The sequence below is a fragment of the Harpia harpyja genome, chromosome 7, assembly GCF_026419915.1.
Source record: "Harpia harpyja isolate bHarHar1 chromosome 7, bHarHar1 primary haplotype, whole genome shotgun sequence".
NCBI lineage: Eukaryota > Metazoa > Chordata > Aves > Accipitriformes > Accipitridae > Harpia > Harpia harpyja.
Window position 1 is genome coordinate 21,724,956 of NC_068946.1, and position 144,179 is coordinate 21,869,134.

The 144,179-nt window shown below is 38.5% G+C and overlaps 1 protein-coding gene across 2 annotated transcripts; it reads right to left on the bottom strand.

The window, feature by feature from the left end:
• Nucleotides 1-2,368: 2,368 nt before the first annotated feature.
• On the bottom strand, nt 2,369-118,610 carry COL5A2 (collagen type V alpha 2 chain). Of its 2 annotated transcripts, none has more exons than XM_052792047.1 (54): nt 118,269-118,610; nt 60,316-60,537; nt 58,776-58,789; nt 57,439-57,471; nt 56,738-56,770; nt 56,027-56,080; nt 52,199-52,309; nt 50,389-50,466; nt 48,291-48,335; nt 47,702-47,755; nt 47,039-47,092; nt 45,507-45,560; nt 43,085-43,138; nt 42,305-42,358; nt 41,019-41,063; nt 39,724-39,777; nt 38,816-38,860; nt 35,603-35,656; nt 33,834-33,932; nt 33,321-33,365; nt 33,116-33,214; nt 32,614-32,667; nt 31,432-31,539; nt 30,887-30,940; nt 30,031-30,129; nt 29,276-29,329; nt 28,679-28,777; nt 28,516-28,569; nt 28,364-28,417; nt 27,808-27,861; nt 27,192-27,245; nt 26,810-26,854; nt 26,260-26,358; nt 25,324-25,431; nt 25,146-25,199; nt 19,696-19,749; nt 19,521-19,574; nt 18,427-18,480; nt 17,496-17,603; nt 17,336-17,389; nt 17,078-17,131; nt 15,817-15,978; nt 15,589-15,696; nt 14,471-14,578; nt 14,258-14,311; nt 13,827-13,934; nt 13,672-13,725; nt 12,219-12,326; nt 11,262-11,315; nt 10,452-10,559; nt 8,122-8,413; nt 6,992-7,179; nt 4,917-5,141; nt 2,369-4,030 (listed from the first exon to the last, which is right to left on the bottom strand). In XM_052792047.1, the coding sequence occupies exons 1-54, from the start codon at nt 118,366-118,368 to the stop codon at nt 3,884-3,886; spliced, it is 4,485 nt and encodes a 1,494-aa protein (XP_052648007.1). In that variant the 5' UTR covers nt 118,369-118,610; the 3' UTR covers nt 2,369-3,883. The 2 variants fall into 2 exon arrangements, with proteins under 2 accessions (XP_052648007.1, XP_052648006.1); XM_052792046.1 differs by having other exon boundaries at nt 60,316-60,540; nt 118,269-118,607.
• Nucleotides 118,611-144,179: the final 25,569 nt, after the last annotated feature.

Genomic DNA, 144,179 nt, shown 5'->3' on the forward strand with positions numbered 1-144,179 from the left:
TTCCTGAAAAAAAATAATTTAAAAAGATCCATAGATTATGAGAGTGTCTACCAGCGCAATAACTACTTTGCTCAATCTCAGGCAGCTACAGGAGATAAAAGAAACCTAGGGGCTCGTACCCTACAGCAATAAGAAAAGTAATGCTTTTTGCTCTTAACCCATTTTTAGACTCTTTACTTGCCTTCGTAGAGGAAAAAAAATCTTCCTCATTCTCCTCTATTTGCTTGCTATGTTTTGTAGACTTTGGTTGTATTGTTTCTAGCTATTATGCAGCTGCACTTTCCTTCTTACATTTCTGTGTTGCTTGATGCATTATTCTACTGAATGTAGTACTCCTGGTACTCTACAGAATGTTTTTAGTATTAAAAACTTAGAGCTGAGTATTTATGATTGCTACAAGGAAGCTAACAGATAGGCAAGGAAGGAGTCTAGGAGGGGGAGGCCATAAGATTTGAACTTGTGGTTTCATGCACCCAGAGACAACAGAATAACCACTGAGCTAGAGGGGAGTACCAAAACAAAAGAGAAAGGAAAAGGTCTGTAAGGAAGTGGGGGGGAGGACATGCATCTTAAGCTGCTCCACCAGCCTTTTAAAAAAGCAAACATTCAGTCAAACCATAATTCTTCATAGTCACTCTAAAACTGAGGTGCATAAATCCAAAACTGATTTGAAAAAAACCCTCTTGTTCAGGGAGGACTTAAACCATCAATTCCTTGTTTGCCTTACATTTGAAGCATCCAGAATGGCTCAATATAAAGAGCTGTCTGGAAGAAGGCTCTGATGCAGTAGGGAGGCTATGATCATATTTGATGTATGCATTCAGAGCTGGGATCTTCTAGGAAATACAGAAGGAGCAAGAACACTTTATTTTCTTTTTACAATATTAATGTTGCTTAATTGTACAGTATATAGCACAATATAAATACTGCCCAGTTAAACCACTGGGCATGTTAGCTGATGTATCCAATAAACTGTAGCACTGTGATCAGTTCTGCCCTCTGTATCTCTTTCTGCTCAAGATAAATTAAGAGAATGTCAAGCAGGAATAAGAGAAAAAACCTTGGAGAAGGCTTTATTAAACTCCTTACAAATTATAATACATATTTAATATAAAGGTGAAAGATCACTAAAACTAGTCAATAGCAAAATAAGAATATGCTCAGCAATACTTGAATCTCAATTCTTTGTTCATTGTGCTTGCAAACAAACTTTTTCATTTCTGGGAATGTTTATCATAACCTCCAAGGCCCACTGAGCATATCGAAAAGATCTTTCACACTTTTTCCTCCCTCAGCAAGAAAGTATTTTTTCAAATACTTAACTTGAAAGAAATCTAAAAATAAAAAACACACTGTAAAAAGTGGTCAGCATTAGGAGACACTGCTTGAGAAAAGAAATCCAAAATGGATTCTACTGTGCAGCTGTATAAAATCTAAGCTGTGAAGGTGAAAAATTAGTGTTAAAAACTCATAGCCCTGTAGACTACTACTATTTTAATATCTCACCAAGAACAAAAAAAGCAGTGAAATATGAAAAGCAACAGCTTTGGTTTTCTTAGTATTAAAAATAACTTTCAAACATGCATCTATACTCAAAATGTTATTTATTTTGTGCATCTGGATAAATGTCCTGTAGAGGTATGATCACAGCCACTGGCTATCTACCTTTGCATGAACATGTTGGAGCAAGCCATTACACCTCAGATTATTCAGTGAAATTAATGTTATCTAAAACTTCTCAAGAGTCCAATATGATAATGCCTGAGTCACATATTTATAGACATTTCATGCCAGTAAAAAAAACTCATAGAGTTCCTGCTTGGGTAATAAAAGCAAACAGATAACACCAGTGTGAACCTATTAACTGCCCTATTCCCAGTCTCTACCTACCCTGTACTGACATGCATATGGACAGCCTGGAAAATTGCAAAGCTCCTACCCCTTCAGGAGGAGGAAAGGAATGTAAATTCTTGCCTGCCTTGCTACTATGCAACTTTATGGTTTGTCCAGAAACTGTTTTCTAAGAGCGATAGCTTACATTGAAACTGGGAATTGGCTAAGTCACGTTTTATTCAGCTTGAATAAAAATTCTCTTTCTCTAGAGTCTCAAACAATACTAGTTACGTAGCTTTAATAGGACTGCTGCTGATTACTTCACACAAATTGATGCCTATCTTGCAAAAACTGGCACAGAGGTCATTATTCAAAATACTTTTATATTCCTATGTGTAAAATACTTCAGGACAATACATTGCAAAGGAGTTATTCAAATAGCAACAAAAGTTAAGTACTTCTATTTTTAATTTCTTAGAAATGAACTGATATGGGACATGCTGGAAGGAATTCTACAAAAAGGAAACCACTTACATAGCAAGAAGCATGTATTTAATTAAATGCTTTGCAAAGATACATGAATAAAGCTATGTGCATGACTTTCTTTAGGGATGGCCCCAGCTGTTTATTTTATTTATTTTTTTTTTAAAAGGAACAAACAAAAAATGTGGAGAGCACAGATGCAATAAAGAAACAAAACCCCTAAGTTTGTACCCACATACTTTACAAAATAAAGCATGTTAGTGGTACAAAACATTCTATATACTGTATGACCAACAAATAAATGCACTGTAACATTGTTCTCTCAAACACCATAAGCCTAACAGCTAAGCTCTGAAAATGACATTGACAGTAGGCATCTTTATTTCATCAGCCTTCTACAGAGTAATTTAGCACCATCACTTTTTTGTTGTTTTTGCCCTGCCTATCTCCTTTCTCAAAATAACAACAGAAGCATAGCACCTTTTAACATCTAAAATAAAAACAGGAATATTAAATGCATCCCAACTTCCAGAGATGAGGTAGCTCATGCTAAGAAATGATGGAACTTTCTTGCCTTGACAACTCAAGGCCAGTAAGTCAAATTACTGGTGATGCATGTCTGGATGTCAGCTAAAAACAATTAATTTCTAAACTTTCTTTCTCTTTATTAGCAATTGGTCTGGTATACATGTGAATGATTTGCAACATACATAAATTGGCACCATATACAAGACATCTGTATAATTTGATATGTAATGGCTTCTTAGATGGGCAAGTATTGGAAAATCAACAAGTATTGGGTTTAATATGTATTTTGAAGATTAAGGATAATTTAATGGAATTGCACAGATACATTGTGAGAAGTGAAGTCTGGCCTTAAAATTTAAGATATGGGACACCCCTACTGAAAACTTGTTTTTACCCCAGTAGTATTTTTACTTCATAAATTACTCAAGGCTATGGAATACTCTTCTGAGCAGACTATTACATAGGAAAGTGCAGGAAAGACAATGCCAAATTAAGATGATCTTGTCTGAAGAGATTTTCTTCTACAAAAGATAGAGTTTTCTGCGAATGGCTATCATACTGGCAACGACAGGAAGACAAACTGGGGTAATGGGAGTAGGTATGATTGAAATATAGCCAACGGTTCACAGAAGTGCTCTACTTTTCTGTTATTCAGTATGCATCCAAGCAAAAGAAATAATCCTTAGAGCTTTACAAAGTCCCACATTAAAACTATCTATTTTGAATACCTGTAAATTTCAAAATAATTTGAAACAAAAGCGAGGAAAATAAGATTCATATTACTTTTAAAAGGTGGTCATCGATCCTCTTAAAATTGTACTGTTGCACTAAAAAGTTGGTTTCAATCATTTAAAACAGAAGGTTTGTAAGTAAAATAAATATTCAAAAGGAGGCCGGGCATTTAAAAAGAACTGTATATACAATGCTGATCCAATATCAGCCATTACTTCAAGAGTCTCAGGATTAACTTCAATCAGTCTAAGTTCATGTGTTTAATTGCTGCTGTTGCTGGGTAGTGTGTTAATTTCCCCCCTTCCTCTTACACAAAGCAAACTGGCCCAATTTCAATTCCAAATTCCTGGTCGGTACTGCCAATGTCCACCGGTGCAATATCTATGATAGGTAAGCGTGCCACGTTCTGTGTTCTGTACTCAAAAACAGTCTTGCCCACGTTCCCATTACGTTTCTGGAGGTGGGGGAGAAGAAAAAAAAAAAAAAGATAAAAACTTAGGCCAGAGCTCATGTCAGAAACAGCCTGAATTCCAGCTGGTTGAGCCAGTTGTCTGATAGTTCAGAAGGATCTCACTGTATCTTTGCTAAGCAACACACCCCCGCCCATACTGCACCTTGGTTATTTTAAAATGTATATATCTTGCACTTACAGTGATGAACAGACCTGTCAGATTGACACAGCAGGATTTCCCCCTCAAGCTGGATTGATTCTTATGTTGTGAAATTCTTCTCTATGTGTTAATATGCACCTGCACACATAATCTTGGGCTATACTACTTTAAAGCACAGAGAGTACTCTAATTTATTTCAAGTACAAAAATAAATTTAGAAATATTTTGCCAGTATCTTAGACTTGACTGAGAATGCTATTGAACATGAAAAAATTTACTACTTGCTGCTTTTTATGCCCACTAGGAAATTTTGGGGGGAACATTTTCCTTTCCAACTCAGTTAGTCTTATACCAATGAGTTTCCTCTAGCATATTGCTGCAATAATCTTACCCATCTGGCAGACAAATACTTGAGGTTATCTGACCAATTTGTGTGATTCCACAGAGAGGTAAACAAATACTGGGAAATGCAAAATGGCAAGATACGTATCTTAGTATGCTCACTAATAAGTAGTAATTTGTAAATATCCTCTGAATAGTGCATACATCTATTATGTGAAGCTAGAACTGTAGAAATACCTACTTGATCAGTTACTTCTATGATTCATGATAAAATTCTGCAGCATTTTAATTACTTCATTCTATGGATTTTTTTCTAAATCAAGAACAAACTGAAAAAGGACAAAAGTCCTTTTTCTCCATAACAAATGACAGAAAACCCAAACTTACAGAACAGCTGTCATGAAGAACAGTGTATCTGAATCGACTGTTTCCCTCTGCTTTGATCTCCAGGTCATTGGCCCCTTTCAGAATTACAGCTTTTTTCAGATTCTTCGTCTGGTCATCCATGTACCCAACACTGTTTTTACAAAGGTAAGTGATATTCTGGGAAGCTTCCTTTGATAGGAGGCGCAGGAATGTCATCTGCGTAACAGCTGTATCCCCATACACAAACTGTAAAGATAAAGAAATAGATCAACATATATTACATGAAAATTCATTAAGGGTTCATGAATTTCAGAAACATCTGCCATTATCGTAACCCTTTCCAGACATGACTAGCAGGAGCCCTATTACATGAAATCTAAGAATGGTTTCTTTTGTAGTTTGCTGCCAGTTGAGGATGAAGAAATGTAGACACCCTGTAACAGGGATCATTTTGGAGAATTTTGACCGTAAAGCTCTGCAGCTGAACAACTCTAAGGCAGTTGGGCCTCCACAGACATGCCAAGTTTTGGAATGAATTCTGCCTTATTTCAAAAAGGGATTCTGTAGGAGCTAAACCTTACATATGAAATAGTACATTAGATCCACCTCAAAGTAGCTGAGAAACATCAAGCACAGAAAACCCTTTTATAGCGTACCTGCTATATTGCAACTTTAGCAACTTGTTTTCTACAGGCTTTGTATTGTATACATTTGCATATGGGCTTTATCAACTAACTTGCACCAAAGTTTGACAAACGTTTTATGAAGTGCCACTGTTTCTATAAAAAACAGAAACAATTTTTCTACCAATAACAAAAATCATAAAATTCCTGAGATTTTTTTCCCTATCTGTGCAGGTTTCATTTTATTCATGCTTTATGAATCATTGTAACATAAAAAAATGAGTCAAGAATGACTAAAAATGTATACATTTCACTGAAACTGGTGAAGAAAAGAGGAAATCTTATGCATTGACACTGTCATTTTTTACAAAATGCGTTATATCTGTTCAGCAATCGCAGTGCTTATTATTTAGAATCTGTAAGCAGTGCATATGACTATTACACAGATCATACTATTAGTTATCAAATCTGACAGTGTTTTCAAAAATGAAATATTCTTTTATAGTATTCCTCAAGATAATTTCTCCTCCAAAGAGCATCTGACTTACAAAACCCCTATGTGTAGCTCTGCAGGCAGCTAAACATCAACCATGACATCTTGGGACATGGCAAGTTCTCCTGAATTTAATAATAAGTGAAAGCATCTCAAAAAAGCAATCAATATCACATCTGTTCTCAACTGTTGAAGTTCTGAACTGTTATCAGGAATCCAGCTGACACAGCATTATTTTTTACACACCAAATACTTATTTTAAAGATATTTAGTTACTCCCTATGAAGTAACAATTGAAAATATTTTCTGTGCTTTTGATTCGATGAACTAGGAATAAAAGTGGCAAAAGCTGGTTAATTAATTATATACTTTGCATAGCATAAACTTCTGTTATTTGGCAGGATCATTAAGCCTACTTTTAGAAGTTACCACAGAGGGAATACCCAACAGAAAGCTGAGTGGAATTTTTGTCTGTCTGGAGACTGATGCATTCGGCATGAAACATTCTGACACATACGATAACAATCATACTTTCTTTAAAAACAAATTTATAAAGTAAGTTTTGTACTTTTTAGCAATAAAGAGTTTTCTGAAAGAAAGAGTAGAATCCAATACAAACAAACAGCAGTGATTTAAATCATATATTAGGGTAAAGTACACTTTTATTAAGGACAAGGATAGTGAGTTACTAAAATAGATTGCTAGAGAAGTTGATGTTTTGGGGATCAAGAGAAATAAATCTTTCCCAGCAGTGGTCTACTTATAGCCAATCCTGCCTTAGATGCATGCACTTTGTTTCTCCCAGCTCTTGTCTATATTTACTGTATGGTAATAACAACCAATTGAATATAAGCCAGTCAATCAATAGTCATAATGTTCTGACTGTAGCAGAATCTGCTCAGAAGAGCAGATGAAGTTCTAAACCAGAAGGAAACAAGTTTCATAGAAGTTGATTCTTGACATTAAATATACGTAGTTACCTGTGATCCCCTGTTCATATCAAGGCCATACCAAATGGGCTTTAAGTCAGACAACCTGCTGGCCCACCATGTTTTACGGGGTATAGTAGATGGGTTTGCAGAAATACAGGTCTCTCCAGTTTCCATGTTGCAGTATACTTTTATAGCATCTTCGACACATCCTTGGTTAGGATCAATCCAATATTCACCTACAAAGAATATAAAATGTGATTCCGTTATATTATAAAGATTCTTGAAATAACAGGAAAGACGTAAGCAAAAGTATGTCGCAACAGTACAAAACACAAGGCAAAACAGGCATATGCTTCATGTATCGACCTGATGTGTTTTGATGTGTCCTTCAGGTATACACTATAACATTGCTTCAAGATACGAGCTGATCCGTATTTCAAATATTTCAAAATAGGGGAATTCAGACTTGAAAGCTGTTTAAAGTTAAGGTTGTTGAAATGCATTGCAAAGGTCCTGAGCACTCCAAGTGCATAAAGAACGCACAGTGGCTAGAAGACGATTTTCTCTACACATGACAAATTGATGGCAGCCCCTCCTAACGTTGATGTTGGAAGCAAAGTTTCAGGAAATGGGGCAAAAGCTGGTAAGGCCTGCCAGAAACTCTCTCTACCTTCCAGTCTGCTCTGATTTATCCACTAATAATCCATATAAATTAGGGAAACTCCTAAATGGCATGTTAGCGCATTACCACCTACGAATTGCCAGCATGAAGCAGCAGCAGAGAATTCTGGATGGAAAGCATTTGCAGGTCATCAGCCTACAGGTAACATTTTGAGCTAATAGCAATTAAGCAAATAGTCACAATTGGCGTACCAATCTATCTCTATCATCGTGTAAGAGGTACTCCATGGTGATAACACTTTTAGAAGTAGCATTCCAAGGAAGTCTAAAATATTTCAGATTTTTTAATAAATACTGAATAAATATGGGATACATCAGAATATATACTTCACTGGCAAGAAGAAATATTTTTTTGTGAGAAGTTTTCAAGCTCCTAGTGTGAATGTTGATTTAGGCCATCAAAATCTGTATTACTCATTTTTTCCAGTGACCAAGTATATATTGGAAACAAGACAGCATCATATGGCACATAGAGGAGATAGTGTATTTATACACACCGCTCTTCTTGGATGGGTGGCACAGCTTCAGGTCATCACAAGTCCTTGCTGGGTGTTTCTTTGAACCATCTGGGCTGCGCATAGTCTCAATCTGGCTGCTCAGTGACTTCAGTGTGGCATGGACTCCTGGGTCTGTTTTATTATGGTCATCTGGGGCTGCTTCATCTTCAGTAAACTCTGGCAGTGGATCTGCCATAGCATCATCATAGTGTCCCATAATGTCACCAATGGCAGCAGTGAGATGGCCTGGAGGGCCAGGAGGGCCAGGAGGGCCAGGATCACCTGGTGGACCCTAAGGTTAAAAACAAAGGCAATAGAGGCACAGCAGAGTAAATACTGCGCAAAACGACAGCAAAGCCAGCCACTAAAAAACCAAAACTTCAGGGCCAGCCACCCTAATGCATAGGGAAAGTTCAGATACAGATAGACAATTCACATTTCCAGGAACAGGGCTAAGAGATTAGAACTGCATGTGAGGTATTGTCTCTGCTTCATGCCCTCTCTGCCTGTCTTAATACCTTGCTCAACTTTTTCTTACTCCTGATTTCAGACTGGAAAAAGTCACCAAGGAATGGCCTCCTCATTCCATTTTTTTAAGCTATCTGTCCCTCCTTGTTCAAATCCCTCCCTAATAACTTTATTTCTTAAAATTCCCAACAACTGTAAGTGATTTTTAGAGCAATCTAAAATTCCTGCTTCCCCTGAGTTGCCTCAGGCACATTTTCAATTAGTAAAGCCTGAATGGAAAATTTGGCACTAGAAACATCTTTACATTTATCCTGCACAGTGCTGAGCTTTCTGGCCACAGGTATGTGAGACAGAATCTACATCATCCTTACTTGGCAAAGCAGGTGTTTTCCTGACTAAGTAAATTTTCCCAATTGATGGGTTGTAAGGTCCTTCTGTCAACCTGAATTGTGATATTTGGGGAGGTAACTGAGTCTTGACACAGAGGACAGCAGTTAATAAACATCTCTCCACCTGCAAGCTTTGCCAGCTCTTCTTTAGCAGCAGGAAGTCTGTAACATACCTTCATTTGAAGTTTGATGCTCTGGTGCATGAGATTGTGTATCAGAACGTGGCATTTCCTTTGAGAGTAATTACTTCAGAATTCACAACTATTGTTCCAAACACTTACTACAGAGCACACACCCAAACTAATACGCTCTGTGTCTGACAAATGAAATCTTTTATTTCTTGCTTTTTGGTTCCAATTTACAGTTGCATGCAAGCCACCATGGAAAGCAAAACTAAAAATACTGGTATGATATTGGTATGATATTTCTTGTACTGTCTCATTACACAGATGAAGTATCTGGATATACATTATATTCTTATGGTCTACCATAGACTTTTCATTCATGTCTTGGTGCCTCGGCAGAAGCGGAGATACCCATAATAGGCAGAAGTTCAAATGAAATAGGGTGCATATTAGCACACGATAAACACAGGAAGCACCATGTCTTACAAGACAGAAAAACAGCAGAAACTGCCTTCTCTGTCTTGCTCATTATTTTATTCCACCTCTTTCATTTCTTCCCCAAAATAAGCAATACCAGTCTTTTAATATTTCACATGACTGTCCAGATCACCCTTTTCACAAATTTCACAAATCCCTGTAATTTTCTAACTTATCTTCTTTGGGATAGCGTAACTTACATCTTATGACTTAAGGTATCGTGAATTGGTAAATGTGGAATATGACTGGGACATTTAGCAAAGGTTTAGGACTTTTTCCAAAATGGACAAACTATTTTTCATTAGCTGTGAATCAGCTCATGGTTGATGTCTGTAAACCTCAGATCAGGCTGAAGGTCAGCTGAGGTGAGTGTTAGATTTTGGGCTGGCTGTTTGGACTGAAGGATTTCCTTGACACAAGGCATGATGGAGTATGCTGCTGGCAATCAGTCACATGGCTGTTCTAATTCAGTGCCACCTTTGTGGGACTACTGACTTTGAACTGCTGCTAGTTCCAGATACACCAACTGACCTATGCTTAGGCCTGAGATTTTAGGACTCAACTTGCCAAATAGCCATGTTGAACTGCAGTTCTAGTAGGATCCAGTGAGCTAACTGCAGAAGTAGCCCCAGGCTGGCCTAAGGAGAGCATAGGTGGATGGGACTGGGATTGTCACAGGTCCAGAAGATGAAAAAGAGTAAGAAATAAGCCCTTTCAATACACAGTTACCCTGGCTATTTGTTGGAGAAACTATATCATATCTTACCATTTCTCTTGAGCTCATGAATGTTTGAGGAAGTGATGCAATGGATGGTAAAAAAATCTCATTATCTGAAGGTAACCTTTTCCCTCCGTATTGCCATCAACTCACCTCAGGTCCAGCTTCTCCTACACTCCCTCTAACACCAGGAGGCCCAATTGGCCCAAGTGGACCAGGACTTCCATCTTTGCCAGAAGGACCAACTGGACCTGGAGGACCCTAGATAATATAAGAGAAAGAAGGAACGTAATTTAGCATTTAATAACAAAGTTACACAAAACAGCCTTTTATAAGCAGTATCTTTTCAGGAAGTAATCCAATTATTCATGTCTATTACCAAACTTCTAAAAATCACCCCTCTTCTCTAAAAGGAAGAAGGCAGTTTCAATGCTGCTGTTCTGAAGTGAATTACCTCAGCCAATATACCTTGTATCAGGTGTATATTTCTTCCTAAGCCATTTAAGTGGGTTCAATTCCAGGTGCTACACAGACTGGAGTAGCTACCATACGCTCACATGTATACAGACTCAGAGATACACTGTCACTTGGGAACATCCAAGGGAGTCGTATTTCTCCTTTACTTTTGGGTGAACAACATATATGGGTGTATGAAAGGCAGAGTAGCAATTAGCAGAGCTGCCACATATATGGCTTTGCATTAGCTACAGGAAAAGTGTCTGTAAAAAGAGACTGTAGCCCTGTAGTTATTCTGAGCTGACCTTTTATCTGGCTATAAACTACACTTATGTCATAGCTTTACTGTATTAAACAATGTAATGTCTCTCAGCAAAAGATAGTAGGGTAATTACCACATGATACTGAAAGTCAATAAAAGCCAGTGAAGTAAGTGTGATGCAGAAATAGAAATCTGATCATGGAAAAAAACAAGCAAGAAAAACCTTAATCCTGAAACATACTCACCCGCGGACCAAATGGGCCTGGAATGCCAGGACTGCCCTGTTCACCAATAGGACCCTAAACAGAAGAAATTATTGTATCTTTGTGACATTTAAAGCATATTCCTTTAGTTTTAAAGAATTAGTGCATGATATACACAATTCTGTATGAATAGGATTATAATATACATGAACAATGGGTAGTACCTTTCCCTCTTATGATTCATTTTCATTCTATTGTTCTCTTTTGTCACAGAGTAACAACTGTAATCACAATTTAGATTAATAGAATTTACTGGTGCTTGGCTATATATAAAGTTGTTTCTGCAGAAAAGCCTTGCTTTCATGACATTTAGAATCAGATTGGCTTACAAAAGAGTAACTGACGTTGTTATGAAGTGCAAAGATGCTTTGGATGCTGGGGTTTTTTTGTTGACTCTTTTCCTGCATGTTGAAACTTCTAGCTCTTGCATAGGATCAGCAAACAAATGTAAAAAAATTAAGTTTTCCATCGCATTTCCATTCAATCGCCACTGAAATCATGAAGTTCTTGCAAATATTAGTGAGAGATACTACCACAATCCTCATGGGATTTTGCATTTGACTCCTTGACTGTAAAGAGTTCAAACACTGGCAAAAAGCATTTCACACTCCAATGTGCCTATCTGAAACTATCAACTTTTGTTATCATCTTGTGCTGACAGGTCATAGAGTGTCAGTTATCAGTCACTGTGGACTGGCACAAATAGAACAAGAGTAGGAGAACACGTATCTTGCAAAGCACAGGTTTACCTCATCATGCAATAGTATTGTAAAATTGCATTAAAAATATTAACAAGTACAGATAGCCAGGCCACTCACAAGCACCTTGTGGGAAAAAAAAATAATTCATGTTTGCTTTTTTACATAATATAAATAACTGTGTTCCTGATACATTATTTAACTATCAAGGAGAGAAAATTATAGTAAAAACAGAACTTACAGGAGGACCAGGAAGACCTTGAAGCCCAGTGAAACCCCTGTGTCCTTTCTGGCCCCTGTCACCTCGATCTCCATTGTCACCTTTGTCACCACGAGGTCCTTGGGGACCCTGTAAATATCAGTGATGAAATGTAAAATTCTGAACTGGAAAAAAACCCACAACCGCAAAACCCCCTCATTTGCTCTTTGGCACTGCACTCAGACCTCATTCACTTCTAAAGCTGGAAAGAAGGTGATTCTGGGGCAGCTCCAAGAATCTTGATTTTTTTACCAAAGAATAAGTAAATAATTACAGAAATCTGTGTTGTGCTTAATTGTAGTTGTGGTAAATTTAGTCTATTTATCTTCATAATACAGTCAAAAAAACCCCTGTAATAACGATACAAAATAATTTATGTAACAAAATTTTTAAGATTAGAAAATTTCTTTGCCTTACTGGATATGGCAAATAATTTTTGTAGGATGAGATTGAAATATTGTGGGAGTCTCACAGACTCATAACGGTAAAATGCATTTTCAGGATGTCTCACAGACTCATAATGATAAAATGTATTTTCAGTATGAAATCCTCCATGTTGCATATTTACTTCTCACAGCTGCTTTCACCTTCACAACTGAAATACACTCCCTAACTACAGACAACAATGTTCAGGCTCCCCAGTACAAATAGCTTGGTTTTATTACCATCACAATTTCATTCTTGGTATTTTCGATAGTTTCATACTTTTTATACTAATTCAAAAATCATTGGAAAAAATGGCTTCTACTTTTAATTCTATATTTCTCAGCCCAAATTGCATGCTAAATTTCTTAATGCCAGATTCCAAATAGTTTATCAATGGCATCATTATCACCAACTACTCAATAAACTTTTCTTGTCTCTCAAATGACATCTGCTTAGGGACAGAACAACATTCTTTTGAATTTCCCAAGTTTGCAATTAATTTTTTGTTCCAAGCTTGGATTGTAAAAGAGTTATGTAACACAAAAAGATGGGTTTTGTTTGCTTTTCCATTTGGACTGAAGTCAGAATCTCATGGATTGAATTAAGGCAGTTTCATGGGAACAGGTGATTTTGTTACATTTCTGCCATTTTTATCTAAAGATGTGCCTTTTCCACATTCATTTCTTTACCCCTTATTTGAATTATCAGACACAGACTCCAGCCATTTGCTAACTTAGGTCCTACCATCATGCAGACAGCAACACGCTCCAAATAAAGAGGCTTCCGAAGCATTTGTTAATTCTCTGCAAAGTATTTTAAAGTGTAGAAATACTAGTGTATCCAAACAGATTCATACAGCTTTGCAGCTCAGAAGACTACCTTCATCCGCTTGCAATCAGAACACTAAAAGTTGAAGCCCTGTTTAGCATTCTGATTTTGGCCTAGTTTCTCATACACTTTCCTGTAAAAAGGATCTCAGATAAAACCATAGTGACCATGGAGAACTTACAGGCAAACCTCTTTTTCCTGCACGACCTGGGGGACCCATCGGACCTCGAGAACCCTATAAAGATTGCATACAGAAGATAAGTGAAGCAATGCACAAAAGCATACACATTTTTTTAATAAACAAAGTATTAAAAAAAAGGAAAAAGTCTCACTTACAGTTTCACCTCTTTGACCTGCATCTCCTGGAGGGCCAACAGGACCTGGAGTTCCTGGACCCCCTGGAGAACCTGGCAAGCCTGCAGGGCCAGGTTCACCACGATCACCCTGCAAAACATAATTTGAACATTATTTATCTAAAGAGAACTGGACTAGACCAGAGCAACAGGACTCTAGCATTGCTAATCTGTTTTCTAGCAATTACAATCTACAAAGATGTTCCTTCTGTAGGAACTCAAGTCTGAGTTTGTGGAGACAGGGGTTCTTAGCCAGGTTTCCTCAACTTTGAGAAGTACTACTTATTCAAAGCTGTGATACACTTTCAGAACAAGTTCTCCATTCAAGTTAGGCAAATGAAGAGAAAATCTACAATAAGTCAATAATAAAATGAAGATTTCCAGAAGTGACTTAAGAAAACAATATATACTTACACGTTCTCCAACAGCTCCATCTCGTCCAGGAGTACCGTCATTACCAGCAGGTCCCTAGAGTTATGGAATAAAAATAGAGCTGTTGATTAGCTCTGTAATCTTGCATTTCTGTAAGAAGCACTAGAAAGTTTTTCTCCACCTCTAACTTCAAGTCAAGGAGAATAACCACTAGACTGCCTTTTTTTTTGCATGTTACAAGGCTCTAATACTTACTTCTGGACCAGCTTCACCTACAGGTCCAGTGGCACCTGACTGGCCAATAGGTCCTGGGGGACCTTTATCACCAGGTGGCCCCGTGGGACCTTGTTTTCCTGGTGTACCCTAAAAAAGACGAGAAATATCACATCAAAATTTTAATCACAAAACAAAGAAAGTACCTGCTGCCTGCAAAACACTACTCATTAATCCAGTCTGATGTACCATCAACATTTGTAACTTCAAAAAACTGATAATTAAGGAAAATGTTCTTATAGATTTTTGAGTACATATTAAATATGTATATACTGTGTATTTTTATGCAGTTTAATTGTGTTAGTTGCTTTTGAATAGGTTTTTATTGACTAGAAGCTGCACTTGAAGTTCGTCTATGTAGTAGCAACTCTCTTAAGCACACACTCCCTTGACAAATCAACATGTCTGATGGCATTATCTGCAATAGGTAAGGTCTTTTCAACTCTGGAAAAATGTAATGCAGTTTGAAATATGTAACATGATTTTTTTTTTTTTTTCTCTGTCTCAACACCAACAAAACTTGTTAGCCTGGAATAATTTCTGGCCAACTTTAACTATAAATTGACTTTATGGATCCAGTGGTAATGGCAGATCCTCCATACCATCCCTTTTACTAATAGTCTATTTAGTGACTTCATCTCCTGGATCATTAGGCTTTCCAATAAATATCTATAAATCCTACATGAAAGCAAAGAGACCACAAATGGTAATTCTGAAGACTGTAGTTCACAATTTATGAAATAGCAGTTACAGAGTATTTACTCACATTCAGGTGACCTTTGGGCACCTAAATGAAGAGTCTGGGGTTGTTTTTTTCAAGGATCTAGTTTTAAGTCAAATAGGAACGTTTTAGCAAGAAGTCTTAATGCTATTATCCACTTACTCTTAATTCAGGTTCAGACCTTCCATTATGGCTGAAACAAAATCTCCCACCTCATATATTTGCATGAGATTTAGTTATTTACTATTCTTTCTATATTTGCTCCTGCAATTGGAGTTTTCCAACTTTCTCCTTGTGCTATGGGGCACTATGCTCAGAATTCCACAAAGATGATGAGAATGCCCAAGCTGGTGGCGTTACTGGCTTGGTCGTTACTTACTGCAGGACCCGGCAGCCCTGGCATGCCTCTTTCCCCTCGCTGTCCTGGCATACCAACAATACCTCTTTGACCGGTAGTTCCTGCTGGACCAGGGGGGCCATCCGGGCCCTGAAATCCACAAAGGATAAAACAACGTTACTATCATTTCAGTAGCAATAAATATAAGTAACAATGAGACCAAGCCTAGAGTCGGCCTAGGGAGATTTTGTAACATCAACCAGGACGTACCGGCTGCCCATCTTCCCCCGCATCACCCTTGTCTCCAGGACCACCAGGAGGCCCAGCTGGCCCTCGATCTCCCACACGGCCATGAGAACCGGGATCACCACGAAGACCCGGGGGACCTTCTTTTCCTGGCTCACCAATAGGCCCAGCAGGACCTGGAGCTCCCTAAGAAAATTAAAACACCTCATTACAATGGACCCTTTTCTGATCAGGACAATTAAATTCTAAGGACTGTGTTTTGATTAACTATAAATATGCGTACTCTCTAAGGAAGGCCCAAAGTGTGAATGAGCTAAGAGCTATTATCTCATTTATAATCAAAGAGATTAAATAAACATCTCATCAAATTATGTCCAAGCTCCACACCCTACCTCCCCCACCCCCTTGAGTTTGCAATTCCAAACTCCCTCCTTTAAAAGACACTCTTTTTTTTTGTTTCTCTCTTCTTTTCTTTTCTTGTTTTTTACCTCAGGTGTACAACTACTGCTAGAAAACTCACCCTTGCCCATTCTTTCCAATATCATCAAGCTAAAGTCCATATTCAAACTTTTCATTCACATGGTACAAATTAGTGTTTTAACGGACCTTTGTTCATTTCACAAATACTTTTAAAAGACTTCACATGTATATTATGTTTTCCATAAACTTCACTTTTTGATAAACTCACGACTGCAAGTTATTTTTCCCATCAAAACTTTGAAAGGCATATGAAGAAAGTAACACAGTTCTCTGTGTGGAGTTGAATCCTCACTTGTTGATCCACAAGTAATTCTTTTTTTTTTTTTTTTTAGTGTTTCTGAAAATGTTTAGCCGTAAGAGATTTTGTGGTTTTATTTTAATGGATGAGTAACCCCACTGACGAGATAGCCTGGCAGAGGCCTCTTCCTTTTCCAAAAATCTCCTAACTTCAGTCACCACTGAAGAGACAAAAAAATAAAAAGTACAGGAACATATAGATTGTTGTTTTGTTCCTGTAAGCAATTGAGTCATTAGAGCAGCTTGAACAGCTCAAAGCCTACTTAATCCAGTGAAAAGTGTTGCACTAATTTGGACACACTGGCACTGGATCAAGCCCAAGACTAATGAGTTTTATTTAACAAAGCTGGATGTAAACATGCAGTCACAGAAGTCAGCGCTGACAACTGTTCTCTTCTATTGCCTCAGGCCATAAACACTGTTTCACCTTTTCTGCTTTATTTAGTCTTCATGTTTTCAATGACCAGTTTATAAAACACACCTATGAGGAATATGACAATTGACTTACAGTAGGTCCTGGAGGCCCAACTCTTCCAGCAGATCCTGGGAATCCAGTAGCACCCTAAGAAACATTTTAATGCCAACTTTATTGAAAGAAATACAGCACTGGTTACCTCAAATGTTCTCAGCTGTATTAGTGAGCAAATGTTATAATTACAGACTGTGAAAAACAAGCTGAGATGAGGAATGATACACACATTACATAAAATTTCAGTATTAGATTATCTGCAGTCAGGTCAGGTCACAAAAAATAAAATCTACTTACAGGTGGACCCTGAGTTCCTCTACCACCTTTCAGACCAGGAACACCTGGAGGACCCTAAAAGGAACAGAGGAAGAGAAGGGTGATAGTGAACAACCAGAACATTTAAATAAGCAAGATCAGCCTATGCCACCAGTTCTCTGAAGATGTTAGTTATACTTACCGGTGGACCAGGAGACCCAGCAAGACCCTGTGGTCCTGGAGATCCAGCATCTCCTTTCTGTCCAGGTTCTCCAGGTTCACCTTTCACACCTGGCTGACCATCAGGGCCCTATAAGAAATATTGAGAAGAAACATCAGGTCAGAGAATACCAAATCTTTCCAGCCTAACAAAGTCATTTTGTAGGGAATTTCTAGAAGGCAAAAAATAACAGGAGAACAAATCAGCCCAGAAAACACTGCATTTGTTTAACAGTTCAGTTCAAGAGAACTGTAACAGTTCAGCACAGTCTTTAGAAGATCACAGATGAGATTTTCTGAACAGTCTGTGAAGTCAGTATTTCCATTTAAAATATTTTCTTCTCTACTTCACATTTTTCTTTTCTTTAGATTTTCTATTTTCATCAGCAGCTATTACATACCTAAAAGCAAAACAGACTGAACAAACATTGTCTTTTCTCGTCTTGTTTTTCCTACCAAGGGAAGCAGATGCCTGACTCTTTGTGGAAGGTCTGAAACAATACTTAGGCTGTGGGAAAGTTCAAGGTATTAACTGGAAAACTCACAAACCTTCCATTTGGTCCATCAACTCATTCCAGCCTTCGCTACTCATGGCACAAATCTTTGCTACCTTCAGTAGATGACACCTTTTTAATTTGCCTCATTTTAATCTCAAAGGAGCAACATAGCATATTCATGAAAATATGAAATCTGGTGAACAATTACATAATCTTATCAACAAAATCACTTTTCAACTGTCTAGGGTATTTATTGGCCCTTTTCTTTACTTGTTATACTGATGGGAAAAAGAAACAGTTTTCTGCAACAAAAATGTGACTCACGTTCCAGAACACTGCAGTATTATTCATAATGAAGGAAACTAAGTATGTCAAAGCATGACTAAAGGAAACTCATTAGTGTTACAAAACACATACCGGAGGACCAGCAAAACCAACAGCGCCAGTTGGGCCATTTTCTCCTCGGGAACCCTGGTCAAAGAAATTAGAATAATTGTATTTAACAACTGCCTTTCTATATACAGTATAATTTACAGCTAAATATACAAGAAAGGGTGTTAACTATTTACTGTCATAAGTGTGATTATACTTTTGCTCCATTAATCAGAATAAAATGATCTTCTAATCATAAAATAAATGATGTTAACTATGATGTTAAGATCTGCTATGTGTTCAACACTATATTCAAACTTTCAGAATTTAGAGATGGAAGGCATGAACAAGCACTAAAACCGCAGTAGGAGAAATTCTGCTCACAACTACTTCCAGAGATAGCACAATTAGCTGAAGAGCACACACCTTATGCAACCTACCATTCTAATAAGACAGACTGGGGGAAAAAAGCCAGTAGTTCAAAGATGTATTCTTCTACAAGATCAGAATGGGCTATGAGCTGCTTCAGCTGAGCTTTCCACACAACATTTGTTTGGAAAAGAAGGAGTTGAAGGCTGCCAAGCTCCAGCAGTCCTTAGAGGGGTGGAAGCTCTTCCAATTTATACTGGAAATAAGATTGTTCTGATTTATGACACAGACATAATCAACTCCAAGCAGTATGAAGGTTCTAGAAGGGCTGAGCCTCTAATTCCCTTATCAAAGTCAGCCCTTAAAATCACAAATAGATGGAAAATGACAAGAGTTAACATAACTGGATGAACTAAGGTATACCTCTGCATTTTGTCCATCTAAATATTTGTATGTGTACAGTAGTATCTGGTATGTTCATGCTTTTAAAAACATTCAAACAATTAAAAATTGTGGCATACTTTCAGGAGCAAGGTAAATGAGGGTAACTCTCTGTAAATTTTGCCCTATAACAAGAATAGGACAGAGGAACAAAATCCGCTAATAGTTTTGCAAGTGCAGAGCATCAAGACAGAACTACAGATTTTGGCTACAAAGCAAGAGGAAGAAAAAGAGGAAAATATATCACAAATGAGACAAATGCCTGGAGTTTGGAACAGTATTAGATATTGTTAACTTATGCCAGGCAAAAACCAAACATGTTTACTCACAGGGTTTCCACGGGAACCAGGAGGACCAACTAGACCTCGAGGACCTGGTTCACCCTTAAAATGAAATTAAACATTATTATTTCCCAAGTAACTTATTTGATGAGTAGCAGAAGTGCCAATAAAGTGTAATAATATCAAGAAAATTCAGTAGGGAATGGAATAAAAATCTGTTTACCTTTTCACCAGTGGGACCTGCTGGACCCATTGGGCCTATTGGACCAGGGAGACCCTTTTGAACAATAAGATGAAAGGAAGTTAGAGAAGTGATGCTTCAAAACAGTTAGTTTAAAACTTCTCATATGTTACTATTTCCATATGCTTTTTCATTCCTTTAAATTCTTCTCCTTTACCTCTGAAAACTTGTTGGGTTGTCCTTACTTAAAATTGACTTGCATTTCCTCTCCCAGTGACCAAAATCCCACATCTCAAAAGACTGCTTTCCTTCATTTTCTCTTTCTTCACTAACTTCATCTTCTCCTTTATGCAGTGTTTATGAATAAGGCCAATGATAAAAAAAAAGCCCTGGCTTTATTTTGCTCTCTCAGGAGGAAATTAAGTCCTTTTTCCCCACTTGCACAGAAGCTCTGCTAGTATTTAAACTGTTTAAATTAATTTTAAAGTGTCCATCATTACTTTTGAAGATTCATTTATATCTTGCAAACTCCTCAAAAGTGTCCTTTTTCTCTTCATGGGGCAATTAGGCAAACAGGTCGCAAATTCTCCATCCAAACCCATCAACTCCGCATGATCCCGCAGCACTAATTATATTACTTTCTTGAATATCTAGATATCCAATTACAATTCTGCTTCATTAGAAGCAGAGTACCACAAACTTGCACCCAGTTTATATTGAACAAAATCCCCCCTCCCACAAAAAAATTGCACTGGAACTTAGTTCAAACTGTAGAGAAATACAAAAAAAGAAGCCATTAACAAAGATACTGCAGCGTCATCAATGCTCTAGTGGTAGGTAGCAGAGATATCTGCAGATAACTGGCTTTAGAACAGGGATGTACATTTAGCTCACCATTCCTTTACCTGTTCATTAGTTACTGTAAGCTATAAATGTGCCTTACAATCATAGAATCATAGAATCATTTCGGTTGGAAACGACCTTCAAGATCATCGAGTCCAACCATTAACCATGCCCCCTAAACCATGTCCTGGAGTACCCTGTCCACTCGCTTTTTGAATATCTCCAGGGATGGTGACTCAACCACTTCCCTGGGCAGACCATTCCAATGTCTGACAACCCTCTCAGTAAAAAAATTTTTCCTAATATCTAACCTAAATCTCCCTTGCCTCAACTTGAGGCCATTTCCTCTTGTCCTATCTCCAGCCACCTGACAGAAGAGACCAACACCCACCTCATTACAACCCCCTTTCAGGTAGCTGTAGAGAGCGATAAGGTCTCCCCTCAGCCTCCTCTTTTCTAGACTGAACAACCCCAGATCCCTCAGCCGCTCCTCATAAGACTTGTGCTCCAGGCCCCTCACCAACTTGGTTGCCCTCCTCTGGACACGCTCCAGCAACTCAATGTCTTTCCTGTAGTGAGGGGCCCAAAACTGAACACAGCACTCGAGGTGCAGCCTCACCAGTGCCGAGTACAGGGGAACAACAACCTCCCTGCTCCTGCTGGCCACACTGTTTCTGATACAGGCTAGGATGCAATTGGCCTTCTTGGCCACCTGGGCACACTGCTGGCTCATATCCAGCTGGCTGTCAACCAGCACCCCCAGGTCTTTCTCTGCCGGGCAGCTTTCCAGCCACTCTTCCCCAAGCCTGTAGCGCTGCATGGGGTTGCCGTGACCGAAGTGCAGGACCTGGCACTTGGCCTTGTTGAACTTCATACGATTGGCCTCAGCCCATCGATCCAGCCTGTCCAGATCTCTTTGTAGAGCCTCCCTACCCTCAAGCAGATCGACCCTGCCTCCCAACTTGGTGTCATCTGCAAACTTGCTGAGGGTGCACTCAATCCCCTCATCCAAATCATCAATAAAGATATTAAACAGAACAGGGCCCAACACTGCGCCCTGCGGAACACCACTTGTGACCCGCCGCCAACTGGATTTCACCCCATTCACCACGACCCTCTGGGCTCGGCCATCCAGCCAGTTTTTCACCCAGCGAATAGTGCACTTATCCAGGCCACAAGACGCCAGCTTCTCAAGGAGTATGCCATGAGAGACAGTTTCAAAGGCCTTGCTGAAGTCAAGGAAAATAACATCCACAGCCTTTCCCTCATCCACTAGGCGGGTCACCTGGTCATAGAAGGAGATCAGGTTGGTCAAGCAGGACCCGCCTTTCGTAAACCCATGCTGACTGGGCCTGATCCCCCTCTTATCCTGGAGTTGCCATGTGAGTGCTCTCAAGACAAACTGTTCCATAATCTTCCCTGGTACCGAGGTCAGGCTGACAGGCCTGTAGTTCCCTGGATCCTCCCTCTGACCCTTCTTATAAATGGGAGTCACACTGGCAAGCCTCCAGTCCTCTGGGACCTCCCCTGTTGACCAGGAACGCTGATAGATGATAGAGAGTGGCTTGGCAAGAACCTCTGCCAGTTCCCTCAGTACTCTTGGATGGATCCCATCGGGTCCCATAGATTTGTGAGTGTCCAGATGGCGTAGTAGGTCCCTAACTAATTCCTCCTGGATTAAGGGGGGTATGTTATGCTCTTCATCCTCACCTTCCAGCTCAGGGGGTGGCGTACCCTGAGGATGACTGGACTCACTATTAAAGACTGAGGCAAAGAAGGCATTAAGTACCTTGGCCTTTGCCTCATCACTGGTTGCTACGTTCCCTTCTGTATCCATTAAAGGAAAGATATTCTCCTTGGGATTCTTTTTACTGTTAACATATTTGTAAAAACATTTTTTGTTGTCCCTTACGATAGTGGCCAGATTTAGTTCTAGCTTTTGCCTTTCTAATTTTCTCTCTGTATGATCTAACAAGATCCCTGTACTCCTCCCAAGTTGCCCGCCCTTTCCTCCAGAGATGATAAACTCTCCTTTTTTTCTTAAGTCCTAGCAAAAGCTCCCCATTCAGCCAGGCCAGTCGTTTTCCTCGGCGGTTCGCCTTGCGGCACATGGGAATAGCCTGGTCCTGAGACATTAAGATTTCCTTCTTAAAGAATGTCCATCCCTCCTGGACCCCTTTGCCCTTCAGGACTGTCTCCCAAGGGACTCTCTCAACCAGTGCCTTGAAGAGGCCAAAGTTAGCCCTCCGGAAGTCCATAGTGGTGGTTTTGCTGACCACCTTCTTTGCCTCACCAAAAATTGAAAATTCTATCATTTCATGGTCACTAAGCCCAAGACGGCCTCCGACCATCACACCTCCCACCAATCCTTCCCTGTTCGTAAACAACAGATCTAGCAAGGCTCCTCCCCTGGTTGGCTCACCCACCAGCTGTGTCAAGAAGTTATCTTCCACACACTCCAGGAACCTCCTAGATTGTTTACTCACTGCTGTGTTGTATTTCCAGCAGATGTCTGGAAAGTTAAAGTCCCCCACAAGGACAAGGGCACACGATTCTGAGACTACTGCCAGCCGCTTGTAGAACAATTCATCCGTCTCTTCAACCTGGTCAGGTGGTCTATAACAGACTCCCAGCACAATATCTGTCTTATTGGCTTTCCCTCTCATCCTCACCCATAAGCACTCCACCTTGTCATCAGAATCGTGTAGCTCTGAACAGTCAAAACATTCCCTAACATAAAGAGCCACCCCACCACCTCTTCTACCTTGCCTGTCCCTTCTGAAGAGCTTGTAGCCATCCATTGCAGCACTCCAGTCACGGGAGTCGTCCCACCATGTTTCCGTGATGGCGACTAAGTCATATCTACCCTGCTGCACAATGGCTTCCAGCTCCTCCTGTTTATTGCCCATGCTGCGTGCTTTGGCGTAGATGCATTTGAGCTGGGTCATCGAATCCACCCATAACATCGGCACGCTGCCCCCAGGCTCATCTCTGGTGCACCTAGTTTTATCCCTTACCCCCTTCGAACCTAGTTTAAAGCCCTTTCTATGAGCCCTGCCATCTCATGAGCAAGGATTCTCTTACCCCTTTGAGACAGCTGGACACCATCTGTCGCTAGCAAGCCCGGTGCTGTGTAAGACTCCCCATGATCAAAAAACCCAAAATTCCACCTATGGCACCAGCCTCTGAGCCACGTATTAACCAGGTGTGTTTTCCTGTTCCTTTCAGTGTATTTCCCTGCCACTGAAGGGATTGAGGAAAACACTACCTGTGCTCCTGATCTTTCTACTAATCGTCCCAGTGCCCTGAAATCCCTTTTGATTGCCTTTGGATTCCTCTCTGCAATCTCATCACTGCCAACCTGCACAACCAGCAATGGGTAATAATCAGAGGTCCGAACCAGACCAGGGAGTTTCCTGGTAATGTCTTTTACCCGGGCCCCAGGGAGGCAGCAGACTTCCCTGTGGGATGGGTCAGGTCTGCATATTGGGCCCTCTGTCCCCCTCAAAGGGGAGTCACCTACGAAAATTACCCTCCTTTTTCTTTTTTCAGAGGATGTGAGAATGCGTGGGGCTGCCCGACTGGGCCTAGGCACCTCCCTAGATCAGGCTTCATCTATACCCTGATCTTCACTGGCCTGGTCCTCAAGTTCCAGAGCCCCATACCTGTTGAGTAGGAGCAACTGGGAAGGTGAGGGAGACCGGGAGCAGATTCGCCTGCCTCCCCGAGCAGGGACCTGTATCCATTCCCCTCCATCTCTTAGGTCCCCTCCTGCCTGGTGGCAGGAGGGCAGGGGAACCTCCGCTTCTTGCAGAGCCTCCATCTGCTGCCCCTGCCTCAGGGATGGTAGGGTGTGGTGTGTGGGTGTGGTGTGTAGGGTGTGGGCCCACCAATCTATCTCCCTCTCACACTCCCTGATACTCCTCAACCTTTCCATGATTAAGAACAGTTCTGTATCTTTGGATAATATCTGACTAACTAATAACTGACTAACTATAACTAATTCCAGCTCACAGCTGATAATTTTAAGTTAGTGCTTCTGTTATCCTATCGTTTCTCCAAAAACCTTTTCCTCTTTAATTATAAATTTAGTCCAGGCAGGATCCTCATCTTTTGAACGTACCTCAGATTTCCAAATGCCTTTTTTTTTCCAAAAAGCTTTCCAGAAGTGTCAGCAACTTACCACCCATATGGGGCTTAGTACATTCACAGGAATTTTCACCTGTGAAACTCAAGACAGACTGTGCACAACTCAATCCAAACCATAAGGAGGCATCTGCCTTAGTCCAAGAGTCAGAGCTGGAAGGTCTGCTTTGAACTCTGCCTGTCCCTTTTTTCATATTTTTACTATAGTCAGCTTAGCTGAATCCGAAATCAACACACTACTTCGGGGAATCCTTTCCACTGACATCTTAACTCCCATTATTGATGATACAAAACAGGGGCTTGGAACCCCAACATCCCAAAGCATTGTACACAGCAGTCTTGAAAAACTTGAAAATTTGGAGGGTAGGGGTAATGAGAATGACTATCAGCTCATGATGTCACCAAGTTGAGTAGTGATTAACTCTATGAGCTGAGTACCCTTAGCACAATAAACACTCTGGTGTGTGAAGAGTAGGTCTAAAGAGAGTGATAGATTTACTTACTCTTGCCCCATCGTTGCCAGCTGTACCTTCAGCACCTTTCTCACCTATGCCGCCCTATGGAAAATACACGGAAAGTCTCAGTTATGACACTGAATGCTCAGTAGTTCATACCCCAGAATAACTGCAGTATTAAGAGATAGGTGATTCTACTCAGGAAAACAGAAATAAACAGACTTACTCTGTCACCCTTGGGGCCAGGTGTTCCAGCAATCCCTCTTTCTCCAGGCATACCTTGAAGACCCGGTGGACCTGGATCACCAGGCGTCCCGCTAGGGCCTGGGCTTCCCTGAAGCAAATAAATAGCAAGTTGTTGTCTATTCATCCTAGAAGTATCTTTGTCTCTAGGCTGCAGAACAGGCTGTGACTGTGTTGAAGTCTCTGGGGTACAGTTTTAAGTAATAATTTTCTCTTAAATTTGGACTTTATTAATGTCCAAATACTTTTCTTTTCCCACTGTGTTACTCAGGAAGTTCAGCTGTAATAGTCTTTCCACATACATTACTATTTACTCAGTGCATATTGGGGATGAGAACAGGCAAAAAAAGAAGCTCGTCTGTCTACCTTGATACCACATGGGTTTATTACACAAAGCAGCTACAGGTAGAAGTTGCCAGGGGCAGAGAGGCTTTATTTATGCTTTGCTTCTCACACCTCATGGCTATTACAGGTCCCACATTACTAAAGGCACTCCCTACTTGGGGTGACCTTCTTAGGCCTACTTAAATCAATTGCAGGTGAAAGAAAGGCATGCAGTTGTCACCCTGCCAAATGTCTTTGTGTAAACTGACGTAGCTCTTAAAACATTGCTAGAGGGTTTTCTGCAGTTCAAAAATGGCTTTGCCCAGTTCTACTGAGAAACACAAAAACCATTTTAAATTTCAGACCTATATAAATTAATACAAAATGTGTTCTCGATGTGTAAGTATCTTGCAAGTTATTAATATTGTTGTACCAGCATAACTTGTATGTCCTCCTAGAACCCTTATATAAACAAGATACCTTTCATGAAAAGATATCCCTTTTATAATAAAAAAGCTCTCTCTTTTATGTTCATGCAAATGAGCAGAATTATACATTACATCACTGCAGCAACACAAAGCTCCATTCAGCTTACCTTTGGACCATCAGGACCATGACCTCCAGCCATACCCTTTTCACCCTGGAGTCCTGATGCACCTGGTTCTCCCCTTTCCCCTGGATTGCCACGTTCTCCCTACAAAATGGAAAATTATTACTTATTCAGAAGTCAGGGTACAGTTCTGGTAGACAAAATCCTAAATATACCATAAGTGCAGCACTGCTATTTAAACAAAGAGCCTGTGAACAAATTCTAGGAGAACTGATCAAATAAAAAAACAGCTTTATGCTTTTATTGTTAAAGGTAGGGGAAATAGCATGTTGCTCAGCAAACTAAAAACTATCATTTCACAGCCGTAAACCAAATCATTTAGCAGCCAGTACTCAACACCACTTCATGAGCTATGAAACCACTAAAGGTGGTAGGTTTTACAGAAACCATATTAAAACGTATCCATGTTTACAACCATTTTGTTGGTGGGAAAAAAGTCAAATATTCACTTTAGCTGTTAAATTCCACATTATATATCAACTTTCAACCTCAGAGAACTGTTATGAATGTTTAAGCTCTGAAAAAAAATACTTACCCTAGGGCCCAACGGACCAACAGCTCCAGGGTCTCCAGGCACACCCTAAGCAGAACAGAACTCACCATTAGAATGAAAGCATTATTCGTAGCCTTATAGTTATGGAAAATAGAGATAAACATTTTCATTTGCAAAGTACTGTGAATGTAGATGGCTAGTTCTGAATATTATCTGTCCATGACAAGAGGAAATAGTCCAACTCAGTCCAAGAAGATGGACTAGAAGATTCTAGTATTTATTTTATCCAAAAGCAGTTCTCGGACAGCTTGCAGACCACATCAGTGCATATTTTTGAAACAGAGTAGGGAATTAAAATTACAAAGAGAATAAAAGGTAAAACTACTTTATGAAGTGAATTCCTGTTAAATTACACAGAAATTACCTGATCACCTGGCTTTCCTCCCTCACCTGGAGGACCTGGTGGCCCAGGCAAGCCCTGTAAAAAAGTAAATAAAATGGTCACTAACATGACAGAAAGATAGCTAAATCCAGATTTAACTAAGACACCAAGAATATGAATGTAGTATTATACTCGGTACGAGAGTATGTCCTCAGAGATCCTCAAGCAAAACAGTTACATGAATATTACACCAGTGTTTTTCCCCCTATAAATAAGATGGCAGCCCTTCTTTAACATTTGTAGGACATAGACATATCAGCCCTAAAAATAAAGTTCTTTATAAACAGAGATTGACTTGACTTAATACTTCATTATCAAAACAATTCTTTTGCTCCATATTTGGAACATCTTTGGAAAATCTCCAAATGAAAACTGAAAAACAACAAAGGTTTTCTCAAGGGATACAGAGCTGGTATTCAAGCCTTTGCCAGTTCAGTTTAGTGCACAGCTGATGTGAAAGTATGACTAATTATTCTGAACCTCCGTGCCTTTGTTCTGAAGTTGTGTTTTATTATACATCACTTGATTGAATTTCTCCAATTTCAGTTGAAAGATATGGCTGTTTATCTTTTTCTTTAAAAAAAATGAATGCACATACCTGAAACCCTGTAGGACCTGGAGGGCCTTGTTCTCCTCTTTCTCCTGCCAGACCCTACACAAAAGAAAGTAGTAAGTATACAGTAGAGGAATATAGGCAGGCTCTGGAATTTTTCTTCTCTCTGAATATGTGTATTTTTGGTTATGTATTTGTTTATTATACATTTTTACTTACCCCAGGCCAAGATATACCCTATCTAAAAGATGTAATAAGATGTATCTTATTTCTCTAAGATCCTCCCCACAAAAATTCTATGCTGACAGGAAAACACTCAGTTCCATTGAAACCAAGGAAGCTAGGAAAATGAACCATAAGAAAATCTTGCCCCTTGCACTATTTTTTGTAATGGTCAGTAAAAGGAATTAGACTGCTCATATATATATTTTTTTTAATACAAAGCTTCCCATTTTTCTAGGAAAATTTTTTCTTTACATGTTCTTAGGATTTTTTGTTTGGAATTAACAATTGGCATGAAGATAGATAAAAATAGAAGCAGAAAGAATAATGAATGGGTGGAGTGACTGGCAAGCAGGCAGAGTGGTAAAAGTTGACTTACAGGTGGGCCAACAGGACCAGAAGGACCAACTTCACCATCTTTACCAGGGGCTCCCTAAATTAAAATGACATGGGAAGAAGTCTTGTATAGTGAACACATATAACAGAAAAGCATCATTTTCTGTAATCACTGCAAATAAGAGTCACACTCACTCTCTGTCCTGGGACACCTGCATTGCCTGCTTCTCCAGGTTTTCCAGGATCACCCTAATTTGCAGAAATAAAAATGACTATTTTTAGATACTGTTTTCATCCATTAAAATAAATGCAAATGTTTAAAGTTAAACAGATCTTGGGTACCAGATGCCATACTCACACTACTACCCTTTGGCCCAGGAAGGCCCATGCTGCCTGGCTGACCTCTGATTCCTATTGAACCTGCTGGACCTGGACGTCCATCTTCTCCAGGAGCACCCTACAGAGCATTTTCCACATTAGATTATAAATATGTTTATTCATATGAACCTATTTGCCCCTGGAAAATGTTTGTATATATAAAAAAATAACATTAACCTCGTTTGGTGCTACAGTTATCAGTCAAAATGTCTTTAAAGCAGACATAGCTTTAGCCATACTGCTGGATTTAACCAAATACTATGCAATTATTATCATTGAGCCATTATGTACAAATACATTATTGTTTCCTTAAAGAGGCAGTTAGAAAAGATATTTCGTTCAAAATGGTTTAAAAATATTGCAGCAGCTGGTAAACAACAGACACTGCTATGCAGACAAAACTAAAGGAACATTATCTCCACTAATTTTGGAGTCAGGAATCTAAAATGAACAATTAAAAGAGAAGATAAACCTTCTGAAATCAAGAAAACTCAAGTTAATAAAAGTAATTGCAATAAGTTGGGACCTTCAAATTACTGTGGCATTAACTGAAAGGACTAACTTTTATGTCACTTACCAAGGGGCCAAGTTTTCCTTCAGGGCCTTGAACACCTGGATTTCCTGTCAAACCCTAAAAGTGGGAATAATATTGGTGTTAAGGTTGTGCGTATAATTCTAGAACAATACAGAAACGTAAATAAAGCCAAAAGATATGCTCAGTTACTACCACAGTACAAGCTTTTCTGTATCAAAGGTCTTCATCCTTGTCTTCACTTTACAGCTTCATCCCCCACTGTATTTGATCTTCGCTTTTCCTATTCTCCCTTTTCTTGCTTTTACACCTCTTGAGCTTCTCACAGGCTCATCTTTATTTCTGCCAACATTACCCAGTGTTCTATATCACATCTTATACTTGCTGCTCCCTTTCTCTTCTTTTACGATAATCCAAATTCTCCTCAAATATTTTTCCTGAAAAAAATCTCAAGGTGACGTGCACCACTCAACTATGGAAGTTATAAATCACCAATTTAATGAAGGTTAGCCTTCAATTAATTTGGCCTTCAATTCATGTTATCTGTGGCAACTATGTGTTTTACAAGCACACTTCCTTCAGTTGCATTAGCTAGTCTCAATCAGGGCTATTTCTCCTTTTTCAAAGACAAATGGAACCTGTTCTTCCCAACATCAGCAGGAAAAAAGAGAGGTATTTTGGCCTTTACCCTTCAAGTAGCCCCACTGAAACAAGTCCATCCTTAATTCTGCAAAGTTCATTGTTGCCTTTTTCAAAAGAAAAATGCCATGGTTTATAGCATACTGCTATTAGTTCCTTACCCTTGCACCCGGGAGGCCAGGTTCACCGGGACGCCCAGGATCTCCCTGACCTCCTTTAGGACCAGAAGAACCTGCTGGACCACGCTCTCCTTGGGCACCCTAGAAAGATACCAATGGGCTACTAGTTAACAGGTAGAACAGCAACAGTAAGAGAAGGTTGAATAAAACAGGCATCTTCTATTAAGGACTTCTTTTTGCACACAGAGTTCCAAATCATTAATACTTTTATTATTATTACTTTTTTCCCAAATTATTACTTAAAAGTTGTCTCTTCCATAAAGCAAATTTATATAAGAATTTTAGAATCCCTGTATTTTTACCAAGAAGTTAGGAATTTACAGAAACACTAGACAAATACATATGTGAGTCACTTCCCTGGAAGTGTTAGGAAAGCCAAAAAAGTGTTAGGAAGCAGTTTGGAAAGCCAGAGACAGATAAGCCCATCTGTTCAAGGGGCAAATCTAGAAAAACTACACCACACACAAATAAAAGGCAATTTTTCAAATAGTTACCTACTATAGAGCAACACACGAAGCAATACAGTAGGAGAACAGGTCAACATCTCTTACCTAGTCACATTTCAGCATGAGGGAGCATTAAGTCAAGGACAAGCAAGAAAAGCTGAACACCAGAGGAATTGAAAGTGATTTTTCCTAAAAAAATTTTAGTCTCAAAACATTCAGAACCCTTTCTGGCATTTGTCAATTCCTTTTGATCCTGCTTCCAGTGATTCTGAGGATCTGCCTATTTGCCCAGAAGCACATGTTTTTAATGGAACACTTTCTTTCTATATATCTGTATTTATGAAAATTTAACAAATGACCCAGTAAAAGATGAACGCTTTAATTTCATTTACCTTTGGTCCAGGCAAGCCATCAGAACCTGGAAAACCACGGTTACCAGGAGCACCCTAGAAAAAAGCCACAGATACAAGATTATTATCTTAATTTTTACGTAATTTATTGCAAATAAAGTACTAGTTTTATAGTTTGGGGATTCAGTTTATTTCCTTACAACTTTCTTACTTTAATACTTTAAATTTGGGGGTTTTACCACCTGGAGTGGTAAAAATATCAATGTTTCATTCATGCGTGCTGAACAACTCCTTCTATGTGAACAGCCTCATTGAAAGCAAGATGACCATTTGTACAGGGTTAAGCAAAAAATCTGCAGATTAGCTCGTCATATGTCCATCATTTCTCCTACCATACTATCCTGTGCACTGAATCCACAAATGAAAATATCCAGTGTAAAGAATAATGCACAGTATTAATTACTGTTAGGAAAATAAAGTTTGACTACACCCACAGTGAAACTGTAAGGAAATTCACAGTTAGGTCAAGAGGTTTTTCAGCTTAGCAGTGCATCTCTCAAGACATATTATTCCTTTGGATTGCTTACCCTCTCTCCAACAGGACCTGGTGGACCTACTGACCCTGGATCACCTCGAGGACCTCTTTTCCCTTCTTCACCTACAGGGCCGATGGGACCCTGGGGACCTTGTGGGCCCTAGTAAAAGTAGAATGTTTTTTAAAAAAATCATTGTTAAGCTCACCACTTCTCAGGTATATTGAAACAGACTGTCTTCTAAACATCATAAATATTTTTCCAAATAAAGGAGAGAAAATAGTTAGGTTTTGAATCAGTTAAAAAAACGCAGCTTTTCAGCATCAGCTTTTCTCTTTTACAATGTTTGTAAGCTAATATTTCAGTAAGAAGTGCACTACGAATTAAGTCTAGTTCTGCAGTTTGGCTCTACAGTGCTTCTTATAATCACCTACACACAATAATTTCTATTTATTATTATCAATAAGCTGCAAAGGACTCAAAATTCCGTAAGACTCTAGTAGAAATTCTAAAAGGAGAAGATAGTAAGTGGTAAGGAAACCACTATTTCATCTGTACATTTTTGTCAGTTATTACATGACCATTTAACTAGTGAGAAATTAAAACTAAAGATTGGTTGACAAGTCAAACTGACTCCAACTCTGCAGAATCACTTTTCTTCCAAAATTCACATGGTTACATCATGGAATTAGCCGTGTTCTCAAATAATCTTTCACAAATATTATCTGTGGGCTAAACAGCTATTCACACCATAAATGTATAAATATGTATATTATTTTAATGTGTAAATAAAACATAGTTAATAGATACATAACTGCATAAGTATAAAATGTTTTAAATGTAAGTTTAAAATAAAAAGGATTTTTTAATTATGATTAGCACACTCAAGCATCAACACACCAGATGCTCTTAAATGTCCCGAATCATATGGATCCATTTCATATGAGATAAAGAAATTAGAATACATTCAAGCCTCAGTAGATGCACTAATTGGTTCTTCTGTCCTTTAGTCCTGTAAGGCCCACATTGGGTAGGTGATTTATAACATCAAAGGACCTGCTTCGCCATTCATTGTTAGTACTGTCTAGCCAGGTTCACCTTGGTTTGTCTTTCACAATAATTACTCTTGTGATTATGAGCATCAGAAGCGTCTTGGAAATTGTAAGAATCTATTCAAAATACTCATAACAAGCCTTTGTGATTCCTTTTCATTTAACAAAGCTTATGGAGACTTACAGGTTCACCTTTGGGTCCTGCTTCTCCCTTGAAACCTGGGACACCAGGGTCTCCCTGAAAACAAACACATGAATAACACCCATAAGGTTAAAACTCTGCATAAACCATTTGATCATTTTGTATTATGCTATAAAACAGAAAAACATTTCCTAGTTTAGTAACTAGTTGTAGGCAATATAGCAGGATGCTTATAATGGTTTGTCTTTCCGTTTAGTATGCTTGTTTATTATAACGTTATCAAGGCAAAAACCTAAACAAGACAATTTCAGGAGATAACTGTTACTGTTTGTCCAAGTTTATATAGACATTCTTCTTTCTTAGACCTTTAAGAATGCAAAACTGGTAATTTGGACACACAGAAGACTCACAAGATCTGAGTCTCAGCATGCTCCTAATTTATTTAAAGGAATCCCACTGCTAATCACTGTTTTAGTTTCATAGAGTAACTATGCAACACATTTGCAAGACATTACAATTACCACAGAGACAAAGACATCATTACCGGCTGGCCTCGAATACCAGGTGGGCCAGTACTGCCTTGTGGTCCTGGGGAACCAGGTGGACCTGATAAACCAGGGGGGCCTCCAGTGCCTGGAGATCCCTACAAATAGAAAGAACAGCAAGCACAGTAAGGAAATGTAGTAAAAATAAGGAAATAAAATAAATTCACTTACACAATTTCTTCAACAGGTGATATGATTACTTACAGTAGGGCCTTTAGCACCTGGGGAACCATCTGTCCCTTCAGTACCCTAAAGATAATGTACCAATCATTAAAATTAATTTTAATGAGGAGGGTATTGATAACAAAAGCAGAAGATAGTTATTTTATCCACTTTACAAGACCAGACAATAAAGGCTATTAAATAAATACAGCAACATACCATCTACTTGTGCAAATGCTAATACGGGTAACAAAGCATGCAAGTTAATGTGATGTTTAATCTTTAAGACTTTATGTTGAAGCTTAAGCTTTAAAGTACTTCCAGGATTGAGACTGTATCGAGCTGTGTAACTTCCAGTTTTCCAAGCTGTTTTAATTAAATAATGAAAAGTTATTTTGAACAAAATAAGCACAAAACAAATGAATGAGCCCTTTCCTTTCCTGGGAAATGTAATTTGAGCAAAACTCAGTGTCTATCAAGTGGGGTATTAAAATTCTCTATAAAAAGGCAACACGCACAAGCTGAGCACTGAGGAACTCAATTTAATGTACTTACAGGAAGACCTTGTGATCCAGCTGGGCCCTGTGGACCTGTTTCACCCCTTTGTCCTTGAGGACCTTCAGGACCACGAGGACCCGTTGGACCTGCTTCACCCTAAGATTTCACATGAGAAAACGACTGGAGATTACTTTGCTCTAAAAAGTAGCGCTACAAACTAACTAAGGAGGAATAACGAGTTTATAAGAGAAGAACAATTCAGGTTTTGAAATAGTTTATTATCCTTAAAAAATATTTTGCTTACCTAATTCTGCTTCTACTACTTCTATGTGAATGTAAACTTTAAAAGTACAAACAGAATTTTTCCTCAATGTATACAAGGACAAGGAAACTTTCTACAGAGAAGCAGCACTATATCCAGTGGCCCAAATCAGATCAAGTATTTTAGATAGACATCTCTTTCTAAAATCCCAGTATGTACCTCTAATTTGACAAGGGGTTTTTTTTTTAGCTTTGTTAACAGCTAAGGCTTAAGATTTAGAAATTATAACACATCTGGTGGTTTTTTGCACAGCACAGATTAACTTGGTATTGCAGCACTATATTAAATATAAAATCCCTGTAAGATTGGACTGGATGCTCCAATAAAAAAATTCCTCCTGGCATCTCCTTTAAATTTTATCTTTATATAGGAAATTTGCCTTTTGGAACTGATGGCTGTTAATATCACGTCTTCATAACTGAAGTCCACATCTTCATTGTATAGTCTGCTTAGCTTTTATGAGTTCAAAGCAGCTATTCAATTTTACATCATCTGATGATCAAACTTGAAGGTAGCTCCTCCTTTTCAAAAGCTTTCATTCATTCATCATGTGACAGCTTCTCCAAATATTTATTTAGGTACTAAGTAGTGCTTAGCCATACCAAAGCATTTTATGACATGCACTAAAAAGTCTATCATTTAATTGTATACATTATGTTAATACTCTTATTAAGACCCGTTTCCAAAAAATTGTTTCATGAATGTTGCCAGCTTCACAACAACACAAAACATCTGCTGAACTTGGCTACCTGACTAATTGAGAGTTTCTTTCTGTTTAATTTTTTCCTATCGTGTATTAGGAGTGTAAAGGAACAAAGAGGAGCAACTGGGTGGAGGGCAAGTATAAGAAGTATATAAGGAAGCTGTACAAGTAGTGTTTTCTGTCTTTGCAGACATAGTCTCAAGGCTAGGAAAAAAAAAATATTGAGCACTTTCTTGAAAAATGACAGGGAAGTCCCACAAAGATAGCGCTGCAGCCAATGGAAGTTTTCCATTTCAGCCCAATCACACAGACCCACAAAAGGTGGTAATCATCATTTGCTCTGTTGTGATGAACTGCAGTACATCTCTGTTGGGGTTCAGGCATTTTCCTCACCAGTCTAGGTCATCTCAAAAGGTGTTCTTGGCCGAAACTGGAAGTTTCAGCATTAGAAGGTACTGCTTCCATACTGCCTTAGAGTAGTCCTTGCAGCTTAACTTGTAATAATGCATCTTGTTATTCTTTGAATATACGGGACAAGATTCCTGAGGCACAGCATGACAGTCATCTTTTAATCACCCCTTAGCTCAAGCAAAAGTGAGAGCAAAGAAAGTATCCTAACTGTGCTGAATTGCAACAGTTCGTTTGGCTTCTGATTTCTAACCTCTGCCTCAAGGTCTTGACTATGATTTCACAGCAACTGTTAGGGACCTGTATACAATGTCAGGCTGAACTCTGTGTAGTCTAGTACATATTTTTTAATTCTGTGTTATTAGACATATTAAAAAGATTTTTTTTTTTTACCTTTACACCAGGAGCACCTGGAAAACCTGGAGAACCAGTTATGCCAAGTGGGCCCTATAAAAGACAGACACAGATCTGTAATTGTGCAGTTTAGATCACACAGATTAGTATCTAATCACTGGGTAAATAAGGTTCTGGGATTAAATGTGTTTTTTAGTCATAAAACATTTGTTCATAACAAATCCAAAATAACTATAAATATAATTTTTCTATGTGGTACATTTTATAGAATTGTGGTGCAGGATTTTAATAATGTGTTTACTGCCTTCAGCAAAGTTACAGCTCTTGATGCAGCTATTAATGCACAAATTGCAATCTACACAGTTGACAATTATTATAGCATTTGTTTTTCAATTTTAGTTTTTAACAAAATATTATAACCTCTTTTTGTATCTTTGCTACTGTGGTACGGTAATGAAAAGATCAGATATTTGTTCAGCCATCACAGTTTGTCCTATGGAATGTAACAAAGGAGAGTTTCAATTCTTTTAAACTTAAAATAGTAATCTAGAAAAAAGAAATACAAGCCACATCTACATTAAAACAACTGGGTTGTGTGACACAATTTTTGAGGTAAGCAACACGAAAAGTGAAAATATAATTAAAAGCTATGTAACTACATGCCCTGCTTCCTATTCCTCTGCCCCATTGAGATTCGCAAATTCACAGCCACATTCATCTGCAAGCTTTAAAACACAGATTTTGTACCAAATTTTCAAGGCTCTATAGACAAAGACATACAGCAGAGAGTTTACTGCTTGGATCTTTGCTCAGAGATAGGCAGGTATTTCTGGAAAAGGAAGCAGAGGAAAGGCTGGGTTATGTCACACCACAAAACACAATGCTGTGCAGAGGTACACCTTCAGCTCCTAAAACCGGTATAGCTCTTCCCAAATAGCATTATATCTTGAGATAGTCAATGCTGTGTCTAAGAAAGGTTGACAGCTTGAGCAGACCATAGTATTGATGCGGCTACACTAGTTCTCATTCTAGAGCCAAATTCTTGGTGCATTGCGCTGCACAGTGTAGGCACACCTCATGTGGCTGCGAGGATATGAAGTTTGGGCAGGGATGCAAACGGCTGGGGCTGCATTACATAGCAGACTGTGCAAAGTCACTAGAAATCAAACTTCAGGTGTATGCACTTGAATATACCTGTATGGTGTGATGCAAACCTTGCTTTGCTAAACAGAAAGACTTGCAATTAAGGACTTCAGAGTAAATTTGTGAATTGTTTCCATTTTCATAATGCCTCGTCTGCTGAACAAGACATTCAACAGAAGATCTTTCTACTGTATTATAAACTCTCTGGATGGCGGCACACAGTGGTTATAAATATTCACTACAACAATGTTCCCAGATGATTCCTCTTTATTTTTTCCTGATCTTCTGTCTTTTAGTAAAATATGATGCATACTGTGAAAAAATGTTCTATGTAATAAAGCTCTGGTGACAAACTTAATAAGAACAATCTGTCCCACTGAGCATCAATTACAGACAACATTTCTGCCATGACCTTCCACTGGATCTCTACAGAACTGATGTAACAGCTCACTAAGTATATTTTTGAAAATCTATGTCCCAGTTTATTGAATCACAAATACGTCTGCCAAATCTCTCTCTTGTTGCAGGAAGAATTCCAGAATTACAGTGTACCATTGCACTGACCCAAATAACAATGCATTTCATTAACACTTCCTGCAATGAGAAACATACGCATTAAGTACCAGTATCTCCCTTGTGACACTACATGGGATTTTATCAAAAATGTTAGCCAACCCATTATCATGTACCATGAAGCTGAGCTTATATTTTATGCCAAAGAAAAATTTCAAGTTTCATGTAGAATTTCATAGCTCAGAACCCAGCTTTTTTTAACTTTATAATTTGTTTTCAATACTGAAAAATCCTTTTGTTGTTTGAAAGTTTCTTCTAACAAGTTACCCTTCTTTCACGATACACTAAATAATTGAGTTTTGCAGCTTTTAGACACACTCATTTTTTGAGCTTCTATTACAGTTAATTATTTCTTAATGAAGTTTTTAATAAAACAGTCTGTGCATTAAGATGACACAGGGAAATGAATTTTTCTCAGGACTTACGTAATTATTAAATAAAGAGGATGCACAGAATGAAATTTTAATCGCAGGCAAGTGTGTTTTGGGGTTTTGAGGGGGTTTTTTTCGTGTGGTAGTTTTTGGTGTGGGTTTTTTTGGTTTGTTTTTGGTGGTTTGTTGTTTTGGGGGTTTTTTTTAAGTTGAACATCACAAAGTGGTAAAAGTTCAGGCTGACTACATCAACAAACAGAAACTGTCAACCACATCCTAGAAGTAATGCTTTCAAAAAAAGCAAACAAAAAAGAATACCACATTTTTTAAATGGAAGCTGGCCTTGCACAAGTAGTACAAAATCATCATAAGCTTTCATTTGTAGAAGCAACACATAATTAACTGTATGTATGTGAATAATCCCACTGGCTTCCTAATGCTCATGTGAATTCACTCCAATACATTTTGCAAATGCACTGTGAGACTGGATTGTAGGATTGAAACCATCACCCTTTGATACACCGACATCCACAGTTTAAACTGCCACAGTCATTTTCAGCCCCGTTGCAATTGTGTGACAACTTCTACAGTCATGCACGCCAGGCTTTCTCAGTTTGGCAGACATTCACACATAGGCTTCTGGTTCTCCAGTTCAATGTGTGACTGTCCATAATTAAAAGGCTATCTTTCACATATTTTGTAATGGATCAATTGCAGGTAGCAAGTTCTGCTATCAGTGAGTGGCATTTCTTCTTGCTGAGAATGGGTACTATCTCATTTGCCAACTTTGTATGTGAAGGAAGATATTATGTCTAGCATGCCATTATAAACTGTTTTATATTACAGTGCATATTCTTTTAAGACACTTATCTCCCTACAATATAGATCCCACTTCATAAAAGCAGCAAAGCATCACCTCGCCAGGGAAGATGCCACTCCTCTGCAAATTAAAACTTTTAGATGAAGCAAACTACAGAGTATCATTTCTCAGAGGACAGCACTAAAGCTAAAATTAGTAGAACTAGGAATCACTTACAGATAATTCCAGGGGCACTTAACTGTTACCAGCAACTGCCTACAATTTTTTTGTGCTTCTTTTGGTAGTGTCAAAAGGCAAGCGGGAAATACAAGGTGAAAAAAATAGGTGATTAAGAAAGAAACTTACCATTGGCCCTGGCTTCCCAGGCATACCATGCTGGCCACGTCCACCCTAGATATGAAAACAAACAAGACAGAATATTTATAAGAACTCTAACTAATTCTTGTATTCATTTATTGTTAGCATTTGTGATAGCAGCCATACATACTAAAGCAATCAAAGAAATGCTAGATTGCAGAGCCTTACAAACACTGGCATGGAAAATGTCTAGAAGAAATTATGCTCCCCTTCAAGTTAATGGATTTCTCTATTTTCAGAGAGGTCATATTTTCACAGTGTCATTGTATGAAGCACATAACATAAACAGAGCACATAAAAGTCATGGGGAGAAATGCCAGAAAAAACAATACTTGACACTGGACATAAAGCAACAGAAAGAAATTCCTACTAAAATATGATCTCATGTCAAGGCTAATCCCTCTTTTTGCTGAAAAGCAAAACATTTTTTAAGAAGACAGCTTTATTACCTGGAATTAAATTATAAAACTTAATTTAAATTGAAAGTCTAAATTTTCATTTTAAACTTTTTTCCAGACAAAATCAATACATATTATTTCTAGTTCAGTGATTTTTGGTGAAAATAGCCTCTCAAGAAATTTCACAGAACCAAAGATGACATTTTTGTATCACAAAAAAAAAGTGTTGTGAAGGTATTTGGCCTTATGGGCAGCTCTGGTATAAGAAATTAACATACAGCTAGCATTCTCCTATTAAAACTGTTTTTGACGTTTGAAATTTATAGTAAAGGTCTCACCCCACAAAACTCTGCTCAGCCCTAACTTTCTTAAGCTACAGCAGAACTCACCACAGAAGTGACTAGCAGTCACACGAATAAACACTTTCAGGCTCAAGGATTTAAATTTAAGTAAAACGAGAGAAGAATTATAAGGAGAGGGAAGGAAGATCCTACTTACAGGGGCACCCTGTGGTCCAATTCGACCTCTTTCTCCTGGCATTCCTCTAGGTCCCTTGAATAGAGAACAAAAAGTGCATTATTTAGGAGCTTATCATGGCAGAATAACAAAAAGGGGAAAACATAGTTCTCTTGATTTTCCCCCCCCCCCATAGTGGAGAGAACAAATGCCATCTCTTTTTTTTTCTCTTTCTCCTTTTTCTGCGCTTTTTACCTTTTTTTTTAAACATACTTGACTTTTCCTTTGCTTCAAATAAGTTTAGCACTGCATCGCTCTTCAGCGATTTTCTGCCCAGTCTTCTTTATTTGCTTTTAACAAGAACATGATTAGCTTCACTGAGACTACAAGCATGATAAGGACAGATGATGCGAACAACAGTTATAGAACCAAGTTATTTTTTTTCCCTCCTGCAGGTGTAGCTTATCTTGTCCTACAGCAGGAAAGAGGTAGCAGCTTACATAAATCCTTCCAGCCTCACGGGCTTGCCCAGTTGAAATTTAATAGACTGTAATTTCTTTTTTCCTGTTCCAACAGTATTTCCAGTTTTAAACACATTAGAATAAATTCTGTATATACTCACCAGGATCAAAAATGCAATCTCATTTACTATGTCTCATTCACAAATTAGGTTCCACTTCAGGGATATTACATTCTGCATGACACAAGATAGTGCTTCGCAGAGAGATGTCATTATCTGATATCAGAAAGGTGCTTTACTTCCAGAAGCACTGCTGAGAGTCAATTTTTGGCATGTTACACTGCTCACAAGTATTCAGTTGTCCAAAACCACATCTGAATGAAAACTACTCTGAGAAAAAGTTTCTCCATTTCACTTCCATGTCATGCATGCTTATCCTCACCGTAACGTCCAAAATCCTCTGTCCATGGTTTTCTTAGCTAGTGCATTTGTGACCTAAATTATTCTATTTCTATCTCAGAGCAACCTAAATGAGTTTTTCCTCATATGGATATCACTCCATATGAAGCATCAACATGTAAAGAAAAATTTAGTCACCCAACATTTACACGAGCAGGTAAACAATCACAAAACCTACATTCAAGTTTCTGTTGAGCCTTCTAACTTATCGTTATTATCTATGTCTGTGAATTGTGAAGAAGAACAGCTTACAGTGGACCAAATTTACTGTTAGTGTAACAGAAAACAAAGCCTTAATTAAGAGAAAGTTCAGCTTCATGACATCAAGTACCGATATCAAAACCTTAAAACTCCTATTGGCAATAGCATTTACAATCTTAAAGCCACTTCTGTAATATCCAATGCACATGACACTCACTAGAGGACCCGTTGCACCCATGGCACCTGTTGGTCCGGATTCTCCCTAGAAATGGAAATGACACAATTAGAGGAAATGGGTTACAGGAAAATGGAGTTACATGTTTCATCCCTGTCCTCCGTGCTTATGTTAGACCTAAGAGCCAGATTTGTAGAGTCACCTGTGTGCATCACACATGTCAAGGGCACTGTTCCCCATGCTGATGGGAAATGCCATATTTACATATTCTTAGTGAAGAAGATTTAACTCCTACCTGTTCTAGATAACTGCCCACACCACCTACTGCGCTGTTTCTACCAAGTCTTCTGCTGTTGTTGCCTCCCCAGAAAGTGGTAGGCAATTTCAGGAAAGAAGTCTTTTCTTACACAAACTCTCCTTAACTACTGATTTCACATTTAAATTTAGATTTTGGAAGATTCTCTTCATTTACTATGTTTTTAATCTAAAGGAATAGTTCTGTCCCACCTGTGATTATCGCCTACACCAGGCCAAAAATGCTTCAGCATCAGCACTGATCAATGTGGAAAAGCCTGAAAAAAAGTGTTCCGTGCTCTTGTAAAATAACTTTTAACCCATCTTGAAAGGATTGACTCCAGCTGCCTATCCTGTGTTACCACTGCTTTGAGCTGAAGTTGTAAGGGTGCTACAGTACCAGTGAGGGTCAAAAATTCTAAGAGAATAAAATTATTAGGTGAAAAATAGTCAGTCTGATAAAATATATTCTCTCTCCTCTCCAATGCCTGTTTCTTTTAAGCCAATCTCTAGTATGGTAATCCAAAAGAGGACAGTCAGGTTTTAGTTATGCATTGCTTTATTATTTTATTTTATTTTATAAAAAGATGTTAGAAAACTTGTTTTTCCTCTCTCAACTTGGTCACATAAAGCCAACAAGAACCACAAACTGGCCAAGTGGAAAATTGCAAGAAGTGCATGGGCTTTTTGTTAACACACTTTGTTGTCTTCAGTATTACATAGGTGCCACAGACGGACCACAGTCAATTCACCCTCTGATACCTTACAGGCCTGAAACTGAGCCCCAGCTGAAATTGTGACTGGCACTATTGAACTCTCTTCCTGTATAAAGCTCAGACATGTCATTGTATAGCAGTTTATATGGATCAAACACACAGTAAAAATGGACAATTCCATGTAGCCTCTGCATTCCATACAAGTAGCACTGACAAGAGAGGGTACAAAGCAGTGTTCAAAAAAATCTACTATCTTTCATTATTTTGGCATTATAGAAAACATGCTTAAGCATTTAGTTCTTTGGGCCACGAAAATACCTTTGCTCCAGCTGCTCCAATTTCACCTTTTGGACCATCAAGTCCTTTCAATCCCTGTAAGTTATAAAAATATGGAGAAATTACGTTTGTATATGTACACACAGAGAGTATTCCTACTGTTATTGTTAAAATAACTTGATACTAAAGTGTTAAGAACAGATCTGAGGTGGCAAGAGTAAGAAAAAAAAAAATAATGAATTAAACAGATGGAATAAAGTTTTTAAACATTTCCTAAATGGAAACCATTTGTACTAGGTACATTTCCTTGGATTTGGTTTCCTTTTTAAAACAAGAATGTTTAAAAAAAAAAATCCTAAAACAACAAGGAGGAGGCTCTGAGCCATAGGAAACCCATTTATTCCTCCCCAAAGTAAAATTCTGGCCAGAAAACTTGGTAATTTGTAATCACTCCATGTTGCAAACATATCCACCTCTCAAGCTCCCCACCCTAATGCAAGACTTGCCAACAAAGCGAGAGAACTGTCAGGTTTGTGCCTCCTGAAGCTTGGCAGGGCTCATACAAGCTCCTTCCAGATTCCCAGATCATTTGAAAATAGAGTGAAGAAAGCACTAGAGAATATAATGCAGAGGTCAGCTTAAAGGGGAGTAGCACTGATTTTCTGCAAGACCCTCTTTCTCTTGAATTCCAGTGACTCTGCTACATTTGGCAGGTCTATAGTGTAGTCAAATTCACTGTAAATACAAAAAAAGTTTAGTATCTTTATACTGAAACTGCCTGGAAACACCATCTATAAGGAGAAGGAAAACCTTGTCTCTTACCCTGTGACCCTTGAGACCTGGGAGACCAGGAGCACCAGGAAAGCCTCGAGGCCCCTAAGGAAAAAGAAAAAAACAAATAAAATCCTGATTTCTGCAGATAAACCTAGCAATAATGCTGCTAACAGGGAAGAGGGTAGCAGCATTAATACTAATACTCCTAACACTCCTTCACCTTGGTGACATAATATAGCGAGGCATTGCATTTGAGAAGGTCACAGGTGATACAGCCTAACATGCTATGAAGTTAGACAGTCTCAGCATTATGCACATTTTGACTGATATTGAAAGCTTTATCATTTACATCAGTGTATGATCAAGCCTCAAATTTCAACAGAAGTAATGAAATAAAACCAGTGATAGATCAAGTTTTGAGGCTTAATATGGAGAAACCTTAATTAAACAGAGATCAAATCTCAGACCTAACATTTAAAATAAAATAGAAACTGAGATCAAACTGCAGACTGTACATGTTCTTTCAGAATATGTCAGTCAAGTAGCAGGATAAACAACTGCTATTAAAACACATTTAGCAATTACACCAAAGTTGCCTTGCACTTAGTTTCCTACCAAGTTTCCCAATTTATCTTTCAGGAAAGACTAAGTAATAGAAAGGAGTCAGGTGCCTCGTGTTAGAATAGGTCACATGAATTTATAATAAAAATCACATTAATACCTTCATACTCTCAGATAACAACAATTCAGCAAACATAACATTTCCTCCTTTATGGTACCTCTGAACCAAAGTTCTCAAAAAGATTATAGTTCATACCTTTTGGCATAGCAAAAAATCACACAGCTCTATTATAGAAAATTAAGCATCGTGAAGCAACACTGATATTCAGAGGAGCAAAGAAGAACATCTGAGATCTCGGCATTAGAGAACTTCACACAGAGACAAGCTGTTTCCTTATTAGCATCAAGGAACATAAGAAAGGTCTTTGTCTTCCCATAGTCAACTATATGAATAAAGTTTGATCATAAAGTTCAGTGGGAAATCACTCCAGAGTTTTCAGACTCCTAAAGAGAAATTTACTTTCTAAAGGTGTGAAATTTCTGAAATGAATAGATTTGATTGCTTGAAGTTATTTATAGTCAATGAGCTTATCAGTGAAGAATGATCTCTGTTGTCATACAAGGTCTTGCATGTAAATTTGAAATTGCAGAAATTATGCTGGTTTAGACTCAAAGTAGCCCATAAAAAGGATTCATTTGGCCTGTGCTTAGTGGTACATGTATATCCGTTTATACAACCAGGGCAATCAAATGATGAAGCACGCACACGGGACAAGTCACATGACAAGGAGGCACATCATGTATAAGGTGGAACAGCCATCGTGTATCTCTGTAGCAGCCTATGAGCCTTGTCATTGATCAAGACGTGGCACAATTCTGTGATAAACTATCAGGGTATTCAATAGTGTTCTCTACATTGCTATGCAATTGCAGCAAACTCTTAATGAGATTTTTTTGCATGTGTGCAGTTGCATTACTTCTTTCCTTCATTAGAAAGTCTTCTAAAAGATTATTTTATTGAGCAAAACAGCTTGACCTGAACAGAACAACACTCCACAGACTACATTTGCCTCAAGCAGCTTACCAAACAGTGTCTTTGATCCATAGAACTTAGGAGGAAGGCTTAGGAAACAACACTACCTTGTTAAAAAATCATTTCTCTCTCCAAGAGATCGTATCTCCAGTTGCTAACAAAATTGCCAGGCAAGAACCGGACACTTAAAAAGAAAAGGAGGCAGCTTAAGAGATGATGTGTATCAGGTAGCTTCAGTTCTGGGATTTATCTGTCCCCTTTTCAGCCACACTACAGCTCCCTTCCAGGTATGGAAACTTGACTAATGAAGATAGAACTCTTAATATGGGCCAAAATGATATACCTCTTTTATTTCTGCAGTAAACCATGACAAGTATCCTCTGCAGTACAAGTACCTATTACTTGGAAATTCTTTAATCACATTTGCATATTGAAAATATACATAAAAATAAATTACATATGTCTATGATACAATCCCCTCTTTCCCTGCCCTTAGACTGACTGTTATAAAGGTAAACAGTGCCACCACAACCTGACATCATTTTACAGTCTCTGAGCACTCCCTGCACATGATTGTGAATGACCATGTGAAATACTGGGAAATGGAGTACAACTTGTATGTACTACCATCGTTTTATGCATATTTCACCTATGAAACAGTTGAAACATGCACCTGTGAAATGACTCTTGGGATTAACTTGAGGACCTTTGATTCACCTGTTTGGTTCTGAGCTATCACACTGATCTGGATCATTACAGTAAGTTAACACAAGTACTTCAGAAATTGAACAGCAGAACTTTGCACTCATTATTAAAAGAGATAGTGATGACATAAGTATGATTATTTTGCTAAAAGGTAAATAATCATGCTCTTACTGGAGATCCTGGAAATCCAGGCTCACCGGATTGTCCTGGTCTACCAGGTTCACCCTAAGGAAAGAAAGAAAAGGAACACAAGAAAATAGCAAATGTGAAAATTAACTTCTCTTATCATTCTTCCATTCAAACAAATGAGGGCATTCACATCAGTATTCTGTATCTTTACTGTAACAATTTCAGTGATATAAATCAACTTCATGCATGACTAGCAATGTGCATTAGGCACATTAACTTAAAAAAAGTTTTTTAACTAAGAATTGCGGAAACTGAAGACTGAGTCCAAAATGCATCTCAGCATCACAAGATGGCGCTGCAACGTAGTTTTCCTGTGAATTAATGCGGCAACCTTTTGTCGTCCAGACACAGAGTCAAATTACTTTAATTTTCCATAAGAACAGCAATCTAAAACTGCCTGCATTGTAGCTTGTTACTTCTCCTTCTGTTCAAATGGTTTTAAATGTGTATAATTTCATTCTAGGTCGTTGACTATCTTCTCTGTGATGCAATACGAAAGAAACTACAGTAGAATGAAATAAGCATATTTTGAAGATTATTCAAAGTCCTCCAGAGTCACAACCAAACATTCCTTTATATACATCAATCAGTTCAAGTACATCCAGGACTCTGGGCTACAGGAGTATGACAGACTACAGAAAAAGTTTCAGGACAGAGAGAAGGTAAAGTGCTTCACAAATGCAATTAAAGAAACCCATGCATACACTGGAAATGGAGGAAATTCTTAAGAGCAGTATCAAGATTTGGCTTCGCTGCACTGAGAGTTAACTGTTTTCAAAGATTCTTATAACTCTTTGTACAGTTTAATGGGAAAGCAGCCTTTACACAAGCTATGGTAATTTTTATACTAAAATATCCAGTATCTGCAGTTTTCAACTCATTTCCAAGTTATAAATTACAATTCAGATGGATTTAGTGTGCTTTGCAAACAAATAATATATGTCTACTGGTAAATTCTTAGGCCATTGTTGCGCAGTACATATATACTTATGCAATTTGTATAATACATATATCTTACATATTTGTGTACCTACATGGATAAAGTCATAAAATCAGTTATGAATATAATAAATTATTTAAAAGTTATAAAATTTTTAAATACTAGAATTTTATTGTCCAGATCCAGATGAATGTTATCATTACAGTTCTTCTAACTCATCATGCAATCCCAAAGAGAGGTGATGCCTCCAATTGCCCCCTCCTAACTGGTATCTTATTACGTTTGATTTCAAGACATTTCAGTTGAAGAACTGGCTGAGGCAAGAAATAATAAAGAGCCAGTGCTTAAACTTTAGGTATGGTGGTGACATGAAAAGAAAAGATAGGAGGGTTTTGAAAAGGGTTGCTAAGATTTATAGTTGTGATAATACATTTAATGAGGAGTATGATTACAGAGAAAAATAAATAGAAAAAAGTGGTTACAACAGGTACATCTGCTGGTTAGTCACTGCCTCAAAGATGCCAATATTTGTTTTATTAAACAGAAAACAAGATACAAAGAATAACAAACTTACATCTTCACCAGGTTTGCCTGGAGGTCCTTCTGGTCCACGAGAACCAACTGGACCCTAAGAAATAAATGTATTTGTTGAGAAGTCAATTTGGCCATCACTAAAATATCTATTTGCTCCATTTCAAAGTCTGGTTTTATAAAAACAGATGTAGACAAAGAATGATTTTATGCCTAAGCACACTTGCTTAATTTTGTAGTGCTTTTTCTAACCATCCTACCCCTAAGAAACCTGCATTATCTTATATAAAAATATAGGATTGATTCTTTATGAGAAAAAAAAATACATTAAAAATCACAGTTGCTGTTGTTCCAAATCTCTGGCTCTTACTTTTAGTTTTGAATCATTTTATCACCTCCAAAACATAAATATTCTCATCATACTTTGTGTAAGTTACACTATCAGGTATGGTTTTACCAGTGCTTAACCATCCTCAGGTCTGTGCTGGAAAAGTAATAATGATTGTTTATACTATAATCATTATTATGCATGTTCAAAAAATTCAAATTCACTGATTCAGGACAACATGCTTTGAACACCACAACTCTTGACTAAAGTTAATTGCTTTGGCTAAGACAACGCGAAAAAAAATCTGTCCTGAAGTAAGGAGGTTTAATATATTGTTTGCAATTTTATTGTAGATATGTTTGTATTTATTGGTCTTACCATAGGTCCTGGATCCCCAGGTTCACCAGGTGGGCCTGTGGGGCCAGCACCACCCTAAAATTAACCAAAGATGAATACAGTTACAAATTCCAAAAAATAAAAATGTAAGGATATAAATGAAAAACCATGATCAGGAAAACCACAGCCCATAGGACAGTCTGGATTCTAATTCAGAACCAGCTCACATTGCAAAATGAGTGAAAGTTGGATACTAAAATCCCTCAAGCTTTAGATAAGTCCTGTGCCATACACAAATCCCACTGGAAACTTAACACCATGACAATACTGAAACCAGAACAGTCACCATTTTCATTGATGTTCCCTCATTAAAAAATGTGGGTTGGGTTAAAACCTTGTTAAAGGTCTAATACATTGTTCTTTCTGAGTTAATTTCTGTGTATAGAGTACATCTGAAGCAGAGCTCTTGAGAGCAGCATGTTTGGATTCACCTCTAGATGAAGATGCATTCATCCATGCATCATTGAGGATGGACATTGCCTCCGAGGTGCATGCACACACACACTAGTAACTATGTGTTTGCCTTCATCTCTGGCCAATTACCTTAAATCCTCCCAGGTGAAGTACTTACTTGTTTTCCTTGGAGACCTTGAGGACCTCTTGGACCCACTGGACCCTATGAAAAACATAACTTGTTACACACTGGCAAACACCCTTCCTCAAGTAACATTCATCCTACAAAGACAGCAAAATGGCCTGATAGTGACCTCCATGATAACATTTCTATGGTCAAACCCTCTGAAAGGCTTTTACTCAGGAGACTGGTGTTATGAAATACATAGAATGGAAATCTTCAAACTCAAAAAGCCACAGCAGTGTAAATTCATTAGCAGCTGAAAATATGGGCTTACTTGCTCTCTGGAACCTCACTGTATCTGGAATCAGTCAGAATAACCGGGTTGCCTGCATAGCTCCACTGAACAAAAAAAAGTAGTAACAGAATAGAGTTGGGGGAAATAGTCTTCCCTTGAAGGGAGTCTCATTACTCAGTTTAATCTCATAATGGAATCAATGACAAAATAAATTCATGCTGCTGTTCTCAGCCATGAACAGCAACAAGCGGCAATGGAAGGACGTATTTTCATGAATCACATAAACCACCAGAACAGCTTCCAAACAGTTGTGGTTTGCCACAGAAAATTCAGATTTCCCCCTAAAATGTTTCATGGGATTTTTAGGAAAAATCTTGTGCTTAATTGTAACTTATCCCATGAAGTAAACGTAATCTTGTCTGAAAGTAATTCTCTTGCTTATAGCAATACAAAAATATCTATAGCAGACAATAACTTGCATTTTGACAGAAGCTTAAGATTTATGTCTTTTACACAGTTCATTAATTTTTACTAATTTTTACAAAGCAAATGTAGAAGAGTGAATAATAGGTCATTTAAAAGTTCTAATCAACATTAAAAACAAAACAAAAAACAATGGTACAGCTGACTGTCAGCTAGTCAGTTTACAAGGAAAGGAAGAAAGGATAGCACAGAACACGATGAATCAATCCAAAGACAGTAAGTGAATGCCAACTGACTTTAGTAGACTTTGTGTTAGGCCTTAGAGAGACCTACATATTGAAAAGTACCTTAAAAGATGTATTAATATCAAAACGAATCATATTTGAGAATGACAAAAGAGGCAGTACAAGAGATGCAATGTCTGGAGACAAATTGAGTGAAAGGATTAAGCAAAACAATGGAAGGCAACAAAGTAAGCAGGACAGACTTGTGGAACAAATCATTGTATGTGCCCACAGCAAATTCACTGAAGAGAGACATTCATAAAAAAGTTCTTTGAAGAAATCACTGCAAAAGTTAATCCTAAGGCAAAACATCAGATTATCTTTAGAACCTTTCAAATTGTTTTGAAACTGAGTTTGAAGGTTACTAGTGGGGACTTGGAGGGATGACAATTCACATAGGCAAACTCATGGACGGTTTGACCACTAAAGGATGGTTTCCTTAAGAATGAGTGTTAAAAATAACAGCAAAGGTGGTAACAGTATCTTCAAGATATCATAATGTGATAAATAAATGTAGTGAAAAGAGATAATACTCAAAAACAACCCCAAGAGTTCTAGCAGAGACAGCTGAGGGTGGTGAAACAGCTTTCACAGATGGTAAAAAATTTCAGTGTTACCATTAAGCCACCAGTGCGCTAAAAGTAAAGGGCATTATCTAAACAGTGAGAGATGCCAATGATGAAACTGGACCCACTGGAGAAACAGAATGTCTATCTTAAAAGAATGAAGCACAGCTTTCAGTTAACAGCTGGTTTCAGAAATAATTTTTTAAATTACTACCAAAAATAACTATCTTTGATGTCACAATGTGAAAAGAAGCCTTCAAAGTTACATATTTGTTTATTCTGCTTTGCGGTATACCTGAGGCTTTTCAGTTACTCTGCAGTGACTCCAGATAAGAGAAAATCAGGAGCTTTTTTTTTCCCTGTATCTTACTGTTAGTAGCTGCTATATTTCAGGAGGGAAGGAAGACAACAAGGAGGCTACAGGTGGGGAAAAAAAGGCTTTCACTTTAACAGAAGAATATTTTTTCACTTTTTTCCAGGTTCTAGAGGCATAGGAAGTTAAAGAGGATGAATTCCCCTTTGGGTTTTTGCATATGCACTCCACTTCCATCCTGTTCTACCTTACAGGGCTAATCTGGTCTTACCACTGCACCAGGCATCAGTCCCATCTGACTACCAAGTCCAGATTTTTCATCCAGTCCTGCCATCTGAGCTGAAAATGGCTGAAAAAAATAAGATGGGTGATTTTAGCTGTCAGTCATTCCAATGGTTCATAAAGCAAAAATCCATGCAACCAAATCTTTGTTGTTTACACTGGCTTTGCAGCACTAAGAAATAAATTCTTGTTTTAATCATTAAAACACAAGTTGTCTTTCCGGTAAATTTGAGGTGGTTTAAGGCTTCATAGACCAATCAAATGCATTACATTGTCTGCTTGCTATTCTGACTCAACCCCCACTTGAATATTAAACAAATGAGAAAATTACCTAAAAAGAGGAAAGCCTCCCATTAAATTAATTAGATTTCTTTCACCACCTTCAAATTTAAATCATCTCAACTTCACCTGCAATATTCCTTCATGTCTTCTATGCCTTTCTTTTGTTTTCACTTATTGTGTTTCAAGTTCATAAATATCTTAAGGTAAGTGGAAACGTAGCTGATTTTATGATTTCAAATTCAAAATTTAACCATGTTGCCCTTATCCAGCAAAGTTGAAGGCCACTGCTGTTCATGCCAATTCACAGAGACAAATGAGTTAGAGCAGGGAGAATCTTCAGTACTCTCCTCCTTCTGCAAGCACATAGTTGAAATCAACAGTTTTATTTTGTTTTGTTCAGAGCCAGATCCTCACTCATGGCAGGCCAGACCTTACAGTGGCTGAGAAGGAGCAGCAGCACAAATGTGCATTCAAGTCTTCTAAGATTTACAGTTTGTTTCACATCAGTTGTGCAAACACACTTTCCACAAAGTTGGAGATTGCCTAATTTCAGAGACAGGAATGCAAACCAAAATGTCTTAGATCTCTGGCCACGCCTATTCTTTCATATTTTCTGTGGAAATCTATGAAGGATGGTGGTCTAACACCCATCCTGGTGCTTCTGTGATTCTACGGGATTCCTCTGTGCTGAAGATATTTTCTTGGGCTGAATCTGATGCATTCAGGACTATTTGGAAAGGTGGTTAAGTCAAGAAATGCTGCCCAAACTTGCAAGCTGTTGGCCTAACATGAATATTTCAGCTTATTGTAAGTAAAACTCTATTGTTTTCAGTAACGCTGCAGGAACAATGGAGTGACAAATCAAAACACATATCTTCCAAACGGCAATGAAAGTGTAACTGAATATACTTGAGAAATTCAAATATGTAATTCATTATCAATCATAATTAGTGTTCCATAGAACTGGGGGGGGGGGAGAAGGCAGGGGGGAAGTCTTGCAGAACACCTTGTCTGTATCTATAGCTGGTTAGCACTGCTTTTCACAAACAATTCCTTACTTAATCTTCTCAGTGTTGGTCTGAAAAATTCCAGGAAGAAGTATACTTAATCACATTTTAATTTCTCTCATTAGTTATTCTGTTATTTATGATTCATCTTACTTTTTCTTTTCTGTATTCCTAATTTGGTACACCAGTTTCCCTGTACTATTGCCCAGACCCCTTGGGTTTAAATCAGGTGGAAGTAACAGAACCCTACTGAGGGTTTTAGATTTGGGCACCTTGGCTTTTCTAGATGGTAAAACCCATCGCGAAAGGTGTGTCCTTTCTGACATTCAACTTGCCCCGATTTTTGGCAGAACTTGCACTGCTGCTAGCTGCTGTCCCTCATGACTGGGAGACACGAACTGTAGGCACAGCATTCCATGTTCATGGAAGCAAACAGAAGTTATTCTTTGTATCCTGTGGATCTGGCCCAACACTCACTTCACTTTCTACTAAAGCAAGTGTAAAACGTACCCTGCTTAGTCCATCTGGTCCTGGGTGGGTAGGATGCCCTGGAGGACCAGGGTCACCAGGCTGGCCAGGGATACCAGGTTCACCATCAATCCCTTGAGGACCACGAGGACCCTAGAAAGAAAATCAGACGTGCCAACAGTATGCAAAGGTATTCATTAAAATCATTGTAACTGGCAAACAACTGCCTCGTTTGTGATAAATTTGTATTTCTACAGAAAGGTCTTCAAACATCCCTCAAGACCTGTTCCTAACTTCAGATCTGAAGCACTGGCTAAAATTAGTCACAAATCCAACACACAAGTAAACTGCAGTAATTTCTCTCATAGGCTCTTTTAGAAACTCAGGCTTCCTATCATTCCATATTAGAGTATACTATTCCTGAAAAAATTAGGCTTTGCACAAAATCTAGAATATCATTAATTTACTTTTAAAACACATATAGCTTAGATTAGTGTACATACATACACATGCTTAGGAAACTCCAGTGTAAGGCTGGGGTTTTTTACAGCCTCCTAACATCATGAATGGTTTAGACAGCTCATACTATTGCTGAATTCTCAACACAGTTACACTGCCAAAACTGTAGAGTAACTCTGTTTGTGTTGATGTTATCTCTAGCTAGTACTTATAGGATAGGCTAGGAGACTATCCCATTGATCCCATTTTGATCACCCACTTTTGATTCCTAAACTGCATTCATCTTATCTTGTGTCACAACTAAAATTAAATATGCAAGCAGCTAATAAAACATTAGTGGAACAAAACCAATAGCAACAGGGCAAATAAAAATATACTTCAGTCATAAATGCAGACTTGAAAGTGTTTATCACTACTGCTTCCTTCATTAGAATAAAATGCTTGACAATGGCAAGGAAAAATTCTATACTGTATAATGAGCTCTTCTATTTTAAGAATCCTTAAACATAAAACTTTGGAAGCCTGGCTCAGTGAGTCATCTTTACAAACACAATTATAATCAGATTGCTTGTATTTCCATGAGATGAGGACTGTGTCTCCTTGCAGTCTGCGACACATTTGAGTGGAATTTATGTCTGAACTAGTATGGATCGCATGTTAAAGCTAAAGCATTCCCTTGGGAAAAGGCTACACTGAGATAGCATTGACAATAAGATTCCTGAAAACTCCCAGAGAATGAGCTAATTCTCTTAATTCTCGATCTGTCTTTATGGTCTGAAATTCCCATAAGCCTAGCAATCAGGAAAAAAACCTTTTCTTATCAGACATGCGCATACACACACACCCCTACTCGCAGAATGAATTGTGAATAGATGGTATTTGGAAACAAATGAGAGGATTTGTGCATGTTGGATGGAAGCAGAAGGTTCTAGCAGAAAACTTTAATATTTCTGTTATAAATAAAAGTACATACTGCCAAACCTAAAAGTGCATACTGTCCAAAGGAGGAAAAGAATGTTATCTTCTTTCCTTTGTTCTCAAAATAAAAATAAAACAAAGCTAAGCATTAGAGAAAAAAACACAGTTGCCTATAAAGAATTAAGCAAGCTTCTATATAATGACTGATTTTCAGCATCCAAACCAAGACACGTTAACAAAATCTGATATGAAAAAGGTCTTTTTTTCGTTTCTTTTAAGAAAAGGACCTACTTTTTAGCCACCAAAAATCAACCTGCTTCAAGAGCAACACTGCAAACCCCCACCCAAAACCCCCAAAAGTCCCCCAAAAGAATGTTTATATTTGTAGGTGGCAACTAACCAGCGGTATATAACCAATGTTTGGGCGTTTATTAATAAAATCTAGATTATACTTTTATTTATTTTATATTATTTATCTATTTATATGTATATTTTAAAAAAGGCCCTTTCATTTTCTTTCACGAGCTCAAGGTTAGAGGTTTAAAAAAAAAAGGGGGGGGGGGAATTCTCACATAGGCCACGAGGTGGCACCGTTTAAACACCCAATTTACTCATTCTGGCCCATTGCTGCTGCTTTTCAAAAAGCTATTACAGGTTTTGCCTGTAACGGAATAAAAGGAAATGTACATCACGCTACAACACTCTAAAACTACTATCCATTTTAACTGCTACTGCAATTACAATCGAATGTAAATCCATATTGAAACAAAACATATCAATGGTTCTGAGGATGCTCAAGCTTATTTTCTGTCTTCAAAAGATCATTTGTAAACACCTAAAATTGTATCATGCTCCAAAACTCCCCCTCCCTAGATGCATTTTGCAAATGCAAACATGTTATTCCCTAGCTGTTTCTCTCTCATTGTTACACTAACAAAGAATCTGAAGTAAAAAATATGCGAGCTCCTTCTGCTCACTAGTCAGTAGGACCCCATTTAAAGAAAAAAAAAAATCCAAAGAAACAAACAAAAGGCTTGGAAATGTGCTTAGTGGTTCTGTAATACCACCAGTCAGTAATGTATTTACCCAGACTAATTTTATAAAGGGTGTCTGTACAAGGTTACCTGCTCAATGAAGTATTTTAAACAAACTGCAATGTGCAGAGAGGTTTTCATAATGTAAACTACAGGTGTGAGCTAACATTTTTTTCCCACAAGTATAAATAACAAATCCTGCACTAGCAGTCACTCTGTAACTAAAGCAGTGTTCTTTGGTCTCAGACCTACACTCTAACATACACATCGCTCACCAGAACCTTTGACGTCACGTTTTCAAAGGAGCTGACTGCAGTGTAATAACCTGTGTCAATGGAACTCAGAACTATTTACAGCCTTTTGGTATTTTAGGTGCTTCTAGCCACCACTCTGTAGAGACATACAAAGGATGCATGGCACAGAATCAGAAATTATTTAGCATCTCATTGATAATTCTGCATATTAGGAAAGCACTTCAGACGTGTCTATAAACACAGTTGAGATTCCTCTGCACACCACAAGTTTTCACAATTACTCCCAGAATTCTTTTATGCATCTTGATCCTCATTCATCAGAGAAACATCTTCTGGTGATCTAGAGAGCAGCAGTGGCTTGGCATCCATCTCAAAGAGGCTACACACTTACTCCACTGCTTTAGAAGAAGTGTCATTACCATCTACGGACAACAAGCACTCACTGGAGGAACAGCACAAAGGAGTCAGTTTTAGGCCGATGCCTAAACTCAGTATTGGCTTGCTCTCTCCTGAGGGATAGAAAAATATCCACGTAGAAATTACAATGAAACAACTTTTTAAAATCTGCTTTTAGCAGCTTCTGCTCTTTGACCTAGCTTTTTCAACAGGAACGTGTCATCTTTGGCATTTTCAGCACTCCCTTTTGGCCTTTCTGTGGTTCTCCACATGCAGACACTGAAATTCCCTTATGAAGTCTTTATTTCCACTGAGCAATCTTGATTATATTATTCACCAGCATACCAACATATGTAGTCACATATTAACTCCTGCTAACATCCTGAGCTTTGCCTTTTCTGAAATACTCTGAGCCACACAGTTCACACTACTGATGCACAGTAGTAACCAGCAAAATGTCAGCAAGTTCCTAAACAGGCAAACATGATGTTCCAGTTTTGTTCATTTTTCTTCTGTTTTTTTTTTTAAATCCTGGAGAAAGCCATACTCTCAGACACTACTCTGGATAACTGTTGAAAAAGTATGGCTTTTAATGGAAATACTGCTAAATCTGTCAACTATCTCAAAGCATTCAGGTTTCAATCTACCCAGAGAATGCTGAGATATAACCGTTTTTCTGTTTGTTATCTGATTCTTGAAAAATATGAGGAATGTTCTGGTAACTCTAGAAGACATGGAGACAGTTTAAAGCCATCTAACCTTTTAAGGTTAGTGCAGTACCTAATTTCTGAGAATATTTAATAACTTACAGGTCTTCCCTTTGGTCCTCGTTCTCCTCGTGGTCCTTGTGAGCCTGGAGGTCCCTAAAAGAAAGATTGGAAATATTAAGTACCTTTTAAACTAGTTAACGATTAATAAAGCTCTGAAAATATGAAATGCGATGTTTATTTGAAAATTAATGTGGTTCTTTTTTTTTCATGATCGTAAAGGAAACAGCTACAATCACCGAGTAGTCAATATTTCTTCCCAATAGTACATTGCCTGAAGGGAGTAGAACCAGGATGCAGAGATCTACAAAATGGTTTCATCTCTCATGTGCTCCACAGGTTAATTTAGCAAAGGTTTTCTGAATGCTGGAGGCTTTTAATGCAGAGACATACAGGTTTGAGACACCCTTCCTGCTAGTCCAGAACTGCTCTCTGCTTATCCACAGCCAGGGAGCATACTGCATCTCCTTCTACTCCTGCTAGAAAAGCATTCCCCAGCATCAACCTCACACAAAGATCCTCAGACATACATGTGCTACAAGCACGCATCCATTCACTTAGGGCATGGGCAGACCTGACAGTAGTGAAAAAATCCCATAATCTTGTTGAGTCCTCAAATCCAGCAGCTTTGCAGACAATACCCACTACAGGCATGGAATAGTCCTCCTTCACCTCATCCTCACAATACAAAACAGAAATGGCAGAAAGTGTAAAATGCTATCATGGAGAAACAGAAGTCCAAAAAGCACTCACAGCTGGTCCCGGGCGGCCTCGTATTCCTGAAACCTAAAGAAGGCAATACAAATTAAAGTTACCACACAACATTATGGCTGTATTTGTCATGACTACTCTACAGAAAATTAGTTAATGAAAAGCAAACAGCAAGACAGAAAATTAAAGCACCAGGCAAGTTGCAAGGCTTTTTGGAGAAGAAAAAAAAAAAAAAAAAAAAAAGTTCACTGGTTATGTCTTTCCAGTTTGGAGTCTTTTTATAAGCAATATCAGCAAAATTTTGGAAGTGTCATTGTTATTCCAAAAAAGATGAAATAAATAAGTGAATTACAATGATTTAGTCTCAACTTATCGATTCTTTTAATTTGTTTGTCTTCATGCTAGGAAGGGATAATAAAGATAGAAAATGACAATCTATTTCACCAGTTTTCTCAAGTGTCTCTACACTTTCCAGATACTAACTTACCAGTATACCTCCACAAAATTCTAACTATAGAAATAAAGGCTATGACAGATTTAACTCAATAAGATTTTTTTCACAAAAATGCAATTGACAGGAATTTCTCATGTAACATATGTGAAACAGTGTAATTAATTCCATTCCTTTCATTCCTAGGCTGTACATTGTTGTTGTATTTCCTTAATTACTGCAATTCTGCTTTAAAGCACTAAAATGTACACTTCTAGGGTGTGCTGATAAATGAAGAAAAAAATGGACTTACAGGTGGCACTATTCCAGGTTCTCCTTTTTGTCCCTGTAGGAAAAAGATACAAAAACATGAGATGGGGAAAAAAAATAGTGAAAGTACAATTAACAGTTTCACCAATACCATCCCTGTGGTTGTGACAAATGCTAAGACTTTTCTAAGGATACAACTGAGACTAAATTAAATTCCCTGTGATAGCTAATCCATACTATTTTTAATGACTATGGACACTGATTAAACAAAGGCTATAAATTAACAGACTTTCCCTAACTGCATAATGTACTGGCTGAAAGAAGAGTCAAGCTAAAAAAAAATACCATGATATTTAAGTACTAGAAAATATGTTGTAGTTCTGTTATTGGATGATTTGCTTCATATGAAATGCAGAGCCCAGAGCAGCATTCAGATTCCATTTCTTCAAGGTATCAAATTAAAATTCATATCATTAAATCTATGGACAAAAAAACCCTGCATGTCCATCTGCAGCATAGGGACAGAACACCAGCTGGTATCGCATAGCTTCAGAGTGAAGAGGACAGCATTTGCCAATTGACTTTTCTCTGAGCTGAATGTGTTGACAATGATTACATGTTACATAAAATAACTGGGTTTAGATTTATTGGTGGTAACCGGTTTATTAAGGGAAAAAAGAGGACTTTTTAAAGATAAAAAATTTCCTCCTTGTTTATCAAGTAATAAGAAGCTGGTTACAGTCCATTTATTTCCATGAACTACCTCTGCATAGAGCTACCGGCTTTTAGAGAGTGTATATACTTAATCACCTAAAAATTATTCCAGTTATTTCTTGTAGCTGACTACTATCTTAGAAGCTCATTTATCAGAATGTATTTTAATTTCTTTTGTAAAAATAGACCTTCTCTTTGTTTAATTGCATACCATGAGCGATGCTGCCCACAGAACCGTGGCTCTGTGCAAGAACGCATCGTCCCAGTGCTACCTACTGCACACTGGGCAGCTAAGTCTCAGCAAAAAACAAGCTGCAAGTTTTAATAGTTTGGCTTCTAATGACCTAGTGGTCCCTTCCCTCATTTTGTTGCACTGCTAGAGATGAAACAACTAAACTACTCAAACTGGAATTCCTTTGATGTAGACAGCAGGGATTTTCAGCCAGGGGATTCTCTATATTAAGACCAGGATTTTTGCCTGCATCCTAGCATTTTTTCCATATGGACTGCAATCTCCCTAGCCACTGAGGAAGACCAAGAGGAAAGAATTAAGTGTTTTTAACAGAGCTTATATTTATTTTCTGTGAAGCGCTCCAAGGAAATGCAAGTGATTCTTTTAACAGTTGTAATACATTAAAAAAAAAAAAAAAAAAAAGGCAATCTTACCTTTCTTCCTCTACCTATTAAAAAGGACAAAAGAAGAAAAGAGGAAATTAATGTTTTACTCTGAGAGACAGAACACGGTAAGATTTGAGTGAAGGTGTTTCGGCTAGAGCCATCCCTGATCCTGGATGCACAGAAGATGGTGTATTGCCTACAAGGAGCTGGGGAAGTTCCCAGGGACACACATATGGCCTTGTTCAGGTGTAAGGAATTGGAACGGTTTGCAATGATGTCCCCTGATTCTCAGCCATCATTGCATAGAAAAAGAAAAAGCACTTTAGGAAAGCAGAATATCTTGTGGGGAACTGTCAGAAGCTGGCCTAGTGATTGACAGTGAAGTTAAAGGAAGCTTTATTACTGACTTCAATACAAGCAATGTTAATGGATCCACAACAAATTACATGGTATTTTTCAAAAGACAGAGCTGACTGAGGGATTTTTGACCTTTTCTTGTTTGAAAAACACCTACAATATCACATGCTTGCATTCAGAGTCGTATAGCTACACTCATATCCACAAAAATCCTCCAGAGGAACATTTTATTAATACCTTGAATAACAGTAAGGAACTCTGGAATGTATCTATACCACTTTTATATTTGCTGGGTGTACCTTGTTGGCGTTGGCCTAATGCCTCCGAAAACACAGCAGGATGCACCATCTATTTATTAATGCTTGCCACATCTTGCTCCATTGCTTGATTACACAAGTATCTACTACATGGTCTTTATCACTACCTTGTTCTATATTAAGCTAATCGACATCAATTATATCTCATGAAGAAATTTCTTTAATTATTATATATAGAATGTAGTTCAAATAATTCAATACACAGTTATTAATGAGCATTAATTGCAAGTTAAGAGATTTTCTTTTACGAAAATTGCAGGGGGATTGCTTCATCCAAGTCTCTCCAGGAAGAAGAAATGGACTGGAAAAGACATAATCTTTAAGATATATAACAGAAAGTATGCAAACAGGGACTTAATAATGCTTCATGCTAATTTATATTCCTATGTCTCACAAAAGGATCACACGTCCATGTTTCCACTTTGGGGAAATACTTTATACTGTTTACATTTTACTGTTTACATATAATGTTTACTTTTATTCATCCATTGGAGGGGACTTGAATTGAGCATTTTATTAAAGCATGCACTTATTTTATTATATATATTATATAAATATACATTTATCTTAATATGTTTATTATATATATTTATCTTAATATATTCATCTTTCCGTTCCAGATGAACCACAAAAAGAAGCTAGAATTCAACCTCCTTGAAATATCAAGATGGAATTCAGATCAACCTTTTAGTCATAAAGCCATTTGGGCTTATATCAGATTCATAGTTAGAAGAAAACTGTTTCCAGAGCCAGCTCAGGTGCAACCCAAGATGGAAGATAACTGGCAGGTATCTACTATTTTCAGGTTTAAACTTTCACCATGGAAATACTATTAGAAATTTCAATATCATGAGGTTCCTAGTTCTTTGGACTGTCTCTCCTTTCAAAAAAAGCAAACTGAAAAGCAATCTTACCAATGGTGGTGTCAAAATCGCGTGTTGTATGGGGACACACAGGACAGCACTCTCCGGGGGGCACCTGCGGGTTCTCACACTCCAGCACATCTTGACACTGGATTTCATCGCAAAGAATAGCTCCATTGTCACAGACACAAATTTGGCACGGTGAGGGCTTCCAAATATCCCTGTTCAGGTACATCTGGCCATTTTGAGTGCAGGCTATTTCTTCAACATCTTCTCCTGGGATAGGAGAGAGAATATACAACACATTTTCCAACCGTGAAATCAAAGGAGGAGTAGGTCTGGACAAGGGAAGAGCACATCTAGAGATGAGAAGCAGCATCACGTACACAAAGAAAACATTCCACCAGTGTAGCTGATGTTGATATTAAGGACTACTAAATATCAGTCATCTTAAATGTCTGTCTTATTTTACCACCTTATTTCTTGATCAGAAAGAAGTAAAATAGAGTCATCACGGAGTGCACAAACTCGCCACAGTATCAAATGAACATTGCCTCACGAGTCTCTGGATGTCATTCTGCTCAGCGGGGTACTAACTCTGCATTGAGGAACTCCTGCCACATGCCTGCTCTTTGTAACTCTTGTGCACAGTGTGTTAGAGACGTCCGACTGGGGAGAAGAACCTGCGAGACTTCTGTACGAAATGGCATACGCTACCTGCTCCCTGCTGCAGGTACCTTACACAGCCAGACTTATGACAGTTTTGAACAGACATGGCAGTGGTTGTTGAAAAGAAAAAAAAAATCATTTACTGGGGTCTTGGTGTAAGGTAATACAAACATAGAGAATCAAATTTTCCAAACAGGACAGTCAGTCACTGTCCAGCGGCAATAGCAGTCTCCATTGCAAGGGTACTTGCAGCAGTGTCTCCAGCTGAGTGAAGAGAGGCTCCTCAAACTACTTCTTTTGCTCAGTGTTCATAATCCAGCTGGTCATGGATCTACGTTATTACCCCAGCACACTCATAAATTATTGCTATAGATATATATTAACTATATACAAAATACCTCTTAAATATTTTAACTATATATGAAAGACTATCCTGTGTGGCCATTTATATAGGAACAGCATTGACTGCCTATATGCATGTATCCTATCTATCTACATATTCACATAATTGTATGGAGGTCATTCTATTTTATTGAAGTTGCATGTCATTTTTACCCTAATCCACTCCATGTACAGGTGGTTTACTTTCTTTCTTATCTTAATACTATTCTTTTTCTTTCTTTTCCTTGAATTCCAATTTAGAATTAATTTCTTACTCATTATTTAGAAATCCATTCAGTATAGTTTTTGCTCTCTCCTCTCCAACAAATCTACCATCACCAAGGCAGAACAACTTCTCTGGGTCGAATTTATAACTTAGAAATTTCAAAAATTTCCTCATTTGACTGATGGCAGCATTTAAGGGGGCATAACCATCTGTTTAGGCACTGTTCTATCCATACTTAAGTCTATGCCTTTGTTTTCTTCCTATTCTGTAGGCAAATACTCCAAATATCTGGATTTTTTTTTTAACCATGAGGTGAGTATATCTCAGTATGTCCTCCTAAACATAAAATATGTCTGATAAAGAATTCAAAAATCAAGTAAAGAGGAAACTTTTCTTTGGGTATCCAACCCAAAGAACACCCTAGCAGCAAAAAAAAAAAAAAGATTTTTTTCACTTTGGCCCAATGAATATTTCATCCTTTAAAGGAACACAAGCACCTGCAAAAGCAATGACTGTCCCCAGACTGTCCCTAGACAATGGGTCACAAACCTGCAAACCAAGAACCCCAGTGCCAAGACGCCCTCTGAGTCACACACAGCAAAGCTGTCACACACAATCCAAGGTGATTCTCCTGACTCCGAGATGCTGTGGAGAAGATTAATCTTACCTGGGTGGAGCTCCATCTGAACACAGAAACCTTCCTATCAAAAAATGTCTTTGAAACTGGACAATCCAGTTAAAATCATTATCTGAAAATTCCCAAACAGCCCTAATTTCTAACTGATACAAGACTGGGAATAAGGGCAATTTTATGTACCTATGTACCTATGTGTGTATATATATATAGGACACATCCCACTAGTCAAAGATCACAACCATTATTTTTTTAAAAAATCTGTTATTTGTGTAAAAATTAACAGCTCTAAGCACAAGGACAGCTTCACTGTTCTATGCATTTCTGTCCTAATTTAAACCAGATGTAAACAAAAAATCATGAAGTAATAAATACAAACAGATTTGGAATTTCATCTTCATGCCTCAACTCAAGTCCAGTTACTCCATCAATGTCAAAGCTCGGAGAAATGGAGCAGATGTGTCATTAACTGTTGCCTGCCATCGCTAACTTCTGCAGCTTTCTAACAGAAACTGAAATCCAAATTTATACCAGGTCAGCTCCTCTCTTCAATCAGTTTATCACGCCAACTGACAAAATGACTCGAAGGGGTGCTGCAGAAGCTCAGGAGGAAATGTTTTCAGTGTGAAGTAAAGACATCAACCAAGTGTGCTGTGCAGTCCATTTATGACACTGTGAGAATCATTTTCCAAACTGCAGATCGTATTTTGGAAACCACTCTTCTCGCTTCTCCCTTGTGTGCATGACATAACGTGCTGTCTGACATATTTAGCCTTTTCCACCCAGATGTCTGGCATATGGTCTATGTCTTCGTTAATGTATCACCCGCAGAACTTGTTGTGCTGTTCAGAAGAGCAGCAGTTTGCATAAATGAAATTTCTAAGTTACTGAGCCCAAAGTCAGCATTCTGTCATAACTTCAAATAAACCACATAGCAACTGCTTTGGCAAATCAGAGCTGAGCCAGATGGTGACTAGCTTCTGCCTGGGTCATGCTCAGCGGCTGAGAAAGAGGCGGAGGAAGACAGGGGGGAAAAGCACATACCAGCTTCTGGAGTGTACTAAGAAGTCTGTTTTCCTATCAGATTGCAGATATGCTGATAATATTAAAAACAAACAAACAAACAAACAAAAAACACCACCAACACAAAAACCCACCCTACAATACTGCCAGAAAACATATTTTTAATTTTAAATAATCTGATTACGTTTGGAGCTTCTAGTTTTCCTTTCTGCTGCGACTGAATTGCACTGAAAGAGTAACCTGAAAAGAGCAGCTATTTCAAAGCCAACTCATCTCACAAGCACATTTTGACATTTTACTCTCAGGCCTGAACTGGAGGCATGTTATCCATCTACACCCAGACCGGGAAAGGCAGCAGAGGAAATTGTTCTACCGTTTCCTCCCTGCTTTAGAAATCTGCAAGTTTTTTGAATTACAGAGACCAAGTCACAAACTCTTTATGTTGCATGTTCTTTCTGCCTCTGCAGTTGTAACACAAGGTGCTGAATGGCTTGAGAAGCAGCTTTGGAAATTCTTAATGTGGCAAAAGGTTCTGCTAGCCCATCAACCGATTCCTTTCTCACCAACAAAAAGTATTGGACCTGAGTAGAGAATCTACAGGGTTGCGAATCCATTGAAGTCAGTGAAAATGAGTTTCAAAGCAGTCTGCAAATATAAAAGGCAGGTAGAAGAAATACCCTATGATATATTTAAGGACTCATACATTCACGAGTTTGCACAAAGGACCTTCGTGAAAGAGGATTATCAATGAAAAGCACAGTGAGTACAATGCAATTATTTTTCTGCTACATATTGATCTGTTGGAGTATCAGTTTTACTTTAAAGAACGATTTGATCCGAAGTCAGTCAGTTATTGCTAATATACTAAATCATCATACTTGGACACTACGCATTAACAGTTTGGAAGTAAAAATCACATCATGCACTGACATACCCAGGCCCAGTTTTGTGACAACACTGAACTTGTACGAATTACTGGGAGGGGAAACCCCATCCCAGCCACTAGATGGCTGTCAAAGCCCATCCGTCATCACGAGCAAGTGTCAAAGAAGTTCACGGACAGTAAAGGCGTGCAAGGCACACCCTGCTTTGGGCATTTTATGCTGAGCTTGTTTTCCTTTACAATTTCTCTCAAGGTTAATTCCACTCCTCAACAAGCCAACAACAGGACAAGTGTTTTAAAGGATAGCATATGAAACCATTTCAATCTTGCATCACCAGATACACATCATTTTGAAAGCAACACCTGGAAATTCACTGCTGCTTGGTTTGATGTTTAAAGTTACTCCTCATTATTGTACTCATTGCTTTCATCGACTTCTGGTTCGCACCTTGCATGTGAACAAGGAAAGTAAGGCCTGGGCATGGAACCAGGTAGAACAAAAAGAAAGAAAGGAGGAAGGAAAATGACACCATAAAAAGAGAAAAGGGGGGGCGGAACACAGCGTCTTAAGCAAAATATTTTAAAAGAAAAGCGTAAGAAGTGGCAGAAAAGACTACTCTGCACGTACAAACAGGGAGACTTGCTGAAGCTGCCATCCTAAGGTCTCATTTTTCCTTGCAGAAACTTCCCCAAAGCCCTGAACTACACTCTCCTGTTCCCCATCTCCGCTTATAGACAACCTAATAAAGAAGCAGTCAAACACCATTACCTCAGCTGAGAAGATAGCAGGTATACAATAGAACGCAATACATTCCTCAGTGCCCTACTTGGGAAAAAAATGGCCCGAGTTAAACTTTCAGATATATAGGTTTTCTGCAGACATTAACAACTTTGGTTCATAGATTAAATAGTAAGGGAAAGAAAAGGATTTGACAGCGAAGCAGCTCCATTTCGTTGCATTTTTACTAGTCCTACCAGTGCAATAATTAAAGGAGCCTAAAGGCTGATAGACCTACAGCAGTAGAGAACATAGTCCAACAAAGGCAGAAAAGATGATGAACGGTATTGAAAGCAGAGTCTGCCAGTTTTATGCTTTCTTCTGCCAAGAGAGACTTCTTGATGCATACTGTAACCAAACTCCAATGCTTTTACATTGCTTAAAATAAAAAGACTGGAACAGAAGAGGTTTGTCTATTTAATGAAAAAGGGTTGGAAACAAAACAGCTTGTGCTGGTAGCTTCTCATCCTCTCTTTGTCATTCAGATGCTAGTTTGTAAAAAGCGTAAGGAAATATAAGATTACATAGATACAGTGTTTTTTAAGTTTAATAAAATTTCTAGAATATGAAAAGCTGAGTTTCAAGTTGTGAATTACAAAATTTAATCCTGCTGACTCACAAAGCAGAGGTGCAGAAGTAAATCAAAGTGAAAGATAATACGTGCTAACAACCATTTTGCAGATGTACTGTTGTTCATGTGTACAGACTGCCAAGAGAGGGATTGGCGTTAATAATCTTTGATTGTCAGCCTGCTGCAACAGTAATGTAGGGCTTGATCCACTTCCCATTAAATCAGTGGAAAAAAACCCTCTCATTTACTCCAATAAGAATCAGACGACCTGTTTTTTTTATCTTTTGATAACTTTTTTGGGGGTGGTAACAAATAAAGTATTATCCAAATTAGTGTGCCATACAAATTATAATGTAAACACCAATTATTTTGAAAATCAGATACTTTTCAGGAGTGCTGACAAATACAAAACCTATTTTGCACTTGTTGTACAGAAGCAGTTCTTGTTAATAATGATTAATACACACAGTTTACATAAGAACTTTACGCTTACATACGTGAGGATGAACCTGAAATCCCTTACCAATAAAAGACTGAACTGATTCACAATTCACTTAATATGAAATATTTGATTGTCAAAATGAAATCAAATTTACATTCAGACATTTCCATTCAGGATACATCATACATCTCAGTGAACTTTAGATAACAGCTACAGTACTCAATGCACTTAAATCCAAATAACTTGGCATTCTTTTGGAAACACTGACCACTAACAAGGTCTATAACACAGTGTTAATTCACTAAGGGTTACAGAAGATGAACGTCCTCTCTGTGGCTTCAAATTTAGTTTAAGTCTCCCCGCATAGCCAAGAGAATAAGCAACGAATGACACTCACAGATTCATCAAGAGTATTATGCAGAGGATTTATTCATTACAGGGCTGTCTAAAGTAACAACTAGCACAGCCATTCATTGGTATAAAATAAGATGACTTTTTCAAAGTCTGTGGCTCTGCATTGTTTTATGCCAGCTGACAGTCCAGATGAACATTTCATTTTGCATTTCCCTTGTGGTTTCCTAAGGAAATTAGGCTTATGTGATCCTACTGGTGGCACTATGACACCTGTGTCCCCAAGCCCATTTGATTCCAGTGGCTGACTTCAGCCAAGTTTGACAGAGACCAGGTCACTATGATAATTGTGCTCTTGCAAATTTTGTGAACACAGTCAGTCAGGAAGAGAAGGGAGTTCCAAGTTAGTGCCCCACCAAGGCTCCTTTGCAAACAAGTGGGTAACAACAAATCCCTTTCATTATACCTTTGGGAATGCACACAGGCACACAGTTTAAAACACAAACCTGTAGGAAACCAGGTTTCATCAGAACTGTTTCTTAGGAAAAGAGGTGGGGTTTTTTAATCTATCCTGCAGAGTTCCTGCTTAAAAAAATCCTAGAGGATAATTTGCAAAGTTGACAATAAATGTTTTTAAAAGCATTCCACAGGTTAAAAGACATTGAATGGTCTTAATTCTAAATGAGTTTTCAAAGTGATTGAGGGGGTCAACCCTCTAGACAAGGAGCTGCAACCCTTTGTGCCTTGTTTCAGAAGTAGAAAAGTCCCAGGGTGTTCTCCTAAATGGTGTAGATAATTTTAAAATATGTATTTTAGGACTGGAAAATTACAGACTCAACTTTTTTCCCTGCAGAGTCTACAAATAACATTAAGTATGAATAAATACTGCTAAGTATCAAGGTGCAAGTCAACTCCCAAGCAGAGACTTAATTGCTATAGCAGTTAACCAAAGCCTTACTAAAGACATACACTTTGCGGCTGGCCAGTCGCTTCTGGCTGGCACTAAGGGGAGGGAGTTCACCCTCTGAGTTTCATCAACCAAGAAAATCCAACCTCAAAACTCTAAACAACAGTCCAGAGGCAGAAAGCAACAGCAAAACAATGTACCCTGACTCGGGAGAAAAGGTAATCTCCCAGGTAAAGGGCTCTCTGAGTGTGATCTGGCAACTGGGTTTTGTCTCTTCCAGAAAATTGTGCCAAAATAAATAATTCTGTTTACCACTCAGCACTGTGATTCCAGATTTGGCTGAATAGGGAAAACTGAAGAGGAAAAACTGCAGTTCGGATATCGTTAGACTCCTCTGAATGAATTTTAAATTAACATCTGAAGTATACAACTGCTTCTCCCCTGTTTCCTTAACTGGATGAAAACAATACTACCCTACATTTGGTTTGGTAGTCCGTATTTCCCCAGCTCACAGGTTCATGTATTTATGTCTCCATCAGTGCTAACAGGAGTTTTGCTTGCCTTTTTATGGATAAAGTTAATTTCCAACACAGAAAAATCAAGAACAATGTTTTTCTTACAAGATTCAACACATGCTGGATACAAAGGCAGAATATACTGGGATACCTTCCAGTAAAAATGATTTCTCTTGCTGGTCCCACAGCACTATCCAATGTTTATTATACTGTTCAATTCCCTAAGACTATCTGATGATGCTGTATCTGCATATTAACCTCACTGTTCCTGAGCTACTGAACAAGACTGAACCCTTCTAAACACCCCATCTTATGCTACGGACAGGGCAGGGAACTGTGCAGCAGCAACACTTTGCTGAAAGGTTGGTCAGGCTGGTCCTTTTCTGTGGTTACTCCACAGTGTTGGATCTGCATACTTTGAAAGCACTTCGTTAAACTAACTCACTAGTTACCCCATGAATAAGGTTAGGTGTAAACATGTTTTTACTTTGTTTTTCTATTTTTACTTTGGTTTACAAGTAGGGTGGCTGGACACATTGTTTGGTGCCTGCAGGAGAATAGGGTGAAAGAGGAAGTTTGAAGAGCTTGATCTGCCAGCAGTGCTTATACAAATACTCTCAGATGACAGCAATCAAGCCTCAAGCATACAGTGGCAAATAAAATTACTTCCAAACGTCTAAGGCTGTGCAAAGATTGTAATGGGGAGGCATTCAGGACATGCCTGAGAAAACACTGTTGCAGATTTTAGCAGTTGGAGCAAAGCAGTCAAAAGCTGAAGTCAGTAGCAGGGTGCTTGGTCTCTGCTGGAGCCCACACAGCCACAAATGCCCTGCTTGGACTTTGTCATGCAAGGTAGTTACAGTGAGATCAGTTCAGCTATAGCCACCTGTACCACCGTTTTCTTCCTCAGGGCAGAAAAAAGCTAAAAGGAGTGCTGACCATAGCCAATTATTATGTTTTATTACTTCAAAAGAGGCTTGAGGCAACAGAGATCGTCTGTTCTTCTAAGCAAAGTGTTGGAGCACATTCTTGACTCCGAGATGACATTTTCAAGCGGAATCACTTTCATTTGCATGAAGACAGTCTGGTCCCACAGAAACAACAGATTCTTTTGATGGGGAGCTGACAAAGAGAACGTGCAGCAAGAGCGTTTCAGTCAGTGGAGGCAGAACAGGGCCAGGGCTCAGCACTGCTGAATGCTCACAAGTTTGGCAATATGGGCATTGTCTTTAAAATTAAAACAGAATTAAAACTGCAATTAGCACATTTCCTAAAATGTAAGAGGCTTCATTCTGGAAGCAAACATGCCCCGACGGCGGGAATTCTGCCCAACCTGCTGCTACTGCAAATTTAAATGAATCTTATCAGGACATAAGGAACTGTGTCTGATGTATTTAAAACAAAGTATAAAATAGCAAGATTACAATGAAAATGTAATATTCTTCTAGTGCCTACTTTGGCTCACTGTTCTGGAATCCACGAATGTTTGATTTTGGTCTTTCCAAAATCCAGTCTTGGACTGCTGTGCATCAGTAAAAAATAATGCATTTTGGCTGTGAAGAAAATTCTCTCAGCTGCTTCCTGTGCCAATACCAGCGAGACATGGTTTCCACTCACAGTACATTTGGATTCCTGTAGTAAATCTATCAGCAATTCACAAGAAGCCATCTTGGTTGTCCAGCCAGCCAGAAACCAATTGCCCAACCAATAAGCCATGCAGGGTAAGGCTGCACTGTGTCAGCCAGGTTCTGAAATAACCATTTCTTGATGGTCCCAGCACTAATCCTTGAAGAATGTCACCATTACTCTTCACTGGGTAAAAAACTGGCTGGATGGACGAGCCCAGAGGGTTGTGGTGAATGGAGTTAAATCCAGCTGGCGGCCGGTTACAAGTGGTGTTCCCCAGGGCTCAGTTTTGGGGCCAGTTCTCTTTAATATCTTTATCAATGATCTGGACGAGGGGATCAAGTGCACCCTCAGTAAGTTTGCAGATGACACCAAGGTTGGGAGGGAGGGTTGATCTGCTCAAGGGTAGAAAGGGTCTACAGAGAGATCTGGACAGGCTGGATCGATGGGCTGAGGCCAATTGTATGAGGTTCAACAAGGCCAAGTGCCGGGTCCTGCACTTCAGTCACGGCAACCCCATGCAGCGCTACAGGCTTGGGGAAGAGTGGCTGGAAAGCTGCCCAGCAGAGAAAGACCTGGGGGTGCTGGTTGACAGCCGGCTGGATATGAGCCAGAGGTGCGCCCAGGTGGCCAAGAAGGCCGACGGCATCCTGGCCTGCATCAGAAATAGTGTGGCCAGCAGGAGCAGGGAGGTGATTGCTCCCCTGTACTCGGCACTGGTGAGGCTGCACCTCGAGTGCTGTGTTCAGTTTTGGGCCCCTCACTGCAGGAAAGACATTGAGTTGCTGGAGCGTGTCCAGAGAAGGGCAACCAAGTTGGTGAGGGGCCTGGAGCACAAGTCTTATGAGGAGTGGCTGAGGGAACTGGGTTTGTTTAGTCTGGAGAAAAGGAGGCTGAGGGGAGACCTTATAGCTCTCTGCGACTACCTGAAGGCGGGTTGTAGTGAGGTGGGTGTTGGTCTCTTCTGTCAAGTGGCTGGAGATAGGACGAGAGGAAATGGCCTCAAGTTGCGGCAAGGGAGATTTAGGTTAGGTATTAGGAAAAATTTCTTTACTGAAAGGGTTGTCAGGCATTGGAACAGGCTGCCCAGGGAAGTGGTTGAGTCACCACATCCCTGGAGGTATTCAAAAAGCGCGTCGACAAGGCCCTTCAGGACATGGTTTAGCGGGCATGGTTGACGGTTGGACTCGATGATCTCAAAGGTCTTTTCCAACCTAAATGATTCTATCATTATCTAGCCACCAGCTGGACTTTGAACTGCCAAGCATTACTCTTTGAACTTGATAGCCCCACCAGGTTTTCATTCACCTTGTTGTCCACCCATTCAGTCCCATACTGAATACGGGACAGAATACTTCCCCAATTTGCCTATGGATGCTATGGAAGATGGCATCAAAAGCCTTGCTAAACTAAAGGGAAACAGCATCCACTGCTCTTCTTTTGTGCACTGAGCCAATTATCTCGTTGTAGAAGGCCATCGGTTTAAACAATTCAATGGCAAAGGGAAAATTCATTAAATAGATAACCCCTAACTGCAGTCTGATCTGATCTTCTCTGCACCCGTCTATCCAAACTCTTACAAGTTCCACTGTTCTAATTTCACATATGCTGTAATACTCAAAGTCTGACTGATAAAATAGCCATGCACTGCAAAAGAACTGGTTTGCCTTCCTCGTTTTGTAGGATTTAGTTCCTTTGAAGTCAGACAAAACGCGTATGGATGTCTTTTCTTATTACATCTAAGAGAAACACACTTGCTGCTGCCCAAACATCCTCATTCTTTGAAGCTATACACATCAAAGTTCAACAGAAACCTATCATTACACATTGCCTTTTCCGCAAAGCTTTTCTACATTGCGGTTTGCAAAGTGGACTCATGTAATCCCCTAAATGCATCCTTGCTGGCTAATATGACCCTCTTTTTCAACTAAAGATTTGTAATTAGTACGAAAATTCAATTCCATAATTAAAAATCCTTGCATTCCAACAGGCTCAGCGTTTTAAACTGAAGCGAAAACTACCCAGTGTTTGGGTGGAGTAGGAAGGTATTGCTGGAAAGCTATACTCATAATATGGTGTTTGTACAGCAAAGCTATTCATTTGCTGAAACTCTGGGCCTCTGAGAAATTAAAGAAGAGTGGTAAGCAAGAAAGTCTGCAAAAATCCCAGGAAGAAAGCCTCTGTTTCTTTTCTCCTACCATTACCTTTACCACACTTCAGACAACTCAGTCAGCAACTTCTGGTTTCAAGATGACATGGAACAGGCTTTGGCAGCCCTCAGGGCATCCTAGCTGCTTTCTGCACAGCATCAGGGATGAAAGTTATAAAGGAGCATCCTAGTTTTAAGTGTAATCTAAAGTCAATCACACACATGTGCATGAGGAACAGACAGTGATTTAGGTGTGTCTCATGCCCAAGAGAAAGTTTAACTTCTACGCAAGTTAAACTTATTACTTACAGATATAGGAGCAATAAGCAGTCTCCTTCTTTCAGTGTGTAAAAGTAACAACGTCAGTAAGAACAAGTGAGCAGAGTTCAGCTCATTTCAATAAAGGTTAGGGATGAGACAATCCTTGAGACTGAATATAAAAGCAAGACAATTAGCAGTGGTCAGGGATTTTTCTACAATTTTGTTGTTGTTGTTGTTGGAAAGTGTTGAATTACTAAAATACCAAGGAAGGTGTTTTTATTAGATACATCCACTTGAAAACTTTTCTTTTCATTTTCAGGATGTTTGAAATTACCTATTGCATTCAAGAAAACATTGGGGTTTGCTAGAGAGAACTTTACCAAAAAAGCCTTGTAAAAAAACATCCAAGTCAAGCTGAGAAAAATGCTTTCATTGACCTGACCCGATTCTATCTTTTTCATCATTACCAAGTCATAAGACCTCTTCAAGGTTGCCTCAATCCATCCAGACTGGCTAGGGAAAACCCAGATATTTATAAGCAGCTTCCTCTCTAGCACAGGCTGGTGGTTGTATACTGCAACTTCCATGATGTCTTCAAGTAGACTCTCACATTTGCAGACCAACATACTTCCCTTAATTCCTACTAGAAGAAGAGTAGAGCTAGGTCAGGGAAGAATATCCTTACTCCATTTTCAGAGCATTGCATAACTTCATTGAATTTAAGAAGGAAGTTTAAACAAAACCCAGTTTCTTATTTTGCCTTTATGCAACAGTGGGAAATGGTAACCTTGTTAATGTTAATAAGGTGTTAATGTTAATAAGGTGTTGTAAGAAAAATCCAGTGTGAAAGAAGAATTAGAGGTATCTTTGCCCATCTGGACACTCTGCTGCTGCATTCCGAATTTGAATAAAGTTAAATATTTTTATTTCAATTTCATTTTTAACTTGGCTTTGGTATTGTCCCACTTCTTGGTCCATACATATTAAAAATGAGCATAAAAAAAGACATTGAATACAAAAAAAAGTCAGCAAAGAAGAAATTCTATCCACCCTGTCATTTAGATGCATAACGTTGATAAATGTTATTTAAAAAGATACATACCATCCATTACTTTGCTCTCCTGCAGGATTATGGTTTCTGGGACAGAGGAAATGAAAGGCTTTCCTGCAGGCTCTCCTGCTCTTATTTGTTGGATATCCTTCCATACTTCAGGGATGAAGCATTATGAACTTTTGTCAGGCAAATAGTCCATACTAAAAAGGTTTTGAATTAATTAAAATTCAAGTAGGGATGCGTAGTTTAAAACAAACCAGCCGTCATCACCTCCAGCTACTCTTTGCTTTGAACTCAATCTACTTTCTATTTCCCTTAGTTCCTCCTTTCAAAACTACTTTATCATTTTTTCAGATCTTTTTAATTTTATCCTACTATTATTTCTTTGATATGAGCCTTTAAAAGCCCAAGAAAGCAGCATCCAGGTTAAAAGAACATTTTTTTTCCAAAGCAAAGCTCTACAAATACTAACATCTTTTTGCAGCAGCTAACTCTCACAGCAGAGTTAGGAGATGCTATCAGGTGCATGTAAATGCATAAAATACAGAAACGCTGTTTATTTTCCCTTTTGTAAAAGAATGGAAATCTGTGTGGGGTTGAGAGAAGCATCCATGCTTAATGGATGCAACTTAAGATCTTAGACTCCAGATAACTTTTAGGAAACAATTCAGGGTATGTGGGCACTCTAGTGTGACTATGCGCCATTGCTGGTGTAAATACTCAGTCTTTCATTGCACTCAGAAATCTGTATAAACATAGGGAACCCTGACTTACAGTTGGGCTCTTACATGACCAAACCTGGTTTGGTCTTTGAAGCGGAAATCACCAACTGGAAGCCAGGAATCCTGCACATCACCTTCAACTCAGGTGAACTAGGACATGTATTTTCACTCTTAAACTATCTCCAAAATTACACGGTAGTAGTACATACCAGCTGGAAAAAAAAAAAAGGACTGCCTTTTTTTTTTTTTTATTACTTAGTCTTCAGTGCTATTAATGATAAGCCTTTGGGGACAGAGCCACTGGCATCAATCAAAAGACACCCATTAATGTCAGTGAGCCTTAATCCCATGCAAAACATTATTGTGTTACATTTAGAGGTACTGTAATTTCATGATGCATCGCATCATTTCAGCTCCTTATAAACGCGTTTCAGTATAGTTTTTTTCTCTCTAATGCAGTAGATCATTAGAAGTTATTATTTGTGGTACATGAAATGCATCACCAATCACATCTTTCACACAGTACTTAAGACTGCAATACAAGCAAGAAATAAGAACAGCCCAATTACTTCTTTCAACCTTACAGTTTAGGACTTTTCATAAAATACTTAAAGGTCCTCTTTAGAGCCCTGTGGGTTCTACTTGAACAGGGAATTATCACAGGTTTTTCATTTAAACAATATTCTGTGATTGAAGAAGCAGCTTGGCATACAAACATGATACAAGTCCATTCACCAGCTCTCTCTGATATTTTTCAAGTGACTCCCTGGAGAAGCTCAAAGAATGTTTTTCTTGGTTCAGATAAACTCCAGCTTACCACAAGCTCACCTGAGCTTTTCAAGGTCTTACTTTTCCTCAGAGAGCACCTTCCTTTCCTATCTTCTTATGTTCCTATGTAATTTCATTTTCTGAACCACAAAACCCTTCCACTTCATCTTCTTCCTCCAAACCCAAAATTCCTCCTCTGAAACTGTTGTCTTTCCCTACAAAAAACCCCCATATCTTTACTTCACCACCTTACATATCTTTGAGTGTTACATCAATAAGATACCTTAACATTATAATTTCCCATTCAAGAACTGCTCAATAAAATTTTGTATGCATCAGTAACTCCATAAGAATCCACAATACCTCATCCTAGTACAAAAAAAAAAAAAAATCATTACCACTCAACAATTTCAGAACCGACAACCATTTGCCTTTTTTTTTTTTTACCATCAGTTTAGAAATAGGAATCCAGTTCAGCAAAGTACTAAGTATGTTGGAACATGCTCTTGGTAACAACAGTAAAGTCCAATGCTCGGTATGATCAAGAGGACAGGAGTGAGATCATTATTTTGGTTCTTCAAAGCGTGCAAGATACTTATGTTCAAGTCCTTTAAGAGGTGGCTTTATTGCCCAAGTCACTACTTCCATTTCTGGGTTAAGACTGGAACATCTATGTGCAAATTAACGTATTTTGTTCTACCCGCCTACTGAAATTCAGTTAATCACACAGATAATTACAATTATCAAGAGCATCGCCAGAGGTACTCATATTTCTTACACTTGAAGAAAAAGGCTGGAAATAGTGTTGCATTCTCAGCTGTTTCAAAGAGTCGCAGCTCTGAAAAAATCAGTAGCTGCCAGTAAACTGTAACTTCTCCAGTTTATGCCAGCTAAAGGTTTTGACTTTCAGTCCCTTGATCAGCATCTGGTTTTTACATAGATAGCTACCATTCTGTTCTAAGAAAGTTCCCAGAGGATTAGAAATAGCTGGCATCTATCAACAAAGTACACCAGAGGTTTGTGATAATTTCCAGAACAGTGTCCTATTGTTAAATTTCTTCACACTAGTGAAGAAATCTAATATTACCAGTGTCCTTCCTCACTAACTCCTTCTCCACCAGTGCTCTGTGCTAATGTAGCTACTCCCAACAATCTTTCATGCAAATAAGGTCGAATATGTCATGACTATATTATTTTTAAAATATCATTAATCCTGCCAGATTAGTAGGCTCATACCTAGAACCAAATTCTTTAATGTCTTTTTAATGTGATATAATTTTCTAAAATAAAATGCACTACAGGAAATAAGGAGTGATTACTTCAGATGTTAAAGATGCACACTAGTGCTTTTCTAAGACGGAGAGAGCACCCTCAGAGATGAGTGTCCAACAGTGGACCTACGATGCATGAGCCACAGGACTGAGCTGCACATACACAGAGGCAAGATATGAACAACAAACCAGACTCTATATCGTACATGCAGTGAGACCAAGCTCTGTATCTCATGCCAGGCAGAACTGTCGTGCATGTGTGCTGCGCCCAGACCTTCCAAATACTTTACGAACAGCCAGCACCCAAAAGCAGCTTCCTAACTGGCTTCAAACATAATGTAACTTCTGCCTTAAAGAAAACAGTGCTCTAAAAGTGAACTGCTAACACACCAATGCACATGTCCTTGGTAGAGTGCTCTGCTGCCTGGCTCTGTTCAAAAATTCACGTGAGAGTTCAGACTTTCAGTAATGTTGCAAAGTATACCAGATGCATGTAATAAAACAAATCTATTTTATACTCCTAGACCACCCACAAGACCTTTTTCATACCTTCAGCAGGCCTTCAGTACTGAATTGGCAACACAGTATGAAATAATTCTTCTCTGCTTTTATTCACTAGGGCCTTATTGAAAGTTTAAAGCAAAACCCTCCAAGGCTTATGGTCTCCTAACATCTGCCTGTTGTCATCAATCTGGCTATTATACATGCAAAAGACAACAGACAGAACTGCACTAAATGAGCAAAAGAGAAAAGCAGGCAAATTTTCACAGACTAAATATACAGAACCTCACCTTTAGTTTGTATGAATGGGTACAGGTGCACTGAAGTTAATGCATCAACATGAACACTGACAGAATCTCCCACCATTTACAATAGCTCTTCAGCAGAGTCATCTGCTGCACCAGTTTTTAAACAAGTGGATGAGTAGCAATTTTAAGAGCCGCAGAATGAGATGCATGTCTAAGTGTGGTCACCCTGATGAACTACCAAAACTGATGAACTGGGAGAATATAAAAACAAATATAGCTTTTTGCCTCTGGCAATGAAATATTCATAAATTGATATATTAACTGCATGGTATCAAAAGGGAAAACTATCTTTCATAGAGCTCGTTCTTATGTCAGTAACTGCACTCCTGTATGTTACAGACATTGAAGAAGAGTGCCAAATATTTTCGTAGTGAGAAGTTTGACAAGAAAAGATAATAACCACCTTACTGGAAACAGATGGTTTACACTGCTGTGCTATAGATAAAGTTGCGTCAGCATTGCCACTAAAGGCCTCCCTGTTTTCCAGTGGTTTTCAAGATCGCAGGCAACATTTCTAAATCAACTAACAAGATACAATACCAGGAGTAACCTGGAAAAATTGGGGGAAAAGTCATTCTTGAGCTAACAGTGGAAAAGAGAGAAGGGAGATGTTTGTGGGGGCAGACTGACAGAAAAAGTGATAATATCCCAGCAGTTCACTGATTCCTACCAGAAACAAGTCACTATGCAAGGTTGTATCTCAATCTGCTTTTGTGGATGTTTATGGCACAACTGCAGTGACTTCACTGATGCAGAATCATAAAGCACATTATCCGTGTCATATGTGTGCAAATATTGTGTCATATATGTACAAACAATATGTATTTTTATGAACAGTTGTAAACCAAGGATAAGACCTGTTAGAAACTGAAAATAACACAGATAAAATAGTTATTTGTGATGTATGTAAAAGGCTAAGTCCTAAAAAAAAAAATAAAATCTTTGTATAATGGATGAGCTGTCACAGACTTCATTACTGCTGAAACAAACCCAAAATTAAAAAACAACATTCAGATACATTTCAGAGAACGTTCATTGAGCTTTTTCTTTCCCAAAAGTATTTAACCCTGAATACTGTTCTAAATATAGAAGTTATGGTTCAACGTGTGCTCCTCGCTACATAACGGAATTTGAGCAAAGAGACTTGGAGGGAGAATTCAATCTAGAACTGATGATTATGATAATTTAATGCATGTACACTAACTGTATCTATTGAAAATGAATGGATTTTTTAAGACCTATGTTAAAAGTAGATATAACTGCTTCTCTTTCCACTCAGTTCTGGATCCAACCCAGAATTTAACGTCATAGATCAGACCCCTCTGATTCAACAACCACAAAACAAATTTTTAACCGCATTAAATTTGGACTGGGCTCTTCTTTGTATGCTTACACAATTCGCTTCACATTTACTAGCTTTCAGTTCTTCCTGTGCTAGAAATGTTGGGGTATTCAAATTTCCTCATATTTCGACCACAAGTCCTTTCTTGACAAGGAATTTGCTCACTGCTTGACAGGGGACTTTTTGATGGGGTGTTTTTTGTGGTTGGTGGGGTGGGTTTTGGGGGGTTTGTTTTTTTTTTTTTACTGTTGTGGAAGGCACTGAAAATGAATAATAAATTAAACACTGCCAACATGACAGATTAAATTTGTATCAGATTCTGTGAGCTACTGTAGTTACTTTCATATATAAAACATGAGAATGTACAAAGCACAACAAAGGTTACACCCACCTAAGGCTAGGTAATAGCTTTATATATATGGAAATATTATATATATAATATTAGATATATAAATATTATCTTTATTTTTATATATATATAATTAGATCAGTTAACTTTTAGAAACTCGAAGACTGTTGCTTTGGTTTTGAGTGAATAAGTAATTGAGCTGAGCATTGAGCTGTCTGGCATTTTGGCAGGGGTGTAGCCTCCTGTACAATTCAGTACTAGTAAGTGCAAACACAAGAAACTGGTATAAATTTGTATTTACTTTGGGGCACAGGGTGGATCTTCCCTGTTGATACACTGTAGGACAAATGGGGAGAAGTTTACTTCCAAGATGAGATGCACCCCACTGTGCACAGCTGATAAATTGCTATATTACACAGAAATTGCTATGATTTGATTTTAAGACAATACTCACCAATTTAGAAATCCAGTAATTTGCTATGGAGTATACTTTGCAGTTTTTCTGATTTAATTTTCTTCTACCAGGAACAAATATATGAGGTAAAATGTGCCTTTCTTCAACATCAGCAATAAGTCTGACTTAATGCTAAAACTATATTATGCCAAAACAGGGACAATTCCTTGGGCACTACAAAGTATACATTCATTTTTTTAAATTATCTAGTCGTATTTTGGAAGACAGTGATTCAATAGACTTGTATCAACAAGGTTTGGGGATGCAAAATATCCTTTCAATGTATTAGAAGAGCAATATAAGTTATGTAGTTTCAAGGCTGACACACATAACACTGATCCACATTTGGCTGCACCATTTTAACAAACAGAAAGTTATAAATAAATTGTGTTCAGAAGGAAACCTCACTTTGAGGCATTTCTTCGATATCCACACTTGAAGAATATAAATGGCCTTGTTGTTTCAGGGCCCCTTACACTCTTGATATTAAGCAGAGCAGTGTAGTTTACACTCAATAAAGTCTGTAATTCAAATATAACAATTTACAAAAGCACATAGCTCAGAGATTGCTTGTTGTACTTTATAGAATCTTTCCAACAAATCAGGAAGGTGACTGCCAAGTGAGTTACAGTTATGGCATTAATAAAGGAGTAATAATAATTAAAGTAAATTCCAAAAAAATAATCTTGTGTAGCTGCTGAGTAACTGGCCATTGAAACTAGTTAAAAATCTTAATATTCTTCAATTTTGAATACAAAACCCAGAAATACTCATTAGTTTCTATTTGTTCATCAGGAAAATACACAATCTCTAATTATAAAAAAAAGACATTGTTTCATGGAGATGGTTGCAAATGATCAAACTGAAATTATTACACTGTAAAAATCATTCTTAGACACTAGCATTTATTGATTAAAATGGATTAAAAGCTTTGGTTTGGTATATATCAGCTCTGTACACTATTAGAAATATCCGTAGAGACTATGTTCTCCACAATGACTATACAGCATTTTGTAATTACATTTCAAGATCTAATTCAAACGATATTTCAGTTAATGGTGTTAACCTAATCTTTTCTTAATTATTATGTTAGTAGGCCATGCATTGCTCATTTTTAAAGAAACAATATTAAAAATGTAATTAAAACTAAGCGTACTGATTAGATTCTCAACATATTAAATTGTCGCAAAAATAATTTCAATCCTCTATAATTTCTTAGTTGGTTTGCTTATTAAACTTAAGCACATACTTTTGTGTATTGCATCTACAATTTAATGTAATTTACTTGAGACATGGAACTCTTCTACAAATCTGCACAAGGACTTGCTTGCCCTGTTAGAAGTTATCTTCATTACATGCAAACAGATTGAAGCAACAAGTTACAAAAATGATAGAAGGTAGGAGCAGAGGTAGATCACTGGAGGTAGATCTCTTGTGCAAGACCTGCACATTTGTACTTCATTGCACTTGGTTTAGCAGCAGTTCCAGGACTCTTACAAAGAAAGTTATTTGTAACAGCTGATCTGTGTACATGAAAGCAAAAGAAAAAAAAAAAGAAAAAAAACCACACTAAAAAAACCCCCAGTCTGACCACCATTACAGGTACAGCCCTTTTACCAGACCCGGCTAAATATCACTAAAGGACATCCACTAAATTTCACTGAAATTAACTGGAATCCTCTCATCCTCTGTAAGAGACATTGCAACCTGTTAAGTCAAAATGGGGTCAGCTCCAGATCCCTGGCCAATATTATGCAATAACCACACTGTAGTCAGCCTTCAAAAAAACCAAAAACCCCAAACCCAAACAACACTAGGACAAGATTTCTTGTACATATGAATATTGATATAATATAACAATTTTCAAATTCGAAGTAACAAAAATCACTGTTGAGCTTTAATGCTTTTATTGAGGCATGAAAGAATAATAAAGATTATGTCATAGTAGGAATGGAACAGTGGATAACGGAGATGATACATTTCAATATACATCTCTTTAAATACTAAGCAAGCGCTGAGGTTCCAAGACTTCCAACCACATGCAAACAGACAAGACATTAGACCCCACAAGACATACCTGACCGCATTGACATTATCAAGCAGCACAGATGAGAACCAAATATACACAGGAAACTCACCTGTGTCTGAGAGACTGCATTTTCCAATTAGACAGATGAGGAACCATCAAAAACCTAAAAGGTACCTTAACAATTCTTGAGAAAGTAGAAGAATGAGGCACACTAAGTTTTTTAATAATGATATAATCAATAAAAACATAGTTTGGTCAAACACAGAATACTGGGCTCAAGGGTAAATTGGTGAGAATGAATGAAGTGTGATATACAGAGGGCCAGAGAATAGATGGTCACTTTCACCTCCAAATACAAGAATCCAGTGAATAATCTTTCACAAACTTAACAAGGTGCTACAGAAATTATTATATTTTATATATATACATATTTACATTTGGGCAACATGAATTATTTCTTTATTCCAAGCTAAGTCATTTTATAGGGACCTGTACTGGTGCTATGGAATAAGTAGTTCACTTAGATACTCTGGAAGACTTATTCTTTAAATACTGGAGAAATTTCTGGGGTGAAATCCATGGCTTGCAGATGAACATCATACTGCCTTTCTTCACAGTGGTGAAATTCCCTCTTCAAGACAGACCAACCACTTAGGTTTAAAAAGGGTAAATACACAAGGACTCCCAATTTTTTGCATTCACTGTGTGTGCCCTATATATTTATTACCGTATATAGAACCAAGCAAAGTTTATTCCATGTTTGCCTTCTGTAACCTCTGCTTCATGCTGAACTCAATATATATAGCACAGTCTTTGATATTAAGCAGTCATTCAAATCACATGAGATTCAGCCTTAACACATCTATGTTATAACGCTCCTTTCAACACGTGGGAACTTTACAGTCTCCACAAAGGGGGAAATTATTTTAACTCGGTACCGGAGATTCCACCTCAGATAATAACAGAGGGAAGCAAAACTGCACTAAATCACAATAGACTGTGAGAAGACATCCTGCAAGATTTGAAATCAAGGTAAGGTTTGGGGATGTTACAGGACATTGAAAAAAGCCACCAATGATGCTCCTACATGTTTTCCTAACTTGTGATTTCTATTAACTTCTTAGCACACAGGACAGCACGGGATACCTAACTTGAACCTAATTCACAGTGGGTAGCAAAGCAGTCCTAAACGATAAATTCTCATCTCCTGATGAGTCAACAGAGAGCAGTAGAGGAGGCATTTTAAGGACTGTAGAAGAAGGTTCTGCCTGCCCACACAGATGGAGTTTCTCCATGGACATCTTCAAACACACCCGCACTATGCTCACAGGGTGAGCTCTTGAGCCTGGGGGCAGTTCAAGCATGGATCCTACAACAAAGCGAGAACAGCGCAGAGCCAGCAGGATGCTGAGCCCCACACTACAGCAAGCCACCAGGAGCTGCTGAAGCCAGCAGTGGCTCTGGAAACTGCCTGGATGCCTGCACCAATGGAGCAGTTTGAAGAAGAGTCAGCTCACTAAGCTTTATGAATTAACTAGTCTTTAATGACTAAATTAAACTGATTACTTTTCTTTTCTTCTTCCCTGCTACAGATGCTTATTGCCACTTTGGTATGTAAGAGCTTCCTTAGATGCAAACAGGTCATTTTCAAGAAAAGTTACATTTATTAGACTATCTGTCACCATATGCTTTGCAAGATATCTTCATCTCAAAAGCGTGAATTAATGAAACTATGAAACACAGAGGCACACAGATAGCTATCTTCAAAAAATCCAGAAAACAAAACATTATCCTGCGGTTACTAAGACCCATCGGAAACTTCAGATCTCAGAGAGAAGTCCAAAAGAAGATTGACAAGAATGAGACACAGATAACTAATGACTTTTCCAATACAAACCAAAGCCATGTATTGTCCTCTAAATTGCTTTACTGCTGCCCATGCCGAAATAACACGAGTCCATTTCCAAACCAAACCCTAAAGTCTGGCTTAATTATTCTTCAATGATTCTCTCACGCTTCATGAACATCTGTTCTAAAAGCTTTAAAACTAAAATTGAGTCCTCTAACAAAGTATTTCTGAGAAGTAACTAAGCTTTGTTTAAAATAGCATAACTGTGTCTGTTTAAGGTAAGATTAGCTCAATTTACAGCATGATTAGACTTCTATTCAATTACTGCAGATGTATTTTTTGGCTCCCAAATCCCCACTGGTTCAAAGCTGTACAGCCGCACTGTACAGCTATTGTTTCATTTTCCTTCACCGAATGACTAGTAAACCTCGGATCAATACCTCCAATCAGCACTTTCACATGGATTTCTATCCTCCCAGAAAGCCTGCCAATCTCAAGAGACAAAAGAGCTTCTGTGCCACATTTTATATCTATTTTTATATCATTGGAGCTCATTTTCCTAGGCAGCAAGTGATAGCTTCCTGCCAGATCCACCCACTCATACTGCAGCTTCCCATGGTGAACACTTCAAAACACCCAGAGGAGGAATTATGGTTTGACAAATATCAAAACTCTCTACCTAAGAAAACTATTGATCTAAGCTTTGCACCCAGAATATTAGCACACAATCCATTTTCTGTTTCTATATCACCTGTTCAGATCAACATACATGAAAGTACGCCTCTGTGGACCGTTACTACTTCTCAGTCTTGGATCTTCTCTTTAAAGAAAAGAGAATTCCTTGTAACAACATATTGCCAGGAGCTGATGGCTAAGAAACCAAACTGCTAACACCATTTTTACCCTTCGTTTTCCTTGCTCTGCCTATAGGTTTAGATTGCTTCAGTTACCTCCTCACTAAGTGTAATTAATATAACTAGTAAACCTCTCCCCCCATTACCAAAATATTTAGTGTAAAATTTAAGAAGTTGACTATAGCAAGTGACACGTAGCTTTTTTTGGATGAAGGAGCTTGAAATATCACTTTGAAAAACACTTACCCTGAGACATCAGCAACTTCTGTGTCAGAGGAATGGTCCCTCAGAAGTAATGCATGAGTTGGGGTGAGAAATGTAGCAGCATCTATCAGCTTTTTTGCACTGCAACAGGTGGCGAGTGCTTAAAATTTACACATATTCCTCTAATTTCCACTGACTACAGCACATCACTTGTTTTTAAATGGTTTATTTCCGTTTATTTGCAATCATCGTGTCTGTTGGAAAGCTGAGATATCTAACAACAACAAACCAAATCACCACTTGCCAGAACAACTTCAAAGCTCTTAAACGCATAGCAAAACGGTGCTGCAGAAATTTATCTTCCAGCCTCTTCTATTTACAGTTTACTACCAGCACTGCCTTTTAAGTGTTATCTCTCATAGGGCGAGTAGAAATACATCCTGCTGCTATTTACTATCTTTTGGCACTAGCTGCTAATCACAGCCAGGCTACAGATTCTGTCATTTCATCCCTAGGACTCAGGTCAGCCCCCAGGGGACAGTGACAATCCCACTTCAGGGAACTGGAGACCCGACCCTATAGCACTCCTTTCCATTGCTGAATGGCTTTGAAACCTGAAGCAGCTGAATGAGACACACACTTGCACCTAACAACCGCATTGCTCAAGGTCTATTATCTGTTAGGGAGTTTTCTTCCAACTGCTTTTTAAAAGTCATTTTAGTACTTTAGACAGCTGTCTTTAATGGCAAACAGCATAAAGTAACACGAGATTTCTTCTTCTCTTCCTATTTTAAACTAAGCCAAGTATCACCTCACATTTACACAGAAATTCTGAAAATACAGATCTGAGCCTAAAGCAGATTTTTTTAATAACCCAAAATAATAATTTCTGTTGGCAAGACAAATGCTGATAAATCTATACTAGTGACATAGTACATTATTTAACTGTTTACCGAAAGATATAAACATGGACAGGGTGTAAAAAGCTGCAAAATCTCTTCTAGGAACTTACTCACTTGGAATAGCACTTTACCACCACATTACACCGAACATTGCTGTTCCAATTGTCCTCAGGTGAGGACTCAGTTTCTTTGCATGTTCAGGAGTCCATGACTTCAAGGAATGTGAGCCACAGTTTGAAATACTAGTTTCCCTTTTTCCTTCCATTAATTAAAATCACCCACAAAATTTTAGTTTATGACTTATGCATTACATCTTTTTATAATGCCCCGCTCTGTGCTGGACAGCATATATAATAAATGGAAAACAGACAATAACACCCTGGGATTTCATTCATTCTGAATTTTTGATGGATTTATATGCATGGAATTTCTTTCTGTCTTTCAAATAGCCCAGTCTGGAAGTGTACCAGGTTCAACATACTATACTTAACAGACACGTAGTATATATTCTTACCAGTTAAAAAAGTGGACATCATAACAAAATAGCGGGCCAGTGCCAGCTTAGGATGGTAGGTTTACATTTAAAAAAAAAATAAAAAAATGTCAAACTTGTTTGAGAGTAGGCATCAAAACATTTGCATTAGAAGTATACAATGTTATTGTTAATCATTCTTCTGTCCTATCTATTTTTTATTTGTCAAAGTGTAGCAATACAAGGAGGCATTAAAGAGAGAAGTAATTCATTTAGCTGTGTGAAACCAGCTATCATATGTCATAAGGATAAAACCTATCTCAGACTGCTGCACAAGGAAGAAAATCTGGGATGTGTTGTGATCAATGTATAGCAGACTGGAAACTTCCCTCCAAGACAGACAAAAATAAGCAGGTTGGGAGGATTCTTGGAAAAGATTTTTTTTCTTTCCTTGTGTTTAGGTGGTGTTGTTATCATGGCCACCAGTTTCTAACAATACTCAATTCAAACACATTTTTTAATTTAATCATGCAAATCTCTTTCTAATCAGAGTTTATTTTCCATCCAATTTACACTCAACAAATTACTGCTTCTGCATTTTCTTCCTTTCTATTTCATGTTACTACCCTGAGCTAATCGAAATAAAGAAAAAGTCCTGATCAAGGCTATGGCAACTGAAATGGTGCCGTTCATCACAAGAGAAAAGAATAATCCAGCAGCAACACATCATTCAGCTCAGCAATACTTCAGCTGCTTGCTTGGCACTGTTCTTTTTTAATCTCAAATATATCACCAATGTAGAGTTTATGGGGAGCAAAGTTTATGGCTAGCAAGCACTACCAAGCAGGTGGTGAGAGGACACCATTTCCATAGGCACATGGAGCATCAACTGACACCTAATTTATAAAGCAAATTAAATGTGCATCACAGGAAAATGCACAGAAATGCCAGATATCTGTAGAAAGCCATGCTGGAGTATAAACAGCCCACCAGCTGGTTCTGTGGGAAGGAACTCCAAAGAGCCCTTAACCATATATGCTCCAGTGTTTCCTCAATGTGGTGTCTGCATACCCACCATGCAGTGTGTTTGGAAAACGAAAAGCAGGCACATGTGGAGCATTTTCTTTTCAGTAAAGCAATGCCCCCAGTTTGCTGCCTGTTTAAATTTCAAAGACTTCAGGTTTTCAATTTTTAAAAATGTTTAGGGCTTGATCTTCACACATTGAGTCTTCCAGTGTCACTATCACTATAGACCATGTATAAATGCAAGTTTATTGACACAGAATCATACATGTTACTAGTCACGAAGCTCACTTAAGTCAGTGGGTCACAGGTGGCAAAATTCCCCCAAAAAGGTACTTTGCAAATGGGCTGGATGTTTCTGAAGAGCATTTTGCTATACAAGTAATTCTCTTCACTGGAGATGAAATAGCATAGCTAACGATCACATCAGTTCCCTCCCCTTCTTTCAGCTTATAACAATAAAATGTATGCTATTTCGAGCTAGGAACAAACAATTTACATTAAGCTTGCATTAAAGCACAAATCAATATATTGGTAGCAATGATAATAAAAGGAAATGGCTTCACACGGTTCAAATAGCTGTGTCCTTACGCTGGTTTAGAGACCACTACAAAGTTTTTCCTGTGAAAACATTAGTGAACCAGAACGGTGTCCAAGAAGCCCAGCACGACCAGCCACAGCATTCAGCCCAGGAGCTGAAAACTTCTAAGCTCATTGCGGCAAATCAGTATTAATCCCCTATTCACCTATGGACTTAGTTCATATGTAAAGGATGGCATATTTTGTAAAATACTATCAGAAATCATCGTTCCATTGCTTACTGTCCCATCCCTTCCTATCTGCACTAGCTTTACATAGCAGGAAAGGTTATCTCATATTCCTCATCTCTGTACCGCCAACCAGCATTCCAGGCCCTGACAGCAGCTTTCAGAAATCACCACATTACCAAAAAGGAAAAGGCAGCCAAATTGTTTTAGCTAATGTGGTCTGGGTGCATAAGCAAGAAACAGCTTGTAGGAGGATGTCTTTGATCTGATCTATGAGCATGGTTAGGAACAGCAGACAAGCTTACTTCTGAAACAGAAGGCACAGATTCGACAATAGTTTCCTAGAATTTATTTAGACAAATATCTATTAGACCATCCCTCTTTCTCACACACATACAAAGTAAAATAAAGGTATACTGCAGTACCAAATACCCTTTTCAGACAGTGTTTCAGAGCTGTTATTTTAAAACTCTTGAACATTATTTCTTAGCTATCGTTTACCTCTGAAGTCAGGTCAGTATCATCTTTTCTTACAGAAATAGCATAACTGAACAGTTTTGGAAATTTTTAAGAGCTATGGTACAAAAAGGCACTTAGAAAACGTATTACGCCATATTGTATTTAGTTTTAGTCCAGTTGGGCCTTTCCAGGAATATCAAATACACACATTATATGTTCTAAATGCTTCCTGTTTTCAGTAAATATATATCCTGTGTAATTCGAAACATCAAATAAAGCGTGTACCTTACAAATAAAAGGCAAAAGTTTTAAAGCTTCACTTAGAATCAAAGTTTCATTTACATAGAGTTAATAAATGACTATACACTGAGTAGTCTAACATTCATGGCTTTCACCATGACTTAGGAAATCATCTATTTCTCCTCCTATTCATGCGTAGCACATTTATCATAATTATAACAACAAAATTCCTTCCAAAAGATATTATTAAGCATACTTATTATTCCATTATTAAATAGCATATTAATATGATGTATAATACATCCTATTTCTACCTTACATATGATCCAAACATAACCACATCTTCCAGTACCAAGGAATAATGTATAGGGGATGCATTACCCTATCTATTCCTGTGATTTCATGATGAGTCTGAAGATGCATGGTATTTGTCTTAAAACTATAGATTCTGGGTCATATAATTTATGAGGATTTAAGCTGTCATGGAAAGAAAGAGACAATGCTAGCCTGAGGCTTATGGAAGAAAGCTTTAAAATAGAAACTCTATTTGATGTTTGGGGTTTTTTTTTTTAAATAAAGGCGGGGGGGGAAGCCTAAAAACCTAAACAAATGCAAAAGGCAGCTAAAAAACTAAAAGACTAAGCTTATGATTATTTTTATTTTTCTTTAACATGACTCATGATATTATAAGGATTTGGATTGGAAATACTGACATATTTCTGTTTCAGTAATTCCTTTAGAAGTGTGTATTCAGGACTGCATACCCTTTCATACCAAATCTTAGTACGTTCTTCTGTCTCTTGAATTTCAGTCCCATTCATTCCCTAAAATATTCCTTCACCATCCCCTAAAATTCTCTGTTGTCATTTCAGAAAGGAAAGAATCACCTCAAGCCCTACCACTCTCTCCCTCTCTATCTAGGCTGCCAGGTTTCAAACTAGCCCTACCCTATTCATGTTCCTTACCTGATGTAATTGTGGTTGGTTGGAAATTAATAAATATAGATTGACAGATAATTCTTACTAAAAAAAAATATATATATATAAAAATACAAATTTGGTTTCTTTGGCAGCAGGACAGTTATCTTTAGTTTTTGTTTTGGTGGGTTTTTTTTACAGTGGGAAACCTAGTGTTATAAAACACACTGTAAAATGCCAATGGAGACAAGATCAACCATCACTGTAGCAACAATGACTATCTCACACAGTTACTTTACAGTAAAATCCAGGCTGGTTTTCTACATTGACATGAGTAAATTAATATTTATTATCTAGTGGTGAAAACACATCTTCCTGGCACTGAGGACAAAGCTATCTTTTTGTCACTTTGGCTCAAAATTAGTTTCCAAATTAAGTTCATCTCATACTATTGGAACAGTTCATAGATTCATTTAGAATACGCAAACTCTCATTTTGGTGGCTGATAATAATCCAAAAGCACCTTTGGTGTTTATTGCTTAATTGGTGATTATTTAATTATCAATACATATGCTAACCATTAAAGCACTGCAGTTTTAAGCAGATGAAACTAAATAGACAAAGGACATCTATAAAAATAACCTCACCACCATTACACACAGGTTTATTAATTTCCTGTTGTAGAACTTCATTTTATGCCAAAGACTGAATCAGAGAGAATATTAATCTAAAAATCTAGAAATTAAGAAAAGATAAGAGTGCAATTGTTCATAGACAAGCATACATTCACCTTTTATCATAAACCCAATGGGGTTCCACCCAAATCTGAAGTCTAGAAAAAGGCCATCTTAATTTTAAAACTTTCAGACTAATTTATAGAAAAGTTCTGCTAAAGTTGAAATAATCTATTGAGGTGGTCCTGAATTGTATGTTGTCCCTTGCTAGAAGTGTGTCCTTAACTCTGTATGTCCTCATTTCCTAACATTCAGGAAGACTCTGCTTTGGTTATTGTCTTGACCTTCTGAAAAAGAGACCTTTCTTACATTCCTACCACTGCAGTCCAACTCATTGACACCTTTTGTGCAAGAAAAAAATGCATGAAGCTAATTGTAACCAATATATTCCATACCTTATTACTGCAGTAAAAGACACCCAGTACCCAGAACTTGCGCCCTAACGCTGCAGTTAGCTGATTGCATGTGCTAACAAGCCATAAGGAAGACCAGATACGCTGGCTTTCTGCCATCACAGCTGTAGCCATGTGGAGGCCAAGAACAAAGCATGGGACAGAAGTTTTAAAACTCTGAATTCCTCTTCCTTACCTTCATATGAGTCTTCCCTGTGTGAGACGGTTTTTTACTCTACCTAACTTGAAGCTTCCTGGCTTCGTTTTGAGTCCTGCAGGTTTTAAGGCTGTGGTGGCTGGATCACGCCTCCCAGCAAGGTCTGAGCAACATACAGTATGAGACTTACACCTGAAAAAGGCATGATGTGGCTGGATACCCTGTCTCAGTAGATCCAGACCCTCTCCATAGCTCACAGGGGAGGAAAAGTCAGATCATCAACACTCCAGTGAGCTCCCATTGAGTTTCACTTGCTGAAAGGTGGGATGAAACTGCTGCAATGTCATTTCATTTGTGAGTCTAGTGAGTAGAGGATGACTCTACTTCAGTGACAGGGTTTCACAGTCTCTGCAGAAATGACAGCTACCACAGCCTTCCTGCAAGCATTTCACACAGAGTACCAAGTAAATCTTAACTGTCCCTCTAAATCTTTAAAACAAAAACAATAAAAAGCAAGTGGAGGCATCACAAGCTATTATAGCTTCCTACTTCAAACATATCTAGTACAGCTAAATCCTTACAGATTTGAGTACTATGCCATTTTCAGCGTAGTGGGAAATACTGGCTAATCAACTCCGCACATGTAAACAAGGCCTTGCAGAGCAGTTTTTCATAGGGGCTTGTATATTTTTCCTCTGTAAAGCTGCACACACATCCCCTTTGGCCACGCAGACTTGGTCGTTCAAACAGAACTGAATACATATAAACCATGGAGCTGAGGGAAGGTCTCAGCTGTATGCTCAAATGCAGATTTCGCCCAGAGAAGTGAATGGTCAATGCAATAACTAGACACGTGTTTATAAGCTTGTCTGCTCATCTCCCCTGCACATAAACAGAAAACATCCTCCCACATTTTGGCTCCCACTCTATTGTTTCTGAGAGGTTATGGTCTTCTACATATAAAATATGGGCTTAAGAGCAGTCATCTTTGGCAACAAGTGTCCTACCCAGTCATGTTTTAGATTTGTAACAGCTAACTTTTCATAAAATTGAGATCTTCATGAGCAACACAGCATTAACTGTATTTGTTTCATGACATTAACTGCGTCTACTATTATCAGCATCAGATTGTTCCTTCTTTTTGTTTAGTTCTAGTTTTCCATTTCAAAATGGTTTATTAGTAACCAAGCTTTAATTAATTGCATATGTGTTTCCCCAGTTTCCAAGAAAAGCCTAACACCAGCATTATATGTATCAGAAGCATGTAAACATTTTCCAAATCCTATCTTTTCTCCTACATCCTCCTCCCACAAAACATTTACATGCTCACACAAAACAACATAAAAGCATCCCACAGCTAACAAACTCACATTTACTCAACTTCAGGAGTACCAAGCATTCATCTCATCATATTCATTGATCCAAAAAATATCAAAGGGGACATGCCTCCTTTGCATTATCAAGCAGTTTGAACTTAGTTTACCTTCCCACCTTATAGAAAACAACTCAATTATAAATAAAAGGGAGCTCAGGTATTTTGCTGTAAAATCCTTTCCAGGTCATGAGAACAGAAAAAGCTCAATGATGAGTCCTGGCCTGCCACGGGTTGCATGTTTACTGTCAGGTTCTGGCAGATCTGCACTACTCAGAGTCAATTTTCCTCAAACTGAAATCCTGACATGTCAGATATGCTATTTATATAAGGAAAGGCTATTGGTTTTACTTTCTGCTTGATATACATCCTGGTACAGCTGAACTCTGGATTCCTGAGCCCTCATTCCTGCTCCTGCTCTGGCTTCTTGCTGTCCTGCTCTAGACATCTACCTTGTAACCTGGACTCCTCTTAGTCCTTTGGACTGATACAACCTTGACTTCCTTCAATGACTGACCTTCACTCTCAGAACCTGTGGTGTCTCACTCGGGCTGCATTTTTCATGACATGTTATACAACCTTCTACTGGTTCACTATTATTCTCTCAATATAGATTTAGCATATGCAAGTATTAACGTGCTTGTTGGTTTTATTTTGTAGTTGCACCATTGTTATGAGTTGTCTAGTTTTCTAATTAACTTTTTGCACTGAAATTAAAATTTCAGGTAAAATACATGCTTCAGTCAAGGAATTCCTTTGCTTTTTATGAGATTCAAAATATTGCACTAAATGCATTAGTAACAAATGAGTGTGAATTACCTTTCAAAAAACAATTTCAGGGTTGCACGTGACAAAAACAGTCTGAATATTACTTTAAGTGCAAGGAAGCCACAAAAACGTATATGGACAGTGCAGAAGAAAAACTTGGTGCAGGCACACTTTCATCAATATATTGGTCTTGATTCAGTTGCTTAAATATAGATCACCTAGTGATATTTCAGATGCCAAAGAGTGCAAGACCTCTAAGCAAGGTTAGCAGATACAATACAGGACATACAGGAGGACCCATGATCTTCTGGACTAGCAGTTGAAGGCAAAGCAGGACACATGACAGCTTCTTAAATTGCCCTAGTTACGTACATTCAGGCAACTGTTACGTCCCAGATCCAGCACACCATGTCAGTATGACCCTGAAGTAAACCATACACTTGGATATTTTGCTGGACGGAATAAGTAGGTGGTACTGACTGGGAAAACCGATTCAGTGCTCCTGTGACTGAATCCATACAGCAATTTATCTCAGTGGCCATAGTCCCAGCATATCTAAAGTAGGTAACAGCCCCATTTAATTTTACGTACTTGTGTTATTTCATTGCCCCAGCTTGCCAGCTCACGTTTGTTTTCTGCATCCACAAGATAATAAGCTAGTGAGAATTAAACTTATTTGCCATTTATTATAAATCTACTGAACACCTATAAAAGTCAAAATAATTAAAGTGAGATAAAACCACTATAAATAGATAAACATATACTGTTTGCATAACCACTTTGACTGAGGTAAGAGTAGCAAGAATTCACTTGTGGCTGTATTTATTGACCCTCAATTTATTTACAATATTTAGGGTTCTGTCTTGACTTACAGAAAGTGTCTTTTCTAAGGACTGCAAATGCCTGTCTGCATCCAACAGGCTGTCACGTGGTTTCACTAGCAGGTTCAGTCATGCTGTTGTATTCAGGATCACAGCTGGCACCAGTTCATGCTACTTTTGAATAACCTACGCACAGGGCTGGGAGTTTTTTAATATTTGTAGAATAACTTGTGTTTTGGTTTGACTCAACTCCAGTTTCAGTTTGCACATGCCTGGCTTTGCAAAAACCTGATGTCTGAATTCAAATCGAATTATTAGGTAATCTTCTAGCTGTAAAATTATTTAGAGCCTTAAGCCACGCTTTGTCTTTTGTTGTATTAGGAACATGAAAATCATTTACCAGGTATTTAGTTTGCATAATTAACATAAACCATTTGCTGCAAATTTTAATGAAGCTGGAAATACTTTGCTGATATGTAGTGCCTTCAGGAGAAAGAGCAGAGTTTATTAGCTAATTCTGAAGTACTTAAAACCTCTGATGTAGCATCACACATAATGGAATCAGGGATACAATTTGCAGATACCATGCCTAAAAATGACTAATACTAATAATACTCAGATACCTCTTTTGTAATTTATTTTTTCCTGTTGTTTTTTTTCCTGTTCATTGGATGAATTCAGAGGAGACAGACTCTGCTAAGTTTGATGTACAATCTTTTCCTAAGCAGCTTAGGATCCTTACCTTTGCATTACATAAATTCTACATTATACATATATTATGTATATATTCTAAAGTATTTCAAATGTGTAAATAGTTTAGCCATGCTATATTTTTAGTTACAATTAATATTCTGCAAGAAAATTATTTGTGAAATTCATAATTTAAGGAGATTTTTTCCATTTTACCATGAAACAGCAATATTTTAAGATGGCATTTAATTTACATAAAATATTTTAAAGACATAATTAATTTCAAAGGATATTAAGTGCTTTGGAATTTCAGAAAACCCTAGGTTATATAATATTACTTTGTTCCTATTTTACAGTTGAGTAACGTGTAATATTTGAAAGTTGTCCCTTGTTTATGGTTGTTCAGCTGGAAAGATCTCTTTTACTGTCGTTTTCTAATGAAATGATGTACAACTACCACTCAACCTGAAGTAAAAAGGGCAAGTAAATTACTCCTTTCAAATTCAGGCCTAAAAGTCTCCCAATTTAGAACACTGAAATCTTTACCTCTCTGAAATAGTAGGCCTATTCAGCTTGAGACACTTTGAGGACAGCTACTCACCAAGTACATTCCTTCCTTTTTTTTTTTAGCTGGCCAACTAGAGGTCACTCTTCAGAAATTTGACCTTAGTGTGCACTAAATTGCAAAGATAAAATCACTGTTTGTTGTTTGGTTTGGGGTTTTTTTTAAAGCTAGATTCTATTTAACACCTCATTTGTATAAATTAATAGCTTTTATAAAATTGGAACACATTTTCAATATCAAACTGAAATCTATTGCTTTGCTCGGTTTACTCGTTTCTCAATAGCAATACTGATTTTGGTGTTAACATGGGAGTTGGACTCAACAATCCTTACGGGTCCCTTCCAGCTTGAGATATTCTATGATTGTATGATTATTTCAATATTGCTTGCCTAATCATATATTGTGAGAAGTCCTGCAGTTCTGTTCCATGAAAAGAAATTTGTTCCCAGAAGTTGCCAAGGGTGATATTGTATTTCATCTGCCTTTCTGGCCATGTCTTAAAAACATCTGAATGAATTGGGCTTATTTTCCTCTGATTTTGAAGTAAGGTGAGTCCATCTGAGATAGCAAGCTGAATAGAGACCCCTGCTATATGCCTCAAAAAAGTCTTCCCTACTCCACTGAGGATGCAGAAAGCAAAGCAAGTGCACTCCAAATAACTTTACCAGGAGATCAAGTTTACTTTTTAGGTTTACATCATCTGGCCATTTTATAATCACCCGTTTTAGTTTCAGTTTCTCTCTCACACAAATCTGAGTTCATGTCACTTTTACTAAAAAAAAAAATATACATATATAAAATAAATGAAATGGACTATAAAAAGATTAATTATACTACAAAAATGAACAATAGCAAGTTAAATTTGCTGAGTATATTTTGCTAATAATTTTTAAAAGCATTTTAGACATTTTTAAGAGAGGTATCTATTACTTACCAATACAGCTACATCCCATGCAACATTAACAACACTAGTACTGAAAGAATGCATCTAACCACCTACCTTTTCATCCACTGGAAAAAAATCCATCAGTTCTTTTCTGAGACACTCCACAAGTATCGGCGGGGGGGGCGGGGGATGGGGGGGCATATGTCAGTTTTACTAGAAAGTAACAAACCAGGACACAAACCCATGCTCTTCACAGGCAAAAGTCTCTGTAATACGCTGCATGTCATTTTTTGTCACACTCAACAAACTCAAGCTGAGACTGCCAGAAGACAATGGCTAAGCAAATGTACTACTTCAGTCTGATTTCTTCTCATGAACTAGCAATGCCATTCTCAAGTCCAAATAAAGATGTCCAGTCCCCATGGTTTTTTACCTTGTCTTTTTTTCAAAGCAGTTGTTTTGCAAGGACATTTCATCCTTGGCGTGTTTGTTTCAGTTGAAAAAATGGCTTCTTCATGCCTCAAAGCTGCTTAGTTTTAGTCTAGGTGCAAACCACTGTTTTCATACTTACATACATACTCCACACAGGTGGTTTTTAAACTTGCAATGCACACTTTTTGAACAGATTTTACTCTTAAAAACTACATAGTAAGTTTAGCTTATTTCTTCTACTTATAAACTTTTGTTTGTCATTAGTCTCCTCTATCTCTAAGGGAAATGCAATTTCTCCACATTAAAGCTTTGTCAGCACAGTCACAAAAAGGGAACTGCTACACAGTTACTTACACTGCCTTGATCACAGCCAAAGATCACTTACAATGGGAAAGCATAACTTTTTTTTTCTTTTTTTTTAATTAAACATTTATCTTGACTATCCAGCAATACAAGCCAGAACCTGTGGTCTTTTCCCTTCCACCGTAGTGACAAACATACCTAAATTCAGAAATGTTTCTAAATGAAGAACTACACTCCTTACATTCAGATTTAGAACTCTTAAGTTCTCACGCTTCTAGCACTGGAGTCAAAGAATGTCCTAATTAGCTATAACAATAAATAAGCAAATAAATGAAACTTTGTACTTTGAATTAATTTGCAAATATACAGAAAGTGAAACTCAACTTTTTTTTTTATTGAAAGGGACTTGCCACCATTACACCCACAATAGAATACTCATTAACACAGTGCGACAGTCCCATTTCCTCAGGTAACTGGTAAGTCTGATATCTGGTTCACTGGAAAAGAAAAAGCAGCAGCATAATATACGAAAAGGCAATTATGGAAACCGATGTGATGCCAAGCTATTAAGAGTTATCAAATAGATGTCTTCTCAGCTTCAGCATACCAACTATATGAGACTGCTTTAATCCATAGCTGTAAAAATAAGCACCACAGACCACAAAGATTAACACCATTTCCTGCCTCTCCATACTGGCTACAAAATATTTTGATTTGCACTTGTGTCCAGATCTAATGCAACTAAAGAAAATGCTTTTCAGAATGGAATTTTAGAAAGCTGATGTCAGTGTCATACTTTGCACTTCCATTTTCCCAAACTACTCTGGTCTTTTTCACTTATGCTTATCAACTAGGAAAAAAAACCCAAGCCAAACCTGAGGAGAATTAGAGGAAAAAAAAAAAAACCATATCTCATCTCATTATGATAATCCATTAACTGCAAAAGTAGGTCATGCCATTAATTCAGTTTGTTTATGTACATTTCCTTGGTTATTTTTGTTCTGGAACACAAGGAGTATTATTAACTAATACATAATATTAAACAATAACTTACATCCAACCACCTTAGTTAGCTTTGAGCCAATTCTAGAGAACACTAAATAGTACAGAAATTGAAGATCTCAAAAACAAAACAAAAAACCCCCTAAGCTTTAATGGAAAAGCATGCTGATTTAGAGCAAGGCTGAAAGAAAGGTACACTTCTCTCCTCCCGCCCCCCCCCCCCCCCCCCCATTTTCAGTGCTGGCCCATGATCCTGCAAAGCAAGGAACCTGCAAAACAACAAATGTCTCCTCCCAACGTGGGTCTTGACTCCTCTCCCACTCGTGTTTCATGGTTTGTGAATTCTTTGGCCCTGTGTCCATTTTCTTCCATCTACATAAATTTGAATCAAGTCAGCAATAGTGGAAATATCCATAGTAGTGCTCTAGCAAGGTGTGATCTTCCTGGCTTTGGGGGACAGCAGTTACAGAGTTTGTGGCAGAGTTGGGGGTTGTTTATCTCATTGCTTTAAGGAATACTTACACATGGAAATCAGTTAAGAAATTTCGCAGTGGTAGAAGCCTGATGTCCAACTACTTTTTTTTCTAGTAAATAAAGTTTGCTGAAATGAAAAGCTTAATTTTTCTAAACTAAATTCATTTTATACTATTTTCTGCCTCTTGTTTGGAAATACAGTGATTTGACCACAAGATAAAGAATTTTTAAAGCATAAATTACTCCTAAATATTCCCATAAAAGTTGGGAAAGAAAAGAAATAACATTTCACTATGCCAACACTCACAAATGTTTTTCTTTTTAAATGATACACCCTAATATTCATTCATGAACATAATAAACATTTTTTACTTTTGTCCCACATATGCATACACAGATTCCTTTCTATGTGCTTTATAGTTTCGCCCACTCTACTCTATTAAGAAGCGCCATGTAGCCATCAGGGAATTTCTATACTTCCAGGAGATGACATGATCTCAAGAAGCTCAAATAAATACAGTTAGCTTATCTGGATGTTAATCTTATCAGCTGCTTCTCTGCCTGACCTAAAACGCGGGAAAGAACAACATGGTTATTTGTGGACATAAATAATTTGCTTAATTTTATTCATTTTACTGGACCATAAGCTTGATGATATCCCAATGCTTTATTTAAATAATAAAACATTTCAGTCAGGAGACAACAAACCAGGCTCCTATGGCTACTTTTAGGTAGTATCATTAGTAGCTTTATTAGTATCATCAGAATCTATTTTATAGCAACACTTGGAGCCCCAGCAGAGGCTTAGCCAGCTCCTGAGGGATCAAGCAAGAAGATCTGGTACTCAAAAAATTTACGGCGGTGTTGGTGGAAACCGTAAGCAACCTGCTACAGATTGGGAATTAATACACTGAAACCTGCCTGTTTCATTGTCCATGGTCTTTATCTCTGACACAGTCTTCACAGGGCTCTAAACCCAGCCGTTTTCATGCGTAACATTAGATGGTATCTGAAACAGCATCGACTGACCACTCATATAAGGTCAGAACTGGACCCAGCTTCTCACCCAGGAGAGGAGAAAAGGTCTCTCTCACTTTCTCCAATTAGGACATAAAGAACTGTGAAACTACTCAGTAACAACATCCCAACAACTGAATGGGGCCCTAATCCAAGCCTTAATTCAGACATTTTGGACTACGTTGGATAAGGGCCCAAAAACTAGCAAACAATGAATTGTTACATTTTTATTTGTTGTTTTTCCAGTTTAAAAGTGCATGCATTATGGGAGTTGCTCCTATCCCCAAATTACAGCCTGGAGGTTAGGGAGTATTTCCAAATTTATGGATGTGCTTTATATGCAAGGTAAGCATTAGTAAGGATAATATTTTCATTGCATGACTGCTGACTATGATTAGCATTAGCTACACACACCGCAATGGACAGATCAGCATCACACCAGAAGCCCTCCCATCATTAATACATACATTATGATTTTACAGATAATAGGGAAAAAAACCATGTGGCACACCTGGTCTCTGGATAATGTTGCAGACCTTTGGCTTGTGTAAGTTATTCCACTGAAGTAATGGAACCACTGTAATTTACACCAGATGAAGATCCGTTCCAAGATCTGCCTCTTCCAAACAGAAAAGTCATGACAGCAAGTCAGATGATCTGACTTGACAGTGCATTTTTTCATGCATTACTTACCCAAGTGTGACACTGCAATCAAAGGAAAAATATACTGCAAAATTATTCAGTGTTGAAAAATAACCCCAAAGGATTCACTACAGATGTGACCAGTTTCACTACTGCTCAACTAAGCCTTTCAGAAAAGTGCTGGGTGGGAGCTGGCTTCAAACACAGCCTCTAGAAAATCAGTAACCACAGTTTGGTGTAGGGGTTTTTTGGGGGGGGGAGGGGGGGGGTTTAGTGTAGTGTTTTGTGGGGTTTTTTGGTTTTGTTTTTTTTTAAGGCAATAAGATCAGGAGACAACTCCTCTCCCCTGCAAGCATCTTGTTCCAATCTCCCTGATTAATGTGCACAGAAAGTCCCATTTTTATATCTCCATCTACCGTAGCATGTCAGTAGCCAACAATCCTCGGGTTAACCTGGTGCCAAGAATAATGTTACTGTATTTTCTTTTAGCAGTCAGAAGAATGGTTGTCTAGAAAGAACCAGGGAGACAGAACCAGGACTGAAATGGGATATCACACCACTCTCTCCCCTAAATTAATGACTTACCATCATCCTAATTGCATTATAATTTTATATTATCACAATTCAAATATGGCCTTTGACAGAAGTTTATTTACTGGAAAATTTCTACCAAGGGACAGTGCTGAGAACGTAAGTTTTAAACAATTTTTTTCTAAGTAAACCAAGCTAATCCTAAACTGCCAGCTTGATCCTGATCTCAGAAAGTTAAACATAGCCTATTCCCTTGTCTGTTGCATAGATGAATGAAAGCAGACCCCACCGTTAATTAAGTTTTTAGTCCTAGCTACACTAGGAGAAGGTTTTGCACTTGAGGTCTGAAACTCGGAGCACACAGGGAAACGTCCGCAGCATGCATCGATGACCTTTTGCAGCCGAGTTCTGGTTTAGAAACAGGACTTTTCAAATGTCCCAGCGTGTCCAGTTCTGGGGGTTTGGTCCAAATCCAAAACTCTGGGCTTGTTTAATAAGAAGATTCCAGGCAGTCCACAGCTGACCCTGGCCAGTTGCACTGGAGCTCCAGCTTGCTGACGTGGAGGAGGAATACTGTGCAGAGACTGAGTAGGTCCAGATGCTTCTTCCCTCTTTAGAAAGGAAATTATAGTCTATAGAAGAGGAGCTTGGCACAGCCAGCTTTCTAAGCTAGGAAATTTCATGATCTGTTGGAATATATTAACATGTACATTTTTAACTCCAACAGAGACATAGCTTGTTTCTGGAACAAATGTTTGATAGGGGCCAAGTTGCAGGGCCTAGGGGAATGTGAGGGGCTGGATGATTTCATTTCCCCTCAGCTAAGGCAGTTGGCAAACTTGGGTATGGTTTGCTGCTTTTTTGCTTTTATTGTTATGAATTGTGTGGATAGTTGATGGCAGGTTGCCTAGAGCCTAGGATAGGCCTCCTTCATAAAAGCTGAAGTAAATAAACAGTGGCTTGCCTTTACTTCACTGGTTCTGTGCTGATTTCAGAAATAACAAAGACCCACTTAGCGTGTAAAGGTAGCAGCCTAAAAGAACAGAGCAGGCTAGTTACATGCAGCTGCAGCCTGGATGTCACCCTTGGATCAGTAACTGCTCCCAGGTCTCAGCACCAACTCCAGGAATAACCTTTTCAGGTGAAAGGGATTTTGATTTCCAAGCAATTTTCCCAAGACCATTCCCAAGCTCTGAACTTACATTGCATACTGCAGACTAGAGGAAAAATAAAAAAAACCTCCTCAGAGATGCATTTAAAAAAAAACAAAAAACAAGGCATGTTTCAGTCCTCATTTTCTCAGTCAAATTTTTTCTTGTGCAAATAAACCTGTTAATATCATGTTCAAATGAAGTGTTTATCATCTCGGTTATACACGAAACCTTCACAGGTGTCTCTCCTTCAAGCTATTTCAATGCCTACTGCATGAAAACCATTTCCACTACATGTAAAATATCTAAGGTTACTAGTTCAGTGCCGAGTCAAACAAGAATCAAACGTAGTTAAGTTTCCACTTCACAATCAGCTTAGTTGTGAGAATAAAATTCTGCTATTTGAAACATTCATTTGAAATTAATCCCTTTGTTTACTTTCATGTTAATCTATCAAGGATAACAAGAAAAATGGACATGTTTATTCAACTTTTCCAATGTAGAAATGAACTCAGACTTATAATTAGGACTGTAGATCAATCATCGGTTTTCTAATTGTTTGTTTCACAAATGGGAATCACTACATATTAAAGAAACCAATTCTCCCTTTTTATCTTCAAAGTAATTCACCTACAATGAAAATAATTTGGGATCAAATGAGAAATTAAGAATTTGGGAATTCCCAGTTTGAACCAGTGCTGGAAGGTGACCACCAGAGGCGGAGCTGAGGCCAGGTGGGGTGCGAGGAAGGAGCAGGAACACAATCATCACTGTTCATCTTGCTCAGAGCAAGGAAAACTGGCATGTGAAATGAAGAAATTCAATGTCTTACTCAAATAAAAGTGAATTCCTTGCCCAAAAAGTGTTTCTCATCCTAAGAAGGGGGGCCAGCTCAGCAGCAGGGCTGACCAGTCAAACGCAAGTCCCAATCCTGCTTCACTGCCCTAAGTAAATGTCACATTGCCAGAGTGAAGTTCCCTCCGTCATCCTACGCATACTTTGGAGTGAAACCGCACCTTCTGAAGTCTCCTAATGCCCTGCCCTTAACTGAGGGCTGAGTAACAGGCTCACAATCAAGCCTGGAGCAGGCAGAAGATGTTTATAAATACAGAGCAATGAATTTCTTGATTGACTGAACTAAAAATATCAAAGAATAAATTCATTTTGGGATAAAATGTCCTCCAAATGGGAATTGAAAATTATTGTAAAGGTATTAAAGAGCAACATAAAGGCACCCTATTGTTCAATAAAATTGTTTCTAGCCAAAATATGGAAACAGCCAACCTCACAGCAGTGCTGATAGAGATGATGTGTTTCTTTCATGGTGTAGATTTGAGGGAAGGCGCAGTAGAGGGCATAACTAACCATACATTTCCCATAAATAGTTATGTAATTTCAACTTAACTGCACTGTACGCTCTACAAAATTCCTCTATGAAGTATGTTTTTTATGTGCACCTCATTGTTATGGTTGGCTGGATTTAGGTAATCAAGTACAATGAGGTCAATATGGAAAACAGGCCTCATTCATTACTGGCAAGCTCTGTCCAAAAAGAATACACCCTGACAAGCCCAGTGATCAGGCACCAAGGCAGAAGAGCCAACCGGTAAGGTACGAAGCCTGTGATTGCTTCATTCAGAACATAATTGCTCTTCAGAATATCTCAATGGCAATAAATTAAATCCCAGATACGCATCTGGTAATAAACAATGAAAGAACAGAATAGCATCCACGTAAATCATCTCTCTCGTAACAGAAGCATCTTCTTCCAAATAGGACAGCACATTAAGATGTGTAACAGTCTTTTCCAAGACATCCTCCTGCAACTGAGCTATACAATTAAACATTCCTGATGTAAAACAGGTGTCTAGAGCTCGCTGTGAAACACCCTTATCCAGAAGGTGGCCACTGTGTGAATGAATCTGTAGGGAGGGCCTTCCCTACTGAGTGTTCCCGGTCAGTATCCAAAGGGAATAATCAGAATCAGCAGACAGCTGGAAATAGATGTCTCATCACTCTATGTTTCCATACCCCTACCTATGAGCAGTGCAACATCCTTAACGCATGAAGAACTTGGGCATAATGCTTTGGTATGTAAACTGTTTTGGAAGGGGTTGCCATTTTACTATGATGTAGCAATATGATACTTACAAAATAATCCAGAAATAAAATCCATTTCAAAGTCCACATAATACAGGAATATTAAAATATGATTAGTGAGGCACTTTAATAGATCTTGAGAAAAATTTCTCTTCGACATTCTATTTCCTGTTTTAAATCTCTATCAGTGCTTGAAGAACAAAAACATTATTGCTGCCTTGAAATTTTAGTGCCAAGTCACACAGATCAGAAGAGCTTGTAATACTGACTCAGAGGTGCATTGCACAGGAGCTAGACTAGGCTTCACACAGGCTCCAACACTTGCTTTAGAAACTTAATCCCTTTGAATCAGAACTCAAGCACCTAAAATCCCGGTATTATCCTTTTTAATATAAATATCCTTTTTAATATGTTTCTTATGAACATAGTAACACCTTAAACTGAGTGGAAAACTTTCCTATACAACCAACAACTGATTAATTTCAGGTAATTGCTGGACTATTTACATGTTATAAAAATAAAGAATTCAAACACATGACAACTCAGAGAGAATACTACTTAATAAAAAAAGGAAAGCCAGTTTGGATCAAAGGGAGTTGTAATATGTTTTTCTACTCTCTGTTCTGTTCTTCTTAATATTCTTATGCAGCCTGAGTAATATATATACCAGCTGTTCAAGGCTTCACCAAATCTTTCCTTTTTACTAGATAGGGGATGTTCATGCCCAGACCAAACAGTACACATTGGCATACATACTAGTGACACTTCTTTCTGCAGAAAGTTTCTCTCAGTAAGCACCTTCTGAAGCACTGGTGCAACATATGACTTGAACTTTAATCATATATGACACACCAGAAATTTCACAGGCTATGAAAACCTGAATTTTGCAAGCATGTCAGACTCTTCATAATACAACAGTGAGTGTATTAACACAGGTGCTGGAAAACTCATTATGCATTTAGTTGGACTGAAGGAAAAACATTGCCCTTCAGGCAATTTGTAAGAGGACAATTCCATTTCCAAAACCAGAGCTGTCTGGTAGCAGGCTCCTGATAGGAAGGAAAAAAAAAAAAAATAAAGAAACCAAGAAAACTAGCGTAGACTAAAAAATCGGGAAAAGGCATTTTGAGAAAATACTTTGTGTTCTTCATTAGTACATCTATAATGTCAGTGGTTAATGGCTAAATCTCCAAGTTCTCCCAGCCCCAAATCTACTACTGGGCTACAAAAATGTATAGCAGAGCTATACATGAAGAATGGCACATGCCCACATCACGCTTAGGAACAGGGGATATGTTTAGTTCATTAAGACTTGAAAGAAACATTTCAGATGCCTGAAAAGATTGTGCTGCATTACACAAAAAGTATTAATATAATTGATATAATCATATACCGTCTGTAATGACCTACGGGTTACACAGCAGTTGCTTTTTAATACCTGTATTCCTGAAAAAGTTGACTTTGCTATTCCTAAGCAAACTGAAGATATTAGCCAAGTTTTTCAGCATAACAGAGGCTATTTTCAGCCAGAACCATATGCAATTTCTTTTATTAAACTTGCCTGAACCACAGTTGTGTGATACCATTTGTTGTTGTCTTCTCAGAGCAAGGCTAGCAGTACTAAAAGCATTGTTTTCACAGGACACACGAAGAGGCAAGAGAAGCTCCTCCTGCATTAACCCTGAAATCATTTGCTAAATCCCTACCTTTCTCACACTAGATAACTCCAGGAGGGAAGGGAAGGGAAACAGAAAAACAAAAAAAAAACAAAAAAAAAAACAAAAAAAACCCAAAAAAAACAAAAAACCCCCAAAACAAAAAAAACCAAAAAAACCCAAAAAAAAAACAACCAAAAAAACCACCCCCAAACCCCCAACAAAACCTACACCATCATCACCCCTGGAAAAAAACTCACCTTCTACTACTGAGACAAGTACTAATAGAACCAGGCCTAAGCAAGTTCTAGCCTCAAACTTCACAGTTTGCTAGATATCAAAAGGGCTCATAATAATTAGCTATTTGTCTTGCCTGGCTATGACAAAATGTCCGAAAGCTACCTCTGCTGTTTCAATAAACAGTTATAAGTCAATACTATCTGCAAGTGTAGGAGCATCAGTGTCCTGGTATTTACATTTCATTGTGAACTGCACTGCATTGTATAAACAAATGACTTCAAAAATTCTAAGTCTTGCAAACTTCAGGAAGGAATTTCAGTCTTTCAGCCTCCACAAGGGAGGAGAAAGACAGACAGACAGAAAGACAGAAAGGCAGGTGGAAAGACAGAAAGAGAAAGTGCACACACACACACACGCAGGTGTAAGATGGAGAGTGAATTTAACCATCTTAAAGAAATAAAAAGCAATTTAGGAAAAAAAAAAATCATTCCAATTTCTGGTTTTTGTGACCAGAAATATGAGCTGGTAGTTCTAACAAACAACCGCTGGAAACTAGTTTTAGTAAAAGTGTACCCTTTTGCTAAACCAGCCCCAGACCTATGGTTTAGAGTCAGAAGATGAACCACTCCATTAATCCTAACCAGATTCAGTTTTATTTGATTATACTGGGAGATAATAGGGAGCCATTAAAACCGTGCCTTTTTTTTCTTCTGTGAAGGTGGAAACAAAAGGACAAACTGGAAAATGGACTTTACACGTGGGCTCAAGACAGCCTATACTTATACTGTAATTCATTATAATAACTGCTGCACAGTGTCTCACAGCTCTCTCCAAGAACAAAGCCCTTAAGCAACTATTTGATGAAGCTATACACTCCTGGATCTTAAGACTTTCCCAGCTAATTTCAGTATCATAATAAACCTAATAAATCCGGACGAAATACTATCCAACAGCGCATGCTTTCATTTCAACTCATCTTTCAGCCCACAGACCAGCTTTATCTCAAAATCAGTTAAGTATTTTCAGCTATATTTTCAAACTCATGTTTTTCAGAAGTTTAAATGTTTAACCTATGGGATAAGCAGGCATAAAAAAAAAAAGGCAGCACAAAGCAAAATGTCTTACTCCTTTTCTCAAGAGAACTCTACTTGCCAAGTAGTCCCAATTAAGTAATTGGGGCTTTGAAAGCAGGGACATTTGATGCAGACATGATGAAAAGCAGCAGGATCTTGCTCTGGTGTGGCATTTTGAAACTGTGTGTCAAGAATTGCTCAGTTGTGATTCCTGTCCCAGCAAAGAAAGGCAAAGAACTATCACACCAGAAAGTTCCTTCTCATGGCATTGAGTCAACACTCACTGACATTTATAGGACTTAGTGTAAGCCACAGCTGTGTCCTGTTAGAAAACAGGACTGTAGGAGCTTCCCCTTTCCAGCCAGTCACATTCCCTCCTAGTACCATCTGCCCAGCCTAGGGCTCCTGAAGCATTCTTCCAGGCAGAGCTACAGATTAGGGTGTTACACACACCAAATGTTAAGTCACTACCCAGTTTAGGCATGCTTAATTCTACCCCAAAGTTAAGTCTTTACTGAACATTTTGTAACTTCACATAAAATTTAACGGGAGTTTGTCTATCATACTAAGCACATGGATCATCTTTAGCACCCCAAAAGCCTTAACTTGCTTGTTCTTTGGCACCAAGATCCTGCAATGACCTTTTCTGCATCAGATTTGAGCACAGAGTAAACTCAAACCAAAGCCACTGAGCTTTTCCTGGTTCCCCCTGAAACCAGAAACTGGGCTGTGTTTGTGGGTTGATGTTTACTTGTGACTGGAAGCAACCATCAGTCAAAATCATGTGAATTTGCACAGAAAGATAGCAAAACTCAGCATGGTGGTTGATTACAAAAAGTTTGCATACCTCTAATGCTCCAGTGATAAAACATTTAAAAAACACTGCTCGTATGAAAATAATCTCTATGTGCACTTAATTTTTTCAGCATAATTGGTTAAATATTTTTAAGATAACTACTCTTATTACAAGTGTCTCACTGCTACATCATTTTTCCTAATTAATTCTTACTGCAGATTAATAGATCCTGATGTTTGTTGCCCTCTTTCAAATGAAAAACTGAAATAATTAAAGTCTTCATTCATTAAGGTAGTTAGGCAAACATAACTAGGTACCAGTCATCTCATTACAACAAATAAGGCTATTCATGTGTTTCAAGTTAGGTTCTAAAGTACTCTCCTGAATGGGAGATTTAAATCACCAAATATTTACTTTCTGTGTTCATTACATTCAAAAACAAACAAAGTAATCTGCCCATCTTGCACAGTGCCTGTAACATAGACAAATTCCATCCTGCAGAGGTTTCCTAGGAAACCAGGGGAGGCTCAAAGAAACAGAGAATAGCTATAAAAAGAAAAAACCAAACAAAACAATAAAAAAACCCACAAAGAACTAAGTGCTCCATATCTTCAATTTTAAAACCATCAGAATGATATCACTAATAAAAATTAGAGCAGTGCAATTCACACTGGGTGGCCCTGGCATTCTTCATAGGGGCAAACATGCACAGCCTGAAGAGATCAAAATTTAACTCTGCTCTCCCCATCATCCCACCCTGCCCTCCAAAAAACTAAAAATACCCCAAGAAGTGTGAACGTTTGGATACAATGTAGTAAAGCTGCAAAGTTTTGGTCTGTACACCAAAAGGACAGCCAACCCCGCAGAGAGGTGTGCCTACTGAAACCTTACAGCAAGCAACAGTTTATGTGATTCACTGTCTAGAGATTTCTTTGCTGAGGAGCCAGATTCCGCTTCTGAAACTAGTCAACTATTCAACATGAAAATTCATGCAATTCAAGAATTACTAGCACAATGACTCAGTATGTATATTATAGTAATACCCTAAGGCTTCATTTGAGATGAAGGATGCTTTGTGCTCAGCACTGCACAAATTCATAGGAAGATCCTGCACTTTGCAGTAACAACATAAAATCAAAGTATGCCCAAGCTACTCAGTCTCAGTATCCAGGTTTTGATAAAATTTTCTATCACTAGAGCAAACATTTCAACCAGAAAAAAAAGAAAACAAAAATAGGTAAAGGACGATTCGTCTAACCTCAGTCCTAATTTTTGAAGTAGGCTTCCAGCCCTCTGCCAGTCATTAGTATAATTCCAATATTCAGTGCTGTCACAGCAGCCATACTGTAGTGTTGGCTCTTCCTTCCCCACATAGCTCCATTTTCCATGTTCTGCTTTGCTTGTTGCCAGGCTTGATGCCTCTTACATCAGGTTCTTCCCTTCCCTTGTTGCCAATGCATGTTCCAGTATTTTCTGACTCTTGCCAAAGCAAGCATTTAAACATCTGGAAATCATCCTCCATTACTTTCACCAGCGAGATGCATCTGCCTTGCAATGTAGTTCCCATACAGTGAGAATGTCTGATGTCTTAAGACATCACACTTTTTTTTAATATATATGTATATATAAAATGTACTACATATATTTAACACACTGTATATTACTCTATTCTAAAATTTAACATGCCATGAGTTACAAACACACATGAATTTTTTTAAAAAATTTAAGCATGTATACTAGTAGGTTTATAGCTCAAAACATTCCTGATTTGAGGGAGTTCTAAATTACAGATATTTGAAATAAATACGGAGCAATACATTACATTCAGAATTATCGTTTTTTCTAATGCATGCAATTTGAAATTGAAACTTATTATTTTTTCACTAAGATTTCGGGGGGGGGGGGGGGAGCCTTTAATGGACAAAATGAGATTTCAGTTGTAAAACTGGGAGTCCTTTGTATGATCTGCCTGTAATGATGACATCAAAGTGCCATGATTTGAATACTGGGTCTAAGAAAGTCTTAACCGTGTCTTCAGAAGTTGTTGCTACATGCATTCCTGTCGTGGTTTAACCCCAGCCAGCAACTAAGCACCACGCAGCCGCTCACTCACTCCCCCCCCACCCAGTGGGGACAAAACCAGGACAATTCCCCTTCACTACTCAGACAATTCAAGCTGTTTTTAAAGGTTCAGTTTTGTAAAGTATAGGATTGCTCACAAATCAGATGCTGTGTGTCATAAGATACAAAGTATGCATAATGCAACAATTCCGTCTTGTAAGCCCTTTGTCAAAAACATTGTTTTAGTGCCTCACATGCCTAAATAAACACTGTCAAGGCTGATATATAGCATGTGAAAAGCTCTTCCATGCTCTGCCTGAGTTAAAGAAAATACACCTTCAGCATTAGAGGTTCTTTAACTGCATCATGAAGCTAAGAAGCTGATTACCTTTTCTTTTAGAAACCAATAGATTTTCAATGCATGCATTAAGGTGTGTTGGTTTGAGGGGGCTTTTTGTAATAAAAGAAGCCACTCCTTCAATGGAAAATTAATACAGAGGAAAAGGGATACTATTTTCTGTCTGTGCCTCCAAAGGAGTGGAAAATGCAAACTATTTCCACTCCTTTTCCACGGCCTGAAGTCATTGATAGGGCAATAATGTCTCAGTCACACAGAGCCAAGGGCTCCTCAAGAGGTACGAGCCCCACCTGGCAAATGATGTCTCTCTGGAAGTTCCTGCCTCTTCTGCTTCCTTTTGTCATCCTTTCTCAGAGCTTTGGACACACTGAGGATTATTCAGTCTAACAGGTGTGCACACAGCAAAAACCTTGAATAAAAGAGATTCAATCCTCTGAATATCTGTCCTATTCAAGTCCAGGTCCCCTAAATTTCCATTTTACTATCTTCCCCCCACACACACACACACAAATTACCACTTAGGCCGACATTGGACTTGATCACTGAAGGATGAACAAAAGCCTCTCATTCTTTTCCTTATGCTTTTCTGCCTAATGGATCATGAGAACTATATTTTTCTTTACCAAGTCCTACTATGTGACAAAGAATAGTATCCTTAGTTTTAGCTCCCTCTGATCACAGAGCACAATGCAAACTCTGTTGTTATCATCACTCCAGCCTACACTTTTCTGAGATAACTCCCCTCTTTGTATGTTTTACCCATATTTTTGCAGATGGCAAGTATTTCATTCCTCATTATCATCTGTAAGTTTCATTAACATCCTGTTTCTTTCCTGATCTAGATTACAGAAGACCATCTGTGAAACCATGAGATTTCATCCACAGTAAAGATACATTACTCTTAATCACATATCTATCTTTAATTTTCCCACCACTCACAACAGCAACATTCAAGACAATACTAACTTTAAGATTTCATAAGACAGGGAACCAAATGCTTTACTAGCAGTCAAATGCTTTTACATCAACACAGCATAAAGCCATCAAACAATTGCCTTTTAAAATCATTGGTGGGGGAACCCTGCAATGTCTTTCCCCTATAACAGCAGCCGTGTAAATTATAATTCAACAGTACACACAATGAATGATGCTAAAGTTCTCCCTTAGGAGACACAGAGATGGTGCAGTGCCATCTGCAAGTCTGACCCCTAAAATATTTTGGAAAGATCTGTTCATATCTCCAAAGACCTGAAGTCTAATAGATTTTCAGACTTCCTGATGAATAAATCATGAATTTTCCAGGACTGTAATAAATGACCTTTCCTTGTAGAAATAATACCTGACAGCTAAAGACACCTTCAGCCAGATCGGTATCAGCAGCCATGCTGTTAGGCAACGTTAAGCCAGGACAACCCCAGAACTACAACATGCTTTGCTAGCTGGAGCCCTCTGGTTAATCTCCATTTCAGTTGATTTAGTTGGCAGGTTTCCATGGGCCTGGTCACAGCTACCACAGAGAATGCTCTCCTTTCTTGACCTTAACTTCTTGTGGAAAGCATCACTACCATTGGGACTGGGACACATGTGAAGATTAAAGTATATTCTCATCTTCTGATGGGAAGAGGAATTTCAGGAAACCTGCAGGAGTCTTAGAGGAAGAGAGAGATGACCCAGCTACTCAATGACATCTTTCCAACCAGGAGGCTCATCATTAATGGAAGTGAGAAATCCAAAAGTAGATCATACTTTATTTTAAAAAAGATACGTGTTTATTGATCATGTTACTTGTTAACAATAATCATAATTCATAATCTGGGTCAACTGAATGTTCATAATTCAGGGTAACTTGATTTGCCCAAAATAGCACTGATGGCTTAAAGATGGCTAAATCATCCTTATGCCTAATAAAACTAACCAGTGTCTCCTAGTCTAAAGGAAGTTCCTCTTGCTAATAAGATTTCAATTATTTCTCTCAACAATGACATGGGATGCTGTTATCCAACTACTGAACATATGAGGTTCAGTATTTGGAAAACTTAAGGCACTGCAGCTGAGGGGAAAAAAAATCCCACACTTTAAGATAGACAGAAAACGAGACAAAAATAATTATCATAGGATAGCAATCACTATGGCATTACAACACATTTTCATTAGATCAAAAGATTTGGTAGAACCCTGTATAGAAAATATTTGTGAAAAGCTTAGTGGAAAACAGGCAATCAAGCAAGCACAGCTTCTGTTTCCTGCTTCTACTTTAATTTTTTCCTTAAATATTTTTTCTTGATCTACTGGGACATTTAACAGGACGGGACAGATGAGACTTCAAACTAGAAAGTGATTAAATATCAATAAAGGTCTTCTATGATTTCTTGGAAGAGAGAGGACTGCTTTAAACAAAATCCTCAGCATAACCTCTGAGGTTACCTGTAGTAATACAGCTATCCAGGGACAGGTGACAGTTCTTCTCGAATGAGGAACAGTTTCTTCCTGGCTTTTAGCCTGTATTTATGTTACCATTTTAATGTGCAGTATTAATCTCGGAGCAATTGGGCCAGGACAGAGTCATGATGATACCTTTTATCTCCCTTAATCTCTTCCTGCACTACACTGTCATTGTGCCTTTAATCCTTCACTTCAGATGGTCAGCTTGCTGAAGGATGCTGGCAAGCATTTCATGACCGAAGACTATTTGGAGAAGATACTGCATGGACCTTCTCAGCCAGCCATCTACTGCACAGCAGGGAACAGGCCTCAGTAAGACAGTTTACTCTTCTGTTCCTACTCTAAATGAGTTCATGTCCAGAACTCTGAATTCCTGCCAGCAATATCAGAGCTGCTGCTTGTGTTTCTATTCAGCCACATTATCCAAAGAACAGGGGCACAGAGATTCAAATTAATTCTTTAGTCCTCCCATGTTACCATTACATACTCCAAAGACTATAAATGAGAACTAGTGAAGACACAAAAAAACAGGGAAGTTTTTCAGTATAAAAACAACTCCATTATATCATGCTCCCAACTGTGTTATTTACACAGTGCTGCAGAAAAAGACAAATTCTCCAAAACTCCAATCAAGTTTCAGCTGGCAGCAGCATGGCCAAGGAACAACCTTAGACCAGCTCTCCAAAGACCAGACCTATCTTCAGCAGCTAATAAAAATGGAATCCCAAGGGTCTGCATGAATAGAGGTTCCCTGTACAGAGAGCATCCCACCGCTGGCCCTCTGACAACCATTCTTAGTCTTTGTGCTTATATAACACATGACCTTTCCGCAGCAAACATGGGTCGGATAGTGGAATAATGGAATTGTTTCTCACTACAAGAATAAAAGACAGCACAGCAGGCTATGAAAAATGTACGTTGCTTACTCAGAAAAGATAATTGTAAGTAACGGTTTGGATATTTTAATTACCACAGCACTGAAGGCTTATCAGCGTCCAAAGCTTCCTGCATGCTACTGTTTTCATAACCATAAATCAACCTATAAAACAAGAATTTATATGAACAAGTTGTTGTGTCACTTCCTATAGACAGTATCACTGTTTTACCCTTTCTGGTAGTTCAGCAACAGCACTAACTTCAAATTTCTCGGAATTTCAGTCAGGAAAAGCATAAATCATAGAGCGTAATCTGTGACAAAAACTGTGGAGAAAAGGTATAATTTGTACACACATAATGTATTGATTAAAGATGTAAATAGAACACAATATCACCTCTGAGGCACTTCTCGTCTTCAAAGTGTTACGTGACTTATAAGCCATTTTTCTCCAGCTTGAAAGTACCTGATTTCTTAAATAACTGAAGAACACTTACTTTATAATACTGAAAGAAACATATTTTCCTCATTCCCTTCTCATTATGCTTTGAATTTTTGCATCAGACATTCCAGATCAAATTATACCTGACCTTCTGCACATGACAGTCTCACCAGGGCTTTCGAAGGGCAGTTTAACAAGGTGGGTCTGTTGCAGTCTGAGATTTCAGGCATCAAGTGCAACAATCTTTCCTCGTGCTCTGAAAGTTCAAACTGCAAGAAGCCTTTGTCAAAAACTGAAATTCCAAGTTAATCTGATTAATTTATTCATTTTACACTAAAGGATACTTGGTTTTGCCCTGTGCATTAGATTAAGAATAGGTTCTTTTGTCTATAAAAATAAGTTGAAGTGCAAGCCCGGTCTCTTTCCACCGACCCAACTGAGAATCCATTGGATTGACACTTTGATTTATTCTTTCTAAGAAGAATTCTTGAGAAAAAAATTCATATCACCAGGACCTTACACACAAAAATGTGCAAGGTCGCAAAGACAAACATGGGTGAAACAATCAGTGTACATATAAGGATAGATCACATGCCTCCAGTTGGAATTTCGACTATTTTTTATTATTACTTCATAATTTTTTGGCACTGAGTTTGTTGCCTTTCTCTGTATATGGAAAAATAGTTGCACACAGGCCATGAACATCTGCTCGGGTTTTTTAGAGGATCATCGTGTTTCATGAAGGTCTGCCTTCAGAATTTCTGCTTCCCCACACATACACACAAGAATCCCTGTGTTTCTTTTCTCACAAAAGACCAAAAACCAAGTAATGTGGTGACTTCACCAGTCCTAATTCTACCCACAGAAAAATTGTATAACTTCCAGTTAACCCAGATAGAAAGAGTAAATACTACTTAAACACCAGATGCTGTTCCTAAGCAGTGTTTTGCTAGGTAAATTTACAATCAGTTGACGGGTTTGGTGGACATTCATTTTTTCTGAAAACTTCTAAAGAAGTGACAAATTGAAAAAGGCTTATTTTTATGTTAATATACATTATTGTTAAACAGGACCAATCCTGCAATGTTTTACACAAACAAATCAACCCGACAGAATGTTATCATATTGAAACAAATTGCAAAGATAAAAGGACTTCACCAAGAATGAAGAGTGAGCATGCCAAAACGTGAATGACAGCATGAAATGACCATTTGGTTTCTATGGCAATAATCTATATTTGTAAATATTGTGGCAAAAAAAAATGCCTGCACTAACAACCACAGCATGCAATTCTTCAACCACAAAGTATTTTCTAAAAAACCCAAGCTAATGCGGCTAGTTTAACGTGACCCTCAATTTTACATATTCCATAATTTTGAGCAAAAGTTTACTCAGTCTGAGCAGGAAGAATCTTCTCAAGGACTCTTCTTGTGGAAATTTCTCTGTAGAGTCTCCTTCCCACACTTTTACAGGCAGGGGAGCCAACCACAAATATTCAGAAGTCATGAGTCAGTCCCCAAAGAACTGTAACTTTTTTTTTTATAAATAATGGATTCTCGTTTTCTGCTTGTTTAGAGCTATAATCACTTCTATTTTTGAGTTATTTGCTATGATTAAACCCACAAACCTAGATACCTAAATGCACGCTTTCTCATTTAGAAAGTAGAGGTACACAGGTAAGTGAATGATCTGGGGATCTGGAACTTTGGGGGGAAAAAAAGAATCAAGTATCATAAGATCCTCACTAAAATTGTGAGAATTAGCAAGAGAGGGTTTGGTTTGGGGTTGTTTCTTTTCATATCATTCTCCTTAAGAGATTTGAGTATTCTTTACAAAGATGAAAGACCCACAAACCCCAAAGAAGCATCTGGCATGAATACTCAATAATTCTCTTACCTCCTCACAGCTACAGTGGACTTTCCCTTGCCATCATATTCCCAACACTTGCTCAGTGAGGAGACTGTGCAATGTAGCAACCTCTTTTCTCACTGAAGATAACATCTCTAATGTCAGTGAGGGGATTATGGACATCTTTAATAGCCCCCCATTCAACCAGCTGAGCTGTTTCTGTCTCTCTTAAGGCCAGTCCATTCTCCTCTCTCCTTCACATGGTTTCCAGACAAAGGCAAAGACCTCAAGAATTCAAAGAAGGCAAAAAGAATCATTGTGCTGGTTTTGGCTGGGATAGAGTTAATTTTCTTCACAGTAGCTAGTATGTGGCTGTGTTTTGGATTTGTGCTGAAAACAGTGTTGATAACACAGGGATGTTTTCCTTATTGCTGAGCAGTGCTCACACAGAGCCAAGGCCTATTCTGCTTCTCACCCCACCCCACCAGCAAGGAGGCTGGGGGTGCACAAGAAGTTGGGAGGGGACACGGCTGGGACAGCTGACCCCAGCTGACCAGAGGGATATTCCAGACCATATGGCATCATGCTCAGCGTATAAAGCTGGGAGAAGAGGGAGGAAGTGGGGGACGTTTGGAGTGATGGTGTTTGTCTTCCCAAGTAACCATTACCCGTGATGGAGCCCTGCTTTCCTGGAGGTGGCTGAACATCTGCCTGCCCATGGGAAGTGGTGCGTGAATTCCTTGTTTTGCTTTGCTTGCGTGCACAGCTTTTGCTTTACCTATTAAACTGTCTTTAGCTCAACCCATGAGTTTTCTCACTTTTACCCTTCTGATTCTCTCCCCCATCCCACCCGGGGGCAGGGGGGGCGGGGAGTGAGCAGGCGGCTGTGTGGGGCTCAGTTGCCGCCTGGGGTTAAACCATGACAATCATGAATTCAAATGGAACAACCATTGTTTGGGTTTGCTTGCTCACACTGTCGAACAAGGCAAGTTAGATACTTTTAAATCAATACCAGGGCTCACATTGATCTCAGCTGAAGTAGGGCTGACAACCACAACAGAGGGTCAGGGAAGGATAAATCACCGCAAAATTCACAGGCAAGTGTGCGTTGCAGAAAGTGATGAGAACCTAAAGGCAAGTGTAGGATTGCAGTGAGAAATATGGGAGATGGTGGCAACAGACCTCACTGCCATGCCCACGTGGAATTTGCACAGACAAATCCCCTTGAAGGAGGTGATTCCCACAATTTCAGCTCTGATTCAAGTTTACTGAGATATTTTCCACTGAAAGTGTGTTTCTAGTTTTCTTAAATAACTTTTTTGAAGAAAGCAATCCCATTTACACTCACAAGTGGATAGGAAAGGATCCCAGAAGCATGCATGGCTTCTGCTAGTAGTTTCTTCTATCCTGAGTCCTAAGGAAAGAGGAAAGATTATACACTGTGTGGAAATCCCTACACCAAAGGTTCAGGGCTTGCAAGTATTCAGTGCTTGAACAGCACATAATTTCAGCCATCTCCGGGGCACTTTTTGGCCCTACTGCATTTCTGAACTAGTCTGGGCCCCTACGCAGAAATTAAAACCAGGATCTTTCAGTCTTTCTAGAATTTTGCAGTGCTGACTTTATTCCTAAATAACTTTTAAATATGCACATTTAAAACAACTAGTCTCAAAATGAGCAATTTTACCATACTAGGTTTGAAAGCATCTATTTTTCACATTTTTATGTGTGTTTTAAGTGTACATACTATATAGCACTACCAGGCAAGTGTTCTTGAGCAAAACCGATCAATCTGCAATGGCTCCAAGAGAAAAAATTAATATAGAAACTGGCACTACTTAAAAGCACAGCAATGGCAAGTGCCAAAAAAAAAAAAAAAAAATTAAAAAGAAATTGTTAAGCAGTATGTTTGGTTTGAAGAAATATTACAGTTCTTTCATTGAGTTTTTTAAACCATTTTACCTGTTTTATTATATTCAATTTATCTATTAATATCGCTCACCCTTATCGTGATAAATTCTGTAACGTGCTTCTGCAAAAGCTATTTCTTTCTTCCACTGTGGTTGAGTTGACAACCAGTGTTTAATCTTTCTCATTTTTTCTAGGACTGGCATGAAAAATGACTGGTAAAACACTGTTTTAAGTACTTTCTGAAAGTCTGATAGTTTTATCTAATCTAAGCTTCCTGAAGTACCTTTCTTGCTTCCCCAGATACCTCCAATATTTGTTGACTATAACACCGATCTTCAAGTGGCACATTTGACCAACCGAATAGGGAGAAGGGAAGCAGCTGTATAGACAAAAATCACCTGCAATACGATGTGCACCGATGCTAGACATCTGCACAAGTACTAAACCCAAGACAAACTAAGGGTAAAAAGCTGCCCATTCTGCAGCATTTCTGGGCTTCAATCAGGAACTAAATAAAAACTGAAACCTCTTGTTTATGCAATTAAACTAGACCGTTGTGTAGGATGTACTCCCCCTTCTTCCTCACTGTGCACCATCTCTCACAACACACTCAAATAGTTTGGGGGGGTGGGGTGGGGGGAATAATATAATAAACATTGGAGAAGGAGCTTCCTTGTATGTATGGTAGACAAAAGCTATTACATTCTCAAACAGGAAGATGAATAAGTGAAGTAAGTGCAAACAGATGTCACTAATTTATTACAATATATTTTGCTCTCTGACTTACCATGTACCTCTCTGTTTCCTCAGCCATCAGCGTATGGGAAGTACATCACAGAAGGTGCTGCTATGCTGCTGGCTCATCCCATAATCTCCATAACAGCAACAAACTAGTAAATGACACGTAATAACCCCACAGAAATCTCATGTAAAATTTGCCCTTTTTTTTTTTAACAGCAAAAAAGCTATCATTTTTACTAAAGGGATATCAAAAAAATGAAGTCGATGTTTTCACAAGTGTTTTCTTTGGTATTATATGCAACTGAAAAATGCATAATATATGCCTCCCTTTATGGTAAGCATATGAATTATGCTCCCAAGATTATACAAAGTGCCCCCTCTATGGGACTTCTTCCACAGCCGTGCATAGTCAGGACAGTCTCATTTTGCTTTGTAGAAGAAAAGTTTCGGAATTACTGTGCTGTTTTATTCATCAGGCTTTGACTCCTCCTCACTTGTGCAATGCAGCGTATTACCAGAGAAGTTTAGTTACAAGAAAAACTAAACTCTTGAAAATACGCAACAAAATAATTGCAAACTATCGTAGGGCAACGCGCTAGTCCCTCTGTTGGGCACTATTTGGAAAAGAAGCCAGCATTACCCATGAGAAGCCTAGGAAGTATGTTCAGGAGTACAATAGCTACCTACTGTCCCACAAGCAGCGTTCTCACATTTCAGGAAACCAACCTACAGCGCGACATCCATCCAGATTGATGTAAGAGTACAGTCCCCGCGCCTTCTCCTGACCATCGGTCTCTCTCTCTCAGGCATTGAAATGATATTAAATAAAACCGGATATAAAGCAGCCTGAGAAGTTCGGGTTACGCGGGTCAGGTACGCAGCTTGCCAGCCCTCCCAGAGCTTCCTACGAGCCGCCGCTGCTCGGCTAAGCCGGCCCGGGGGCTGGGAGAGCGGGGCGGGGGGCAGGCGGTGTGCCACCGCAGCCAGCCCCGGGGGATCGGCCGGCCAGCCCCTCCAGCGGGAGTCGGGGGGAAGGAGACCGACAAGGAAAGGAAGGAGGAGGAAAAGAAAAGGGGCGGGGGGGGGAGAGGAAAAGGGGAAATCCACGTTTCGGCGTTTCTCTAAAACAAAGAATGCGAGAAAGCAGCTGTAGTCCAGCGCAAACGACTCCGCCCTGCGAGGCTGCTGCGCCTTCCTTCTCCCAGCTCGGCCGGCCCGGCTGCCCTCCTCCAGCCCCGCAGCCAGGCTTCAGCCCCCTCCCCGGCACTTTCTTTTGTTGCAAACTTCCAGCCCCGCCGGGCAGCGGGGCTCAGCCCGAGCGCTCCGCGGCAGCGCCGGGCGGGCGGTCTGCCTGTCGGGCGGTCGGTCCTTCCCCCCGCCCTGCGCGAAACCCCGGCTTGGAAAGCCGCCCGCTGCCTTCGGGTCAGCAGCCCTCGGCGCACACCCCGCTACCCCCTTCTCCGCGTATAAGAGCCAAGGGCTTGTTCCTCTCGTACCCCAGAGGTTTTCCGTTCCACCTATTAGCCGAACCGCACAATAAGAGCACCGCATACAAAGAAGGGGGGATAGTTGTCTCTTTTTTTTTTTTTTTTTTTTTTTTTTAAGAGAGAGAGAGAGAAACTCACCACCGTCATAGTCGTCCTCTTCTTGCGCCTTTATGGTTACAAATCGGCCTAATAAAGCAGCGAGGATGAAAAAAGTTCTCGTTTGTACCCAGATTGCCATCGCGCCTAGATATTAGGCATGTATCCTCCCGGGCAGCAAAATGTGCAGAAACGTAAGGTTATTTTAGCACCATGAAGCCAGCTGGGGAGTCTTTCTGCCTTTCAGCATCAGTTCCAGGACAAAGTCTGCGAGCCCTCTTTTTTTCAGCACCAGCTCCAGCGCAGTCTGCAAACACTCCTTTCAGGGGATGCAGCTTTAAATAGGAAGAATACTGCCTCCACTTCTCTTCCTGCCCCTTTTCAGCTCGTTCAGGCTCCTAATCATCCACTCCCTGCCAAGCAACAGTCTGATTGATGGTAAATAACCGAATCAGAGCTGGCTTCACTCTTCCTTGAACTCTTCTCTTTAGGAGTACACTTACGGGATATTTCCCTGCTGCTGTGCAGTGCATGTGCTGCGTCAGGACCATTTATTAAGAAAGCAAAGCATAGCTCTGTAAGAAGCTGTCAGGAAGAGAAAGCTCTGCTTTTAACACACCCAGCCCACGCTTCCTGGGAACGGAGGGTATAGCCCCATTTGGAGCCGATTCCTTTATTGTGAACTTGATCCCTTCCAGCTTGCCGAGAGAAGGATTTCCTCCTCTCCCTTGATAACTGTCCCCTGCCTTGCTGTAGCTGCATTATCAAACACAACTCCAGTCCCTTGAGAGGCCATAGAGCTGTCAAGGTGGCTTGTTTCAGGAACCTGTAAATAACCACCTTTCCCCCCAAACGGGATTGATCTTTCTTAAATGAATTCTTTTCTGAATAATCTTTCCTCAAATGCGTGCTCTATATTTACTGTCCTACCAGTTGGGAAGACTATCACATATCTCTGGAAGATGCTCTACACATCTAACACCAGAATGACAATCCAAACTATCCAATTACCTGCTTTTCTCCGAGGCTCTCCACCTCTGTTCCTGGAAACCTACCTAAGCCACAGCCTAGTATTTAGCCCTTAACAATGCTCCTTAATTAGCATTCTAGCATGGGTACTAAGTAAATCTCTCTTTTGTGGATCACTTGCAACTGGGAGTAGGATGCTAGATTTTTTTCTTCCCACAGTGTTCACAGTCTGCGTAGCTCCATTACTGATCCCTTCATTTGCTAAGAATGGGGTTGCCTATACCTGCTGCAGGGAAACACAGATTCATCTGTTGGAAGGTTTTCTGTGTTTAGCCATTTCAGCTGGAGCACAATCCCATTTGAAGCAGACGCAGAGAGAAGTAAACTTCTTCACCTGGATTTGTGCAGGTTGGCAACACTAGCCCACTGTGGTTATCACAGCATGATTTAGCGCTTTTCAGTGGTGCTGCATCCTAAAGCCTGTGAAGTTTTCTTCTGTCTCTTCAGAAGAGCAGCATACCCAGAAGAGGAAAGGTAACCCAGAAAATGGTGTAGCACTACAATACCTACTCTAGTAGCAAAACCAGGGATTAACAGAAAAATATGCTGAAAGAGAATGAAATCAAAATTCCCTGCTCTCTTGCACCAAGCAGTCTTGACACAGCAGTCTTAAACCCATACAGGGTTTCACTGCAGGAGCATAATATCCCACAGTCCCTACTGCTCAAAAGTGGTAGCTATGAGAAAGAACAGAAATAATGAAGCTGTGCAAGCCGCTGCAATTTTATTTTGAAAAGCAATCATAATCATTGGTAAGTATCAGTTGAGAAACTCAGAACTAAAATGTTCACATTTGTTAACCTGCCTAGTCATAGGTTGAAATTCTGTTTTGACAGGTTCATGAGTACTTGCACTGGTTCGCTAGTCTCAAAAGTCATATATTTTAGATGCCATACTTCAGGAGAACCCCAGGAGATCTCCCTTGGAAAGCTGATGTTACACGATGCTGGCTAGAAACACCAGGTGCTTTAGATCATATATCTAGTTTAGAACCATATCTGACCTTTGCCATTTGCACTGTTCTATATGCACATTAGTTATAAGAGAGCAGCAAACAAGAAAGCTTACAGCCGTAACCCAGCACACTATCATTGCTAAATCATCACATGAAATTACACAATGGAAAATCAGTATATACATTAGAAAAGGAAAATAACACATTTTAAAAACCACACTACACAAGCTTTCCCACAGTTGGAGGTAACCTGTCACTTATAGTATTAAATACAGAAATATTTATTATTAATAATTTAAGAGGAGAAAGGCTGAGAATATGGACAGTGTTTTGAAAAGTCTCCTGTGCTCATTGATGAAAAACCATTACAACAGAAATGTAGGTTTTCCTGAACTATATGCTACTAACTGGAGGGGATTTATGTGAAATTTCTTATAATAAAGCTGACAACTGCTCAGAGAACTCACAGCTCCAAGTCCTCCATGAAGCCTGGGGAAAGCTACAATGAAACCACAAGGAATTCAGACTCCACCACAGAATCACAGAAACAGCCACACACTGGTAAAACTCGCCTATACAGTTGCTAACTTTGTCCTGAAAATTAGATTAAGTTCTCACACTTATTTCCCCAAGTCTTAAGTCTGCAACAGGTTGGTAAATTCCTAGTGTATTCACACAAAGAATGAGAATGAGCCTTACCATCATTATCTCATAGCCTCTGAGAAAAACACCAGAACAAGAACAATATTGAATTATGGTCACTTTTTTCCCCCCTGATAGCTCACTGGGGGGGGGGGGGGGTAAAAAAAAAAAAAAAAATATCAGAAGGACCCCTTTTACCATTTCCAATGGAACTTTTTTCTGAGGAGTCGGAGAGATTTTCAGAGACACCTTCTGCTATTTCAAGTCTAGTCTCTCCTTTGGAGAGATTCCTACAGCAGTATCTAAAAGCTGCCCTTCAAATCTATTTCTGCCTTGGTCTTGCCAACAATTATGCCACATAACCAAAACAGATGAACAACAGAGAATAGAAAATGATGTAAATTTGCTTAGTGAATCGATCCCTTTATAAATAGTTCCTTTCACCATGGATGTGCATTTAAAGAGGTTTTCAATTTTATTACAAGCATCATAACTACTCATTAAGTCTATCTTTTTTCATTTAAACAGATTAACTTCTAGGCCTTAGCTATTTGATAGCATCACATTGGATACAAGTGAGAGAAATTCTTTAGTTAGTACCACTGTAAACAGAGTCAGACTAAGCAATTAAGAGTAGGCAGATAAGTAATTCCAAGTATGCTCAGTGTCACTTCCCCCTCCTCCTCTCAATAGGGGAGAAACCAATATTGCATAGAATAATACTGTATATTTATGCAGCAACTTCTCTCCAACCGTTTTTCACTTTTTCCATCATTTTTAGGATTCTGTAAGAACAGAGGAATGTGGAATTTAGCAAACTAGCCTAAGGTGATATATTCAGTAGAAACCAAGCCAGATAGAGACTTTTGGGGGCTCATTTCTCTTCTGTGCCAAGGAAAACTTATACAAAATGAAAATTCCTTGGGAGGAGGATCCAGGGCCCCAACTCCTGGGGCTGATTCCCTTCCAATGCACCTTCAGTCTACTCATTGTTATACATTAAGCTTACAGTATGCAATGAACCTAAATTTAGTAGACAGAGCCACTGCAGGAGTAGTAGGACTGAATATTCTCCTCTTTCTCTAGTCCATCTCAGTAGAGCAATAGATCTGGAAACACAGGACACAAAACCAGACTTTTTCTACTAGCAGGAAATTCTTTGAAATTGAGATGGTCTCAGCTACCAATTTGTGGCTGATTTCTGACTCCCAGGAGATGAAAAAGTGATATGACGTGGTTAAAAGATCACTTTCTAATGCTTCATGTTTCACATTAGAGCAACCAGACTCTTTCAAGTTTGAAGGATCTTTATATCAAATGGAGGGAAACAACAAAACAAGAGCAAAATCTTCACGCAAAAGCAGCGTGTGCTCCTCTATGATATGCTCTAAAAAGTCTTCATGAAACAACAGCTGTCCCCAAAGCTAGGACAAACCTAGAAATGTCAAGATACACTACTCGGGGCGGGGGGGGGGGGGGGGGGAAGTATAACTAAATACTCTGTAATATCCAGTCGGTTAATATCCATTCCTATGTTTTAGCCAATAAGTAGGGACTGTATGTTATCTGACCTAAAAATCACATGTGAATTTCAAAGTTACTCAAAATTCAAAGAGCATTTTGAGTGACAGATGAAGGTAGGGAATACTATTAGGTAATTGTGAAGACTCAGAAATATATTTAAATATAATTCACAGGCTTACACCTCTCAAAATCTCCAAGTCGGGCCAGAAAAAACAATTATTAGCTTAGGATGCTTCAGAGCATGGATACATATGAGTAATTAAAATTCCAGTATCCATGAAGGTCTCTTTTCAACAGAGTTTAAGGACCTTTCACACTGTTACATACAGTGTGACAGTGTTCCTGTTTTAAATCGATTTGTACCAAGTTGACAAAAAATGCCTTCAATATAAATGACCAAGCTATCTGCTACAAATAAGATGCTGGACCAGCCTTTTAGCAGCAGCATGAAATCAGCAGAATCATGGAAATTTATAAGCAGCTGTACTTGAATTCAAAAAGTATCCATTCGAAAACAAGCAAGATTTTCAAAAGCAGTGCAGTTTCACTAAAGTCAGCTTAATTCAATCTGAGAGTTGCTATCAAATTTTATGTAGGCAGTTAAATCCGTGGTAAGTGCTGTTTGAAATTTCCACCTTGTATAAGTTCTGCATTCACACACTTAGCTTAAAAAAAAAAAAAAAAAAAAAAAATGTAAAGTGACATACCACAGTTTTAACTCACAAGAATATAGTCCACATAAAATCTTTTACTCTTGTTTCTTAAAATTAAGCATTAAAATGAACACAACTGAAATAATGAGGGAAAAACAGTTCTTTTCCTTTAAAGTGTGTTCACTTTGCACTTTTAAGACCCTTTACTGCATAAGGAATCAGTTTTCTTGTTTTATACAGGTCTTTCACACAGTAAAAGGACAGAAAATTCCATTATTTAAAATAAGAAAATGTAATAAGAAACTACAGAAATTGGCAAGAATATAAACAGAGGAACATGATACTACTTTTAAATCAGATCTTTAAATGGACTAGATTCCAAACTGCATCACCTCAAAATCCTAATCTTTCTGCTGAGAAATCCACCAAAAAAACAGTATCAGCTAGAAATGTAAATGATGCTACATCAGTAATGTTACTGCCCATTTGCAGGAGAATTTTCCCATCAACTTTTGGGTAGGAAGGTTTAGTAAATGAATTTAAGTCCTTATAGAGAAGAGGGAGGAAATACAGCTTTCTTGGTTACATTCAAACTCTGTAATGTTGTTTCAGTTAGTTTTAATTTGGGGAAGTAGGATGATACTTTGCTTTTATATGGCTAGTGTGGGGTCTTGGATTACATCAGTCACCATAAATCTGCTTTTGCTATGGGCAATTCCAAACCCAATAAGTTCAGTAAAGTTATTAAATACCTCAATTAAATTAAAGTCAACATTAGTCTAAGCAAAAAATCAAGAATAATTAGGTAAAGTCTTGCGTGAAGTCCTTCTGTAAATTCTACTTATTCTTTACCTAGAACAGGAAAACCAGCATCATTACTTCATTGTTTATTACAAATTCATTGTCAAGCTAGTTTTCATCCACCAAAGAACTTAAACTGATTAAACAAAAACATAAAAGGGTCACAGCAAGTTAGCCACTTAAATGGCAAGGGCAAATACTAATCTGTAATCCAAATAGGCCCAACTGATGATAGGCCTCCACTTTTTTTTTTTTAAATATTAAATTCATTTACCTTGGGACCCTAAGATAGTTTACTTTGTACTTTTTCATTGACTGAAGGTCCATGCTAAAGTAGAGTTAAAGTCCAATCCAACAAGCAGATTCACATCTCCATTTTTCTGACCCAGGGAATCAGTGGAATCAACGAGACTGTAAACAGGGAATTTGGCTGAAAGTTTATTTTCAGCCCTCATGTCTTTTAGGACAAGGCTTGTTATAAACTGTGTTGAGGCTCAGGGTTACGTAATCACCACCTCAAAGCTTTACCCACGGTTTTAAAAGAATACTACAGTGTTTGTTTTATACTCATTTCACTGGCATTCCTTTATTTAAAAATCTGCATCTAGGACTATGTAGAACTAATTCATCTTACTGTCACATATATCAGACCACTGAACTGTGCTTTAATATGCTCAGTACAGCTCCGAGCACAAAATGAGCCCTTTGGTAACTTGTCATCTTGTCCTAGTACAACATAGCATGCCTTTAAGAAACAAAATACTGTATCTGTCATTTAGTGTTTAAATTACATTAACTAAGGGAATGATTAAAATCTTATGTATTTATTTTATCCATCACTGGCCAATTGTTTTCTTACCCCTATCATTATACTTTTTTTTTTTTTTTTTTAAAAAAAAGCATTCATCTTCAGCCTTATAGTTAATTCTGTGGAATATCCAAAGCTGACAGTCATTTACTGGAGACAGGCCTGGGGAATAGAGCATTTAAGTCTGCAGCAAAATTCTTACCAATCATAACAAGTGTAAGAAGTTCAGGATGCAGTCTTACATACCACATTGCTCCCAAGTTACATCTTATTTCCTAGCAAAATAAAAATGCAGAAAAAAACTGTACACACTATGTGCCAATTAACAGAGTCAGCCTACAGATTTGAACTGAGAATGACTAAAGCAGCAGCAGCACTCCAGGAGGGAGTTTAGAATCACCAGGCTACTCACAGTAAATGTACATTAAAATTAATCTTAGAGGAAAAAATATACATAATGTTCCAAGGAAAGCCAGTCACTGATCAAGCTCTACAGACCAAGTTGCCAAATAAGATAAACCCCAAGATAACCAAATGAATTTGAAATTTGTCTGTTTGCTTAAACATGCGACTTTTTCAGCAGTTGCTCTCAGCCTCAGCCTGCTGGCTGCCAGCGAGCTATGGGGGAACCACCCTGGGTGGTCTGCAGAAGGGAGTATCTTGAGCAGATGAGGCACTGTGCAAGCCAAAATTGGAGATGAGTCCAAGGAGAATTTCCCTTCTCAGGACGGAAACATTGAGGGAAAGGGCCACTGAACTAAGAAATTCCACCCCCACCCCCCAAAACCATATTCATTACTACATCCATGTGAAACAAAGTGCCTGTGACTTTACACACACTATAAAGTAGGACTGAAGGGATCCGTTTACACAGGATATTGTTTCCTGTGTAAAAAAACCTTAGCAGATGTTTAGTGAATGTTTGATGTAATGTCATACATAAAATTTACATTTGCCAGAAAAATCTCCATTTTTAATCATCCTGGTTTTGTCCTGGATAGTCAAAGAGCATTTGATTTTACTTACCCTCTAAAGTTTGGAAAGGCCTCAGCTCTAATGGCAAAAGGAACTTAGCTTGCTCAGAGCATCTTACTGGAATTGCTCAACATTTTGTAAGGTAATCTTCTTAAAATACATTATTGAATATCTTTAATTAATATTTTGTACCAACAAGAAAGAAGAAACAGGTTTAATAATTTTAGGGCAGCTATCCTCGACACCATATCAAACCAGTAGACACCATGGTGAAACATTGGCCCTGTTGAAGCTAGCAGCAGTTCAGCTACTGAATTTGCATATTTCCTCGGGATGGATGTTTTTACCCCTTTCTAACAATCTTTTCATCACACTGTTTGACTAAGAAAGTTAATACATAAACAGGCATCCCTATTTGGAGCATTGAGTATAACACCCTTCTGACAAGTGCTAGTGACAGCAGCAGTAGTAGTCCCATCCAACCTGTTGTTGCTAAAATAAAAAAAACTATGGTTCAAACCCTCAGCACAAGCACACATTCATACTACCTTGGTGTCCCTGGTCATCTTTCGCTATACCACTCTGTCCCTCAAAAGCATGAGAATGTGGGATCATGTAATTTTTTTTGAGATGAGGAACAAAAGCAGACCAATAAATAAAAGAAAATGTACATACACCTCCTCTGTATATCAGCAGCCCTAGCAAGCCACATCATAGCTACTTCAGCTACTTGTAAGCCTTTCCCTTCCACGTGCATCTGGATTTCTTTTGTATGAAGTGTGGTCTTTCTCTGCACACACAGAATCCAGAGCACTTCCCTTGATGCACCAGACCAGCTGCACAGGGCCAGAGCAACAAATGGTGATGGGCAGCTTGCACTTGCCCCACCATGAGAAGTCTAAAACAAAAACTTAGATAAACACCTGCCAGGAATAATGTGGATAGGGTTCATCCTGCTTTGAAGGATGGGAATAGTCTAGATTATCTTTTTAGATTCTTTCCAGCATTATTTTTCTTCCAGCAAGAAAATGTTATTTATAAACTGACTATATTCTCTCTCAAAAGTGAGTCCTCTTCTGGAAAATAGGGTCCACTTCTATCAGACAATAAGGTCTGGTAAATGGAAAACCAGGGAATGAATAAAACCCAATTTGAAAGTATTTTTAAAAAATCATAAAAAAGGAAAACTTGTCATAATTTTATTATTTTCCATGTTGACATGGACATTCCATTTCTCTTTCTTGGAAGCAGCAAGCAAAAAACTGTGTCAACATCGACCAAATTATGGATGATTAATAGAAGAAAGGGGAAGAGCAACAACAGCAGAAGGAAGTAATAGAGAAAAAGGAGCAAGAAAGGAATCAGCATTTGTGTAAGTCAAGGATACAAGACTTGAATTTATGCATCACACTCACACAAAGCTAAAACAAGAGAAATTTTGTCTAAGAGAGCTATAACTGTAACACTGTGGGTGTTGGTGTCACTGTTAGAACTATAAGCCCAGGACAACATTAGATAAATGTCAGTACAGTTGCCTGGTTACTTATGCTACATTCAACTACAGAATGCAAAACAGATTTATTAGAGAGAAAGGTTCATTCTGTCTCCTTTACTTTTCCATTTCCTTTCCATGCTGTCTTCTTTCCAATATTTTATAGCTTTTAAGAGCTTTATTACACTATGGTTTGAATACATGTGCAGAGCACATTTCTCACTGCCTTTAAAGATTAAACACTAATTGAAAACAGTTTACTCAGAAACAATCCATCAAGTTTACATTTAATTTTTGCTGTGAAAAAGTGTGTTAACTGAGCCTTTTTAAAAATTTTATTTTAGAACTCTTCATGACATAGGCTTATTTTCAAAGCTATGGTCCATCAGCAAATGGATTTTCATCTGGTTAACAGGCTGAAACATTGTTCAGGGGAATACCTACCCTCCGTATTCACTGGCATGTTTTATTTTGCCTCAACTGATTGCTTTCATGATGTATTTCAGGAAACCAGCCTCTTACCCTTTTTAAAGAATGATAGCTTAGATGAGCCTCAGATGTTCTATAAAATAGCTACTAATGCTTAAAGATCATTTTACATTTCCTCAGTAGAATAACTTGCGTTTCTCAAAGATCCCTATACCCTAAAATTCCCGTGGTAGGTAAAAACTTATAAACAGTCTCCTTGTATCTTCTGTTGGTTATGTCATTTCTGACAGCAGCTAAAATACTTAAACTTGATGGCACTGCAGCACACGAACACAACCTCACCTTGTAGCCCTTGATTCAGTAACGGGTTGGTTTAAAACATAGTCAGGGATAAGCAATAGCCACAGTGGGTGACTGGACTTCTCTCTTTCCCCTCAGTTAACAACTGTTTGATACCTGGGAAAGATTTAGAGTTCTTGTTAGAAAGCAAGGGTTTGTATAAAGGATTTATATTCAAGTACTTTAAAAGTACCATACCATGTCACATACACTCTCCTTCGAATCTCCCAGGACATTCATTTACACCCACATTAGTTCAGCATGCAAATCAAGTCTAAATACTGCTAAGCAGAGCAAAGCCCACACAGACTTAGCTATGTAGAAAAAAGCCCCAGACAAAACGTGCACAAAACCTGCAGATCTCTTTCACTGTGCCTATTGCCATCACCTAACGTGTTTTCCATGTGGAGCCCCTGACCAAACCTCCAGTCACATGGAGAGATACCCATCAGCACTGTGTCCCACAGCAAACTGGTGAGCAGACTCCATCCGCCTGAGCCTCCCACAGCCCAGCAAGTGACACAGCCCTGGCACTGCAGGCTGCTCTGCAGGTGTGTGATAGAAATCCATCTTTTTAACACTTTCTGTGACCACTTTATTCCATGTCCACTACTTTATAGTTCTAATTGTCACATATATTCAAACTTGATTGGACTAAGGTTTATTCGTTTAATCCAAGCACAAACACATCCACAAAAACTAAGTATAGGGATGAGTTAACTGCAACTTGCATTTCTTGTAATTGTGCTTGTTGGTTAGAGACGTCTCATATTGCATTATCATTTTGATTATGGTATTCCTAACAATCTTTCAGGTTACTTTCAAAAGGATTTTTTAGCTTTGTTATTTAACATGACCTCACATGACATTGTCTCTTAAATACATTCCCAATCACATATTTATTAAGAAAAAGAGGCCTAAATAGAAAGTACTTGATATCCTACAGATTTTAAGATACCAGAAATTAAATGTTTGATTGTTATTGACTATTTTTACGCTTATATTTAAATATCTCATATAGTGGGTAGAAAACACAGATGAAAGTGCTGTTTCAACTTCTTCTGTATACTTCCAACATTCAACGCTGCAATAATTCTCCTACGAAGAGCAAAGTTTAAATTGCATGAATGAGACTTTCAAGTAGGATGGAACAGATGCTTTTGCTTAGTGTCAATAAAAACTTATCTTTTGCAACTGGAATACAAGGTTTAAGTATCTATTATTATTATTTCATATACACTTATAAAACTTGCAACAGAAAATGTGGCAATTCATACACATAGTGAAGGTGGAACAATTTTCCGCATTTTTTAGTCTGCTTCTTGCAACTGTTTTTAGAATTACACCTAAGATAAGTGATTGGCATGAAATCCTAGCCCTATTCTACTGAAAATAAAGGAAAATTTGCAATATAAAATCTTGACCTCATTTATTTGCATTCAAGAAGCCTGTGACAATGTCCCTCTGAAAAGAAAGCAAACACGTCAGAGGTAAAGTCCTGTCATGAACTAGACATTGATCCCAGCCTTATCTTGTAACGCTCTCGCAGGAATAGTTGTCAAACTGTCACAAGCCCCACTGAAGTCAGTAGGAGTGCATGCAGATGTCGACTCAAGGATGTGGCAAAGTCTTTTAAAGTCACCAGCATTCAGTAAGATATTCCTAGGGCTTGGATGTTCTCCAGGCCTTGCTTAGTTTACTTAATATATCTTCTCTTTTTCTTTTTTTTAGCCTTTTCGAAATCTTAGATTGAGGCTTGTACACAGACACTTCTGAATAATCTTGTAAGAATACTCTAATATAAAGAAAATAGAGAGAAAGAGAGGGGAGGGAAAAAAAGTTACTCCTAACCTCTCCTCATTGTCACAGACTTTTAAGAATGCTATTTATACCCTTGTAAGAAAATTTTTAGGCCTCTGAAAAAATCACATTTCAAACTGTGTAATAAAGCTCTTTCCAGTGAGGCTGAGACCTACAGATAACAGAAGGCACTGCAGTTTCAATATCAGTACTAGAAGAAACTCAGCCCACTGACCTGCTAAAGCATGTCCTTGAAAAGGGCTTCTACCATGGTCTAAGTTAAACAACCTGTGTATCAACAGTGAAATAAAGAAATACAAATTCTGTGGACAAAAAATAAGGCAGATGGAGCCTTTTACATTCTCCATAACCACAGATTGAGGTTATGAGACCACAATACACTGTTGTTATGATAGTCTTGTAATGGCTACTTGAATGTTTGCTGCTAAACCTAAACCAAAGAATTTTAAAAGCCCACCATCTTACACATAGGCTACAACAGACCATCAGAAGACCAAGCTGAACTTAACACACACATAGACTAGAGAAAGTACTTACTTAGGGTGGCACACAGATGAATATTTTCTTTGGCAGAGAACGAGTCTGTATAAACAGGAACACAGCTGAATCCTGCACTTTTTACAGGATTTAAATTATCTGAACACCCCCCCCCCCCGCAAAAAAGACACTACCCCAAGTTATACTACATAGGAAAGAACAGAACAGACACATAGTTTAGAATGATTCCTTTATTTTCATGAAGTTGATCATTTTCAACAGCATACTCCCTTCAGTGCTTATTGTAATGTTTTTGAAACTTTAGATATCATGTGTTGTACCCAAAGGACCATTAGTGTCTACAAGAGTGGATGTTGCAGTAAAATCCCTCAATCCATCTAAAGACTGTTTGCAATTGTTTATTTCCAAGCTTTATTTAGTGTCACATTTTCACTGTCAGATTCAAGCCAGCACCAAGTGCCCTTTCTGAACACTGAAGTCAGAAAAGCCGAAGACAAATGCAACTTTTCTAACAATGGTGAGAAGTGATTCAAAGAAACTGCAGAAACAATTACTTTAAGTGATACTGAAACTTAAGTCCCTGATACTTACCAGCCTTCATGGAAATCATTCTCCACTGTCTATAAGAGGGATATTCCAAAAATAGTCCTGTCTTGTTCACTCACATTTATGCAGGGGCTACCGGAGGGCTTTAATCCTATAGCTTGGCTTGTCTACAAGATTCCTCCCCAAACATACAGGTGCCCAATATTCATCCTGACAAGTAAGTTCTCAATGTTTTGTCCTATTTTTATTTGAAAGTGAATTTATCCATATTATTGAGGACAGACATAAAGTTTAATAATCTTCTGCTTCTTTAGCAAACATTCATGATCTACACCAGGCCTATGAAACTTAGTCCTTCTGCAAATTATCTGTGTTGTTCCTGGAATTCTCAAGATTAACCTATTTCTTCCACCTCTGAAAGCAAAAGTTATGCCTAAGGCACTTCAGTAATTTGTCATTTAGCAATCTAGCTCAGTTCCCAGTGAATACCTTTTCATATCCTTGTAGTACCATCACAGTGTCCCTTTAAAAGCAAGTGTACTTTTAAAGTAAGAGCTGGCAAAGGATTCATGTGAATATTACTTTTTCACATTTAAACTGATGAATACAGAACTTCTGTGAAATGGGTCAGCATTATAATAATGGGTACACTGAGGAACTTAAGGACTAATTACAGAACTTGTTTGTGCAAATCAGGTAAAATCAGCGCAATTCTTCATCTGTGCAATCTTCTGTTTCCATTGTGGAAATGAGGAAGAGTTTAAATAGTTAATTAGAGATATATATTTTCGTAAGAAAAGCAGCTGTGCACCAGGCTTGGAAAATTCAGTCACTAGCATTCAAACAAAAAACAAATTATTTTGAAATCTGAAGGTCATCAGTGCACCTGTGTAAGTCTCATTAAACTTAGTAGACATTAAACACATTTGTTAAGGGCAAAACACAGTCTCCTACAGCTGCAGCTCTTCTTGAATGACTGCTCATTTTCATGGCTTTTTATGACTGCAGGCCAGATTACATTTTAAAATGGCAAAAACTGTAGTATGTTTCGCAGACTAATCAACTGTTTTGGCTTTGGGCTCATGTTAACTGGAGGCTCTGCTCTGGGTATGAGATATGGAGCAGCAAACAGCTGCGGCTTACATCACAGCTCCTCCAGTTGTCTACATGCTGGCAGGAGGACAGCGAGGGACTCAGGCTAGTAATTTAACATGTGCCAATTTGAAGGAGGGTGTGCCTGAGCAGCTCATCCTCTCGCTCTCTGAGCAATCCTACTTGCTCAGAAAGCAGAGATCTGGGCATGAGCATAGCTGCTTTCCTGTCTGCTCCTGGTGATGAAATCCAGGAAAGCCTCATGCAGCAGCATAAGGAGTTGGACACAACTGATCCCTTGTTTGGCAGATGTTCCTTAGGACTCATTTTTACCTCTTGCTAGGGTTTCAAATGCATCACTTCAAATTGCTATGAAAGCTGCTAGGGCTTTCACGGCAGGTCAGGACTAGGACAGAATCAAGCAGGGAACCAGGGGAACCATGATTAGTTCCTCTGTGCAGCCCTGGGAATTGGTGACAGGCTGATTTCAGGCACAACAATACATCACTCCCACAAGGCTGAGGAGTGAACTACCAAGGAATCAATAGTCCCTCTCCTGCCAGTCCACCCTGCTCCACCGCCCTGCCCAACTGCACATCATACATTACTTTCAGCCATAATATTTTTCTTCACATTCCTTTAACACCTGCCCCATCTCACAGTATTTGAACATTTGCCAAGTGAGCTGTATCATTATTTTGTAAAGGAAATAGGTGCTGAAGGTGTGGTATTGCTTTTTTATACCATTTATTAACAATATGGTAAAGTTACTTACTATAATCCCAGGTCCCATTAAGTCATACCTAAATTTTCTGTCACAGTGAAACATGTTGACAAAAACAATTATTCTGTGAATGAGAGATGTGTTCCATTTTATGAACTGGGCAGCTGGCAGGATCTGTGAGGTTATGAGAGTGTATGGGCAGCTTACAGCTTAGTAACTTCAATGAATAGCATTTGTCTTTTCTCTAGTAAGCAATGTTGTATCATGTAATAATATTTTGAAAGTCATCACTTGAATAGAAAATTCAATTTCAGAACTTTGTGCTAATTTGTTATTTCTGCAAATGTATAAATTGAATCTCAAGACATTTTGTTTAACACCACATGAGATGCAAGCAAGGAGATGGTGTGTATCCACAAAGCGCCTGCAGTCTGTATATGCCATACACATACCTTCTTTTCCACTGTGTACCTCCCTTTCACCCTCCACTCTCCATCTACTCCTTTCCAGCTGTATCAGCATTCTGGCTTACAGCAATGGTGGCAGCTAAAAAGAGAGGCAGAAATGTGTCCTCATTTCTGGCTAGTCAGGCACTAAAGAGTACTGCAGTTGCTAAAGGAGGCTGTGGCACACAAACACAACTTCCCAACTTCGCCGGGGGCATTCCTAAAGTGTGTTTTTTATTTCTACAACTAATGCTGTACAAGTTACTTCAACCTGTATTCCATGCCAGATGGCAATGCATGGTAAAATACCAGGGAAATAGCAGGACATGAGTTAATGTCCTGGCTAAGGAGGGTACTGGATCTGAGAATAAGGGATGTATAAGTGGACACACACGAGTAAGATTTCACCATGGAGGCGTGCAGAAGGACTAAGGAAAAAAAAGAGAATGGAGGCACATGCCTCCCTTGTAAATGCTCCTGGGCCAGCACACAGCCAAGGCTTACTGCTCCCAAGACAGCTCCCCTGTGCAGGCTAAGTGCAAGTACCCAACTTAGGACATTCAAAGGTCTGCAAATTCCAAGGAAGACAATTCTAGCCAGGTTAGGAGAGGTGAGAAACATGAAATAAATCATCCCACTTCAGCATCCCACCTTCTTCAAGCAACAGACATGCCTGAGGTTTCCCCTTTTCATCAGACAGCCAAGCAGTTTCCCTTCCTTTCCCCTTCAGGCCATCCCTCAGCAGCCTGCTGTCTTCTTTACGTAGTCCTATTTCCATGAGTCCCTAACCAAATGCATTACTCACTTCACAGTGGTGTCCCAAAAGCTGTTTTTATTTCACAGCTTTGTAATTCTCAGATGTTAATCTATTTGCTCCTCCCTCCTCCTCCTCCCCTGTTCCCATAAGAACTTAAAAGTCTATTTTCCCAGCAAGGCTAATAAAATAATAAAGCAAGCAAAGAGATTGTGAGCTAAGGCATTTTGGAACCAAAGAAATTATAACATTTCAAAAATTAACTTCCTGTGTATTTCTTAAGCAATGTAACATTAGAAATATTTTTTTCTGTCTCTTAACCAAGTTCCCCAGAAAATACAGAGGGAGGTTGGAAATTCAGCATTATGCTAAGCAGAATCTCACTTGCCCTGAACAATGAGGTTACTACAGCTGCACAGTCATCTGCTAGGAATCCCTCTTGATGGAGCATAAAAGCTGCTGTTTCATTCGAAAATTCCCTGCTGGATTTGTAAGTTCTAGTAAGAGGTTCATGTGACATGCAGGACTGATTTGGGGAATGCTTAAATTTACTTAATAATAGGAGGACTGAAAGAAAGTAATTCCTATGAAAACTTTTTTTTTTTTTAAGAGTATTGAGATTTGATTTAGTTGAATAGAAACATAATATCATCTTAGACTAGTTATAACTGTTCCCATGTTTTGGCTATAGAAGGCAAAATTACATCAGCAAACCAATCCCTGACGAGTAGGATGAGTCACATTTCAGTCTGTTTTCACTTAATTAGATTTTTTTTTTTTTTTTTTACACATTTATGGGGTTTAGAAAAAACAACACAGACAACCATTGCAATTGGAAAATTTGGAAATAAAAGGCGAAATGTGAAGAGGTTCTGACTCATTGGCTGGGTATTCTTGACTTCAAGAAAGCTCTGAGGAAATAATGGTACCTTCTGTAATTTGCAGAAATAATGACACAAGCCTTGTGAAAGGATGTCCAATATATTTCTCAGATTTAACACATGGTCTACTACTTGCCCAGAAAAAGGATCCTTATTTTTAATTAACCTGGTAGATATATGTTATGTGAAAAGAAAGAGTGAGAAACAGAGTGAAAATTGGAGAAAAAGCAAACAAGAGACAGAAAACTACAGCCTGCTTTCCATTTTTGCAATTGGTTTTTATTAACGTCCAGTGAGGTTATGGTTCCAGAGTAAAGCAACAATGTTTAAAATGCAAGGTATTAATAATGGCTAAAAAAGAGACTTCAAAGCTTTTTCATCCTCAGAGGACGTGCAAAAGATAATATAAAAATAATATTTTTCCAAAGCGACTGAAGTAATTGCAAACCTGTTGCCTTGATCATTTTCCTTTAAAAAGTAAAAGTAATCTTATTTCAAAAATTCTTCAACTGCATCCAGACAAACACATCACTCTGAGATGCATCACGTCACCTCAAAGACTTTGACACAGTGGCTGTTGCTGAACTGAGATGTTTCCATGGGTATTTCAAGCAAACAAAGTCAACCAGAGTGACTTGGCATAAAGATTACATTGCTTAAGTACAAAATTATGTACAACTGCCAAAGTTGAAAGAAAACACGATTTATGTGGACACTCCTTGTGCTTGGTCACACTCCTCTAAATACATATTTAAAAGAGGTCCTATTTCCCTCCAAGTTCAGGAGTGTTGAGCAGGTTTGGGAGGGGGAAAACAATACTGTGTTTAGGGGACAGTACATTTTTTCCTACCCAAAATTACTTTTGAAGATATTTACATACCTGGGCCAATTCTGTAACTTGCTTTATAATACTGTGCAATGGTATTTATTCCCTAATAACTTTATTCCCTAATTTTCGTGCTTGGTACCTGTGACTCGGGTCTAGGATAAAAGTATTTCAGCTTCTCCCAACACACATACATAAATCAGTAGAACAGCCTGGAAAATGGGCAAGAATCTCTTGCTTTCTGCCTACAGCTGATAAGCTGATGCATACTAAAAACTCCAGATTTCCAAGCCCAAAACTTTTTCCTTGATTTTTTTCATCCTTCCTAAAAGCCTCAACCCCATGAAGTGAACCAGTTTTCATATACCAGTTTACCACATACCCACACTGAAACACTACAGTTAAACAAGCTTATTAGGACACAGGCAAGGGAAAGGGACCAAAAGATAGCAGAATCTCACCTTGGTTTAGAACAAGAAAGGAAGACACCGAAGAGGGAAAATCCTGACCAAAACTGAAATCAATAGCAATGGCTTTGTTATGCCAATGGTTTTGCCTAACGTTACAGCATATACTCACAAAAAGAGCATACAAACGTTTAGCCTCCTAACTAGGATTTCCAATCTATATGCTTTTTATTTCTACACTGTATTAATATATTCTTACCTCCTCCTCTTCTGCTTACACCCCTACTGAATTTTCTCTCTCCAAAGTGACTTTGGTCACAATTTCCAGAGAAAAGCAACACTGTGGGGAGAAAGGGCCACACTTCACTACAGCTTGAAACTTTGCTACAAGTAATTTTTTTTGGTGTGCGTTTCAAAAACGGAAGGGAAGGGTAGTAGGGGAAAAAAGGGAGACAACTCAGAAATGCCTGTCTTGCATGCCCTTTCTCAGTACTGCTCTCCTGGAAGGAAAGTATTGCATAAGTAGAGAAAGCCACTGAACAAATGTACTCAATTAAACAACACTTCATTCCTTACATTTTTATGGTGCCCAGAACTAGGCACTTATTTATGGGACAATTTCCACACAAAAGCTTTCTCCCAGCAATTCCATGACCTTGAATCCATCCGTGTCTGAATATCCCAAGAACAGTACTGTGTTGTTATCAAAACATGTGGACTAGTCAGCCACCTACTTTTCAGTAGAGAAACTCGGACACACATTAGCAAAGATATGTTTCTCTCTCCCCTTGATCTGATTCAGTTTTGTTAATATGGTTCATTACTACAAGAAGCCTAATTGAGCCCATAATCTATACTTGATGCTCAGTGACATCTTACTTTCAGTCTCCTCTTTGTACCTAAGTTCTTAATTATCATCCCTATTACCATATAAATTAAGTCAGCTATTACTATAACCTCAATTAGTTCTAGTAAAACTGAGCCACAAAACATGTAAAAACAAAGCTTTCCTTTCAAAAGCCAAAGTTTCTTTGAAATGAAGAGCTTTTTCAAGAAATAAAGAGATTTACAATCCACTTATCAATATCCACAATAAAGTTTGACTTAGATGGAGCCAAAAGATTCTCAGGTTATTGCCAGTGATGTCCATAAAAATCCTCAACCTTTTAAAATTATTTTAGTTACAATGTGGACGTAGCCTCTAGCATAACATAACATCCAAAAACCTGAAACTAACTGATTAGCAATTAACTGAAGGGAAAGCAAGCAATAACTAAGAACAGCATATAATAAGTCGCAGATGATACGTTGGAAACCAGTGGAAAATCCACAGTATGGGATATCATGACAGATCCAGATGGAATATGAGCAATACCTTGACTGAAGCCTGCAAATATCAACAGATAAGTTTGCCTGTTGTATTGGTTTTGTGTGGCAAGGTTTTGGTAGCGGGTGGGGTTACAGGGGTGGCTTCTGTAAGAAGCTGCTGGAAGCTTCCCCTGTGTTCGACAGAGCCCATACCAGCCGGCTCTAAGACAGACCCGCCGCCGGCCAAGGCCGAGCCAATCAGCGATAGTGGTAACGCCTCTGTGATAACATTTTTAAGAAGGAAAAAAAGTTGGGACGGCAGTATTCGGCAGCCGGAGAGAGGAGTGAGAACATGTAAGAGAAACAACCCTGCGGACACCAAGGTCAGTGAAGAAGGAGGGGGAGGAGATGCTCCAGGCGCCGGAGCAGAGATTCCCCTGCAGCCCGTGGTGAAGACCATGGTGAGGCAGGCTGTCCCCCTGCAGTCCATGGAGGTCCACGGTGGAGCAGATATCCACCTGCAGCCCGTGGAGGACCCCACGCCGGAGCAGGTGGGTTCCCGAAGGAGGCTGTGACCCCGTGGGAACCCCGCGCTGGAACAGGCTCCTGGCAGGACCTGCGGATCTGTGGAGAGAGGAGCCCACGGAGCAGGTTTTCTGGCTGGACTTGTGACCCCGTGGGGGGCTCACGCTGGAGCAGTCTGTGCCTGAAGGACTGCACACCGTGGAAAGGACCCATGCTGGAGCAGTTCGTGAAGAACTGCAGCCCGTGGGAAGGACCCACGTTGGAGAAGTTCGTGGAGGACTGTCTCCCGTGGGTGGGACCCCACACTGGAGCAGGGGAAGAGTGTGATGAGTCCTCCCCCTGAGGAGGATGAAGCGGCAGAAAATAACGTGTGATGAACTGACCGTAAACCCCATCCCCATCCCCCTGTGCCGCTGGGGGGGTGGTAGAGAATCCGGGAGTGAAGTTGTGCCCGGGAAGAAGGGAGGGGTGGAGGGAAGGTGTTCTGAGATTTGGTTTTATTTCTCATTACCCTACTCCGGTTGATTTGTAATAGATTGAGTTAATTTTTCCCCAAACTGAGTCTGTTTTGCCCGTGACGGTAATTGGTGAGTGATCTCTCCTATCCTTATCTCGACCCACAAGCTCTTTGTTATATTTTCTCTCCCCTGTCCAGTTGAGAAGGAGGGGGAGTGATAGAACAGCTCTGGTGGGCACCTGGCATCCAGCCAGGGTTAACCCATCACACCTGTACAGAAAACTTGGAATACTTAATTTGCATGATAAATGCAGTAGACAGTCCAGAAGTGAAGTCAAACCATTACGCTCAAAAAAAACCAAACAGGCAAAGCTTAAAAGAACAGGCCAGTGACAGGCAAAATCGGAGCCAAGACCATTCATTACATTAGGTATGCCATCATTCCTAAATGTGTAAGCTCAAAATATGCAAAAACAACATTTTTTAATGACTAGCACTGTTGGTTACGTGTCTTGTAAAAGGAAAAAAGCCCACATACCATGCTCTATATAAAAGTACTCCTGCCCTCAATACCACTTGGGGCTTCTATTTCAATTGCTTTTATAATGTAGAAGGAATTCACTTTTATTTGAGCTAGTGATGGAAGAGGAGGACTTGGAGTCAGGAAATTCAGCATCCTAACACCATTCCTTGGTAATCAGATGAAGGCCATAGGCACTAAGGGAGACATCCTGAGTCAGATCTAAGTAAAAGAATAAGCAGGAAAGTACAAAATAAGAATAAGGAAGAAAGAAGAGACAAGGAAAAATTATGAAATTCATTTGCATGCCTAAAAACCTCCGTGTGACCATATAATATTCATACTCCCTGAGCAGGAACAATGACCAGACTGTTGATCTCTTAGAGCACATCAGTCCACAGGGGAAAAATGCTATGATTTGCCAGTTGTGTAGGCATGCACAAATTACAGCCTCCAGAAGAAGGCTGAAGCAGAAAGTAAACTGTTCAGTTCCTCCTATGAGCCAGTTTTTTAGCTGTGGAGTGGTAAAGCTATTATCCAAGACTGTGTCCAAGCCCTGCCAGCTCTGTGCTACGAAAATGAAGTGAGCTTTACATAACAATATGAGCAGGTAACTGGGAGCTAATAAGGGCACTTATCACAAGTCTTAAATTAAATGCGACTCCTTCAATGAATTTCTTGGGCATCATGAACTTCATCAAACCATCTGGGAACACCTGATTGTGAAATCCCTATCCAGCCTGATAGGAACATGCTGCATCCCTGCTTGCAACTAACACAGGAGTGGGCAAGTGCAGCTGCCATAAAGGGACGTAAGTAGGTGACACGCAGACTCTGAGAGCTCCACAGTGTTACTGCTCCTTTCCTGCCCCAAGAACCCATGTGCCAGATCCATCTAGCAAATGGGGTTAAGAATCAGAGAGCAGCTACGGTGCCAGGATCATATAGGCTGCTGGCAGAAAAGTAGGACAGCAGTCAAGTTTCATACATGAAATTTTACAGGTTTACCTGAAGTATCACTCAGTACAAGTACAGAGAGTAAAAGCTTCCCATAATTGTGATAAGGTCTCATTTCCAGAAAAGACCAAACAGGCAAATATAAAATTAGCCTTTATTAATGCAAAGTAGAAACATGCAGATCACATTAGAAAATTTGTCTACTTGTTCAAATTTTATTTGAATTCTACAGCCTCTATTTGATAGTTTTTACTGCTTCTCTCTGATCACAAATAACTTTTAACTTCCAGTAGTGAATTTACTGACCTCGCAGTAACAATTTACGCATCATTTACTGCATTGCCAAGCTTCTGTGGATGCTCCCTGGTGAGCAGGGAACCCACACAGGTTGAGGAACTGTTTAAAACAAGCAACTTTCTTTTTACTTTGGAAGTCTTTCCACATTCAGTTTCCCACTATTTTAATGGTTTTCAATCACTGCAAGTCTAATTGATAGTAAACAAGTGTCTCTGAGGCAGCCCTCAGTTTTACCTCATTACACTTGGTATCCTAATGTGGAAGAAGTGCAATTTAATCATATCCTTGCTCTTTAAAAACAATGATGAATGATTCCGCCCTGCCACCACGATATAAGAGGATGTAACATGGGCTGCTCTTCCATCAGCATGCCCAACTTAAATGCAGGATTTCCCTGTGGACACTTCCTTTTTATGTTTGTCTATTTGCTAGACATGTCACCTGAATGGAATGTAGAGAGGAAGCAATTATATTAAAGGCGTTTCCAGGCAGAGAAAAGTATCCATCCTTCATGTAAATAGAAAATGTAGCAATTATGCAATGCTGTTTTCTACACTGTCATTTCACTGCATTTGTGTCCTGCTGTATGGCTGTTACATGAAACCATTCTGTAAAAACAGATGTAATTTCTCTTTGACAAATATGTAATAGATTTTTAATATATATTACTTATATATTATTTGTATTATTTTACAAACATTTTTCAATAGATCAATCTTCTTGTTCCCTGATACAACTATTAACTGTTCTTAAATAGACTATCACTTCAATCTGCCTTATTTTTAACCTGGAAAGCCAATTTGGCTTTTCTACAGCTCTGAGGGTTCTGATCTTAAAATAAATATAATTTATACCCACCACTGACTGATTATGTCATGAAACTAAGACAAAGTTTTACTTGGAAGCAAAGATATGCAGGTTGGAGAAATTTGATCATATGATGCAATTTCTTCCCACCTATGCTTGTAGAAGAGATGCCTTTTCACATTTGCAGCTGCACATAATAAAAGACAGCTGTATGCCATCTAACAGAAGAATCTAAATGATCAAATATTTTGCTTCCACAGCAGACAGCAGGTTGCTCCTCTGACTATGGAGGAGCAGCTGACAAGCATTCGTGGGACATAAACCATGTCATTTAAGAGATGGTTTGGTGCCAACACAAACCTGCCTGCTTTCATCCTCAGGAGTGACAGCTGTATTTTCTCTTCAGGGAAAGAAGAAACTGCCTATTACACATACTGGTAGATGGGTTGCCAAAAATTTGACCATACAGCTAGTGAGATGTGGAACACTAAGGAGAACCAGATAATTAAATGAACCAAGAATGACCCACCTTTCTTGCTCCGTGTGAAGTATTTTAAAATTCTTTAACCTTTAGCTGTACATACTAATGTCTGCATAGTCGGCATTTTACTTCAAAGTTGGGGGAGGGAGAGAGACTGCGGTACATTTTTTATGACTGTTCTCACAGACTTAGGAATGGCCATACTAGTTTAATTAAAGATGAGTATCTCACAGATCACATCAGGACACTAAGAAGGATGGAGTTCAAAAGGTGAAAACCATTATTTATAGTTCCTGTAACTCTTTCCAAGAAATACCTATGAACATTTGATCCAAGTCATTAAATGTAGTAATAAATGGGAACGGAAGAAATTAAGATAAAAATCCAAACTTCTGTTAGTTCTGTTATTGGTGCAATTACAGTGCAACCATCTCTATGAAATCACAGTACAAGGAACAGAGCACTATTCAGTATCAGAACACCAGGATTTTATTTTGGGTTGTTCTGTGGGTTCACTACACTTTGGCAAGTCACTAACTTTATGTCTTAGTTTCACAGTATTAAGAAAAAAATTATGGCACACTTTAAAAATCATTGAGTAGATCTTTTGAGGAGTGATTCTTTTTACATTTTTAAAATCATTTATATGGAGTAGGATTCACCAAGAAGAATGAGAATCAAGTGTTGATATCTCTCTGAAATACAGTGCATTGGGGCTCCTTGTTCTCCACTAACTGAATTTCTGAGCCACACCTTTCATGCTAACAATGTGCAGACAGAAGAGCTTTCCAATTAATTTTCACCCTTCTTCACAAATTCAGTTGCTTCCAAGCCACAACCTGAATTGATCAATCTCATCTTGTTGATTTTTAAGAAGCATCCAACTTCAAGGCCTGCTTTCAACTTGGAGATGTCTCTTTGGCCCTAGTGGTGAACATTAAAAGCTCAGGCACAAACCAGTTTAAAAGATCATATTCCAGCACAGGCTGGAACAATAAATCAAAGAGAAAATATCTTCCACTGCTGTTAAATTCTAGTCAGACAGAAAGTTTAATTCCTTCTACTCAAAGCAAAAATTAGAATTTCCAGATGTGCTACCAAAAAAATACCCCAAACCCCCAGACTTCTGAACTCCCATTTTGGGGGGGGTGGGGGGTGGAAGACACTTAATATAAATCTTTGTACATGCTTCTGGAGTTCACAAAGCTAACTGAATCACTGGTAGCCAGCCTACCAGGGACTCTCAGGCTAGCAAGAAGTCCAAAGTCCTTAAACAGCAGCAGCATAAATTGTTGGTAGTTATATGCTAGAATAGTTTGAAGACATCCTGACCCTTACAGAAAAAATAAGGAAATATATATGATAAAAATATTCTAATTGCATCCAAATTGAGGGCACTTAACCATTACTAATGCTTTTAACAAACATTTATAATCCAGCTGCAAGCATTTGAAACTAACAGAGTAGGTATGCAGGGCTGCCACCAAACAGCAATTAAACAAATGAAAACAGACTGCAAAGGAGCTGGGAGGGTCTGAGGATGAAAAACTCACAGAGTTGGCTGCAAAGTATCTTATGATGTTTCCCAAAGCTATTAGTTGTGTTTAAAGACACAAAAAAAGCATCTGAGGAAAACACAAGAATGATGAATTTAACCATCGAGCTTTCTACATGAAACAGGCTATTTGGAAGGGTGGGATTTTTAGTGGTTTGTTGTTGTTGTTTTTAACTAATCTAATGCCAGCTTGAATTATGTTTCTCTCCTACTGTTTAAATATTTTTCCAAGTTACCACTGTCATATGTGTGCTTTGCAAAAGGAAAACCAGGAAGGTTATATACTCAGACACTGGTAAGGCAGTAAAAAAAAAAAAAAAAAAAAAAAAGTTTTAAAAGCCTGAAAGTTTAAAATACCATCCTCACTGTAAAGGCAACTGTGTAAAACCAGATCTGCAAAGCAACAGACCTATTTAGGTGTTACACCTTCCACTCTTAAGAGTCTGTTCCTTTCTCATCTCTCCAAGCAAATATGAATGGAGGAAATGAAACTGGTTTTCCCCTTACTTAATTTTCAAATAATTTTACAAATGCGCCTTTTAACTCATTTAATGAAATAAAATTCAAAAAGGTTATTTTGAAAATTCAACTGTACATTCATATTCTAATAATAAACATTCTCCATTTAGTTCAGTCTTGAAGTAATATCAAATAAGGATTTGAAGCTGAGAGGAAAAAAAAAGCAGCTAGAAACTACCTTGTGCCAACTGCAGAATCTGAGGCAAGTCATATGGAAATTCACAGTAATTCACCAACATCTCAATATTCCTTTTTTAACAAAACAGTAGTTCTGCATAGCAACTGGGGAATGGTAACCAGCACAGCCACTTTATATGCCTAAGTTTCCCATTCAATCAAGATACTTCCTCTGGTGCAGAATCAAAACTTGTTGAATAGCTATAAATCACATAACGATGCTTCTTTATTTGCATTTCAGAAAATGAGGCCAAACTAGTTCATCTGGATCATACAGATTTTCTTTCCACCTCAGGAAAGTTTTTTCTAATTGCAACCCTATTTAAGACAAACATGACAAAATCAACTTCAGAGTTCAGATTTAAGTGCTCTATTTTGGGGGCACCACAGTTTCCTGGGAAGTCCAATTGCCCTGAGTTCTTAAGATTAAGCTTAAAGACAATCACAAGTGAACGATTAGACACATTCACTTTGGTGTACAAAAAAGCCATTATTGAGTTTCATATGTTTTTACAATGACATGGATTAGAAGTTTTCGTTCCCCAAAATAGTTGCATCTGTCATCATTTATGTTCCTACCAAAGCAGTCTGGTATTTCAGAGTGGTTATGCTTCTCCACAACTATGTCCAAGTGAAGAAAATGAAGAAGAAACAGACGAGGGATGAAGAACTGTATTTTGAGTATGTGAAAGAGGCCCCAATTATAAA

Coding starts and splice junctions, on each gene's coding strand:
- COL5A2 (XM_052792046.1), bottom strand. CDS start 118,368: ATGGCAATCTGGGTACAAACGAGAACTTTTTTCATCCTCGCTGCTTTA. Junction 28,570..28,678: donor CTGGGCCAAAGGGTAGTAGT/GTGAGTATGGCA, acceptor TCTGCAAATTAG/GGTGATCCTGGAAAACCTGG. Junction 11,316..12,218: donor AAGGTCTTCCTGGTCCTCCT/GTAAGTTCTGTT, acceptor TCTTCTGTTTAG/GGTCCTATTGGTGAACAGGG.